General features: G+C 42.9%; 9 protein-coding genes, 2 long non-coding RNA genes and 1 pseudogene across 27 annotated transcripts; 6 read left to right on the forward strand and 6 right to left on the reverse strand.

Moving 5' to 3' along the window:
• Positions 1-25,297: 25,297 nt before the first annotated feature.
• On the reverse strand, positions 25,298-45,112 carry LOC133156499 (mitochondrial glutamate carrier 1-like). Of its 6 annotated transcripts, XM_061282267.1 has the most exons (15): positions 44,181-45,108; positions 43,224-43,637; positions 42,933-43,134; positions 42,646-42,847; positions 42,426-42,575; positions 42,173-42,346; positions 41,940-42,087; positions 41,635-41,770; positions 41,417-41,567; positions 41,177-41,300; positions 40,988-41,103; positions 40,645-40,752; positions 40,359-40,555; positions 39,197-39,455; positions 32,313-32,438 (listed from the first exon to the last, which is right to left on the reverse strand). In XM_061282267.1, exons 1-14 carry the CDS (start codon positions 44,707-44,709, stop codon positions 39,218-39,220), a joined length of 2,889 nt encoding a protein of 962 aa, XP_061138251.1. In that variant the 5' UTR covers positions 44,710-45,108; the 3' UTR covers positions 32,313-32,438; positions 39,197-39,217. The 6 variants fall into 6 exon arrangements, 5 of the variants coding, with proteins under 5 accessions (XP_061138255.1, XP_061138254.1, XP_061138253.1 ...); XM_061282268.1 differs by lacking the exons at positions 32,313-32,438; positions 40,645-40,752 and having other exon boundaries at positions 38,801-39,455; positions 44,181-45,109; XM_061282271.1 differs by lacking the exons at positions 40,359-40,555; positions 40,645-40,752; positions 40,988-41,103; ... (8 more) ...; positions 43,224-43,637; positions 44,181-45,108 and adding exons at positions 25,298-29,040; positions 29,122-29,197; positions 29,273-29,427; ... (4 more) ...; positions 31,976-32,031; positions 32,107-32,232 and having other exon boundaries at positions 38,342-39,222.
• Positions 45,113-46,578: 1,466 nt separating this feature from the next.
• LOC133156525 (patatin-like phospholipase domain-containing protein 2) lies at positions 46,579-52,201 on the forward strand. The gene is made up of 9 exons (XM_061282325.1): positions 46,579-47,122; positions 47,712-47,944; positions 48,053-48,118; positions 49,300-49,509; positions 49,596-49,656; positions 49,747-49,950; positions 50,047-50,179; positions 50,257-50,379; positions 51,014-52,201. Exons 1-9 carry the CDS (start codon positions 46,936-46,938, stop codon positions 51,381-51,383), a joined length of 1,587 nt encoding a protein of 528 aa, XP_061138309.1. The 5' UTR covers positions 46,579-46,935; the 3' UTR covers positions 51,384-52,201.
• Positions 52,202-53,676: 1,475 nt separating this feature from the next.
• LOC133156564 (uncharacterized) lies at positions 53,677-55,245 on the reverse strand. Its single transcript, XR_009714882.1, has 2 exons — positions 54,930-55,245; positions 53,677-54,186 (listed from the first exon to the last, which is right to left on the reverse strand). It is a non-coding gene; the product is annotated as an uncharacterized LOC133156564 (long non-coding RNA).
• Positions 53,747-65,780, forward strand: LOC133156503 (protein phosphatase 1 regulatory subunit 12A-like). 2 transcript variants are annotated; one of them, XM_061282278.1, is made up of 25 exons: positions 53,748-54,171; positions 56,838-56,968; positions 57,076-57,194; positions 58,415-58,571; positions 58,653-58,797; positions 58,892-58,966; positions 59,087-59,166; positions 60,617-60,822; positions 60,888-60,997; positions 61,262-61,456; positions 61,535-61,617; positions 61,691-61,780; positions 61,898-61,999; positions 62,606-62,707; positions 62,785-62,875; positions 62,953-63,087; positions 63,181-63,283; positions 63,521-63,624; positions 63,705-63,764; positions 63,850-63,872; positions 63,947-63,995; positions 64,076-64,180; positions 64,370-64,420; positions 64,588-64,638; positions 64,806-65,780. In XM_061282278.1, exons 1-25 carry the CDS (start codon positions 53,896-53,898, stop codon positions 64,890-64,892), a joined length of 2,730 nt encoding a protein of 909 aa, XP_061138262.1. In that variant the 5' UTR covers positions 53,748-53,895; the 3' UTR covers positions 64,893-65,780. The 2 variants fall into 2 exon arrangements, with proteins under 2 accessions (XP_061138264.1, XP_061138262.1); XM_061282280.1 differs by lacking the exon at positions 64,588-64,638 and having other exon boundaries at positions 53,747-54,171.
• Positions 65,781-66,585: 805 nt separating this feature from the next.
• LOC133156519 (protein-glucosylgalactosylhydroxylysine glucosidase-like) lies at positions 66,586-70,551 on the forward strand. Of its 2 annotated transcripts, XM_061282314.1 has the most exons (15): positions 66,586-66,881; positions 67,026-67,168; positions 67,247-67,498; positions 67,618-67,828; positions 67,917-68,352; positions 68,428-68,547; positions 68,638-68,769; positions 68,837-68,948; positions 69,165-69,237; positions 69,309-69,445; positions 69,516-69,649; positions 69,741-69,836; positions 69,901-69,998; positions 70,066-70,287; positions 70,381-70,551. In XM_061282314.1, exons 3-15 carry the CDS (start codon positions 67,261-67,263, stop codon positions 70,457-70,459), a joined length of 2,088 nt encoding a protein of 695 aa, XP_061138298.1. In that variant the 5' UTR covers positions 66,586-66,881; positions 67,026-67,168; positions 67,247-67,260; the 3' UTR covers positions 70,460-70,551. The 2 variants fall into 2 exon arrangements, with proteins under 2 accessions (XP_061138298.1, XP_061138300.1); XM_061282316.1 differs by lacking the exon at positions 67,026-67,168.
• A 509-nt stretch (positions 70,552-71,060) lies between these two features.
• LOC133156504 (inner centromere protein-like) lies at positions 71,061-80,197 on the forward strand. 2 transcript variants are annotated; one of them, XM_061282281.1, is made up of 21 exons: positions 71,061-71,180; positions 71,981-72,144; positions 72,223-72,333; positions 72,420-73,039; positions 73,122-73,161; positions 73,403-73,466; positions 73,543-73,663; positions 73,747-73,780; positions 73,946-74,030; positions 74,131-74,268; positions 74,634-74,651; positions 74,846-74,955; positions 75,031-75,151; positions 75,215-75,325; positions 75,399-75,526; positions 75,764-75,848; positions 75,954-76,067; positions 76,265-76,300; positions 76,490-76,552; positions 76,661-76,814; positions 77,393-80,197. In XM_061282281.1, exons 1-21 carry the CDS (start codon positions 71,076-71,078, stop codon positions 77,569-77,571), a joined length of 2,601 nt encoding a protein of 866 aa, XP_061138265.1. In that variant the 5' UTR covers positions 71,061-71,075; the 3' UTR covers positions 77,572-80,197. The 2 variants fall into 2 exon arrangements, with proteins under 2 accessions (XP_061138265.1, XP_061138266.1); XM_061282282.1 differs by lacking the exon at positions 74,634-74,651.
• On the reverse strand, positions 77,746-82,161 carry LOC133156556 (bestrophin-2-like). Its single transcript, XM_061282368.1, has 10 exons — positions 81,888-82,161; positions 81,510-81,776; positions 81,202-81,296; positions 80,492-80,725; positions 79,761-79,915; positions 79,608-79,685; positions 79,379-79,531; positions 79,226-79,306; positions 78,936-79,087; positions 77,746-78,793 (listed from the first exon to the last, which is right to left on the reverse strand). The coding sequence occupies exons 2-10, from the start codon at positions 81,659-81,661 to the stop codon at positions 77,746-77,748; spliced, it is 2,148 nt and encodes a 715-aa protein (XP_061138352.1). The 5' UTR covers positions 81,662-81,776; positions 81,888-82,161.
• A 105-nt stretch (positions 82,162-82,266) lies between these two features.
• LOC133156533 (guanine nucleotide exchange factor for Rab-3A-like) lies at positions 82,267-87,573 on the forward strand. Of its 5 annotated transcripts, XM_061282338.1 has the most exons (12): positions 82,268-82,406; positions 82,595-82,844; positions 84,792-84,975; positions 85,065-85,160; positions 85,240-85,317; positions 85,383-85,595; positions 85,889-86,017; positions 86,086-86,198; positions 86,414-86,437; positions 86,719-86,818; positions 86,887-86,953; positions 87,051-87,573. In XM_061282338.1, exons 2-12 carry the CDS (start codon positions 82,666-82,668, stop codon positions 87,134-87,136), a joined length of 1,269 nt encoding a protein of 422 aa, XP_061138322.1. In that variant the 5' UTR covers positions 82,268-82,406; positions 82,595-82,665; the 3' UTR covers positions 87,137-87,573. The 5 variants fall into 5 exon arrangements, 3 of the variants coding, with proteins under 3 accessions (XP_061138324.1, XP_061138322.1, XP_061138323.1); XR_009714877.1 differs by lacking the exon at positions 87,051-87,573 and having other exon boundaries at positions 82,267-82,406; positions 86,651-86,818; XM_061282339.1 differs by lacking the exon at positions 86,414-86,437 and having other exon boundaries at positions 82,269-82,406.
• A 499-nt stretch (positions 87,574-88,072) lies between these two features.
• Positions 88,073-93,973, reverse strand: LOC133156555 (eosinophil peroxidase-like; annotated as a pseudogene).
• Positions 93,974-94,109: 136 nt separating this feature from the next.
• LOC133156498 (BLOC-2 complex member HPS5-like) lies at positions 94,110-102,413 on the reverse strand. Of its 5 annotated transcripts, none has more exons than XM_061282260.1 (23): positions 102,292-102,413; positions 100,887-101,020; positions 100,656-100,766; positions 100,402-100,466; positions 100,147-100,339; positions 99,891-100,021; positions 99,416-99,634; positions 99,265-99,336; positions 99,059-99,147; positions 98,800-98,978; positions 98,549-98,707; positions 98,242-98,401; positions 97,514-97,631; positions 96,693-96,839; positions 96,551-96,619; positions 95,880-96,376; positions 95,676-95,796; positions 95,456-95,605; positions 95,267-95,386; positions 95,089-95,202; positions 94,898-95,004; positions 94,545-94,818; positions 94,110-94,458 (listed from the first exon to the last, which is right to left on the reverse strand). In XM_061282260.1, the coding sequence occupies exons 2-23, from the start codon at positions 100,992-100,994 to the stop codon at positions 94,398-94,400; spliced, it is 3,264 nt and encodes a 1,087-aa protein (XP_061138244.1). In that variant the 5' UTR covers positions 100,995-101,020; positions 102,292-102,413; the 3' UTR covers positions 94,110-94,397. The 5 variants fall into 5 exon arrangements, with proteins under 5 accessions (XP_061138244.1, XP_061138245.1, XP_061138246.1 ...); XM_061282261.1 differs by having other exon boundaries at positions 98,549-98,702; positions 98,795-98,978; XM_061282262.1 differs by having other exon boundaries at positions 102,287-102,366.
• An 87-nt stretch (positions 102,414-102,500) lies between these two features.
• LOC133156524 (general transcription factor IIH subunit 1-like) lies at positions 102,501-106,558 on the reverse strand. The gene is made up of 15 exons (XM_061282323.1): positions 106,359-106,558; positions 105,835-106,004; positions 105,568-105,760; positions 105,264-105,432; positions 105,083-105,176; positions 104,848-104,997; positions 104,690-104,769; positions 104,467-104,594; positions 104,313-104,394; positions 104,150-104,238; positions 103,892-104,009; positions 103,679-103,769; positions 103,454-103,569; positions 103,281-103,373; positions 102,501-103,104 (listed from the first exon to the last, which is right to left on the reverse strand). The coding sequence occupies exons 2-15, from the start codon at positions 105,986-105,988 to the stop codon at positions 103,018-103,020; spliced, it is 1,644 nt and encodes a 547-aa protein (XP_061138307.1). The 5' UTR covers positions 105,989-106,004; positions 106,359-106,558; the 3' UTR covers positions 102,501-103,017.
• Positions 106,559-108,388: 1,830 nt separating this feature from the next.
• LOC133156562 (uncharacterized) lies at positions 108,389-117,679 on the forward strand. Its single transcript, XR_009714880.1, has 5 exons — positions 108,389-110,442; positions 116,304-116,419; positions 116,824-116,908; positions 116,997-117,094; positions 117,426-117,679. It is a non-coding gene; the product is annotated as an uncharacterized LOC133156562 (long non-coding RNA).
• Positions 117,680-122,769: the final 5,090 nt, after the last annotated feature.

Genomic DNA, 122,769 nt, shown 5'->3' on the forward strand with positions numbered 1-122,769 from the left:
CCGATTCAACCCATTCCAACTTTCAACTGTTCATCATTTTTCTACCTATTCCACAACTTCCCACTTACCAAAAACTTCACATCTTTTATTTTGAAATTCACACCCAATTCCTTTTTCCCTTCTCATTTCTACATTTTTCAACCGATTCAACCCATTCCAAATTTATTCACTTAATTCACCTTATTCTTCCCACATTCACTCCCATTCACCCCCACTTCCACTATGCTTACACAATTCAACCCTTGACCCCCAATTCCAGTGTGGCGGCCATCTTGGATGACCCTGAAGTGCCACCAATGAACCCAGAATGAACCGGAAGTGCCCAAAATCAAACCGAAAGTGACCCCAAATAGACCGGAAGTGACCTCAGGTAAACCGGAAGTGACCCCAAATCAAACCGGAAGTGACCCCAAATGTACCGGAAGTGACCTTTTTAGACCGGAAATGACCCCTAATAAACCGGAAGTGACCTCAGACGAACCGGAAGTGACCCAAATTAAACCGGAAGTGACCCAAATAAACCGGAAGTGACCCCAGATAGACCGGAAGTGACCCCAAATAGACCGGAAGTGACCTCTGGTAAACCGGAAGTGACCCCAAATCAAACCGGAAGTGACCCCAAATGAACCGGAATTGACCTTTTTAGACCGGAAATGACCCCAAATAAACCGGAAGTGACCTCAGCTAAACCGGAAGTGACCTGTTTTAAACCGGAAGTGACCCAAATAAACCGGAAGTGACCCAAATTAGACCGGAAATGACCCGAATCAAGCCGGAAGTGACCTTATTTCAACACTAAGTGCCCCAAATAGCTACATTTGCGCTAACGTCTTCGTTTTTTGTCCGATTTAACCCGTTTCAACATTTTTACCCCAAAAGTGAACCTCCTGAGGCCGTTTTTTTTGGTTTTGTCCCAAATCTAGAAAGATTTTGGCGCAATTGCTTTTTTTTATTTTCCCATTCATTCTCTATGGGGATTCAACATTTGCTCTAACTTCTACATTTTTTAACTGATTCAACCCGTTCCAACTTTCAACTGTTCATCTTTTGCCTACCTATTCCACAACTTCCCACTTACCAACAATTCCAAATTTAAAATTCAACCAAATTCTCCAAAATTTCGTTTTTCTACTCTAACTTCTACATTTTTCTACCGATTCAACCCATTCCAACTTTCAACTGTTCATCTTTTGCCTACCTATTCCGCAACTTCCCACTTACCAAATATTCCAAACTTTCAATTTTGAAATTCACCACAAATTCTCCAAATATTCTACATTTCTCAAGTAATTCAACACGTTTCAACATCGTTCGGCAGCATTCCCCGAAGAAGTTATTCATACATTTCGCCTTCACACGCAATTTCTCCAGAAATTGCAAAATTCTAGTTATTATTATTCTCTACGTTTCTCCACACTTTTTTGACACGTTTCATCTTCCACATAATTCATCCGATTCACTCCATTCCACTTTTCACGTATTCCAAATATTCACGCGACGAGCGCTTGTATTTTGCTCGTTCCGAAAATTTTCCGATTCCGCAAAATTCCCAAAATTCCGACAAATTTTTCCCCATTCATTCTTAATGGCACATTCGACATTTCACATTTACGTCGTTCCAATTTGAAATTCACATCATTCAGCACATTCTAATCACATTCGGAAGGATTCTCGACATTCCCAAAATTCCCAAATTCGAAAATTTCACGTTTTCACGTTAAAAATTCCGACAAATTTTCACAAAATTTCGTTTTTCACCTCTAACTTCTACATTTTTCAACCGATTCAACTCGTTCCAACTTTCAACTGTTCATCTTTTGCCTACCTATTCCACAACGTCCCACTTACCAAAAACTTCACATCTTTTATTTTGAAATTCAACCAAAATTCTCTAAAATTTCGTTTTTCTACTCTAATTTCTACATTTTTCAACCGATTCAACCCATTCCAACTTTCAACTGTTCATTATTTTTCTACTGATTCCACAACTTCCCACTTACCAAAAGCTTCACATCTTTTATTTTGAAATTCACACCCAATTCCTTTTCCCTTCTCATTTCTACATTTTTCAACCGATTCAACCCATTCCAACTTTCAACTGTTCATCATTTTTCTACCTATTCCACAACTTCCCACTTACCAAAAACTTCACATCTTTTATTTTGAAATTCACACCCAATTCTCCAATATTTCCGTTTCTCCTTCTCATTTCTACATTTTTCAACCGATTCAACCCATTCCAACTTTCAACTGTTCATCATTTTTCTACCTATTCCACAACTTCCCACTTACCAAAAACTTCACATCTTTTATTTTGAAATTCACACCCAATTCCTTTTTCCCTTCTCATTTCTACATTTTTCAACAGATTCAACCCATTCCAAATTTATTCACTTAATTCACCTTATTCTTCCCACATTCACTCCCATTCACCCCCACTTCCACTATGCTTACACAATTCAACCCTTGACCCCCAATTCCAGTGTGGCGGCCATCTTGGATGACCCTGAAGTGCCACCAATGAACCCAGAATGAACCGGAAGTGGCCCAAATCAAACCGAAAGTGACCCCAAATAGACCGGAAGTGACCTCAGGTAAACCGGAAGTGACCCCAAATCAAACCGGAAGTGACCCCAAATGTACCGGAAGTGACCTTTTTAGACCGGAAATGACCCCTAATAAACCGGAAGTGACCTCAGACGAACCGGAAGTGACCCAAATTAAACCGGAAGTGACCCCAAATAGACCGGAAGTGACCTCAGGTAAACCGGAAGTGACCCCAAATCAAACCGGAAGTGACCCCAAATGTACCGGAAGTGACCTTTTTAGACCGGAAATGACCCCTTATAAACCGGAAGTGACCTCAGACGAACCGGAAGTGACCCAAATAAACCGGAAGTGACCCCAAATAGACCGGAAGTGACCCCAAATAGACCGGAAGTGACCTCTGGTAAACCGGAAGTGACCCCAAATCAAACCGGAAGTGACCACAAATGAACCGGAAGTGACCTTTTTAGACCGGAAGTGACCCCAAATAAACCGGAAGTGACCTCAGCTAAACCGGAAGTGGCCTGTTTTAAACCGGAAGTGACCCAAATAAACCGGAAGTGACCCAAATTAGACCGGAAATGACCCGAATCAAGCCGGAAGTGACCTTATTTCAACACTAAGTGCCCCAAATAGCTACATTTGCGCTAACGTCTTCGTTTATTGTCCGATTTAACCCGTTTCAACATTTTTATCCCAAAAGTGAACCTCCTGAGGCCGTTTTTTTTGTTTTGTTCCAAATTTAGAAAGATTTTGGCGCAATTGCTTTTTCTTATTTTCCCATTCATTCTCTATGGGGATTCAACATTTGCTCTAACTTCTACATTTTTTAACTGATTCAACCCGTTCCAACTTTCAACTGTACATCTTTTGCCTACCTATTCCACAATTTCCCACTTACCAAAAATTCGAAATTTGAAATTCAACCAAATTCTCCCAAATTTCGTTTTTTACTCTAATTTCTACATTTTTCAACCCATTCCAACTTTCAGCTGTTCATCTTTTGCCTACCTATTCCACAACTTCCCACTTACCAAATATTCCAAACTTTCAATTTTGAAATTCACCACAAATTCTCCAAATATTCTACATTTCTCAAGTAATTCAACACGTTTCAACATCGTTCGGCAGCATTCCCCGAAAAAGTTATTCATACATTTCGCCTTCACACGCAATTTCTCCAGAAATTGCAAAATTCTAGTTATTATTATATTTTATTCTCCTCACTTTTTTGTCCCGCTTCTTCTTTCACAAAATTCACCCGATTCACTCCATTCCACTTTTCACGTATTCCAAATATTCAGGAAAGGGTGGCTTGTATTTTTCTCATTCCGAACATTTTCCGATTCCGCAAAATTCCCCAAATTCCGACAAATTTTTCCCCATTCATTCTTAATGGCACATTCGACATTTCACGTTTACGTCGTTCCAATTTGAAATTCACATCATTCAGCACATTCTAATCACATTCGGAAGGATTCTCGACATTCCCAAAATTCCCAAATTCAGAAATTTCACGTTTTCACGTTAAAAATTCCGACAAATTTTCACAAAATTTCGTTTTTCAGCTCTAACTTCTACATTTTTCAACCGATTCAACTCGTTCCAACTTTCAACTGTTCATCTTTTGCCTACCTATTCCACAACGTCCCACTTCCCAAAAACTTCACATCTTTTATTTTGAAATTCAACCAAAATTCTCTAAAATTTCGTTTTTCCACTCTAATTTCTACATTTTTCAACCGATTCAACCCATTCCAACTTTCAACTGTTCATTATTTTTCTACCGATTCCACAACTTCCCACTTACCAAAAGCTTCACATCTTTTATTTTGAAATTCACACCCAATTCCTTTTCCCTTCTCATTTCTACATTTTTCAACCGATTCAACCCATTCCAACTTTCAACTGTTCATCATTTTTCTACCTATTCCACAACTTCCCACTTACCAAAAACTTCACATCTTTTATTTTGAAATTCACACCCAATTTCCTTTTCCCTTCTCATTTCTACATTTTTCAACCGATTCAACCCATTCCAACTTTCAACTGTTCATCATTTTTCTACCTATTCCACAACTTCCCACTTACCAAAAACTTCACATCTTTTATTTTGAAATTCAACCAAAATTCTCTCAAATTCCGTTTTTGTACTCTAATTTCTACATTTTTCAACCGATTCAACCCATTCCAACTTTCAACTGTTCATCATTTTTCTACCTATTCCACAACTTCCCAAATACTTCACATCTTTTATTTTGAAATTCACACCCAATTCCTTTTTCCCTTCTAATTTCTACATTTTTCAACCGATTCAACCCATTCCAACTTTCAACTGTTCATCATTTTTCTACCCATTCCACAACTTCCCACTAACCAAAAACTTCACATCTTTTATTTTGAAATTCACACCCAATTCCCTTTTCCCTTCTCATTTCTACATTTTTCAACCGATTCAACCCATTCCAACTTTCAACTGTTCATCATTTTTCTACCTATTCCACAACTTCCCACTTACCAAAAACTTCACATCTTTTATTTTGAAATTCACACTCAATTCCCTTTTCCCTTCTCATTTCTACATTTTTCAACCGATTCAACCCATTCCAACTTTCAACTGTTCATCATTTTTCTACCTATTCCACAACTTCCCACTTACCAAAAACTTCACATCTTTTATTTTGAAATTCACACCCAATTCCCTTTTCCCTTCTCATTTCTACATTTTTCAACCGATTCAACCCATTCCAACTTTCAACTGTTCATCATTTTTCTACCTATTCCACAACTTCCCACTTACCAAAAACTTCACATCTTTTATTTTGAAATTCACACCCAATTCCCTTTTCCCTTCTCATTTCTACATTTTTCAGCCGATTCAACCCATTCCAACTTTCAACTGTTCATCATTTTTCGACCTATTCCACAACTTCCCAAAACCTTCACATCTTTTATTTTGAAATTCACACCCAATTCCTTTTTCCCTTCTCATTTCTACATTTTTCAACCGATTCAACACATTCCAACTTTCAACTGTTCATCATTTTTCGACCTTTTCCACAACTTCCCACTTACCAAAAACTTCACATCTTTTATTTTGAAATTCACGCCAAATTCTCCAAATATTCTACATTTCTCAAGTAATTCAACACGTTTCAACATCGTTCGGCAGCATTCCCCGAAGAAGTTATTCATACATTTCGCCTTCACACGCAATTTCTCCAGAAATTGCAAAATTCTAGTTATTTCTGCAATTAGTATTTTTATGCATTACTCAAATGATTGCTGTGAGCAATAATAATTGTGATGTACATTTTTATAAAATCTAAAAAAAACAGATCTTTGGCCAATAATGAAATACTACCAACTTTGTCCCCCCCTGCGTAATTCTGACACCATTGTCTGAGTCACTTTTTACTGTGGACATCATAGCCGTTTTTAATCTGCTCTTTTAAGATATTCTGACACCCAAGAAAAATGAAACATTCAAAATGGACTGAGTCTAGTTTGTTTACAAGTAGCTCCCTCTGAGAATCAGTTCAAACCATCCAGCTGCAGCAGCTCAATGAATGCAAAATTCGAGCAGCCCTGTCATACAAATGTAGATCTAAGCGCTATCATAAAAAAAAAAACAACAACAATGGCACCATACATCTCCAGGTGACTCCATGCGACAGAAAAATGCGCATAAACTTGGAAAGAAGCGCTTGTATAATCCTCAACGCAGGCAGCACCTCTAAGAAAAACGTACTGGTACTCTGCTATCACCACAAATATCCACTTTCTTACTCAATCTTTCATCCTTATCTCTAATTAAGTACCAATCCTGATTATATGCTGCTCTGTATTTAAAATCAGACCACATTCATGACAAGGAATGGTCTTCTTTCCTGAAGAAAATGGCCTGAATTCCCCCAAGGCAATATTTTAAAATCACAAGGAAACCTTCAAAACCTCATTTCCAACTCGGCAGCGGTTCCCGTGTCCTCAAGCTATCTTTCCGTTCCATCCATTTCTTTCTCTCTGTTACATTGCCCAAACTCTAAATCTCTAAGTACATGCAGGTTTGATCCACCTGCTCAAGCAGGAGATATTTTATAGGCCACGTCCATCGCACAAACAGCAAAAAGTGGCTAGTAAACAAAGGAAGACCTATGGGAGGTTTTTTTTTATTGTGTTTTACAGGTAGTTGAGAAAAGGAGGATGTAATAGAATAGACATTAAGACAAAAAGCTTTTTCTATCTACTTCCTCAAGCTATTCCAAGCTGACATTCTAAATCTGTCCAAGTCTTGTGAGTCTTGGCATTTCCAAAGTAATACTTGCAATCACATAAAAAAGAATCAAATATTCACAAAAAATTGGACAGTGTCCGCCCCGCTATATTGCCAGTCATCCTTTGTGGGCCTGCTATATACAGTATCAGATTAAAGCTACTAATTAATGCTACAAATATTTACTAATTTAAAATTAGTTAGCATATACTATGCCTGTGATGTGTTTACGTTAGCCCATTTTTAGCATTAAGCTAGCAGTTTAAATAGCATTTGTTTGAAGGTTTACCATAACATCTATGCTAATTTCTAGTAGCGCATCAATATCCAGTTCATGTTAGCATTAAGTTAGCAAACTTTCATTAACAAAAATACTTTTTTGTACGTTTAAGTGTTTAAATATACATTGTTTTACTTCCTATTTGTTTTTATGTGTTACTATCATAGTTAAATACAACTGAGTGACAAGCGACTTGAAGCAAGCTTCTCAACTGCAGAACTGTGCAAACAACAAAGTCATCTTCATTTACTAAAATTCACATTTGAGTAAGAACAGATGTGAAAAATGTTTTTTTAATACATTTTGTTTTGTTTTGATGAGTTTCATTCAAAAACAAAAATGCATGTTTTATATGGTTTCTCCGTACTGGGCATTCATTGTATTACGATTTATGAATATGTCTGTGGTGTCTATACAAGATTTGACCGTATGCCCAGAAAGATATTGACTTCACTAATAAACCATACAATTGAATCCAAGACTAAATGCAGCACAGATGCTTCTCTAATTGCTATAGATCTATGTTTAAACTATGGCGTATAACCTTGGGTGAGTCATGTTTAATACATGACGCTTCATCGAGTGAGTCCACGGAGCTCGCGAACTGTCTTTTAATGAGCTCTGTCGGGCACCCCGAGACAAAGGCAAGATTGTCGCAAGAAGCCGGCGGCCCTACGCCTGTCGATGCTCAGCCACGTCCAATGTGCACTGGTGTGGCTGGCCGTCAGCGCTCGCTATGAGTGTTACTTGTTTGAAAAGCGACATTCAAGAGCAAACCTTAATCTGAATTCCCTGCCCGTCACGTGTCACAGTTTCCACCATGAGATTTACCTCAAACTTGCTATATTTACTTGTCCTCGACACAATGTTCCCCACTGCGACGGCTGCTTCATTTCCCCGAAACGTAGTGCGCTGTGGGATTTTAGCCATTTTGTTCTTCATTGTTAAACTTTGGTAAGTTTTCTCACAGTATCTCTGAAGAAGAGGCTGCTGAGTCCCAGAGGCTCAAAGGCGCACTAAAGTTTCAGCTCATGGTCAACCATGGATGCCAGTACAGTCCCTCGACTGTTTTTCACAGTTTCCAATTTTCACCGGGCTTTCGCAGCAATCACAGAATGTCACATTTGCCCATCTTATCCCTTGCGTTGTCTTAACCGTCTCATTTTGTGGCGCGAAATGTGATGGCGGCGGTCGCCCGGGACGTAACGTAAACGGATCGTAATTTCAGAGTGGACTCAGAGAGCAGACGAGACCAGAAATACCAAAGGGATCACGTGAGAAGCGATATTATGTTGTCCCATGCATGTATTATCCGACTAGGGTGGCTTAATTGACGAGTTAAAATGCCCGTTGTCTCGTTAGGACTTTCAAACACTACTGATGGGAAAACAAAACACTTTCCCTATGGATAATCACATAGCAGACATCATAATTTAGCAGCGTGAGTCTTATTTACTGCAGCATCCAGGAAGGGATACCACCACGGGCAAGATGCGACGAGATGATAGCATGACAATTATCATATACTAGAGTTCTTGTTTTTATTATATAATCAACATGCTTTTTTTTGGGTGGCGACTGAGTCGAGCGGAATCGCTGTTGCATTCTGGGAGCGCTCTGTGTGACCTGCGTGTTTGTTTTTGCGGACTGTGCAGCAGGATTGTGCCAGTGACCACACATTCAAACGCATGCAACTCACTGTGGGACTGCCGAGTCCAGATTTGACTGTTTGCTCGTGCGAATTCAATCAGAGGGCATTTGACTGCCTGCCAACTCTGTGGGAAAATTTACTTCAACGATTCGTAGCCCAATATTTAAAAAGCCACCAATGTCAAGACAAATGGGGAGTACCTCATGATCTATATGCCATATGCATTTACGTATATATGTATATGTATATATATATATATATATATATATATATATATATATATATATATATATATATATATATATATATATATATATATATATATATATATATGTACATATGCATTTTGTATGTCTCTGCCCTATTAGGTCCATGGCTGAACTCATTCACTCTCTCCTATGCATGCACAATTGCTTGCCTCCAATTGACTATGCTCCTCCAGATGCACAAATTCCCCTCTGCTGCCAAATCAAACAGTGGATGATACGCTTACAAGAGTTAGATGACTGATGGTCAATCAAAAACAATTAAAGTGAGCATTTTTTGAAGTGGGAGGAAGCCAGAACAATAAGGGTGTTTTCCACCACTCAATGATATGATTTCTGTTTTTCTGTTCGGCGCTGTCATAACAGGCACAATCACGCTGGTTCCCATGAGTCTGCCCCGCCACCCCCACACCAGACTTTAAATTTCCCAATCAGCCCAGTAAATGCGCATTTTGGTTGAGAGACACGAGTGTATATTTGGGCCCTCAATGTCCCACTTCATCCGTCCCTCCTGGCTTGGCTCATTACTCCCCTCCCTGCCTGCTCCACCTCCTGCTCCTCCTCGTCTCCACCTCGCTCCACATGGTGCCTCATGCAGTCGGGAAAAGTCAAAAGGACAGTGGTTCAAAGCCTTCCATCTTACATATGTGGACTTGGATATGGATGATAAGCCTAAGTAAATCCGAAATGGATTCAGGGAGGTACCTTCAAAGATTGTTATTTTGTACATTTACGTTTAATGTCCACTGTATATACTTTTTGAGCCATTTTTGTTTGGTGGTGCGCTATGAGATTTTTCTCATGCAAAATGTGTGCCTTGGCAAAATAAATGGTAAGAAACACTGGCGGCGGGCACCTGGATAATTGTTCTGGTGACAAAGCTGGAAACACTGCTGTCAACTGGGAAACATTCTAAGTCATTTCTATGCAGCAATTGGAAAGGAATTGCAAGAGCAACAAACTTTTGTTTTCTATAAAACCTTCTCCTGCTCTTCTTTGACGAGAGAGCCGAGCCAAAAGGTGAAACTCTTGATTTGCCGGTTGACCGATGTTCCAACCCTATGGCTATGGGTTTTGGGTAGTGATTGAAAAGAACAACATCATGAGCAGAAATAATTCCTCCACAGGCTCGTCCTTGGACATATGGTATCGCATTTTGAGAAGAGGCAGCAGAGCTGAAGCAGGCAGACCTTAGCGCTACAATTCCATTTGGTTCATAAAGATTTTGGTGAACCCTGATCAGTTTTACATTTCCACCTCGGGTGGCAGACTCCCTTTTTCTTTTTTTTTGTAAATGTTAAAGCCTTTGCAAATAATGAAATACTCCAGATACATTTCTATTTTGTTCTTCTCATAATACAAATGTTATTGTCTGCCCGGCGGCGTTTGATACCGTCCTGCCTGGCATTATTGTGCCAATTCTGAAACCAGATACTATATTTAGATATTCATAATAACATTACATTCCTACTGGTGCGTGAAAAGTGGCTTTATTTGATTTCTCACAGCTCGCCTTGGGACAAATTTGTGTCCTCTTTGGTGGAATTGTAGGACAAGGACAGGGAAGTCAGGGCTCAACATTTAGAACTACCCTGGATGACTGGATGGATGCCAAGAACAAAAAAACCCTAAATGAACACATCCCGCCATTTTGACACTTTGTTTACTAAATCTCGTTCTTTGTATTTACACACTGCGGAATGATGACATAATATGACGGATGGGTAAACTGACAGAAAGAACTGTGGCGCTCGGTGGAAACTGGGCTCAAGCTAGGCTGGGCTAATGTAAAGTCCTTCTATTAATGTCACGCTTTGTACAAGTGTGAAACAGCACCTCTAATGGCTGACGCTGATGCAGGGACACACCAAGACATGCCGCTTATGGATTTCACACAGCGCAAGGAGGTTGGGAACGAAAGCGACTGACCCGTCAGGTATTGTTGCGGCGGTTATGGAACGCTGGGTGGATTTCATCCCCGGGAGAAGGGCTAGCTAGATAACGTGGGCAAAAATGCTGGCCACCACTGAAGCAGGCTAATAGTGAGATGAGATGAAGCGAGGAAGGAAGAACGAGGGAGAAACGCTCGGGCAGCCAAGCTGAGGCGATGGCACTCACACAGCCCAATCTGTCGGTCGTACTACCTTGCCAGATACCGGAGGGTGGAGGGGAGTGAGGGGGCGGGGGGGCTGGTTCGCACAAAACCACACACTCCTTACTAAATGCCCAATGACAGTACAGCAGAAAAAAAAACATACAAATTAGAGTCCAACTATGCAAAGTTTGGGAACATGCTGTACTGAAACTAAAATGAACCAATTTTATTTCACGTGAAATATAAATTGCTCACTCCAATGGCATCCATTTCCCTGAGATAAATTTAGATCCTGGATTTACACACGCAGTTCCCACAAACTATGAAAGCCTCTTCTTCAAAGACCTGTACGGACGTTTCCACTCAATTAAAGTTAAGACGACCTTTTGATCGATGAACATCGCCGCGTCATCACGATTCACTTCCAGCCAAATTCTCTCCTGTCACATCTCTGTCTCTCGCCAGAACCCGTCTTCATGTCTAAGGGTCACCTCCAAAGTCTATTAAAGATTAGTGAAATTACAGCTTTAAACATATAACAGAGACTCCTACATCTGCTTGAAATCATCGCGTGGAAATTTGTTAATTACCCTTCGAAATGGTAATGACGTCTGTCAACAGGATCATTTACTCCAACTGAGAGTGATTGCGAGAGGTTTCATGTGGATTAGCGATGGTGGATTGCCTTTTATAGGATAACAGCGCGGAAGGAACAATTCCCTGACGAGATGAAACAACACCAAGATGCAGATGCGGTCTCAAGTAGCAAAAAGGAGGCGCCCCTAATGATCAGACTAGCAGAAGAACCGAAAATGGGGACCCCTTGACCCCAGTGTAAATGAGCTGGTCATATGTTATCAGAGCCCGGCATAGGCACGCTACGAAGATTTGATCGCAGTAGCTACCGAGCCGCATGCGATCTTTCGCATCAGCCCCTCGGTGTTTCCAACCGCTAAGGCAAACAGCTTGCTCACGCCATCTCTCATGGGTGCGACATGCAAACATGCCTAATGTGTTTGAAGAGGCAGAGCTTAGTGATTCCTTCAATCAAGCTTGTCACAAATGATTGTGGACGACACTAAAGAAGTCTATCGCTTAACTTTCAATTAATACTAAGGCCTGGCACACACACACACACCAAAAACATGCAAAGAAGAAACGTCATAGGCACGGGCTAAAGATTAGCATTTATGTGGCAGTTGAGTAGCCTGACAAAATGACAATACCCACGTGCAAGTATTCTTTATCCTCTGCATAGAATGACGAATATTACTGCCGTACCAAGAAGCTGAAACTGTCTCCAATGAGTAGCACAATGAATTGAAGGACATATTAATGTTATTTCTATTTATTTTAAAAGGGAGTGATGATTTGGGATATGATTGTTTACGATTGATTACATTATGACATGATAAAAATGTGTATCTCAATGCACCACTGAAAATCATCAGAGCGCCCAATGTCATACTTTCTGAAATGCAGCCTCAACCCACAAAATGCAATTTCTACATTCAACTAAAATTTGACAATGAACTGATGAAGTCCAAAGTGACAGCAGAGGTCAACAAATGGGGAGACTGTGGAAAAAAAAAAAAAAAACATGACTCCCACCCCACAGGATGTGATGGTTACATAACTATACATGAACGAGAGACTGCAATCTCTCACCGTATATGTCATAACGGGCTCATTCGACATATTCACAAATGCATTCCTGTTGTATGGGGGGGAAAAAACACCAGCACTCAATTGAATTTTAAGTATGCTGACATTGTCATGATCCATGCAACAAGCTCTTTTCATCTTTTACTCTGCTTTCTTTCCTCACCCCCCCCAGCATCATAGACTGAATCAATCCCTCCTTTCTTTACTAACTAGGCCTCCTATTGCACGCACACACACAGACTCGTACACACAAGGCCCGCTCTTCTCTTCTCCTCTGTGTGACCTTGACTGGCTAGCACTCCGGGGCTTGTTCTTTGCTTCTGCCTCTCTCTCTCTCACTCTCTCCATCTTTTCGTGTTCACTCCCACTCCATCGTCTGCCTCTCATCTGCTTGCTTTCTGTCACTCTCGCCCGGACAGCTGATGTTAAGCAGTGCACTTCCCTTGTTTTTTTTCTCCTTTTTTTTCTACTCCGTCTCCAAGACACACAGGAAGAAGGGACGATGGCAGAAAGGGAGCCAAGAGAGAGAGGGCAAGCGAGAGAGAGAGAGAGAGAGAGAGAGAGAGAGAGAGAGAGAGACCACCTATCTCCTCCTCCTCCTCTGCAATCAAGTCATCAAGTCAGCATAGTGAGAGTCAGTTGTAAAAATAATTCCAGCTCTCCAAACCCTATGTTATTGCTTTTTTTTCTGATCAGACTTCCTCTGTTATTTTATTATGAAACCAAACAAGTCATAAAACATTTCATTATCATTAAAAAAAAAAATCATCCAAAATTCAAGCCAATTCCAAATTAGTCATCTTTGAGGTGGCTTCCTTTTCCATCACAATTCTGAATGCAATTGTACCGCTTCACTCGACATGAATGCGACGCAACTTCCTTTTCCACCGGAGGATGACGAGCGCTCGCTCGCAAGTGGCAGCAGGTTGAAATCAGCGTTTCTTTGCAGGTGTTCTGACAAAAGCGTCTAATTGCCGCCATGGCGCCATTGTAACCTACTCCTTCGACTCCAAAACGCCTCTTGAGGTTTTCCCGTCGGCTTAGCACGCTACGCAATCCATCTGTGTAATATATATCGGGGGGCCTATGAACCATTTTGACTATTCATTGAAAGCTAAATAAACTAAAGATGAAATGACGGAGGGATCCATTAAACGTCAAATTGATGTGCTGATTGTGGGCTTATGTAATTACGCCATTGCCGTGCCAATTTCTACACCTCGCACATCTTGGATGGTGTCTGGAGGGATTGTGTTTGCACATGGCATGCGCAAACTCAATCTGATTGCCTTCAGCCTGCTGTTGTCAAGTATGACATTTTCCAAGGCACATCTAATATCAATACGGCAATAGTACACATAAATGGAAGAGCCGATAAATAAGAGATGATAAAAACAAGGGGAAAATGTTGAACTCTTTTCTGGTCATTTAACATCTGGTCATTTTACAAGCATATTTCAAAACGAAAGACTACAACTATTTGATAAAATTGAAACAGACATACCAGTATTTTCTATTGGAAATAATATAAATCCAAATAATCCTTTCCAAAAATATCAATGACCAACACTTAAGGTTTGAAAATATTATTCTAGGAATAAGGCATGTGAGGAAAAAAAAAACCACTTTGGCTTAGTAGTTTCTTCCAACTAAAAATAATTCTAAAAATCATCTTTACTTTAGGACTCACAGATGATGTAACGATTCACTTCCCTGACTTTCCTGCAAGCAGTGTGTGTTCGATTGTCCTCTGTTAAGGTGTCAATGTGAGAGTGAATGTTTCTCTGTCTCTATAAATCCCCTGTGATTCGTTGCAACCGGTCCACAACTGGAATAGGTTCTAACTTCTGATTACCCCAAAGATAGATCATTTAATCTTTTTTTAAGTCTTTCTTAAAGAAAAAATAATGAGCAATTTTCCATATAGTTGATCACGGAAATAAAGTATTTCTGTATCGGCCCACTTGTTAATCCAATAGACCTAAATACAATTGTGTATACGCTTGGTGTTTGACTCTCTCAGGAGAATATGAATAATTAAGAATTAATAAAAGAATTTAATGATGGAAGAATGCTTCCTTCTAATGAATCCGCGGTTATCGCATTGCCGCCTTCCATGCTTTATTCATAATGTGTAACACGCTTGACAAGCAGAAAATCTATAGCTTTCATAAGGATGCTCCTTAAGGGACGCTAAAAGGTTGCCTGTCTCTAAAAATGTATCATCCGACTGGTCAGTAAATAGGTCTGTTTTTCCAGAACATTAATTATCCCTGCGTCTTAAGTACGACTTACTTTGCATAATAAGCTAATCAAATGCGTGAACTAGCATTGCGCGAATTAGCATTAGCATCAGATGTTTACTCATGTAACCCTTACAAACCGTTCGTAACAAGAATAAAATTACATACAAAGCACAAGGGCAGCATGTTGAGAAATGCTGAACGCAAACAAATTGATATTCATAATGGTTTCCAATTGTGTAATGAACTGAATAACTGAATGAATATATACAACAAGATTTCTAGTCTGTTTTGCCAACCCGCCTAAATGTGTATATCACAAAAAAACAAAAACAACCACCAACACTAGAATAAGTAAGTCCATAAGTTGATGGATAGGCTGTAAAAAGTTGTTTCAGAAATAATGGAAAAGAAAATGTATTGCAATCCTAAATTCACTTTCTACTAAAACAATCCATGAGGAATAAATGCAAGCGCATCACTTTGCCAAAACTCCCTGAAAATAATGCACTCTACCTGAGTCTTAGAGCAGTCCGCGGGTGCCAAAAATAAGTCATTTGGATCAGTATCCCTGGCTGGAGGGCTTGGACTTGCGCCCATATCTGCCAAATAGCATCAACTTAAATCAACAAGAACCCTGACAGAATTAAATATAAATCATATTCAAGAGTGCAGGGTGCCACAGCACCCATCTAATAAATCTGTGGCTATTTGTTCCCAATGCACCAACCCTCACTCGGTGATAACAAAAACGACAGCAGAAGATTTAAAAAAAATAAAATAAAAATTACACTGCTTGAGCTGAAAAACCAAGCGGGAAAAGGAACTCTGCTGACTTCTTGCAACTGGGGAAGCTCGTCTAATTGTGTTCATAGGGAGGGCGGTGGCGATGTGCCTGCAGGATAATTTCTCACACTTGCTGTGTGCTGATAGAACAAGTGGAGCACACAGTCTTTGAAAACTCACAACTAAGATGGAGATAATAAGCCTCCAACTGACCAACACGAGGGTCTTCACTCCACTAGAGGCTTAAGAATTAACCAGAGGGGCAACTCTGAATGTCACAAGTCTTAAAATGTTTTAAAAACTGTTAAGGGTGTAAAAAATTGGTTTATGTAGGCTGCTTTAATATCCAACACTACAAAAGTGTCATCTGTAAGCACACCAGCTAGTGAGCCTAATTACCCTGTCAGAGGCAAAGACAACTCATCCTAAAAGATGCGGTCCAAATTGTTGTCTGACATCGGTATCATTCCAACAACCCAATTACATATGGCTGCTTTAAGGCAAACAACCATCGTAGTGCATTTTGAACCTCAGCCAATAGTCCAAATAGCTCTTGATTGTTTCCCGGTGGGTATAAATAAGAAAGCATTAAGCCATCAGACTGTAGCGACGATAAGAGTGCCACATTATCTTGGCTAGCCCGTCATCCCTACATATCTCTTCTGTATCGACACAGCCCATAATATTTCTACTTTGGACTTGACCCATGCTCACGTATGATCAAGCTCTTTGCACTTAGTCCCCCCCCTTAATCCTCCATAATCAATATGTTCCTTGGGCCCCGCCTTGGCACACCACCTTGAGACACGGGATGAATATAAAGCAGCCGAAAGGGGAAACACCAAGAAGACCCTTTTAATGGAGTCAATTAGTTGAATGTCAATCAAATACAAAGTTCCTCCTCTAAACAAAAGCCCCAAATACATAACTTTGAGTTTATTGTGGGCGTGGTCTTGGAAGTAAAGTTATAAATGAGGGATTAGTATACATTTACTTCCACCCGTCGCCAGTTCTGTAAAATGACAATGTATGGTAAAATCAAAAACTACAAATAGGTTAAACCTACATCTTTTTATTTTTATTTTTTATAGCGTGTCTGTGTGGCTTTTGATTACAGTAATCAATACTTTAAAATCCAAATAAAATCCACAGCTGGTACATTATATTCAAAGTGACAATTCACCATTGACGAAAATAAATGATGTGTCGCTAACCCAGCCAGCAAAATTGAAATGGTTTGTAAATTACAAAAAAAAAACTTTTCTTTGTGAGAGCATGTGGATTAACGTCGAAAGAAAAGTCAACCGTATAGACAAAAGTATTGGGACATACCCACTAGACCTCTTGAGTCGCATCAATCTTAAAAAGACTTCACTGAATTGGAAAAACATGCAGAGAACCCAGACTCGAACCCCACTAAACATCTTTTGGAATAAACTACAACACATTATTATTATACCACTCTACAAGAGAGCAGAATTCCTCCATTAAAACCTCAACTTTCCATTCTAATCAAGCAGCCATAATATGATGCTCACACAGATATTGCGCAATCACTCATTTCCTCGGAGGTCATAGCATTAAGCAATCTGTTTTCATGCAGACGTGTGAAAATATAACATGTTAGAAGCTTCCTTCCTCCAAGTTCCAGGACTAAAATAGACATGCCCACATTTTGCGTGCATCCGCCTGCACACGCATGCACATACACGCACATACACTATACTGTACTCTGCTGTTGTCCAGTGAAATGAACGAGAACGGCTCCTCCCACTCCGCCTTTATGGCTCATTTAGTTCTTCCTTGATTTTACACCCTCCTTTTCCTTATCCGCCTCCTCTGCAGCAGCAGCAGGTGTTATTTTTATTATTATTTGAAGATTTTTTTCCACTGCAATTAGTATTATGTGCAGCGTTCTAACAGCAGGGGCCACTAGTGGCGTGTGATGAGAGGAGAAATCACGCCTCAGAAACACGTGGGAGAATACTCAAATGTGCCCCCCTCCCTTTCCTAGCCACACACTAACACCCCCCCCCATTATACCCCTACGGCTGCTGCACTGTTCTTTCCCCCAGAAATAAACGAGATGCATTTGCAGGATTTTTTTCTTTTTGCAAAGATTCTACTTTGGGTTACATTCAAAGGTGGAGTAGGAAAGGAGGAAGAGGGGGGGGGGGGGCGCTTTGACCTTGCACGGTGTTGTCCTAAAACATGTGCAAAACATTGCAATCACACACACACACACACACACACACACACGCCCCGACAACAGGTCAATAACGCATCTCACGGTCGGCTCGACGCACACTTTGCTACATTACATAATGAGCGCACCACACACACTTTGCGGTGTCAAAAGGACGCCGAGGAGGTTGCACGCGCGCCCCTCCTCTGAGTCCTACCGTTGGTGAAACACCTTGAAAGTGTCACGCCCCCCCCCCTCTCTCCCCCTCCCTTCTTACCTTTGCTATTGTTCTCCTCCCTGTTGAGATACATGGCTCTTGGAGTTGGCGGCACAGGCGACGGTGGAGGTGGTGATGTCGAGCTCGCAGCGGTGTCAGTGTACTCCTCAACTCCTCCTCCGGTGTAGTTGGAGCTGTTTTATTGTTTTGCTCCTGCACAGCCTCTCTCTCTTTTTCGCTCCCCTCTCTCGCTCTCTCTCTCCGTGCGTCTCCTCCTAAGAGTTAAAGTGTGTAGGTACAGGCTGATAGATACTCTCACTAGCTCCCTCTTCCTCCTCCTCCTTCTGACTCCCCTCCCTCCTTCCTAATAAGCAGTATCTGGATTTGGTAGCTCACATAAAAAAATATATATTATTTTTTTTTTTTCCATAATTGCATGTGGATTTTGTTAATGACATGCATTTGCTCTTGCATTGGATTAGTTTCCAAATAAAGAAAACAAATAAAACAAAGACATTAAGTTGTATTTTAGAAGACAGCGCACATGCGTTTGGTAAAAAAAACTGGAGCTTCTTGATTTTTTCTTTTTTTTTTTTTTTTAACAGGCGCAAGCTTCCTTTCCTTGTTGGGAGATTTGGCAGACCACGCTGCGCCATATTGGGCGATACTGCACTTTGGTCTAGTCCAGTGCTTCTCAAATAGTGGGGCGCGCCCCCCTTGGGGGGCGCAGTGCTATTCCTGGGGGGGCGCGTGTGACCCTGGGGAACAGGCTTTTTTTTTGGCAGTACTAGAATAAAGTGTAATTGCGCGTTTACTACAGCAGGGGGCAGTGGCGCTCTCATTGTTACTTCTGTCACGTTTGCGACAGTGCAACATTTTACGACTTACAAGACAAGTTAGGATAGTCACGGTGGGGAGGGGGGGCGCGAATAGTTTTCTTCTTGCTAGGGGGGGGGCGTAACAGAAAATAATTGAGAAGCACTGGTCTAGTCCATAGGTCGGCAACCCATGGCTCCGGAGCCACATGTGGCTCTTTCATCCTTCTGTTGTGGCTCCCTGTGACTTCGGAAAATAATGAGTATTTTATCAAAAATTGAATTTTATTTTAGTTTGTTCATTTTAAAATATAATTCTGAATTTGAAGATTATGGTAAACTTGTAACATTAAAATGAAACGTTTTTAATATTTTTACCGCCCAAAATATGCGTCACATCCGCCGATGTGCGACATTCGAATTCCTGGCGTCCCTCACGTCTGGCAGCCGGCATTTTTCCAGCACACTACCAGCGTGATAACTATATATTAAGTGAAGTAGTCCTTTTTTTTTAATTCAGGAGGACAACTGGCTGCACACTCCAGTGCACGCGATGGGACAGAAGCAGACTGTGCATTTTTTTGGTTTGGATTGTTTGTTCAGTGCTGGTGGATAATATTTGGATAAGTTTGGATTTTTATCTGATAAATAAGAGGACAGGTGACTGCAGGCTGTTTGCATTTTTTTGTTCAGTGGGTTGGGTAAGTTTGGATTTTTATTTCTTAAATACGAGGACTCAAATAGACACCGGGTATTTTTTTTGCCGGACTCGGACTCGGAGCTGATTTTGACCGAGTCCACCGAGTCCGACAATAAAAAAAATACGTTCAATTTTATTTTCCTCATGCTGCTGAGAATGCACGTAGGAATACTGTCCACAGCCCTGCTTGCTTGTTATGAAGACAAATTTAGTTGTTGCGTGCGCGCCCGCGCCTACCTGCCTGCGTGCATGCACGTACAAGACCCACAATGCCCCGCGCGCAGCCTAGATGGAAGAACCCGGGAGCAGCGAGAGAACAATGTTTTGCCTCTAGATTTGGGGGGGGAACGGAGCGTAAGTTACGATCAATGCGGGCACGTTGAGTTGCACTTAGACTAATGTTTACATTATGTACCAATGTCAAGGACGATTACCGTTTTTTTCCATGTATAATGCGCAAAATTTAACTAATTTATTGTCCTAAAATCTGGGGTGCGCGTTATTCATGGGTACAAAAAAAAAAATCTTTTTTTTTTTTTTTTAATCTGGATATGATACGGAGACCATTACAGATGCGCTTTCTTCTCTGCTGTTCACTTCAAACACGCTCCATACGAACACAATGCTCTCGTATCAGACGCTTGCTCGATCACTTGCTCGTTTGCTGTCACAATGTACCCTACACAAATCCGAAACATTTCTTCGCTATTGAGTTTGCTAGCGCATGCGCAGTGATACTGACCAGCAGAATAACATCTGGTTGTTCCCAAAGATGATCTTTTTTCTAAAAAAATTTTACGTTTACGGACTTAAGTAAGAGTCAAAATTTGGGTGCGTATTATACATGGGTACAGGCTTTTTTCCAGCATCAATATGCCATTTTTAGGGTGCGTATTATACATGGGGGCGCATTATACATGGAAAAAAACGGTATGTCACCCATCTTATATCATTGTTTCGATAGTTGTGGGGTCGTCACTAATTATTTGTGTTTAAATGGCTGAGCTATAATTGTGTAATTAATGATTACAACTTGAACGTATCTGTTTATTGTATTCGTTTATATGTTTAATAAAGACAAAGCCATCACAAAACTGTTGTAATTATTTAGATTTTGATCTAAATTAGCCTTGAATAAAGACTAAGCAGTCACATGAATTAACAGAAAAAATGGACAGCCGGACTCGGACTCATGGCCAAGAGGCCGGACTCGGACTCGGTGCAAAAATCCGACCGAGTCCACAGCCTTGATTTCTAATTTTTTATCAATAGAGTTACGAACATTTTGCCAAGTATCTTCTATTTCTTTTTCGGGCACCATGCTGCCTACTACAGGTGAATTAAGGGAAATATGAATAAACTTGTTGTTGTTCATCCCCATCATGTAGATGTCTCACATTCAAAAAAGAATCTGCTAAGCTGTTAAAAATCTGTGTATGTTTTATAAAAACCTGCAACGCAGCACAATGACACTGATTGGGAAAAGAAAGGTGGCACCCATCTGGCCCACCTACTGCTGCATATCAATATTCCATCTTCCCACAGATGGTGGTCAGATGGTCTGGTAGAAGAAAGCATGGAGCTCTTTATTAGGCTGGACTTGGGATGAAAAGATCTCGACTAATCGGCTGAGTAAACGGCCGCTACTTTGCTGCAAGGTGACATAGCTGCTTATATTTTAGCACCAAGTGGCTACCAAATGGAGAAGAACATGATTTAATCCCACAATAAAAAGGACAATTGTTTGATTATATTTCCTATATTTGTTCTCCTTCTTCACAAAGTCCAATCTGTAAAAGCTCTTCTGGGAAATTACACAACAGATGGAGTAAAAGCAAAAAAAAAAAAAAAACATTAAACCCTCACGCGACAGCATTTCTATATTGGCATCTAGCACAGTTTAAAAATAGCTATATGATTAATGTATGATATTTGAACATTTTTAATAGTGTCCGGTGGCTGTGTGCGCACGCGTGTAAATATTGCATCTTCTTCCTTTCGTGTGCACAATAAAAAGCTAATTTCGTATTCAATCATGCGCTGCTCTCGCTGATATTGCAGATTACAATTCAATAAGATATGAGCAAAGCTGTACTGTTTGGATGCAAAGGCTTAGAAGAGTGGCAACGGCTCCACTAATGGTAAGCGGCGCTCTGTCAGTGGAAACGGGAAGGTCGTTTGTCCACAGCATCCCGTGGTGATTTCCATTTGATAATACTTTGTTTTGCGCCGCTCACTGTGCCGTTACACTGACAATCTCTGCCCATTTGTTATGTGAATCCTCTGCAGACTCATTTGAAGCCAAATTCCTCGGCGTGCATTTTTATCCTTGTGGCGCCTGTCGCTGACTGCCATCTTTATTGAAAGTACCATCTTCTTCCCCTTAAAAAAAAAATACTGATTCCCATATTGATTTAGTGACCTATATAGGCATCACCGCTCTCGTCTTCTGTCCTCTCTTAACGCTCCCCCGTTTCTGTCAACACCCTGTGGTTTCCCCTCATTTTCTCCCTTAACGCTTCCTTATTTCCTCCAATGGTGGCCTCTGCTCTAATTGACGTTGTGTCTCAATTAATCACCAAGTCCATTTGAATCTAACATCTCCGGCCTTCTACGCTGCGAGGTACTTTACCAAAATAAAAATGTTTTATTTAAATGACTAGTAATGAATGGTAAAGCGACGCAATTATAAGCTTTGTAATCGATATTAATTCATCCATTTTATCGTGACCTTGTCATGTTCAGGAAATGCAAAATTGAACTCGCTGTACACGTCTGACTATGCGATGGAAGAAGTAAATTCTAGACGGCAAATGGCTGTCGGCGGCGTGATGCACATTTGTAAAACCTGTTGCGGCCATGTTAGCAGGGGCGACTAAACATTAGCATTAGCTTAGCATCACTGTACTCACACATATTGATTGCTTTTAGGTCCTCTAAATCGGCATATATTGGGTTTTGGGCAATGCAAACCACAGCAAAGGAGAAGATTTCGACAGATTTGTGAGCAATATTTGAGAGAAACAAGCCGATTGTCTATGTTGAGGAAGTTCCCTCCCAGTCCAGTGCTAAAGGAGAAATTAATTTATACATATATTTTAGATTTAGAACATCAAATAAAATGGTGGTGGCTTAACTGGGGCTACACAAATCTCTGAAGGGGCTATAGCATCCCCTAGCTCTGATATAGTGCTCTGATAAGTGTTGCTTTTATATTCTTATTCCATACTACCTTTGCTCTACCTCTTCTCCTCTGCTTCCTCGAAAGGTTAATAATAGTCGGCGGCGCTATCTGAAGTCATGTCACATGAAAGGGGATTTAGCGCCTGCTGTTTAATTTCATATTGCCCAAATTTCTTTCATTGTGTTAACCTGGCTTGTCTCATGTGGCATCGCTGCACTCTCAAAGCTCTCACTAAAACTGAGAACAGTAATACAGTATGTGGCACTGCATGTATTCTTTGTTACATGAAGATGCCTGCTTGTAAAATTATTCAGCAGGGTGCCTCAAAATTGCACTCCTGGAAACTAATGCTCTGAAGCGTAATGTTGAATATGGTGAAAATAGCAGGAGATTAATAATGGATCATCTTCTGCCATAGGTTCTGCTAAAACACACAGGAATCACGCTGGATGATTTAGCTGAACCCTAAAACAAAAGGAGCGAAAAAAATCGACATGGAAAGTTACATTTTTCAATATTCTCAGCGTTGATGTGTGTTCTAGTGGAGCCTGCAGGGATCATGAACATAATCTCTGCTGGATAGGAATGATAGTGGGATGAAGAGCAGAATGGGAAGCTCAATATACACCTGTAGTGCAAAATAGGAGCCATCCCTCCTCCCATTCTTTTCCTGAAGCTCTCTTACAGCACTCTACTGACATCTAGTGGCAACCTTGGAATCGGCGATTTCCACATACGCAGTGTAAAGTTACAGTATATTATTATAGTACATTGATTTTAAGTTTGGTTCAAATTCGGCACAATGAGGGAACAAAATACAAAACAAACTGGTCGTCTTTTTTGTGAACAGTAACAAATTTAAATGCAGTTCATCATTCGGGGACATCTTTCAATGGCAGGTTAAGTGACTTAATGATTAAGACACTTAAATCTAGATATTGGATTTGGTCAGAGTTTACTCTGTAGAAATACTATCACCTCTCAAAATGATTTACAAAAACTGCATTACATGGATAGAGCCGTAGAGCCAAATTTGAGGAGAAAACTATTAGCGACAAACATATTGATAGTTAAAACGTTAATCGTCCAATATACACCACCCCAAAACAATTCAAGCAGTCCACAGTCAATATTATTTGTCTACCAACATGACGAACACATAAAAACTTTCAATAAAATATATTATACTCACCATAGTCGTTTAAATTCCTGAAACAAAATCCCTTATGTTTTGTTTGTTAGAGTTAGCTACTGTTGGGTCCACCGAGTTAGCAAGGTGTTGTTGTTCCCGAAGTTAAAAAAAAAAAAACTGAAATCAAGGAAGCCAGCAACAAGTCTTGGCCGAAAATTTCTTTTTTTTTAAAGGTTGCCTTGAATTTTTTTTTTTTTTTAATCATGTCCATAACTGTAAATCAATCTTTTGTTTTGATTTTATTAGAAATAAAATAAAACTGCAAAAATGAAGCTTGACGACTTTTTTTTTTTCCTTTTTCAGAAAAGTGCAACATCATTAGTTTGTCTTGTTTTGGGGTAATGCAGAAAAGTACACTCGTATTCTACTTTATTTTTATTTTTATGATAGAAAACTATTCTTAAACAGAAGTCAAGGAAATTCATGGTGTTCTTTTTAACAGGCTGCACAATTTCTGATTTGACACCGGTGCTGCACAAGTCATTTTGGGCACACATAATTTCGATATTCTTACTGTTTGCAAAAGTCAGACTATATTCACTTTGTACTCTCCACACAGAAAGGATGGATGTACGTGACGTTGACCATTCACAACCCAGATGGTGGGCAATGGCAGCTAGTACATACCATCTGGGTTGTGTGGACACAATCAAATCACTGCCAGGCAAGAAAAAAATCCCCAAGGACTCCTTGTATGGTGGCAGTGAACTCAACTCAGCTCACTTTATTTACAATTGTTGTTATTGACACATTTGATCACTTGGGAAAATAAAAAGGTTCACCTCTACTGTGCAGATCACATCTGGGTAATAGATGACCTACTGGACTCACCTTGGGCTAATAATATGACCACTCACTTCTTCATTGAATTGCAGTGGATGCATTGATAATAGCCTGAAAATATTATGTGAATTCCTACATTGCAGTTCTGTGCCCGTCACCTAAAGCCAGCTGAGATACTTAAGCTTCCCCTGACCCTGAATGAGTGATACAAAATGGATGGTTTAAATTTCAAGCACCCGTGAGTCGTTTGCAAGTGGGTGGAGATGATTGGTTTGTATTTGAAAATAGTGCACATTCACATGCTCTCTCCCTTTTGAACTAAACAATAGAAGGACACAATAACAGAGTAAGAAAGCTGCAGAACCTTGTGAGCATCTCCTGAGATGCGTGGAAAAACAAACATGACCCTGAGTGATTTAAGTACAGTCAGTTTATTGAACAGCAAATCGTGACAGGAAACACTATAACTTTTTTTTTTTTTTTAACCATGGCATCGTAAACAATGCATAGAACATGTGTCAATCAGCGTACATGAAGATAAACAGAGATTGGTAGGATTGGGAATTGTTGCTGTGTTTTTTTTTTTAGTGCTATATAATGCACAATTCCTCTCGGAGGAAGTGAACAGTTTGTGAGAAGGGCCCGGACCCTAAAAAGGTGGATAAGTTTATTTTTGTTGCTAGTATGTGCCGCTTCTACTTATTGCATATCAGTGAGCTGGCTTTGTGTGCATGTGTAATGCGATAAATCTTTAGATGAATTATTCACTAAATACATCTTATAATACTATCTAAGTTACATTCTTGTATTTGATTATTTTAGAATATGTAGGCAATATATATATTTATATTCTGTGGATCAAAGCTCATAGTGCACACCATCACACGGGCCTCTGTTGCCTCAACGCAGTAAATAGAAATTCTTCATTTCAAAAGAACTTTAAGACATTTCACATTTGAATCTGTGTGTCGACTACACACCCTTTGGAACGGTCAGTCAGCAAAATATGATCCTGTGTGCCTTAGTCCTCCTTTGTGCTTTCTTTAAAAAACACTCAGTCGTCATACACTCAAGGGGTCCATTTTTGTGATCGGCGTAAATTCAAATCCAATATTTGGCAGAATAAAAAAAAAAAAAAAATCCAACACCCGATTAATCGGCAGATTAGTTTAAGAAAAATATACAATAAATGAAATAATTTATTTTCTGGTCTCTTAGAAAATGAAGCTACGAATGACTTTTTTTTTTATCTTGTGCTAATGTGAACACAAAAAAAAAACCAATCAGCAAAAATCTGCCCATTTTTGCCCAATTTCAACCAATTAAACTCTGATGAAATTTTGTAGAAGAGGCCGACTTCATTCATAGCCAATCAAAGACCCCTCCTCGCCCATCTTGCCAGAGATTTGTCTGCCAAATTAGCAAAGGCTTCTGCACGCTTTTGTGCAGATGTGCCGTCTACAAAAATAGACCCCTTGGTGTGTTACAATTCTTCTGCACATGGAGAGAGGGACGACACGAGAGTGTGACAGACAGAAGCAAAGCGAACCACTACATATCAGCTACAACACTACACTGTCTGGACACACGCACTCACATAACCAAATTCACAAGATCAGCAATAATTTGTGGCATAAGTAAAGTTTGATGACTTACACAACATTGTCAAAGCTAAAAATAAAACAGGGCAGAGATTTAAGAAAATCATTGACAGCACTCAAAACGGGCATAATCACAGGAACCGCATACATGAGGTGAAAACAGAAGCTGGAATGTTGAGGGAAGCGTCATTTACGATGATGAGCTTACACGAGATGTTTTTTTGGGTGGATCAGCCGTTGTAGTCATTACGGGCGAACGCAACCTTATGGCTTTCGCTTTAAAACTGCTGACAATTGCCTGTATGTGATTCGGTCGCTTTCATTAACGGCGTGTCCATCGTGGCGCGGCCGTTTAATGGAGGGAGCAGCGTTCAGAAAGACCGATTGTTACATTTATACTTTCAAGTCAGCCGGGCCTCATCCATCGGACCCTTCATTTCAGCAAGGCCAAAGGTTACTCGCCTGCAGCTTATTATAGTTCTATCACCATTACATGATGCGTCATTTATATCCAAATAGACAATGCTGAGACTCATGAGACTTATGGAAAGCCCCTTAGCATTTATTCAATTGCCTTGATATCCAGCTTAAGGTCCATGTAATAACTGACCCCTCCAAGCATGCGAATGCCTGACTGCATTTGCCCATTCACATGTAAGCAAAAATGATGGTTGTTGCATTAATTCATCATAACGAAAAAATCACCACGTTATGGATAAAGGCAGGAGAGGTAGGTGTGCAACAACAAAAAAAAAGCTATCATGTACAAAACAATACATCCTAAAGCATAGACTTCATAGCATCTGCATATGTATAATATAATCAAGGTGGACACGTCAACAACACATAAACATACAGTGCCGCACCATCCATAGAAATGGACACTTGATAAATAGTTCTTACTCCCACAGATGAGTACACGTTAAAAAGTTGCATCAGATATATCTACAGTGCAACAATACAGCAAAGTGGGCGCCAGAACGGACGGAATGTGATTGGATTAAAAAGACGTTAAAGTCACCTTGATCTCCGGTTAGATAAAACAACGGCAGGGGTTTTGGAGGTGCGATGCAAACATTGAGATAAAACCAGGCTGCTTTCCCGGGCAGCTTAAAGCAAACAAGCACGTAAACAAAACAAAACATTGGTTTTGATTCGGGATTTCATGATAAAACTTTGTCATTGGCTCTTTGGGCCCTGCCAGTTCATTCAAGTTCGGATAAGTTTCATAAATCAACATCAACTGAACTATTCTGTAAACAATGATTTAGAAACTGCCTTGCATGATAAGTGACAGATACTCAGAAGGATCTTTGAGACAAGGTGAGCAGTAGAGTCACTATGAAAGCATCGGTAGGAATCTGATCTACTTAAAAAAAAAAAAAAAAAAAAAGGAGGTAATGTCGTCGTATGGTTTAAGGGTCGTGGCTTGTCGGGTGTGCTGGTATCACAACACATTCCCTGCACTACACAATTAGAATAATGCAAAAGGGAACACATTTTTATCTAAGTCAGTCACACATAAGGGACATGAACTTGCTAGCCATGACGATTGAAAATCAGTCTTCGCTGCTGTTGTGCTAACGGGATATTTGCCCATTTGCTTCCAGTGCTCTCACCGCAAGTATAGATACCTGAGGCCTTTATCTGCAGCCCACACGAGTCGCTCAGGCAGTGCAGATTCTCCACGCAAAATCGCCATGGCCAGAGGGTATGCTGTGTAAGCAGCGCCATAGTCAAGAGTGTATTACGGAAACATTGAACTTGGATCAGCCTGTGATCGAGTGTTTCTACTTTTGTGTATGATCTCAGTTTCCAGGGATGTTTATCATGTTATTTGGCGGTCAAAAAAATCATTAATTTATGTAATTCAACATACAAATTTTTTTACAGTGGAATCTTTCATTCATGTAGCGTTCCCTTTATATTTTTCAGCGCTATGTTTTCAAACACGAGCATTGGGAAATATCCTGAAGAGCCTTTGTTAGTAAAAATCCCGATATGTGTGCTTATCATTAAGGTAATTCTATTTTTTTTATGTGTCGCTAGTCTATTTGATTTGGAGAGGTGTAAGTAAGGAGGAGCTTGCAAATCTGCAGCAACCAAGGGCAAGCAGTCTACACCGAAAGTTCAACAATCATAGTATAAAACGACATATTGTGTAATTCCAAATTCAGCCTCCTTCAAAAACTCCAGCTGACGCTCGCGGCTTGATTTCAGAATTGATATGCGCCGACAGAGGCAGCTTGGCAGCAAAACGGAGATTCCCTCCTGCATGATTCGGACATTCGAGACAATAAGTTTGAACTAAAACGCAGCACGTGATCATCAAAAATACAAACATAAAGGTCAGTAAGAATGAGATGACTCCTCACGCAGGAAAGGCAGAGAAGGATGTGCTTCCTAGTTGTCCCTTTTGGGCAAGAAGCTGAGAATATACTCGCCCACGCCCAAGAAGTAGACCACCTGGGCAATGCCAAAGAGCGGCGCGATCACCAAGGCTCGACAGTAGGCTCCCTTTAGGAATGCTGACGGACCCTCGTTACGCAAGATTTTCCTAGAAGGCCCATGACGACAATGCGTTATACAAGCCGGTCATGTCGTGTAAGCGGCGGCAGTAAAGACACAATGAGGTCACCTGATGCAGTCAGTCACTCCGCTGTACGTGTCCTCCGTGCTCCCCCGGTTCAAAGATTGAAGTCTCGTCTTTATGACTGCGAAAGCACAGAGTCGGTCGGGGTCAGAATATCAGAATGACTCACGTCATATCAACGATGCACGCTCCTCACCGTCGACCGGGTTGACCGCCACGGCGGCCGTGCTCCCTGCTAAGCAGCCCGATATGAAGGAAACGTAAAAAGGAGCGGGTCCTTCGGCGCCTCGCTTTCCATAGTTGTTCAGGTTAGCAAAAAGAGGGAAGTAGATGATGGAGAAAGGAACGTCCCTACGAAGCAGAAGGTGATGTGAAATGCTTTGCATGTGTAAAGCTTAAACGACTGTGCCACCTTTGTTTTACCTGAGCAATGTGGCGCCGAGACCCTTGTATAATCCAGCAATTCCTTTTTCACTCAGTAATTGTCTGGTGAGCTGCATGGCAGTTGGCGACTTGGCTTCCACGGTGCCTGCTGGCACCGACTCTGGCATCAGCTTCCTCTGAGCCGCTAAGCAGCACAGGGAACAATGAATCAATTTAAGTCATAAGGAACAATTACACAGTTAGAACAGGCCTCTTTGGCACATGTGATTAGCTAGGTAGCTTGAGCTATGCCGTTATAACGCTGTAACCCTTCTCTTGCTTTATTAGCTTTTTCTTCTCTATGACACTCTTTGTACATATTTAGAAGTCTCTCTCAGTCAAGACTACAAGGTCACACATTATCACACAAGCTAGGCAGAGTCGCCTCCTTGCAGGAAGATGGCCCAGAGTAGTATAAGAGCAGGAACCTTAGCGCTGGGAGTTTGACCTTCTTCCGCATCTCGCAGAAAGGGCTCCACAGCTGTGCATCGATCATTCTGGCATACATTAAATAGTTAAACTGTGAAGGCTGCCTCTTGGTAATTACTGTTAGCATATCAAGCATTAAAGATAAAGAACTGGGAACGAACCTAACAACACAATATTTAAATTTTCATCCATTTTCTGACAATAGCTCCCAAGATGACGTCGAATGGTGAAACACAATTGGGTTAACGTTTTTTAATGTATGAAACGAAGATGGTTATAGTTGTAAATTCCTCAAAAGACCACATGGCGTCGCTATTTCTCCATTTTACGCATCTACACTAATGAGTGCATTTAAGTGCGCTTACCAATACGTCCAGCGTCTTGGAGCTGAATTTTCAACATCTCCATAGGAGTAGTGACAATAACCTAAAACAAAACAGAGTTTACATGTTAAAAGTTTTTGGATTTACAAAATGCAATTCCAATCATTGTTATAAACCTGCACGTCCAATTGCGTGCTTTTTGTTCAAACTACACATTCACGTTAGCTACCGAGAAATTGTTTTCTTTTCTCATCCAAACAGGAGTAAGCAGTTAACTCACTGGATTAAGAATGAGATGGTCATGTTAACAGCTACAATCTTAATCCAAGATGAACTCTATTTAATCTAATCATGTTCGAAGCCTTTGCCCTCATTGACAACGGGCAAGGCCTTTGAGTCACTCAGTGGATGTTGCCAAGCAAAACAGAGCTCACATATCACAGCACTTCACATTCCGATCCCGAAAACAAGCTTCGGCTACATATGGTGCAGACTAATTGTTGCTGCAGGCACAGACAAATGAGGCAAAGATTTGGTGTTCTTCCGACACTGGCAGCGCTCAAGGGGGCAGCAGTTCCAGATGGAGAACAGCAGGCTGCTATTCAAGCGCCACCTCAATTACTCACCTGGCAAGTGCCTGCGCCGCACCCAGCCAGCATCTCTTTGAGCAAAGTGAGCTTTCTGGAGAGACAATAAGCAAATAAAGTCATTTTAGAATTTAAGGCACTCAGTCATGCAGCAGTGTGAATGTTAGAAGTCAAGATTTATTTCTGGAGTTTAAAAGTGATTTTCCCACCACCTGTGACTGTTCGTCTGCCATCACAACAGGCCGAACACGCACAAGGATAAATAATTGACAAGTTAAGTCAATCATTCATCAGCCTGAATGTATGTCACCACGGAGATGGGGACACGTTATCTCATGAGGGACAAAAAAAAAAGCTAGTGAACTGATTGACTGGTGTCATGCATGCATACAAGTATACTCAAAATTGTAGCTATGCAATATTAGGCAGCTCAGTAATGATGAAAGGAGCAGAGGGGGGAGCTAAGGTGTCACGTTACATGTTAGTAAACGTGATAATCACTATGTGACTGAGAAGCGTGTTAATCCCTCACCCATCCTTGGAGAGGTGATGCCTGAAGAAGTCATTGGCGGCCAATTTGATGGCTTTCTCTGGTGTGACCAGTGTTAAATTCACTGCCGCTCCTGGCAAGTGGACCAAGTGGATTGAAGGGGAAGAAAAGAGGGGGAAAAAAAAATTAATAATAGAATAATAGTTCAGTCTCATATTTAATTGCAATATAACAAATGGAGCAATTATTTTGCAAAATAAATAGGTCATTTAGAATAGTGTTTTTTGGTATTTTTTCTTTTATTATTTACAATAAATTGTTAAATGAAAGAAATGCATTTTAACAAAACAGTTTGAGGTACTAATGGCAACAAATGTCAAATTTTTTATAGTGTAAAATAAATGCTCAATCGCTGGGATAGGTTAGCTGACTCAACCATGAGGACACGTTCAATGCAAAAAATGAACAGATGGGATAAGCGACGCTAAATTACAACTAATCAGAGGTTAGACAGCATTTCAAAATGGATTGCGTTTGACCTCAGAGGATCCACTGTAATTATCTTTGGCCGTCAGTGCACTTTATGTCCTTTGACTCGTCTTGCTTTCCCAATCCTTATCTCAGTCTTCCTAAATGTCCAAACTTACCCCTGTACATCCCAAAGTATCCCTCTGAGCGGATGGTCTTGATAAGGCAGTCTGACCTGAAATACAAAAAAAAAAAAAAACAGACGGACGTTACGCTGATGTCAGCGCTTGTGTGTGAGGATAAGACATACATGCTTGTATAAAGGCGAGATCCATTTTGCTGGTTTTGCAAGCGAGTCTTGGCCAAGTCGATGGGAAACACGCAGGTGACTCCAATTAGACCAGCGACACCCCCATTGATCAATTTGGCAGGCAAACTAGTAGAAGAAAACAAAACCATGAATAAGCAAGAAGAAAACAAGGCCAAAGTGTCGCTATCATGATAGCACAACCTTACCTGATTTGCTTGTCAGCCATTTATATGAAGCCCTGGCTCCTCACTGTCAAGTGGGACTATAAATTCTGAAGGCAGATTTTTAGCCTGTTTTGTCTTCTTGCACTTGTAGGTCAAATTGGGGGATATCTGAAAGAAAATGTGGAGATTTCAATGAAATACCGGTAGATTTGAAATACAGGTGGGCATGTGAGAAAAAAATCCAGTAAAAAAATATATAAATGATATATATTATATATATAAAATATATATTATATATATATTTTTTAATATATATATATTTATTTATTTTTTATTTTATTTTAGTCTATTTTATTTTATTTTTTTACAGGATTTTTTACTGGTTTATCCAAAGGTCAATCATATATATATATATATATATATATATATATATATATATATATATATATATATATATATATATATATATATTTTATTTTATTTTATTTTATTTTATTTTATTTTATTTTATTTTATTTTATTTTATTTTATTTTATTTTATTTTATTTCATTCTATTTCATTCTATTTCATTCTATTTTATTATTTTTTTACAGGATTTTTTACTGGATTACCCAAAGGTCAATCATCTGGCCTGCTCTGAATATTAGAAGGGTGGTTTTAATCCAGGTATAAACTGACTAAATACATTAATCTGCCAAAAACAAGAAAAAGAGCACATGATTAGTCAGGTATGTTGCCATGTTAAAGATAATTGTGTCTTTTCAACTGTATCATGTATCCGCCGCCTGTAAATCTTTCCCCCATGACCTTGGCTGTGCTGTTGCGCTGGTTTAATGAATCTTTTTTAGCCCTCACATTAAATAGGCCAGATGTTGTCAAGCTGTTCCCTATTTTTGAAACTGTTCTTCACTGATGCTTCCTCTCCCCCTACTTTCAAGTTCCCCCACCCCCTGCATCCACCAATCACCTCTGCAAGAGCCCAAAGCCCGCCTCCTCCTAGTAATGCGCCTCTCAGTCAGTCACGAGTCACGACTGAGCTTTTCCAAATCGCAACCCTGCCGAGCGATGTTTCTGTTTGAGTCTACCCCACATTAGCAAATATCATTAGGCTCAGCACGTGGACAGATTGCACAATGAGAAAAGATGTTTCCATTGCAGAAAAGATGGGGGAAACTGTGGTCTGGTGTGTTGTGTTTTGATAGATTGAAACAACCCCAGGGCACCCTGGGCTCCTCCACAAGTGGAGAAAGAACTATGTGTGTTTGTGGAGTTGGAGGTCAGATGAGGTCAGGAAACTGCCCCAGGCAACTTTTCACATTTCACAAGGTCTTTTTACTCTAAACCAAAATAATTTGGAGACCCAACAGTTTTATTCCACTACGTACATTCACGTTTTAAAAACTACCGTGATTTTCCATGCATAGTGCGCAAAATTTAACTAATTTCTTGTCCTAAAATCTGGGGTGCGCATTATGCATGGGTACAACAATTCGTGAAGAAAATCTCCCTCGAAATAAAACTTGAAATCACACCTTTCTTCTTGTTTGTTGTCAATCGCGCATCGCATTCAGCCATCCTGCCCAACACACATCGTTTGATGCGATGGTGCAATCCTTGATGGTGTGTTATTGTCAAATATTGTTTGGTTTTTAATCTCCATCGCAAACCGGATATCATACGGAGGCCGCCATTACAGGTGCGCAGAACGGATGCGCAAGACACTATATACTAAAGAGCGAGAGTTCAGTTCTCTACCTAAATGCGTATTACAGGTCATATTTTATTTCACAACACTTTGCCTTGTTCTTTTCTTCTCTGCTGTTCACTTCAAACACGCTCCATACGAACACAATGCTCTCGTATCAGACGCTTGCTCGATCACCTGCTCGTTTGCTGTCACAATGTACCCTACACAAATCCGAAACATTTCTTCGCTATCGAGTTTGCTAGCGCATGCGCAGTGATACTGACCGGCAGAATAACATCCAGTTGTTCCCAAAGATGATCTTTTTTTCTGAAATAATTTTACGTTTACGGGCTTAAGTAAGAGTCAAAATTTTGGTGCGTATTATACATGGGTACAGGCTTTTTTCCAGCATCGACATGCCATTTTTAGGGTGCGTATTATGCACGGGGGCGCATTTTGCATGGAGAAACACGGTAATACATACAGCAGATTTTCTACTTGTTTACATAGTTATGGCCAATAGCAAAAGCTAGTGAAGTCATGTTGTTTGTGAACTTTTCCCGGACATGAACTTGAACCAGGCAAGCCCAGTGGCATTGTTTACAAAACAATTATTTGTTTTGGGCAAACAAACATTACACGAGTGAGAAAGCATATTTCAAAGATATATTTGCTTTCAATTTGTAATTTGTGAAAAGTGTATTGGCTTGCTGATTTTTATACTTGATTTTGATTGCATTGTGACATCACTAACAGTTGTGATCAATTTGGTAATGATAGAAAAACAAATTTTTGTGACACAAGAATACAATAATGCCATCTACAACCACCATCATGAGCAAATATGTAATTAAATGAATACCGTGTTTGCTGAATGCCTGCTCTTTAAATGAATACTAACTAGCGTAACCGCACTCATCCATGTTGTTCTCACTTTAGCATGCTTTACATAAACTGTACTTCATATTTCTGAGTATAACCGTTTTGTACACACTTCTGTGAGTCACCCAAAAAACAAGCATTGCCCATTTTTTTTTTGCCATGCCCACAGCTAAACTTGTCCAATGTAGTCCATCAGCGCACTAGACTACGCTGTCGCATCAGCACGTTAGTTATTTGACCTCCAGTCTTTCTGCCTGGCTTTGCCGTCACGACAAACAGAGTCTGTGTGAATGAGACAAGGGGCCTCAGTCTGCAAAGTGCCATCACTAGCCAACCAAATACCAAGATAAATTCCTTTTGGGAACAAACTGAGGCTAGAATTACTTCCCAATCCACAGAATATTCCCGTCTGGTTGCACAACGGCCAGGTAGGGGCAAAGACACAATAAAACAAAAATAATAAGCTGGTGTGCGGAAATTGCCATCTACTTTGCAATGCACGCTACTGCCACCTGCAGGACTGGAGTGAAACTGTACATAGTCATTTTCCAGTCAATAAGCATTATAGGAATGTTATGCATTGATGGAAATCATGTTAGGAGTTAAACGCTGACCCCAACATAAATATATTAAAGTTGGTCCAGCAGCTGTAAGCACTGATGAGTAAACAATTAGTCGAAGTGATTGTGAAAATAGTCTCTGCTACAGAACCTTGAACTCGGGCACTTTAAGCGCCCATTGGACACGTTCAATAAATCCGGTGAGTGTGCCCACTGAGTCTGGCAGATAACAGCTTGGGCTGTGACCCTTGTTCATCATTTCAACAATCAGCCCATAAATATTGCTTCGCTCAACGACAGTGCCAGGAAACAAGAAAAAAAAAATGTAATAAGACATTGGTCAAAATACACGGGTGGTCATTTACATGCTTGAAAATTAAGTGATAAGTCATGTGGGAGAATTTATCGCCAATGTCAGGAGTTACTTTAAAAACGTTGAAATGACATTTACTGCAATGTAGCATAGATTTGCAAATTCACTGAGCCAACTGATAAGAATGTTAGAATGCATATTTAGAAATGTACTTCCTACAAGACGCAAGGGCGGTGCAGATAAGACAAGTAAAAAGTGATGACACAGCACTGTTGCTTGATTTGATCTGCTATAAATCATGCACAGTAGTGCTCTCACTAAAAAGACACACAGTAATAGTTTTAAAATCTGGAGCCAGAATAACTTCCAAGTTAGTTTACAAGGCAAATTCTTTCCACTCATTCAAATCAGCGTACTTCGTGCGTCACACCTCCTTGGCTGCTTTTCAGTCCTTGTGTGACAAATACTGGAATAGGACCCTCACTCATTGACAGTGTCACTTGGTGAATCATTACAGGAAGTGGCCCTGCACTGAGGTCGTCATGTGAGTGTGCCCCGACACAAAACCTCAACAGAAGCAGTAAAAAAACAAAAGCGTAGAATGGGTGCTTGAACAACAACGACAATAATCAAAATATAAATATTTTTGAAAAAGTGTCAGAGATATTTCTGTGATCATTTGATGAAGCAACATTTTATCAAATAACTTCATAATGTCCTCAATCACGTCTGGAGATCTGATGTTTCTCATTAACGATTATAGTGGAACCTCACACAGGACTTTGAGCTGTCATGAGCAGATCTCGTGAGAATTCAGAACATCAAGCGATTAACTGAAATGTTTCGCTTTTTCTTTGACTTTTTGCAGTCAAGCAAGACATCGAATTTTTGCCAATTATTTTCGCTGTTATTAAGTTAAACAAACAATTTTTTTTAAATTAACTGACCAATTCATCAGTTATTGGAAATTTATTTAGTCAAATACCTGAATCTGATTAAAAGAGCTATATGGACTGGGTCCAAGTTCTTTGCGTGATGGCCCTGCAGTATATTGTTAATGCGCAGATTAGCTTTAGCTAAAAACCATTAGCTTCTGAAAAGTGGCGCATACTTGATGGGTTGGTGTTCTTTTCATTCCATGGGTTTTTGCGGTTATTGACGTTTTAGTCGTAGGCGTACATTTTACAGCTCTCATTTAGCATTTATTTGAAAGCTTAGCCAGGACATATTACGCTTGTTTTTGTGGCGGTTTTTCAAACGTCATCTATTTTTGGATAGCACTGCAGAAACAAGGGATGAACGATGCAGTGTCACGGATAAATCTGATTACTATTCCCGCTTGCCTCCAGCATGAGGATTATAAACCATTGCAATCTCCCTCTTCGTGCAAGTGAGTGGTGAACTAGCTACAGCAACTGTTTTTCTGCACAAGTGCCATGTACTTGTTTGAGCCCACTGCAATGACTAAAAAATAACACCTTCATGGCAGCCTCTCCTGACAGCATACATAGTAGCATCCCTTGTGACCCTTGGGTTTGCCTGCCTCTCTGCTTCCCAACAGCATGGATATGAAATAACAAAAGCATTGTAAATGAGCCTGCCTAAAAAACACACACACACACAAAAACCACACAATAAGCACCATTGAAGCATCTGGTTTCACTTTGACAGTAGAAACCCCGAATGACCTCAATGACTTTCACACGGTAAGAGAAGAACAGCAAGCCATTGAAAACACATACTGTCGGAGTGACATTCAAAGTCTTTCCCTGGAGGATCTGAGCTTGTTGCGTACAGATTAAAGGAAGAAAAAACATGCAACGAAGGACAAATGGTGCATGAGACTTCATATCAGGACGTACAGGATGCCACCCTACACCAAGAATGGTCTGGCTCATCAATAATTTCATGGCTGCAGGAATATTTTCCTGGGCCGGCAAGCCTCGTATAAACCATAAGCCAAAACTGGTGGTGGGGCTACATTGGTGGCCTACTAAAACCGACAATTATTAAATCCCTCAGATTTGCATGACCTCTTTACTCAGCAGTCAATTTTGCTGATTCTTCATCACTGGTGTAGTTAAGAGTACAGTCACCAAAATCAGCGACAATGACCCATTAATGATAATATGACAGCATCAATGAGAGAGGAGAAGATCCACTCCTAGCAAGCTGTCTTCCCGCACACATGAGCCGCGTCTAGAGAGGTGCGGAAGCCGGCATAACGACCGCGGTGGTCCAGTACATACCTCAAGGAAATAATAAAAATGTATATTAGAATGCATTCAGCACAAAGCGGACAGCAACACCTGTCCGATGCATATGTGGAATATGTGGTAATAACGCATCAGAATCGTTCCGATGTAGGTTTTGCCTCCCCCTCACGCAGCTTTTTAAATGACATGCCATATAACGGTGAGGTTGTATCGCTTCCTATTACAAACGAAAGGTTCGCCGGTTCTCGCGAAGCTTAGCGCGCTCACGTCTGCACATTTTCTATGCATTTGACAGTCGCGTCAATTTTTTTAAATGCATTAAGCATGCATGTCGATTCGAAATCTCCGATATTTATGCGCCTCGAAGAGCCACGTATGCACACAAAAAATAAAACAGCGTTTAAATACATACCACAAATATCTGCTCCCGTTAACCCGTCTTTCTCCGGCGCAGATGGTCAAATAAAAACCTTATACAATGTGAATGTTTTAGGCTGACGGAGCGATTAAACACCGGTCTTACGAGCATCTAAGCACCGGGAACCAAGGAAGAGGAGGTGGGAGTAAAGTGGGGATGGAGGGAGGAGGGTGGGACGTAAAGAGGGGTCCTCTAGTGGTTTTATGGATGAACTACACGCGTTTTGCACGTGAATAATAAGAAAAAGGTGTAGGAGCTGGGGGATGGGAATAGAGTGACCTTGAAAAGCAGTGCAGGAAGCCACGTTAACTTCAATAAATATGTAGTCTTGTAAGTCGTCTTAGTCATTAAATAAGCAAAATAAAAGCATATAGTGGCCAGCAGAGGAATTTGGATGGGACTCTCATGGGGTACCCCCTGAACTAACTATTATGTAATTAATAGAAGGCAATGTCAGCCCAGGATGTGACATTTAATTAATATTTCCAGAGCAGTTGGTTCTATTCACACAATAAAAAGGATAGAAATGTATCAATTCTAAATGAGCATTCTGTTGCATGAGCAACACAGAGCTAAAATGATTTTTGTGACAAGTAAAAAACACTTTGTGAACTTTCTGAGTCAAAAGTGAGTGAAAGCTTAGCAACATTTAGTGTTTGCTAAACTACCTCCCTGTAATCTTATCAGATAGAAACCAAGAGGATCCAAATTCAAAGGTTTGACAACATAATTAAAATCTCTTTGAGTTGATAATTTTTTTAAGTGAACTGTTGGTAGGTTAGATAAAACAAATCCAATGTAGTGCATACTGTGGTTGTGTAAAATAGGACAAATAAACAGAAAAGCCACCTGCACCCAGTGAGAACTTCTCTACTGCTGGCTTTCACAGAAAGGACTGCTCCTCCCCGCCTCCAGTCCCACTCTCCTCAGTGACTCGGTGTACTTTTGCTTTCCCAGACTGACTATGTCTTCGAGCTCATCTGCAATGTCTCTCCTGTCACTCTCAATCATGGCCGCCTTCAACCGGGACACCGCCCCAGGCCCGGCGCTCTTCTGTCCTTGGGCCCAGTGAAAGAGCATGTCCAGCACCAGAGCTCCAAGATTGTCCCTGGTGAGAAGAGCAGAATGTCACACGTATATTCGACCTCAGTAGTTAATGAACCTCCATACTACAGTGATGCAGTATTTAGCCACCACCTGTTTGTGAAAAATGTGTGCGTGATGAAAACATTGGAAAGTGCTTTGGGCAAAATTATATTGAAACACTGTGACATCAAGGCACCACATTTATCATTTTATGACCATAATTTACACCATGTGCTGAACTATTTTGTAAATATTGATTATGCTAATCACCAAGTATACACCAGGAAAGCAAATACATCCTATAGAACCATAAAAAAAATCACCTGTCTCATAAAAGGCATCTTAAATCCATCTATTATGAAAATAACATTAACCACCATGAAAGCCCTGACATTAGAGCTGTTAGCTTTGCTTGTACGCCTGCAGGATGTTTCATACGAGCATGAGGAGCACGCAGGGGGTGGTGGTGGTGGGGGGAGATGAGCATCAGACTGTGTGTGTAATCTCCTGCAATGTCCCAGATGGCTTCATAGCACCGAACAGCGCAGATTAAAACGATCAAAATTCTCAACCATTTCTCTCCCACTGCAGTCATCTCACTCAATATCTTGCTTTTGTTTAGCTGCACTTACACAGAAACAAAAATCACTGTTATACTATTTTACGTTTATCCTGCTTTTAAAAATGTCTATTTTATTATGACTCCATGTTTTTAAACATTAAGGGGCTCAGATAAACTGTAAACTCATTTAAACTTATTATTTGAGATGTAGTAATAATTAATGATCTGCATCAATACTAGTGTATATTTTGTATTTCCTTTCGTTTTGCAAATGAAAGCAATTCAGTCAAATAAATCCATATTTATATTTCCAATATGATTGGATTGACATTGCAGGAGATTTGTTTGTTTGCCAATACAAACCTGTATTTATATTGAATGCGGTCTAACTCCTGGTAGCTTAAGCCAAGATTGATGCCAATAACGCGCCAATCCTGTCCAATCTGGAGTGAGATGGAGAGCAGATTGGCTTCTGTCAGGTAGCCACTCTCGGGGTCTCCGAGATTCAAAGGAGGAAGCTGGAATTCTTCAGTTATGTACTTGTTGTCGGCACCTAGCGCCTGGCAAAACAGCAGAAAGGCACGTAAAATTGTGTGTGTGTGTGGGGGGGGGGGGGTATGTGTCAACTGAAAACAGGTTTGCAACTGACAGGAAGTCTTAGCGGTAAAGTTGCAAGCCATTGGCTGTCATGTCCTTTCCTCTTGCTCACTATTTCCTTTGGTAAACTACTGGGAATCTCGCCTCTGTAAAAAGAAACCTGTGGAATAGGAGTCACTGTCAGGCTGATCTTACTTCGAATAGCATCTTCATCCTTTCAACATGATTAACAATAAGTGAATCTTAAAATACAAGGTGGGCATTTATCCTGTAATTAAAAAAAGAGAGAAAAATCATATTCATCAAAAGAGCTTTTGGGATTGGAAATTGCCTTTTATAAACGTTCATGCGTTGTACATTTTTAGCCGCTGTGGTGATTGAGAAAAATGTCATACTTCTCCTCTCACTGGACCCTGGAGGCCCTTTGCAGGAGAGATGTAAACTTCCTTCAAATTCTTCAGACTGGAGTAAAACACAAAACACAGTCTTCCCTCGACACAGTCTGGTCTGTCTGGTGAGAGCAGGAAACCAACAAAACCTGAGCTGCCAAAATATTGACTTGTTAATAAAATAAGACTTCTGACCTGTGCAGATATCTAAACCTCTTTCAAAGCCGGCAAAGAACTGCTCTCCTTCCAGAAGGTCACACAGGTCTGAAGGCTGGGGTCCCTCGTACTGTTCTGACAGTGACTGCACTCTGTCTTCCACCTGCAAAGGAATGAACTAACCAATGTGAGTTTTCTTCTCACGGGCCATTCCGAGTCGCAGGGGACGTTAGCGAAACAGCAGCGGTGTTTTCATTTTACTGCCATCCAAACACCCACCTTGTTAGCTGGTAAACACTGCAGCAGGACTTGTGAAGGATCCGTTTTCCGCTGGAGAGCCATGAACTGGACTTTAAACTGCTTTAGCCTTTGGTACACCTTTCTAACCATGCCACCAACACAACTCTGAGTCTTGTACCACAACCAGTACCTGTGATCATGAACAGAAGTTGTAACGCTAAAATGTTCAAAAGGTCCAGCTTTCATTAGATACTTACCAGGAGAAATGTGTAATGTAGAAAATGGCGTACAAGTGCGTAACATAGAGAGACACTTGTGGTGTGATGTCTGTCCAAGTTTGGGCAGTGGAGTCTCCGCGCAGCAGATACAAACACGATTTGTCAATTGTGTGACCTGGAGACAAACCCAACATCAATATGGAAAAGAAATAGTCAACGTAATAAATAATTAAAGGAAAACGAGCACATAAACCATTTGCACAGTACTGTGTATTTTTTAAACCATGCGTAGAAATTGTACACAAAATAAGAAATAAACAAAACCATCTAAAACGTGATCGCACCTGTGACCCCTGGCGGCAGTGGAACTTGAACTTTGACTGGCTGCAGGAAATGCATGCTGGGAGTTTGTGAGAGGCAGAGGAGAGGACTGACACTAGCTTGTGGATCACCGCACAACACCTGTACTTCTGACACTGACACCTGCAGCACCTACGCCAGCGGAAATGATCCAGTGTTTGACTTTTCCCACCGTGTATATCTTGCAGACAGTATATAATACACAATCAGTGACTACCTGTAAAGTTATGGTGCGGGTTTGACTGGTGGAGTCTGGGGGGAAGTTGAGCTTGACTCCAGGGTGAGCACTGGACACTAACAGGGCTCCTGCTGGGGAAACTGAGCAGCTGTCCGTCACTGGACGGGCTATCACGATGAACCAGGAAAACTGGCTCACGGAACAACAAGCCAGCTACACAGAAACACAACAAATTTACTATAACAATATTTGTTTCAAACAATGGTTAGTAGAGTATGTGATATTGATTTACTCTGGCTGGACGCTCCAAAGAGTGAATGCTGTGTCTTTCACTTCCTTTCCTGAGAGAAGTAGGCAAAGTGTGCCACGAGGTTCCGTCATACTTGCGCACCACCACCTCCTTCCATTTTTTGCGGTGATGTGCAATGCACACCTCGACCGGCTGCAAGAAAGTTGAGTCTCGACATACAGAATATTTTGGATTAAGCGCAACGCATTTCAAAGTGCAGCACCTTAAGAAATGAAACGCCATGAGGACGAAGTTCCAGTGGACGACTGAGGAGAATGTCATGCTCCCCCAGCAACACCCATTTTCGTTGTGGTCTTCTCTCTGCCCACTCCAGAGTTGTCGGCGACTGCAGGCACCCTGGGGGGAACAGCAGCTGCGTCCCCCCTGGGAGAAACACATGACATCCAGAAGACGTAACACTAAAACTGTCAAAGGAGCGAAATTGTGTTTATTGTCATATGTTAGGAAAAATGACAAACAAAGATAAAATTAGAAAATAAACATGTTTACCTGTGCTGGTTGAATAGTAGATGCAACTCAGGAATGTTTGGTTGTCCTTCATCTGGTGAGAAAACAGGTGGAGGTGTCGGCGGTCGCCCCAAAGGATTATCTCGAACATCCATTTTCAGCAACGGCAAATCATTCAGGCAGGATGGTAAGAAGCGGAGGTCATTGCTAAAGATGACAAGCTCCCTCAGGGAACGGAGCGAGCCTGGGCACAGCCAAGAACAAGTGATTTCATCTGGTTAGCATTTTCATTTGCCTCACACATTCGTGAACACACCAAATCATTACTCATACCCATCGTGTCCGGTAGCCTCTTCAGTTTGTTGTGGGAAAGTTCAAAATTAACAAGCTCTCCCAAAGAACCAATTTCATCGGGCAGCTCCTCAAGGAGGTTATCTGAGACATCCAGTGTCTGTAGCTCTTTCAGCTGGCCTAAACTCGCAGGCAGGGAAACCAGCTTGTTTCCAATGAGGGACAGATAGGTGAGGCTGGACAGCTGGCCAATATCAGTGGAAAGTTCCGAAAAGCGGTTGTGACACAGGAGCAAGGCGGACAACGCAGGTAAGCTGAGAAGACATGATGGAAAGACGGAGAGCTGGTTGAAGGAGAGATCCACGTGCACCAGGAGGGAGAGCGAGACAAGGGATGTGGGCAAAGTGGTGAGGAGGCCAGGCAAGGGATTTCCTTGTGCATCATAAAAACAGTGTCCTTAAAAGAGAGAAAAACAGAGGTAAATGAGGTAAATTGTTTTGAAATTATAATTTGAAAGTAAAAGTAGTGGTCATTTATTTACTATTTATTTATTTCTATTATTTATATAAGTATTATATTATTATTTACACTACCGTTCAAAAGTTTGGGGTCACAAAATTGTTTGGGTGACCCCAAACTTTTGAACGGTAGTGTAAATATTATTATAATAAAATATTATGAATTAAATATTATAAATTATATTTTATATTTGTATAAGATTATATATAATCTATGAATATAATTATACATGTATATTATAAGATTTTTTACACAGGAGATTATATATATAATCTATAAATAAATATCTAAATAAATATATACACTACCGTTCAAAAGTTTGGGGTCGCCCAAACAATTTTGTGACCCCAAACTTTTGAACGGTAGTGTATATGATATTTATTTATTGCAGTCATTAATTTTGTCTACTTGGGGTCACCTTGTGTTCTACATTGGAGCGTATCTGTAGCATTAAATGTGTGAGAAATATACTTTAAGTACCTCGTATGGCAAGCGAACGTAGTCCTGTCAAATGCGGAAGGACACTCAGGGCACCATCCAGGGCGCTTTTATCCTCAGAACCAAGTCGCAAATAACGGAGCCTCCGGAGGTGTCCTGGAATGGAACCCCATAGCAGCGGCAGTGCAGCTGCTCCTCCCAGGTAGACATCCAAGGTCAGCCTGGTATCAGTCAAGACAGCTGAGAGCTCCACAGAAGGAGGTAAGGGTGGTGTGAGAAACAACATAGAGGAGGACGATGATGACGAAAGGCTGGATATGGAAGGATTGCAGGTGTCCATGAAGCAGGAGGCAGCATCTCTCTCATCATTTTGTCTTTGCACTCCGGGTGTCCTCTCCAATTCCAGCTGCTCATTGCACACCCGTTGCAATTCCTTCCCTAAAATCTCAGAACAGTCTGCTTCCCCACATCGAGACGTAGATGTCACTACATCTTCATCTTCTAATCTACAATCAACAGGTTTATCTCCATCTTCATCGTTGGTTTTCTCTTCCTCGCTACTTTTTTCCATTAAGTTGACTGTGAGCAAAAGTCAAGTGATGTGGCCGCGTTTTCTTATCTGCTTCATATACGTGGAACAAGTCCAGACATGTTTAGTGTGAGTAAAGTGAACAAGAGATAAAATACTGAGAAAATATATGATACCCGTTCTTAAAATAAGCCAATGGTAGCTATCGCTTATACTCACTATACAGTACCCTGTACTGTAAACCTGAACTTTAGCCGTGAGTCTATGACTTGGTGGTCTTTTAATATCGCGATTCGTTTTACAATATAGGTGTTCTTATCTTATTATTGTTATCCTAAAGTTCCCTAATTTGAAGAAAGACTCTTCTCTGACACGATTTGGACTTCCTTAAATTCAACTGGGTCAGAAAGTGAAACGTCCTACGTCACTTTGAACTATGTTCGTTTTGGATACAGTCGAGTAGCGGCAGAAGATTACAACGTGGATTTTCAATTCAAACGCGACAATCTCCGCCCCTCTGGCTCTTGTGGAAACAAAACGAACGTCTCTTGGTGGGTGCCGCGAAGGTTTCAACCGAAGGCGGGATTAAGTAGTACAAGTGCAACTACGCACTGACGCTGGGTATATTGCTATCAGCCAGCCGGGGGCGCTGTTTACTTCCCCTTTCATATTGTATACGTATAAGTACTGTATCGTGAGTCATGAAATTGATAAATAGTAGTTGGATAGAGACGGACGGTATATAATCACGAAATGTTCAAATGCAAATTGTCATAAAACTTCATGTAATACAGAATGGATAAAAACTATGTTGACAATGTGGATCTTCTAGTCAAATATAATCTTGTTTTGTCTTTCCACAATCAATACACATTTTTTTACTATCTTCTGAAGTAGTTGCACAAGAGAATATCCTCTCTGAAGAATCATGTTGTCACTACAATCACTGCTCAAGAACATTCTGAAAGGAACATCTCAGAAAAACATCATTCAAAACAACTAGTAATACAAGGATGACATTCTCCAAGAATGCATGGGATTCTGAATTTCGACACTACTTGTTGTGAAACAGGCTTTCCCAGTGACTTTGAGACCAATTCAAGGGGTCACGGTCCTATTTGTACATGTTCCTATAATATGTTTTCCAGCACGGGGTATCATCGTTGCCATGACAACAAAGTCAAAACTAAATATTCTCCACAAATATAAAAAATACACCTAGATTATGGGTCGTAGAAGAATGTTGTTAATTGTATTGTAGTCATTCACAATCGGGGTGAGAGATCATCAGAGGTGCCGTGTGACCCTAACCCTAACCCAATTTTTACTTATTCATTGTTGACCTATATTCATGCCGTTGACGTATAGCGACAGGCAAAACAATTAAAAATGAATTAAGAGCAGAGGGCACAATAAATCTGTACACAAGATAATCTTTCTGGTGATTACATCATATCTGTTTAATTAAACAGGTCCATATTGCACACTACGTCAGTACGTTTGTGTGTAAATTACAACGAGATCGTCATTATTCCAGTAATACTTTTTGTGACGTTTTTGTTAGTGGTGAGATTTTTTTAATGGTGCCTTGACTCAATAAAAGTTGGGAATGTATATCTCTAATGTATATGGAGTTAACTGTCATTACATCAGCCAATGTCAATAATTAGGAGAATATATAAATTATGAAAACACATCGTCAAATACAATCGGCAAAAAAATACAAAACTAAAACTACAATCTCACGTGACGTTTGTTTACTGTGCAAATCGTCCTATCATAATCGCATTCACTTGGGCGACAACGCCGCGGCTTGTAATTGGTCACAAGGTTAACACGTCAATTTTGATTCGTCAACGTCATTCGCGTTCTCAATTGTGAGAGGCCACTGAAGTTACAGTGCCCGCCTCTTTATGCATAAAAGCGTAACTGTTCGGCAGCAAACCAGGGTTAATTACTGTGTCGGAATAATTCTCTTCGGGACATATTTTGTTTACTCAGCAAAAGCTTATTTTCGCTTCTTCTACTGTTTAGTTTTAAAAATGTGAATTTAGTGGTTTTATTTGGGAGAAAGGTCACTTTACGGAATCGCCAGAGATTTTAACGCTATTTGCTACCGGGTTGAACACAGCATGTAAAAGAGAGCTAGTAAAGTCCGAGCGGCACTCCGACCTAACAAAAGCGGACCGATTTAAAACTTTTATTTAGTCCCCAATTCGGGGAGGGACCCCGGCTGGCGTCCATTCGATCCGCCTGTCAACGCACGCGATGTTCCCCTTGGACTCGTCATGGAACATCTCTTTCGCAGGTTGCGGATTCCTGGGCATCTACCATGTTGGTGTCGCCAGCTGCCTGTTGGAGCAGGCTCCGTTCCTGGTGCACAACGCCAAGCACATTTATGGGGCTTCAGCCGGAGCGCTCACCGCCACCGCGCTGGTCACCGGCGTGTGCCTTGGTATGTCACTCGATTGCAACTAATCGGCCTCACAATTTATGATGGCTGGCCTCTGGAACTGTTCTAGAGTGCAGTACACGGCTGCTAATCTTTCGAAAGTGAGAACTTCTGCTTGCAAAGTCTGAATTGCATGACATCCGCATACTGGACACGACTGGAGTGCTACTTTTTTTCTGTTATTGGCCTGTTAGCAGAGTTGGTGAAATATACGTAGTAATTAATAGTAGTACATTGTGTAATAAAGTACAACAGTTGTTGTGACCTCCAGCCTCTCCCATAAGGGGCAGACTTGTATAACGTAAAGGAAAGTGATCCTCAAATAAAATTACAAATATATTAACGGAGAAGTGGTTAAACCACCCAAAGCACCTTTTCCCATCACTCATTTCATTCACAAAAAGGCAATGAGAAAGCAAAACAAATGTATCTTTTGACTTTTCACTGATAACACTCAAGAAAAAAAACATGTGACATCATGCATAACAGCATTCTAATCACTATGGTTTTGAAATTGTACATAATTGTCTTCTGAATAGTACTGCTCTGGCTTTAAAAACCAATTTCATATCTTGTCCTGTTGCCTACACAGGAGAAGCTGGTGCCAGTATCATTGAGGTCGCCAAGGAAGCCAGAAAGCGCTTCCTCGGTCCCATGCATCCTTCCTTCAACCTGGTGAAGATCGTGCGCTTCATGTTGCGGCGCACTCTGCCCACTGACTCTCACCAGCTTGCCAACGGGAGGCTGGGAATTTCTCTGACCAGAGTAACAGATGGAGAAAATGTGCTTGTATCTCACTTCAACAACAAGGAGGAGATTGTGCAGGTATGAATGTTAATTAGCTTTATTAATATTAAACTAATGGCAGATTATTAGTCCTTCAGGTTTGGAAATGTTAATACTGATGTATTAAATGTCTTTTGTTTCCTACAGGCATGTGTTTGCAGTGCCTACATCCCAGTGTATTGTGGCATTATTCCTCCCACACTGCAAGGAGTGGTGAGTAGCATTATGCATGCATGACAAGGGTCAATAGCAATGAATAGCACATTTAAAATGGCCGTACAAGTGTGTAGCAATAAATTAGAATGTCATATCATCATAATCAGGATGAGCACAATACCATTATTGTGTGCTGGGTGCTGGGGTTTTTTTGGACTAAAAACACATTCGATTTTTCTGGGTCTAGAACTGGGATTTCTATGAATTTCAATGGGAAAACGTTTTATATATTTGTTTGGAGTATTACATTTACTTTTATTGCTTATTTTTAGCTATTCTACTAGAAAGGATAATTGCTTTTATGAATGGCTATGAATGTGCTCAAACAAAACTTCAGGATTTTGTTTCTCATTAATGAGCACATTTGAACTTCTGTGTTTCTCTGGACTCGCTGACAGTAGCACTGAAGTCTTCTACGAAATGTTGCTCAATGACAGCTCCCAGGATTTTTCCCTCTGCAGCGTGTAGCTTGGACTTGTCGGGTCGTTCTGTCCTCTCTTACCCTCTGCGGAGCAGATACTGATGTCACGCTGATCACATCAGTTGACAAACAGAGCCTGTTTTGATGAGCAACAGTCTCAGTAAAAACATTCATCATAAGAGGAATTAAACTATCTTAGTCCCCCCCACCCCCTAAAAAAAAAACCTAACAAAAAAATGCCCAACTGCCTTTTCTTTGAAATTCAGTCTAAATTCAGCATAGCTGTCAAACTAAATCTAAATGTAGTTTATTTACCAGTCATGTTTATTTGGCCCAGTTGAGAACAGATTCTCATTTTCAATGCTGATCTGGCTGCACAAAGCACCAAAATTTATTATTTTGGTCTTTTTAAGGGAATTTGCTGATATCATCAAGAAAAGTCATTTGAAGTTTACTGCAGACTTGCTGATGGAGGAAAAAAAAAACTTAGATATGTCCTTTTGAACCCAACCACTTCATTCTATCATTCAAAGTAAATAGATAGCTTGTCTTTGCAGAACAATAAATCTCAGAACTTTGAAAGAGGCTGGTTGGGCAAAAAAAGTGACAAGACGTCTGGCAATTTGATAGATTTGCTGAGGAATAATCTCTTCGCCGCTGACGGAATCAATTGAATCCATTGTCATCAAAAAAGAGAGAAATAATCGGTGATGTCGGAAACTAAAGCACAGTTTGTGTCTGTATTTCTTTTATGCAGCGATACGTCGACGGGGGAATCTCGGACAACTTGCCTCATTATGAGCTAAAAAACACAATCACCGTATCGCCGTTCTCTGGCGAGAGCGATATCTGTCCGCGAGACACTTCCACCAACATACATGAGCTCCGCTTCACCAACACCAGCATCCAATTCACCCTCACCAACCTTTACAGAATTTCCCGGGCACTTTTCCCACCTGATCCGATGGTAAGGTCACTTGAAGGCGGCGCCTTTCTCAATCTATGTCCACATTCCATGAACGAGAGTGAACTTAATGATTTTGTCGTGTCTAGGTTATGAAAGCCATGTGTAAACAGGGTTATAATGACGCGCTGCACTTCCTGAAGAAGAATGGTAAGAATCAACACAATGTGATTTACAGTTTTGTTTTTCAAGCATCCTCAAAGTTCATTTTGTTAACAAACATGATATTTCTATTTTTAGGATTGCTCAATTCCGGCGACCCTCACATAGACAGAGCCCTGCTGGCTAACAGAGAAGAGCATCAGGAGCAAGTTGACTACGTTCATGTTGATGTCAACGATGTTGAAGAGGAGGAAAAGATCCATACGGTCGATGGACCGTTGCCTGTTTATCCCTCAATAGAGGAGCACATCATTGTACGCCTTCCGCCAACTCTCCACAAAGGTAACGGAAGCACAAAATCCATGTGTAATTGTTTCAAAAATGCTTTTTGGCAGCTTCTGTGGGTGCTTTTGTACTCAATTGTACTTCCCTCTGCAGCCCTAATTGAAGCCTGCACAGAGAGAAGGAGCCTAGTGCAGTCGCTTGGCAACCTGCTTCCTTTCAGGATGGCATCTGCCATGATGCTGCCCTACACTCTCCCGCTTGAGTCCGCTTTGTCTTTGACTCTCAGGTACTGCTGGACTTCATCATTGATCCATATTGATGTGGACGTTTTTGTGTCGATTTTAATTCGAATGTCTCATGTAGACTTTTAGAGTGGTTGCCAGATGTGCAGGAGGATGTCGGATGGATTCAAGAGCAACTGGTGAAAGTCCTCCATCATGTTTTGCGGCAGGCCTCCAAAAGCATTACTCAGCATTTTTCCGCCCGGTAGGTGTGCTGTCAACATGCGTGATTATGTTTGTGTGTAAATTGTTTTGTATGTATGCACAATGTCAGCACTCATTTTGGTCTATTAACAAAAGTGTGCCTTTCGCGATAACCTTTAAATATTTACCTTGCGTAATAAGTTCAGTCTCATGCCTTGAAGGCGGCTATGCTATGGGTTGTTTGTTTACTTGGTGTACAGAACCTGCGACAAAGCAGATAATTGAGATCTTTACACAAGAAGAAAAACAACTATTGAGGGTGTTTTGTCAAAGCTTAGTCAACAAAAGGAATTGAACACCAATGAACAATATGGACAATGTTCTATTACAATGTAATTTGCAACAACTCATCTCATAAGTCAGCAAACCCGTTCTGTGATTAGCAGACGCTGCACTGACACGAACAAGCCAATAGATGGCAGTGTTTGGCCTTGGTTTTTGCACCAACTGGTAATTGTTTCTTGTTCACAATTTTACAAATTTTTCATGAAACAGTTTGGAAGATAAATGATAAACTATGACTAAAACACGTTGCACATTTTCTCTTGGCATAGGAAATTAATTAAATGATTTTGTGATGCTGTCCTGAAATTTACTACAAGTTAATTGGTAACACGCTGATCTGCACTTTATAGATTCTCCTGTCAGCTGGAGCTGCACCATTACCAGTCGCTCCCATCTCATATCCGCTCCACCGGCCTGTATGCCACCTGGGTAGGTAGCGGCACTCTTTCAGTCCAGGAGATCTTTACACGTCTCGACCAATACAAAAGACAGCTGCTGTCCGGAACGTTTTGCGTCAACATGGATCTGGAAGGAACCTTCCAAACGGGGCAGATGTCGGTGGACAAAAGCTCTGCTTCTTTCCTCCCCGTGGAAGGCTTCCCAACGCACACGGGTGGTGGTCTTAGTGACACCAAAGATGACATGCGGCACTTTGATTCAGATCTGCCGCTTTTAAATCCCGGTCCACCTCAAACAAATTACTACCAGTTGTCCGGTTGAAAAATCCGATTATTTTGCACTTTAATGATGATTCTAAATGGTAACAATTTACCATGAACGCAATGTGTATTGTATACAATTCAAATTAGCTCCTAGCTGCGATATGCTCAGAAACGCTCCTTTCCGATGTATACGTGAAGGTCCAAGACATGTTTATGTATAGAAGATGCAAACTTGAAACGCAAGATACTGTAAACAAAAAAACGTACGTGCCATGGTTGATGAGTGTTTACGTTTTCCTGGAATGTGGTTCGACGTGTACGTAAGCATAGGTTAGGGTTTGGAGTTTGGCGCGCAATGTGTAGCATCGGGCTCTTTTGAGACTGTAGGAAGGAAACGGTGGAGTCACCACTCAGCAGAAAGTTACTCCATACATTTTAAGCAAACTGTCAATGCAATAATATGAATTCAACTGTGTTTTGGTTCCAGTCTGTGTAAGTACTGTATGTGAATGAATGGTAATCGATGCACATGTGTATACTATGCATACCAATGTTGTATTTTTATCGATGATCTTAAGTGACAACTGTGTACAGCTTTTAGAAATATGATTTAATACATGTTGTAATTCTGGTCTCTTTACCTCTGGTTATTCTACGTGACCTGATTTTAACAGAACAAAGAATCAACTTATTATGAAAATGACTTTATCACTGAATTAATTCTGTGATAGTTAATCTACCTATATCGTCTTTACATCTGTGTGACTGAGCCTCAAATTTATTCAACTTACTTTTATAGTGGGTTAAATGTGTAATTAAATGGACACAGGCTCAAACATTTTGTGACCAACCAATAAACTGGTGTTGTTTACCATAGACAGCTGCAATGACTGTATTCTTGATATCCAGATTACCCACAAATGATGGCGTGAACTGTGTTCACAGAATGAAGAACAATACACGCACAGTTCTAACCAAATGCCACCAGTGGAGTTTGATTGAAATGATTTCAGAAATGTTATAAATATTCCAGTGATGATGATTCATGACTGTAAAGCACTGGAAAAAGGACCCTCTTGTATGCTTTGGAAGACATCCGAGGCAAAAACAAACCTCAAACTTTATGTACGCAGTCATACTCTACTAATACTGTTCACAACACTCTTGTATTTGTTTTAATAATCTCAAGCAAATGGGTTCGATTGCACAGTTTGGTGGAAAATATTTCTCTCCAAAGTGAAATAGAGTATCTGAAACATTGGACAGTTGGAAATGATCATTGCAGAAGTTACAGGAGGTCATTTGGAAATGGTCATTCAACAGGTTACAGGCGGTCATTTGGATAGTGCCTCTTAGGTTCATCCAGAAATTTCCCCTAAAAGCCAAATCTCATTACATTCTTGTTAGTATAGTTTCATTCAAAGCCGCAATTGTCATACCAATGATGTTCAAACACAAAGTGTAAAATTAAACCCCTGTCCAGGCATCTCTTGGAAAGAATGATCTCGCATTCAGTAGGTTTTTATTGATCACCCATAGATCAATGCCAACATTTGAGTTACGTCCACAAATGATTTATTATTGCTCTCACAAATCATTACATAATTGTCCTCAAACACTTATCTTGTTATGCTTTCTTGCATAAGTGTTAGACAATGAGTCACTGATGAGGGAATCATGGTTGAAAACATGATGATGCTGCCACGTTTCTGCAACATGCTCCTGGGGTAGCTACAGTTCACGTGATAATATTGGCTTCTAGAAATTAGCATTGCTCAAAATGTTGGACTCATGAGAACTAACCCATCACATATATTGGATCAGAGGCACGAGCTAACTCCAATTTTACATGAGTTTGAATGTGACTGGTTAATTTTGAACACAGTTAATAGAGGGTGTGTACACTTCTGCAAGCACATTATCTCGATTGTTGTTTGGAAGGGAGAAGAACAACTTGTTTGGTTAGTTATGATTGTTGTAGGACACATACGTTGCTCTCTGTCTGACAGAGTCTGTCATGTTTAGAACGGTGAAGATGCGTTTTTAGCTTTTAATACATTAATTTTTCCCTAATTAAATAGAACCAAAAAATAATAATAATGGGAAAATCCAGCTCAATGCGAGAGGACAATTTGCTCATTAAACTATTGTCTGCCGCAATTCTGATAGGATAGCTACGCCCCTGATTTCAATGGTTGTAATTTTACCGAAATAAAATTGGGTCAGTACTTTTACCAGTCTTTTTAACAGATTTACATCTACGTAAGTACAGAGTGTCTTTTTGCCAATGTTGTTGAGGACACGATCGATTCATTTAGTCATCATACTGAAACACAGCGCCACACAACTAGAAAAGTAGAAACGCCCTTTATTATAATTTGTGGTTTCCCAGGCGCCTCGAATGCGACACCTGACTGCCACTCAGTCATAGGTTTGTCGTGAAGTTCAACAGCGTCATTTGGGGCGTCTCTCCACCAGGGGGCGCATCCTGGGAGAGCCGCCCTTCCAAGCCCATCCAAGCAACTTCTCCCGCACCATGAGCTGATTTGGTCCGGGACAGACGAGGGAAGATGGCGGCCACTGACCAGTCCCGGTCCGAAGCTGCCAAACAGCGACGGCAAGATCAGCTGCAGCGATGGCTGGGCTCGGAGACGGACCAGACGGAGTCGGAAGCTCGGGATACCGCGAGCAGCTCGGGGACACGTCGGGCGCGGGTCCGCTTCGCCCAGGGAGCCGTGTTTATGGCCGCCTGCTCCGCCGGGGACCGGGAGGAGGTGGCGGCGCTCCTCCGCCAGGGAGCTGACATCAACCACGCCAACGTAGACGGGCTGACAGCGCTCCACCAGGTCGGTCGAGTCACTCTGGAAAATGTGAACGGAGCATTTAAGTAGGAAAACAACGTTTAAAGCGCGTGTTTAGTGTAAAGCGGGGCTAATCGAAACATTTCCGTTAGCCGCTAGTGGCGCATAAACTTCAGTCCATCACATTGTTCCTTTTTGGTTGTGTTTAAAAAAAACTAAAAACTAAAACAAAACTTGTCATTAGCAGCGCCATATGTATTTTTTGCTTGGCCACTTTGTCTCACGGTTACGCCTCGAACGACTTGAACGTCACGTTTATAGCAAACATGACAAGTTCCTAATGGAGTGTGTTGGCTGATTGGATTCAATGGCCTGTTTCATCAGCTAACTCAAAAATTCTTAACACTGTTTGCAACGAAATTTGAGAAAACTCAGCACTTATGTGCACTAGCAATGAAGATGGCAGCAAGGACATTTCATCGTTTTGCCTGTCACTCTTCATCACTTAAAAAGGATACACATTTGTGTAACACGTTTCAGACCCTTTAGATTAAATTGAATTCAATTCTTCTCTGGTTTGGAATCAAAACACCAGAATCTATTTTTTGCAATCCAATATAGGCATCTAAAATTATGCTCCTCTGTTCTTGAGGCACTCTGGAAATCCTCACTGTCACACAAGCCCCCTCAGTGATGCATCGTTTCCCCTATTACTGCCATGCATCATTTCACAAACGCACATTCGCCTTATAAAGTCCCCACACAAGCGTAAAGTTAGCTGTAAAGTTTAAGTGTCTGCATACTCGAAAAGATTGTTCTGGCCTGTGTGGACCTGCTGATGTCATGCTCGGAGTTCAAAGCGGTGTTCCTGCCTCCTGATTGACTTGTATGGTGGAGTTTGTGTGTGCCAACAATATTCCGCAAACGTGCCCTCTTTTGGTTGAGTCACACGCGTCACCCAGTGTGGTCCCCTCCGCTGCCTCCATCCCTTTCACCAAGTGTTGCTCATCAGTTGCCGAGCGACCGGAATTAAATATAGTCGCGCACACTCCAAACTTTCCGTCCCCTTCATCCAAAACCTTTATGTCTTCTCCGCCATTCCTCTTTCCTCTGCCACCCCCGCCTCCGCCTTCTTCTCCCCCCCCGCTCCCCAATTCCCCATAGAGGGGACTTTTGGGAGTTCAAGATGAGGAAATGGAAAACTTTTGCTCCAACAGCAGGAGCTGCTGTTGTCCAAGGCGCGTTCCACAATGACTCACTTGATGAACGAGGGAAGGGGTCTGCTGGGAGGCTGCGCGTTGCCCCCCTCGTAACGCACAATGGTGCCTGCCCACAAGTACCCTCTGTTCATTTATCCAGCCTGATTACTCACACTGCCGCCCATCTGGAGCTCTTTTTATTTGATACAGAGAACTGGCGGGCTTGATTGGAAGTATAAATTAGGACGACGGCTTGCGACAGCTTTGTGATTTAGTCTAAAAGCAAAGCCTCTTAGGTGGCTTAAGACGGCCTGATGGACAAGATTCATCGTGGCTACGGTGAGGAGCTACTAAAGAGCAACAGTGGACGTCCAGTGATTCTCCAAATGTGGGTCGCTGACAGATGTGACATTTAGTTAAACTTGTTAAAACACATTCTATAAAGCAATTTATTGGCTTCAACATCTCATTGTCATGTAAAGCACTTATCAAATTACAAAGGCTGTTCACGACTTGCCAGGGCGACAACACGGCTTTCCAATGACCGCTTTTAGACTCATTTTGGCCTTTTGCCTCGTGCTTTTTGAGGGCTGACAACACATGGAGTCAACTAAAACTCAAGAGTGCCAGCCATTGAAGCCAGACTGCATGGATTGTCGCCATTGTTACATGACTCAGATTTGTGAAATGCTGACAGAATGTTACGTGGCAAAAAAAAAAAAAAAGAAAGTAAATCCCATCAAACGCATTCAACAGATGTTGAGACACTTTATTCTAATCAATGGAATTGCAATTCAGTGATGACATTTCCTCTGTTATTAACCCTTTGGGCAGTCAAAATGTGCAAAAGCGTTTCCAGACGATTTTTGGTTCGAGGCCAGGCTTTGTAAAGCACATTTCAGATACAAGACAATTCAAGGTGCTATAAAAAAATAAAAGATTGTCAAACGGGGCTTTCCCCCCCCAAAAAAAGACAGGAATTAAAGGTCTGAACGTCTAATGAACATTAAAACCTTGCGTTTGGAACGTGACTTTTATGTCGTTCGATATGATGGCAAAGAAATCTAAAAATAAACAAAAAAAAGAGCAGCTATAAAGATGGTGTGTGAAAAGTTAGAGTGCAGTGTGATTTTAAATCTGATTTCCAGCAACTAATAGAAAACTCTCCAACGTTAGAGCAACTTGTCATCAACAAATTGATTTTTACAGGAAGTGACAAGTAACATGGCAGTTTAAAGTCTCAACCGTATGAAGTTCTTCATTGTGTTGAGCTTAGGAAAAACAGTGACATCGATTTGCATAATCACTCGTGTCACATGCTCTTCTGCAATGCACTCGAGGCCTTTTTGCAGCTCACCTTTCTGGAAGTAGACAGTTTGTGTTGAAAGATGATTTTCATAGATTGCTGTTCCTTTTTGTTTTCTAACAACAAAGCAAAATGTCCTCTTGACCAACACGCGCTGACACGTTCTTCCTAATGAAGCATTTTGTGTCTGTTTTCCCCTCTGGCAGGCCTGTATCGACGAGAACGCAGAGATGGTTCAGTTTCTAGTGGAGAGCGGAAGCAACGTCAACACGGGCGACAACGAGGGCTGGACCCCCCTGCACGCCGCGGCATCTTGTGGCTTCATCCAGATCGCCAAGTGAGCTCTGGAACCATTTTAGTCGGTCCACGTCAGCGTGGAGGACTTCCTTTCCAGGCAATCGGTCCTGATGAGCTCCACACATGGGTTTGTGTGTCTCTTTGAAGGTACTTGATAGAACACGGTGCCCACGTCGGAGCGGTGAACAGCGAAGGGGAACTTCCTCTCGACGTGGCCACGGAGGATCCCATGGAGAGACTGCTGAAAGCAGAAATCAAAAAGCAAGGTGATGTGCTGACATAATACCGTATTGTTGTGAAGACATAGAAATCATAAAAGCTTTTTGACAATGATCTCCGAAATATTTGCTGTGTGAGGTGTTGAAGTTTTGTGCCAGTCTACAAATTGTGTGATGGCTTGCATCTGGGTGCTGTTAATTTTTGATGGAATATAAAATGGTGGCGGGTACATTTGGGATTGATTTGCCCTGCTTAAGAATCCATTCCGACTACAAAAAGTAGAAGATGGCAGTTCATATTGTGAGGGAGTTGTCACTCTATCCAGATGCTAACTGTTGGCAGCACAAATACTTTAATACCAGTTGAACTGAGCAGCATTTAGCCAGGGGTTTCTGTCATAACTAGCCTCGCTGTTATTTCATAATACATATATGTATTATTATTTGGGTCATAGCAGCTCAGTTTGTAAAGAATTGCCCGTCAGTCTGAATGTTGGACTGCTGTTGTGGGCCAAAAATAGAAATTAAGTCTGGCTATTGTTAAAAAAAAGTTGTTTTTATGAATTATCTGGGATGCAACTGCAGCCCCCAGGCGCTGTTACTTTATTTGTCCCCTGCTGACAAGGGAATTGGTTTTGCGTGGTGTGAGACATCTTGTCGGTAAATACAACACAGAATTTCCCGTCAGGACATCAAAATTTTCTGCAAGTTGAAATACCGTTTTTTTTCATGTATAATGCGCAAAATTTGACTAATTTATCGTCCTAAAATCTAAGGTGCGCATTATACATGGATACAAAAAAAAACATACGGATATGATACGGAGGCCGCCATTACAGATGCGCTTTCTTCTCTGCTGTTCACTTCAAACACGCTCCATACGAACACAATGCTCTCGTATCAGACGCTAGCTCGATCGCCTGCTCGTTTGCTGTCACAATGTACCCTACGCAAATCCGAAACATTTCTTCGCTATCGAGTTTGCTAGCGCATGCGCAGTGATACTGACCGGCAGAATAACATCCGGTTGTTCCCAAAGATGATCTTTTTTCTGAAATAATTTTACGTTTACGGACTTAAGTAGGAGTCAAAATTTGGGTGCGTATTATACATGGGTACAGGCTTTTTTCCAGCATCAACATGCCATTTTTAGGGTGCGTATTATACATGGGGGCGCATTATACATGGAAAAAAACGGTAGTCTGGCTAGAAATGAATGGACTCGGTCAACGCTTGAATTTAATTGCGTGCTCGTGTTCACGTCACAGGAATTGATGTGGACCAGGCCCGAAAAGAAGAAGAGCGTATCATGCTTCAGGATGCCAAGGCCATGCGAGACGGCGGCGACACTCTGACCGCTCACCCAAACACCAAGGCAACAGCTCTGCATGTTGCAGCGGCCAAAGGCTACATCCAAGTTTTAAAGTGAGAATCTGATCGTGCCGCTCAAAACATATTTTTTGCCCCACGGAGTTGTTCATGTGGTTTTTGTCTCACGTGGACCAGGGTGCTGTTACAATGTGGGGTGGATGCGGACTGCCGGGATGTGGATGGCTGGACGCCGCTCCATGCAGCAGCTCACTGGGGTCAGGAGGAGGTGTGCACCCTGCTTGCCGACCACATGTGCGACATGAGTGCCGTCAACAACGTGGTGAGCAGTTTACAAACAATCCCACTCGCCATTAAACGCGTGGCGCGCTTAGCCTTTGCTGAGGATCCACCCCGCGCTGTGAATGTCCTTGTAGGGCCAAACACCTTTAGATGTTGCTGATGAGAACCTCGTGGACACACTGGAGGAGCTGCAGAAGAAACAGAATGCTGTGAGTGTGCCCGCGCGCAGGCGACACAACTCTTATTCTGTCAGATGAAACTGATAGGACTGATAATGCGAGAGCTCTGAATGTCCTCTTGTGTTTATGTGTGTTTATATTCCTCTTCAGCTACGCAGCCAGAAAGAGAAGCAGACTCCTGTCATCGAGACCAGCCTGCAAATCTCCACTGTACCCGTACGCACACGCAGGTCAGTGCCAATTGTCTGTCAGCTTGTCGCCGCGGCGTTATGCGGGCAATGGCCCTAAGATGAACCCGAGTAACAAATGGCGTTCTCATCGGCCTCCAGTGTAGGTCCGCATGCACAAGTAATGAGATCCAATACAAGTGCTGTAGCAGAAAGAATGTTTCTCCCAATCGATATGTTTTGATTGATTGGGTATTGATCTAGCAATATGTGCGTATGATTCATGTGTGCAAACCAAAACGTCACAAACCGAGGTAACATCACTCCTTGATATGGATGGGAATGCGGTTAATCCATTCTAGTCCTACAACAGTTATATTTGCCTCTTTTTTTTTTTTCCATTCAAATAAAATCTCTACAGCATAGAAATAAATTGGGATGCACTTAATTATGAGTTTATACCGCTGCGTTTACTGACCAAGCTTTCACATTGCAGTATGGCTGTTTAGTTTAACGTACTGCATCCACTAAAGGAGGATTTTTGTTTTCCTCTTGTCTCTTTTTTGTGTGCACCAATATTAAGTGTATTTTTGGGCGCTGAGAAAAGCGCTGAACAAAATTAAACATGACCCACATCAGACCATAATAAAGGAGGATTAAGGCCACTACAAAAGCCTGACCTACATTGGATTAGCATATTTAATAAACAAATGATGAAGAACATTAAAATTGGATGGCAACTGATGTTGGGTTCACTCAGATTTGAGCGACTTTTCAAGCACAGCCGGCTTTCTAAATTGCAAGACTACTGTGGGGGGGTTTTAACGCTTCAAACTCGATAAGCGCTATGATTTGTCATCACTGGCTGACGTACGTGGCACGCCATCTTCCCATATTTATCGTATCACATTTCATGTGAACGTGAACATGCACACAAGCCTGGCTTGACTTCATGCTAACCACAGTTGTAACAGTGCTTTACCATGAAGGTGTTTAGCTGAGTCAGCTAAGATCTCATGAACAGGTTGAACTTGCTTTGTCGTGCGGGCCTCTCAAAGTCATCCAACTCACGACCTACATGCAGTGCATCGGGAAAGTTTTCACAGCGTCTCACTTTTTGGAATATGTTGATCCTTTAGTTGCTTGTTCCAGTGTGTGTTTACAATCGTGTTGATTTTTATATTGGCATAAAATGATTACAAATATAAACTGCAATGTCTGTCACTGGATTTAGGCAAATGATCTGCTTCTACAGTACCTAGCCCTACTAGACTACTCTCGTCAGTCTTTACAAGTAAAGTCATCAATGTTGAATAAGAATTGCAGATATTGTCCAGGAGTTGTACTTGTGGTCGCCGAGTGACGTTACATTTTGTGGTTAACTGACTTAAGTCTCCACATGTTGATTGGTGTGTGTAGGTGTGTGTGTGTGTGTGTGTGCGTGCTCCTTGTAATTGTCCGCACATGCAATTGATTAGCCGTCTGCATGCCACCTGTGTCTCCACTCGCTCAGGACTTCAATCTCGCGCATGAGCAGCAAGGAAAAAATCGGCCTCCATGAGCGCGAGAAGCACCCGCCGCCTGCCTTGCGGAGCAGCCCCGCCGAGGACGAGGAAGAAGAAGGCCAGACCTCACGCGGCCAGTCGCAAAGTCAACCCAAAGCCTCCAGCAGCTCCAGCTCGGAGGAGGACAGCGAATCGGAGAGCGACGCAGAGTCTGGTGAGAAAAAGTGGAGGGAATGAGATTTGGATCATCCCTGACTTTTTTTTTTTGCTCGCCCGCAGAGAAAGCAAAAAACCGAGAGATTATAAACAACTTGAACAACAAACGCAACACCGGCGGCCTCCTTCCTACCTCCATGCCTGCAGGCACCGCTGCAAACCAAGTCAAAAAGGTAGTCATTTATATTCTGTGTATTTTGCACGGATAAGGGAAATGATCCTTGTAAAGCTCACAGCATTTGTGGTTGGCATTTTTGGTTCACCACCAGTGGTTCAAGTTTGGCTTTAATTTCATGAAAACAAGGACTCAAATAGACTGAATTGAAAGTAACTCTCAACCAAGCATCTTTTTTTTTTTTTTCAGATTTCAAAATGTTTTGCTGCATACAGAAACATTTTGTGTTCCCTGTAACGGTTCATGTCCTACTGATTACCAGGAACCGGGCAAACCCGTAGCCACTGAGGCCCCAGGTTCGTGGAGAACATCACTGAGGAAGGCAGGCAGCTCGGTGACTCTGGGCTCAGCTGGATTGTCGGACTCCATCCCGGACCAAAACAAGCCTCCAGAGTCAGGCTTGGGGATGACCCGCTCGGCCTCCAGTCCTCGTCTGAGCTCCGAGACTGACCCCAAGGTACCAAGCCCAGGCTCTGTCTTTTTCCATCTATGCACTTTGATCTTATTTTGTGAATGCATCATCTGGTCTTCACAGGAACCAAGACTTGCCCGGGTTCCTCCTATTCCCACAAGGAGGCTCTTTAGTATTCCAGATAGTAGTTTGGACAACTCCAACAGGTGACTGTTTTCACGCTTACCGGCATTTGTGACCAGCATGCTTTTCTCACCGCGTTCACCTCGTCCCTGTCAGTTGGCTGAGTCGTAGCTCGTCCTACACCCGTCGCCTTCACAGCCAATCAGGGAATGATCTCACTAGCTTCAACCCCTGTTTGCCTCGCAGGTTGGTCACAAACACCCACCCTGTGTTTGTGTGCAGTGTTTGTGCTCATTTTATAAGTGTTGCATCTTATTGTGGGCTGCAGTGAAGAGGTCTTACTATTATTTATTTTTTTGACAGCTCTTCTTATGGAAGGAGACTTGATGAAGCCAGTGTGAACTCAGGTAGTACAGGAACAAGCACATCTGGACTCAGTCGCCTTAACAGTGCTTTGGCACAGAGGTGTGTATTCACTCTTTCTTAGGACACTTTTTATTTTCGACTGAAAACATTAGCTTTGTGATGTAAAACAGAACAAGAGCCAATTTAGAAGCCACCTGAAGCATGTGCTGTCGCCACACACAGAGAAACAATGAATAGTGGTGAATGTTTAATTTTTCAACTCATTTGCCGCAATTTAAAAAAAGACCATTTTCAATCGTGATATACAGAAGTCACGACACAAGCTAACAACCAGTTAGCTACTTTAATTTCTTGTACCCAACCTCCCCCAGTGGTACAGATGCCCTGTGGCATCGTGCTGCCTCCCAAAGGTCTGTCTGGGTATTGCAGCATTGCACAATGTGTGTGCATGGTGACTGATGATGATCTTCAGTGCAACACAAATTAGGGCAGTAAGCATAGTAATTTTTTTTTAAGGGTTGTTATTGTAAACAATCACTTAAAATTCAAGATAGTTTTGTGTGTACTAGTACTGTAATTTTTATATCTGAAATGACCTTATAATTGGGATTTACAGCACCACCTGTTTTATTGTGCTTGAGTCATGTGTATATAGTTGGACTAAGCTCAAATCCTCTACCTCATCATGTTATCTTAACTTGTTAGACTTCCTCAAGAACAGACGAAGAAGGATCTGTCAACGTTGGACACCAGTTCCAACTCTCAGAACACAACCGGCCTTGAATCAGAGACCAAGCAGCGGCGCAAGTGAGTCACCACACTAATCTCAATCATAATGTTCTCTGTGTTATGTTGACCTTTTAACTTGATTTTGCCATATTTAGGTCCTACCTGACACCAGTTCGGGATGAAGAGGCAGAGGCACAGAGAAAAGCTCGCTCGCGGCACGCTCGCCAGTCTCGTCGCTCTACTCAGGTACGATGTGGCTCAAGAGTTGACAGGATGCACGACTGCTGTGGAGTCTTATGCAAATGTCGCGCTGTGATTGAAAGGGGGTGACGCTGACAGATCTGCAAGAAGCTGAGAAGACAATGAAGACCATAAAGCCAGACAACAAAACAAGAGAAAAGGAGGAGGATGAGAAGGAAAAAGAGAAAGAAGCAAAGTCTAAGAAGGGAGAGGAAGGGGTGAGCTGCTTGTCTTGTTGCAGGCTTGCGTATGATGCTGCTTTTTGTGTCGTCATATGAGCTTATAATGCCATTCAAATTTCAAATCTGTAGGAGATGAGCTGGAGGTCTCGAATAGCAAGCCTGCAGAAGTCCGACCTGCTGGGACTCACGCAGCCCGCCGGCACCCCGCGGCCTCAGACCACCGATGGGAGAAGTAGATGTCTCCACTTATCTTTCCTAACAGCTCAAATTGCTGCTGGTCTTTTTTTTTTTTTTTTTTTTTTTTTTTTTTTTGACTAACCAAAATGAAGCAGAATTTTTTTTTCCACCTCTTATCTGCAGCCTTTGCGGTTTTAAAATTGCAATCTTCTACATTGCAATGTCAAATTGAATTTGATTAATTGGTCAGCTCCATAACGTCGTTTTCTTTAAACAACTGGCTCTTTTCCAGCGACTGAGGCCACCGCCGGGGAAAGCGAGACAGAGCGATGGGCCCAGGAGCGCAGGGAGAGGAGACAAGCCCGAGCCAGGAGGAAGGCCCAGAGGAGCGGGGAGGTATATTTAGTTCTGGATAGAAAAGAAAAGATAAAAACACCTGGGGGAGGCTTTACTGAAAACCACTGTCTCATCTCAAGCTTGATGACAATGATCCCAGCGGGGAGGAAGAATTCTCAAGCAGCCGGCTGAATCTGCAGGTGCGTGTGCTTTATTTGCCGACTCGACGGAGCCGTAACCAAAGACTGCGCTCATAACTTGTCGACCTGTCTGCTCTGTTTACAGTCAGACCAGCTCTTGGGTTCCAGGTATGACTCATACTTCTGACATGTTTCCTCCTCCTGTCACCACTACAATAGATGCGTCTCTGAATTTCACGCAGGTCCAGTGCGCATTGCAATGAGGGCGGCGAGAGCAAGGATTTCAAAAAGGTCAGCAGACAAGTTATTTTTTTGTCTCTCACGCTTTTTCATGTTTGTTATAAATATCTCTCGTTTGCTTACGGTCGCAGCTTTTTGAGGAGGTGACCAGAGAAAACAGCCAGCTGCAGTCTCAGCTGCAGGACACACAGAGGATTGTCAGTCAGACCAGGCTGGATCTCGAAAAAGCCACGCAGGTGCAAATGCACACCCACGCGGTTTAAATACAATCTGTCTCTCAAATCAAAAATCCGCTTTTGGTCTTACTAGTTTGTCGCAACATGCGATTCAACAGAATTGTTTTTATATATTTCATGCATGTGAATTCCTCAATTAATCTGATCACTGCAGTGATCCCATTGTGCTCTGGCTTTTTTCCGTTCCAGAGACAAGAGCGCTTGACTGACTGTTCAGCCCTGCTGGACCTCGAGAGAAAGGTAAAAGCGTCTTCATTATTTTGCGTCCTTTCTCTGCCTCACTACTGCCACTCGCACGATTGACCGCCACCTCTCCCAAAACCACTTGGCATCACTCGCTCCCACTCAACTTCCACACTCCCTCATCACTTCCACTCCCCTCCTTCCATGTTCCCTCAACACTGTAGGACCGCAGGATGCTGGAGCGGCGAATGGCAGAGCTGGAGGAGGAGCATAAGGTGAGCACTAGTGTGCGCTTTGCATGTCGCCACTTGGTTAGCTTTGCTTTTAGCGTGTGCCGTTTGGCACCTGACCGGAAGAGCCCAAGTGTATTTGAGATCCATTCTGAAGTTTCACCCAAAAGCTGAAAACTCTGACTTAACAATTGTGTCCTCCCAACCATCAGGTTCTAGTTGACCTGAGAGCGGACAACCAGCGACTTAAAGATGAGAATGGAGCCTTAATCCGCGTCATCAGCAAACTTTCCAAATAGACGGAGACAGGACGAGCCACAGAAAGCGGGGACTCTTCTTCTCCTCTGCCTCCTTCCTTCCTTCCTTCAATTCCTCCACACACATTCCTCCCAAAGCCAAAGAGCAAGAGAAGGGGGGGCAGCCAAATGTTGACTTGGCTTGTGATGCCTTTCAAACAGCTGTAGTGGCTTTTCTGTGCCTTGTTGTCTGTCACAGGAAGAAGCATTTTGGCGTGATTGACCGGTCAGGCCAAAATCTTCATGTTAAAGCCCACGTGCACGCGCTTAAGTGCGCGCTCGTATACGTCTTGGATGGTGCATGAGGCCAATTGGTCTTGAATCTCCCACTTGGTATTTAATTTTTTGTGAACACATTTGCATCACACATTCACAAGTTTTATCTTGCTGGCCGTCCTGATCTTGTGTTAACAAGCAGGAAAGGTTTGATTTGTGTTTTTTATCAAGATTCAGCCAAAAGCGGTCGTCGCACTATATGCAAGTGTTTGAACCCACCTACCTCTCCACCTCTGCACCCCCCCCCCCTTGCCCCAAATTATTTTTACATTTTTGTGACCACACATACACACTCCATGCTCATAAATGAAAAGACCATCAAACCAGGTCACGGCACTTTACTCTCTGTAAAGCAATGAAAAAAACAAACAAAATTGCTGTTCAGTTGAAGCCTGTTAAGCTATGAATGTTTTTTTTTTTTATCTTTGATAAGAATATAAATGTCATAGTTTTTCCATTGTAAATTTCTCTTTTCAAGGGGAACACAATTTTGTATATTACATGTGTATAAATATTAGTCGACTAATACCCTTTTTGAAGTCAACTGCCATGTAGCCTTCTTTCACATGTTTGTTTTCTAATATATTAAAATGGATGTCTGCACCCCAAAAGAAATATAGTGCCTGTTTGAAAGGTGGATTGAAAACACTACAGAAGTGCGATTGAATTTAGTTATTGTATTGCCTACGTTCTCTGCGTTGTTCTGAACATCAGGCTTGGGGTCATCAATGCTTTGTTGCATGAAGATCTGTCAGTTTTGATCTCACATGAGAGCAAACTAACGGACCACTGTCCTTCAGGCTAGACAACAAGCAGAGCTCCTAATAAGGAAGGAGCTCACTGTAAATATCCCGAAGGTCTGAGAAAGGCAGGGGAGCAGGGAGGAAGAGGGAAGCGGATGGATCGTGGCCTTATATGGACAAAGCACTGCTTTTCCCAGGGTTTGTGCTGCTGACCTTCCCTCCGGCTTGATGCCAGATGCTGCATAAGCAGCTCCTTGGCGCCCCCAAGAGGGACAAAGTAGTAGTTGCTCAGGTCGATCGGTTGATATCGCTGTGGATGCCTTTTTTTTTTTTAATGCTCTTATGCACAAATAAGTCACAGTTGGTTGAACTTTTTGCGTGTTATCTCACTAAGCCACTAATAAAGTGGAATTTCTTCCAGGTCACTTCCCATGCACTGGGTTCAGCAAAAAAAAAAAAAAGTTTTGGTAAAACTGAGGATGGATTGTTGATCATATGATTAAACTCATTCTCCGATCTCAACACACACCTATTATATGGTTGTAAAATTCACATAAAACGACTCTGATTATCTTAAATTAGCTTTCGAAGATGCTCCATAGTCATGAAACTCCAAAGACGATGCATTCAAGTGGCAAAGGTGGGCTATCGCGTCTCTCCCTGCATCCGCAAAAATTCCAGGCCAGGTTTTGTGACTGACCGTCAGCCACCTCCAGATTTTGCAGACGTCTACTTTTTATCCCCTGTGCTAAAACTTGGACTAATTTTGGTAGTTTACATATTAACATTCCCTTCATAGACAGCTGCAAACTTTAAAAAAAAACTTTTGCTCCCAATTTTTCTATCATTTCCAACTTTCCAGTCTGTGGCAAACGAATGCTCCTGCTTCCCGATCACGTGAGAGACCAACAGCGCAACAGATACGGCGGATCACGTTACAATTGTTTGTTCATTGTTAAAATCCACTCCTGAGGTAAGGTCATCAAACTAGTAAAAGATAAATTACGAGCAATTACTAAAACAAATCATTCTCGTTATCATTTTAATATTTATGTTCATGCTGGTATAATTCTTACGACATTGAGATGGAGACGAATTTTGTTTTCATTAATAATAGCAAGAGGAAGTCGTTGATGAAGTTGCTCCGCGTCGGTACTTGTCAAGAGGAAGAACGTTGCGGCCGTTCCTCAAACGCAATCTGGGGAGAAAGCAGTGCTGCTCATCGTCCCATCTAATTAACCTTTCCACTTGGTCATACAGGTAAACATTACTGTTACGGTAGTGCACCTCGCTGGACTCAATCTAATCTTTGTTTTTCTGTGTTGCTGTGTTTTACAGGTCCCCATCTCTCCATGTCCGGTGACCCTTACACCTTCACCACTGACTCTCTCCCCGACAACCCCCGTTTCCTGCCTCCGCTGGCCAACGGCCTTTTGGGATGGCGGGTTTACAACAGCACCATGCACATGGGGGGGGTGTACAACGGGGAACGGGGAGAATGCCACCGTGCAGATCTTCCTTGTCCTCTCGCTGTGACGGTTGAGACAGAGGAAGCTGGTCCAAACTCCTACAGCTTGGATGCCCACACAGGTAGCTCCTTGAGGACCTGATCCCTTCATCCATTCATTTTCTTTAGAGCTTATCCCCATTGGGGTCAAAGGTGAGCTGGAGTGTGTACATAAAACAATTCTCTGTTGTTTCTCCAACAGGTGTTTTCACAAACACACTGACCTCACCCAGCGTGACAGTGTCGCAGTCTTTCTACTCACACCGGTACTTCTCCAACCTGATGGTAATGGAGATTGTGCTGGTCCGCCATGTGACTTCAGAGGTGCCATTGACAGTGAAGCTGGTCAGTTCCTTTACGCCTCAGAGCAAAGACATTGATTTTCAGGCTTCGGCTGACTACAGAGGTGGAAGGTGAGAGCCCCCCCCCCCCCCCCCCCCCCGTCAAGAAAAGAAAATCGTAACCTTTTTTGAGCATATTAGCATCTTTCTTTTGTTCCAGCCACATTCAAGGTCATCCACACAAAGCAGAATTCCCAGGATGCCCGAGCCCTACAGTTCACCTCATCTGGACCCCCATTCCCTCCAGCCTGATGCTTCCACCTGAGCAAAGCCAGGACCGTTGGGACTTCATTGTGGCGGTGGCCAACTCTTTAGATGTCACAGAGGCTTGTTTTGATGAGGGCCTGGAGTTGATGGCAACAGGCGGCTTGCGTTCTTCTCACGAAACGGCGTGGAAGGAGCTGTGGCTGAAGAGCAATGTGGAAGTTGTGGGATCCGAGCGCCTCTTGAAAGCTGTGATCGGATGCATGTTCTACCTTCTTAGTGCTTTTCCCTCCATTCACGACACATCTGGTGGTTTCGGCGGCGTCAGTCCAGGTGGACTATCCAATGGATCCGAAGCTCAGGATTATTGGGGTCATGTCTTCTGGGACCAGGTTGGAATGAAATTGAAAATGCCTACTGTTCCATTTTCCTCTGTCACCATCTAACGACGCCTTCCAACTCAACAGGAGATGTGGATATTTCCGACTATAGCTTTATTCTACCCCAAGATGGCCCGTGCAGCACTGGAGTACAGGGTGAGGACTATGGATGGCGCAAAATACAATGCTCAAAAGCAGGGATACAAGGTAAGGTCAAGAATAACGTGACTTGTGTCATGGTGGACAGATGGAATGAATAAAACTACAAATGGAACTTACTGCAGTAATTCCACACAGGGACTAAAGTTGGCATGGGAGAGTGCCGTGTCAGGGAGGGAGATGTGCCCTGAAGATATTTACGGCCAAGATGAGATTCACATCAACGGAGATGTTACGCTGGCCTTCCAGAATTACTACTACCTCACTGAGGTTTGCTGCTCAGCTCCACCACGTCATCACAAGTCTTCTCCCAGTGACTTTGCTTATTTTGTTGCAGGATGTGACAATGTTTACAGACGGACAGGGAAGTCAGCTAATAAGGGGCGTGGCTGATTACTGGGTTTCCAGGGTGACCTGGAACCCTGACGACCAGAAGTATCATCTCTTAGGTAAAGGCTGCACGATAGTCAGTTTTGTCACTATTTTAAGTGAGCTGAGCAATTTTAGGGATGCAATTGATATTTGAACTCAAATGGTGAAGCAACACATTTAGACAGACAATATAACAATTGACACATTCTTCATGGGAATTGACTAATATTCCTCCTGTTTATTGCTTTTTATTATACCTGGTTCAATTGTTAATAGTTTGTTGTGCATTTCAGGTGTCATGCCACCAGATGAGTATTACTCCAATGTCAACAACTCTGTCTACACAAACACAGTGGCCAAATTAAGGTATACTTGATTCTTTGGTCACATGTTAATTTTCAATCGCACCTCTGATGCGATAACGATCTTGTTTTCAGTCTGCAGTTTGCTGTGGAATTAGCTGACCTTCTCAAATATTCTGCACCAAAGGAATGGCAAAATGTAGCAGACAACCTCCATATACCTTTTGACACACAATTTCAATACCATCCGGAGTTTGAAGGCTATACCAAAGGTATTTGTTGTCCCCTTAATGAGTGAATTTCAAATAGAATATTTTTTATTTGGTTCTGTCTTGCTTGCAGGTCTTCCAGTGAAACAGGCCGACACCGTGATGCTGAGCTATCCTCTCGGCCTGCCCATGTCGCCGGAAATCAGAAGAAATGACCTTGAAGCTTATGAAAGTGTCACTGACCCTCATGGACCAGCTATGACTTGGGTTAGACGCATATCTGCAGTTTTGTTCACATTAATATATCGTTCCAATTTATTGTCCAGGTTTCATAAACTGTGCTCTCTTCATCAATCAGGGAATGTTTGCGATTGGTTGGCTGGAACTGGGGGATGCAAAGAAAGCTCAACATTTGCTGGAGAAATGCTTCAGAAACATCCAAGGACCTTTCCAGGTATCGATGTAGACTACAAAAACTTCCTATTTGTTTACTGAGAAAATGTGTAATGGCCTTCCAGGTATGGAGCGAGTCATCAGACGGTACGGGAGCAGTTAACTTTCTTACGGGTATGGGAGGATTCTTGCAAGCGGTTGTGTTTGGTTACAGCGGCTTCAGGTCAGTCATCAATCAACCCGCCTTGCTTGTTGGATCAAATCAATCAATAGAGAAATATATTTACTAGAGTTCAGAAGGAGTGCCTGGCCTTTTCCCCAATCCTTCCCGATGAGCTGAGTGAACTCTGTATCCGTGGTGTCAACTATTTGGGCCATCAGCTAGACTGGCTGTTTGGGAGAGATGAGGTGCGCCTCATACTGAAGGAGCAGGAAGGCGGTTTTGGCTGTTCCAAGACGTGTGATCTGCAGGTGGTCCTCAAGGCATCAAAGACTAAAATTCCTTTAACACCAGCTAACATGCACATAAAAATTATGAACAAGGAATCATTGAGGTTGATTTATTAAATGGTAGATTATTAATTGGTATTATATTATGTCTTTGTAGGGGTGGAAGTAACATTTCCACGAGAGCCTGGATATGTTTGCAGATGTGAACTGTCATCTTTCTGCTGGCCTTTGTGAATAATTTGACAGATAGAAGTCACAGCTCTTGCTCATTACCTCCCTTGTCCACACATTTGCAAATAAAATAAAATCATCAGTTTCTCACAGACTGTGGGCGCGCCAGTTCCGTCACTTTTGGAGCGACATATTTGATTGACAGGTACAGTTGGAAAGTTGACTTCAGCGACCATGTAAGCACAGTTCTAAGTATGAGTCATTTTTATGATTTTTTAGCCTTATCAAATGTGATTGGTGAATTTTTTTCGTTTCCTTAGAATGCTCTCTAGTGTGTCAATTTTACAAGACATAATTTTATTCAATAAAACTACCTTTACACTTAAATATAATGCAGAGTGTGAGTATTTTGGCCTCTTTAGCAAGAATATATTCTTCATTCTGTAAAAAGATAAACTAGGCTCACGCTGCAACATGTTCCTGTTTACGACTAAGAATGGGCGGAGCCTATTGTGAATTTGTGGATTTAAATCTGGACACAATACCCGCCTATATATTTTCCATTGGGGTTTGCTCGATTTGTATTTAGCTTTCGATTGTTTCCTATCCCGTAAAGTGTTTGCACAGATAAACCCGCCCATTTTAGAGTACATGGTTTACAAAACGAAGACTACTTTTGATGAATGACGTCACCAGGTCCCACCTTCCCATTGGCCGCTGCAGTTTGAATTTCAAAGTTTCTGCAGCTGCGCCAGTGTGGGGCTGTCTTGGATATCGGCGCTCGGTAAAATTTACTTGACGATTAACCAAGACATTTTTTTTTTTATGGCTTTTGCTTAAGATCATATTCGATTTTACGGAGGCGCAATCATTGGATTCCCTTCATATTTCTTCCTGTTAACATGGTAAATAATGTGACATTACTTCCTTTCATAGCTTCTGGGAATTGCCGCCTGTACATAAATGACAGAAAATGTTATGTTTGCTACTCACCGTCGTAATATTGGTGTAACTACTTAACGTACTAGTAAATAGCGTCCTAAAAAAATAATCAAATTTGTTTCAATTTGATAAATCGCAGTAACGTTACCGTGTTCGACAGCCTAAAACAAGGCCCAGCGCGCGTGAATACAACAGAATCCACTTTGGCCTGGTCAACTGTTACTTTAGTTGCTTATGTTTAAAATCCTTGAATTGACTGGTTTTGTTGTTGTTGTTGTTGTTGTTTAATCCGACATATTCTTCGATTATTCGTGAGCAACTATTTGAAACATCAACAATGAACTGATATCTAACCGAACCAGACGTCAAAAGCGATTTCCTAAAGCAAGTGGTAAACTTTTGTTTTTGCCTTGTATGTCTGTTGTTTTCATTACCGCCGATGGATAGTTTGAGTGGTTGATGGAACTTTGATTTCATAGTTCGTCAAACCGGTAATAGGCCTATGCCCGTAGGTCGCTTTGTATCTAAGTGATTATTACAATCCAACCACTTAAATTTGCGATCGCTAGGTGAATTCCTCAATCCACTGCTCTGTAATGGAACCCCAGTTGTGAAGATTTTCTCAAATGTCATGTGTTTCAGAGCGACAAGCCTCCATCTGCCACCATGAGCACTGTAAAATCATCTTTGTTGTCTCTGACGAAGATGTTTGCTGATAAAACGCAAGAGTTTTTAAATGACATTGACAATGTCCACATGGTTTGGCTTGAGGAGATCCAACAGGAGGCCAAACTGATGTTTTCAAGGTGGGTGAATGTTTAATAACATACAACATGAACAATAGTGAATAAACTTCTAACAATTGTGCTTTCTTTCATTTGTAGCGATTCTAATTTTGAACCGGAGTTAATGCCCAAAACGCCATCACAAAAGAAGAATAGTCGCAGGAAGCGCGTGTCGGTCGGCCGGCAGGAAGATTCTCAATTCAGGCGCAGGTTTGCTACACTTTGACAAAGTTTCCAGTTTCAATTATTGATTTTTTTGAAACCTGGTGTGACTTAATTTGCCCTTTGTGATGCAGGCTCTCAAGGGGTCGACGAAGTAATCTCCGTAGCGTCACTATCAAGCAACTGGACTTCATTTCTGAGAATGCCATTGCCGATGTTTCCGCAGCTGGCAGCAGCACCGGTGCACGTCCAAAACGCACTACTCGCAAAAATAAACAAAGCATCGCGGAGATTGCCGAGGATGTGAACCAGCCTTCTCGTACAATCCCCGAGATTCAAGTTGAGTGTAACAAAAAGCCAGAGCTGGTTGAGGATGAAAGCGTGGCTAAAAATACCGAGGTGGACAATACAGACGTCCCACCGGAAGAGCCGTGTGATGTCAGAAGGCATTCTCCAATTAAGATAGAGTCACCTAACGTTGTGGTCAGCATCTCTGCATCAGAGCGTTTGTCTGCTGAGCAAGAAATCCAGCCCATACCTTCACCTGGGCGCAGCGCTGCAAAGATCGCGATAGCCGGCAATGGCAGAAGCTCACGGCGCAGCTCCGTGAGGTGCTCATTGAAGGCCCGTCGCTCCCTGGCCAGTTTGCGGCACAGCATGATGCAGGAGTCTCTGCGCCGTAGCTCTCGGCGGTCCTTGCTGAAGAAGAACGCGTCTCGCAAGGCCAACTCATCGCGAAGCAGCATCATCGACTGTAAGACTCAACATTTTATTCAGATTTGCAGTCTTATTTGGCTTGTTAGTGTATCTTAAGACTCTTTTTTTTTTTTGGGTAGCCACTTCTCCTTGTGAGTCAATGGAAGAGATAGATGAAGTGTAAGTACTACAAATATTTTCTTGGTTGAATATACTCTACATTCAGCACCTGCAAAAAAATAGCAAGATGGTTAAGACTGAACGATTTCAGTAAAAATGATCACACAGATATCGTAATTTCCGTGATGTGATTTGGGGTTACCAAACTGCTAAAATCAATCACGATCATTTCCATTCCTTACTCTTTTTTTCTTTTTTATAAATTATCCCCTTTAACTATTATCATTTATGACCACCACAGAGCATCCGAACCTGTGACCACAGATCCTGAAGTTGCCATGATCACTTCAGCCGATCCTCCTGAGGTACTGTGTTCTCCTAATTTCCAGTTTGATCATTCGCGATTGTTAAAACTTGTGTCATACAATTCTACTTATGCAGCCCGTGTTGAGTGAGCAGCCATTATTGGCACATGTCACTCGTTCTGTGGCTGTAAACTCCCCCAAGCTGGCCCCACCTTCACTGTATTCTCCCGAGCGGTACAACGAACAAAAGACATCAGGTATTTGCTTATGCTTCCATCCCATCCGCCAATAATAATTGGCCTTAAATTGTTGTTAATAAATTGTTTTCTCTTTGTTCCAGTTAACATGAAACAGAGCCCACTGCCGAGTCAAAGGTGAGTTTCAAACAGTTTAAACTCTTTTGACTCCGTGTCCAACTATGGCTGTTATAAGTGACCAGTATCAATTGAATGATTATACTTAATTTATTTTCAATTCTTTATTATTTCCAAGTGTCACGTATCTGATATGTTCTTTGTTTTGTTTGTATGTTTCCCCAGGTCAACTAATTGCGTCAAACGCAAAACGGCCTCCCCTCCAGAAAGACCTACAAAGAGGTTCTCGAACCTCAAGAACAATCAGAGTGTAAGATTGCCGAATAAATCATAAAAATCCACAAATTAGAATGTTGTCTTAAATTGACAGTTTTATAAGTATATTCTTTCCCCCCCCCTCCTCTTACAAGGCTCCCAGACCGCACATGAAATCATTTCTTCACACTGTGCAGAAGAATCAGATGCTGATGACTCCGACTGCCTACAGCCGTAGTTCTGTGGTCAAATCCTTCATTCGACAGAACACTCCTCTGAAGTTTGACCCAAAGGTCAGCATTAATTCCAACCCCTCACACACACACACACACACACACACACACACACACACACACACACACACACACACACACACAAAAACAGCAAACCTGCAGTATTTTGTTCAAATTACAAAGCACTTTTAAAACGTCAGCATCATGAGTCCTTTATTAACTACAGGCAATGTTTGAGTATATTAAGCATGTTTAGTTTAAGTGCTGATTTCTAAAAGTGATATTATGTAGACGATAATGTATCAAATTGAATTTGACGTTACACACTACAGTCACCATGGGCCATTTTCAATGTGCTGTAGATGCAATTTAGTTGAGCCGGAATCATTGCATTGCATCATTTTATTTGTATTTCCTCTCTCCAGATGGGCATGACTAGAGTGGTAAGTACACGAGCACTGTTGGTGGTCATTTTGGTGATAGTGCCCACTCATTTAGTACTAAACTAAAGCCCCCCCCCCCCCCCCCCCAGACACATCCTAACCTGTGTGCACTCACCGTTTGTCTTGATACGGGAGGCCGTAGTGAAGTTCCATTGTTGGGTGCGGCTTTACCGCTTATTTTCTAAATTCGACAGGCCAGAGAGCGGCAAAAGCTGGAAGCACTGAGAAAGAAGCAGGAACAGGAAGAGGAGCGAATGAGGAAAATGGAGGAGGAGAAAAAAAAGAAGCAAGAGGAGTATAAAAGGTTTGATCCGGTTGGGGAAAAAAGCACTGCCTTTGTGATTGGATTGCTCAAATGACTTTTTTTTTTGTACTTTAGGAAGAGGGATGAGAGGCTAAGAAAGGTGACTGAGGCAAAAGAGAAAGAAGTGCAGAGGGAAGAAGAAAAAAAGAAGAAGATTGAGCAAAAAATGGCCAACATTGATGAGAAAAATGATAAGGTGAGGGTTTGCATTTGGGATGGTTGTGCCACGTCCAGGTAGATCAACGGTCTGTGAATGCAGCGTCAGGCGGCAGAGATGGCCAAGAAGCGAACTGCCACCAAACGCCAGGAAGAGCTTGAACAGAAACGGAAGCTGGAAGAAGAAATGAAAAGGAAGAAGATTCAACAAGCGGTAAGATTTGTATTTCGTTTGATGTCTCCACACATCTAAACCCGCTTTTTTTTTTTTCCTCCTCCAACTTTAGGAGGAGGAGAAGCGCCAACAAGAGTTGCTGACTAAGAAGGCCAAGGAGGATGAATTAAAACCCAAAAAGCTAGCAGAAGCTCGCAGAGCCTTGGAGCTGGAGAGTCAACGCCTAGCTGCTGCTGAAAGGTCATCTTTTGAAACAAGTTTGATAGTCCATACCCCACCCCCCTTTAATGCAGGGAATGATTCAGACCCACCAATAAAAGATCAAAAGCAGCAATATTGACACCACAAGTGTCTTCAACAATTGACTCTAAAACAGGCACACAAAATAAAAGAATGAAATGTCTGTTTATTAAAATGGTCAACCATATAACTTTGTTTCTGCCTTATATTGATTCTTTTGTGTTGTTGTTTGTCCAGGGAGCGAGTTGAAAAAGAAAAGGCTTTCGCTCTGCAACGGGAACTGGAAAGAGCAGCTCGCGAGAAGGAAGAGAAAAGAAAACAGGTGAAGATCGATGTTGTTTGCTTCCCAAAAAAAAAAAAACTATACAAAGTGCAAATTACGTGAGTTTGTTCCAAAAAATGCTTCCCTACTGCTTTGTCAATTCAGATTCTAAAATTCTCTCTGTTCCACCAGGAAGAGGAACAGCAGAGGTTAGCTGCAGAGGAGAAGGCTGCGAAAGACAAAGAGGCTGCTGCTGCTGCTGCTATAAAAGTTGCAAAGGTGAATAGAAAAAATATATTTTGTCAATTATTTTGTTAAGTAATTACAGTGGGAATACCTGTAATGAAACCTGTAATCGGGTTCCCCCTAAAGTATATCATCCCGTCTCCCCCTGCCGCCCCATTTAAAAATAAATGTAAAGATTTTATTGATTTTATATCTTTTTTTCTTCCCCTGTGACTTCCTTTTCTATACAGAAAGCTGTTCCCCTCAATGTGACTATGGATGTTGAGGTACCGTCAATCTGTTTTTTTTTTTTTCTTTTACTTTCACCAAACTCGTAATTTCTTTCTTGTGTACATTACCTTGTTGCATTTTGCTAGATAATATTTAATATTCTGACCAATTTTACAAGAGATTGATATTTTTTTTTGGCAGAATATTTTGAAACTCCTTTCCACGATTTTTATTCCCCTCCACAGAATTCTTTGTTGAAAACTCCGGCAGGAAAAGGTGTCGGCCTCAACGTGACTGTGGATGTTGAGGTAAATCGGGAAACTGATACATCCAAAGCACATGTAGTGGTTTATTCAAATTTTCATTGAGATATTTTTTTTTAGACGCTCTCAAAAAGTGTGTTTCCTCCCTGGCAGAAATCACCACAGTCTTATTCCATCACTCCAAAGGGTGTCAACAAAACTTTGACTTTGTCCAAAAATCCAGAAAACTATGGGATGGACCTAAACAGTGATGATTCTACTGATGATGAGTCGAAGCCAAGAAAGCCCATTCCCTCTTGGGCAAAAGGTATGCATCTTAAAATTTGGATAACTAAAGAGGTGTAAGATAAAGCGTCTGGAATCGGCAACTGTTGTTTTGATTTGATGAATCGAATGGTTCCATTTTCAAAATGGTTGCATCCTCGAATCGTCATATCGTCTTTCGATAGCTGGGTCGTGTTGCGGAAAATGTTTCAGTGCAGACTTGCTCCGGGTTGCCAAATTTTCAGAACTGTTAAAAGCATGGAAGAGGATTTTATCGCAACTTGGGAGTTCCCAAAGCAGAGGACAAAATGACGGACAGATGAGGCAGGAGAAATCGTTTCCCAAAATAGGATGACAGTGCATTCATGAAGGGAGCCATTTTTTTATTTTTTAAGTGAACCGAATTGAATCATTACAGCCTTGAATCGTTGCTGAATCATCTTTTGATGAGCGATTCCCAAAGTATAGTTGTTGTTTTTTTCCAATGTCTTGTCATTGTTGTGAATCTTAGTCTTAATTGCTGTATTATATTATATGCAGCATCAGGGCGGAATGAGGCAAATTAAAAGGGGAAAAAAAGCCATCGTATGAATAGTGAATATTATTTGATCTTCCTCCCAGGTCACAATCTAGAGCAGATTATTTTGAGGCAGTACTTCAACCCTCCAGACATGGATTCTTTCTTTGGACCAATCGAGCCGCCTAAACTGGAGAAGCTGTTTTACAAGAGGAAATCGCGTTACTTTAAACGCACCAGCTCTGCTGTGTGGCACTCACCCCCCAACGCCAGCAAATACTGATGGAGTGATACCGTGCTGTACACATTTTTTTTTTTTTTAATTTCAACTTAATCCCAATAAAAAGGTAATCGGTTTTCATGGAAAATAAGTGAATGTCTATCACAGATGACTTTTTTTTACTGTTAAATACCTGAAATTGTTTTGTTTGGCATGTGACATACAGACAGAATTTTCTTAGTCCTGCTTCCTGCTCGTTGCTGCTTTGTTTCCGCCGCCATCTACGAGCACGCCCAGCAAGTCTCCTTCAGCCAATGAGATTCCAGAATCATTAGGGGAATTTTGCTGATTGGCTTCTTGTTGCGAAGGCATCGAGCTGGGTGCGGTCATTGTATTGAGCCCACCGTTGCTGGCCTTAACATTGGCCGCAAAGTTACCAAAGCTGCTAAGATTGTTGGTGTTGAGAAGATTTCCTGTCGTGCCAGCGCCGCTGCTGCTTGTCACATTAATACTGCTCGAGCTACTGTTAGGATTATTTGGATTTGCCGGTCCATGACGATAGGGAGGGGTGAACGAGAACACCCTTTCTCCCCCGCTTCCTGTCGCTCTAGCGCTCTGGGGTCCCGCCTGGCTGTCGGCGGACGGCAACGTTTCCAGTGTCAGGCACGGAAGAGGAGGCCGGCGAGACAGCAGGCCGTGTCCACGTCGGAGTTTGGATATGGGACAAAGCTCGGGCGGAGGGTCGGGGAAGGAGAAGGCCGGGGCGGCGGACGTTTCGCCGTCCTCGCTCAGCCAGGGGAAAGCCGACGATGGTGGCGGATTGTGACTGGGGGTGTTGGGGGGTAGAAGCTGTGAGCCGACAGTCTGAGGCGCGAGGGAGCTGCAGCTCTGATCCCATTCATTCAGAAGTCGCCGGGCAGGTCGAGGTCGGGGCATTGCTGGGGGAACGCAATGGATTGGCGTCTGGGGGCAACTGTAGAAGCCTGCTCTCTCATATAAGGGCATCCCGGAGAAGACATAATCCTGATCTCGATCTGCATTTAAGGGCTGGCGGGCTTGGTTGGTGACCGACTGAGCTTCTGGGTGTAAGTACAGGGGGAATCGACTCAATGGGGCTCCGGGACGGCGCCGGAGCAGGGAGACCCGAGAAGAGCGAGGGAAGCTGGGGGACTGGACACCCAGGAAGCGACCCAAACCTCCCAACAGCGGAGTGGAGTAGTTGGCTTCCTCGTTTTCTTTAATCTGCTCCAAATTGGACTGAAACTCCATTTCCTCTTTAGGAACACTATAGAGCACAACAATATCATAATAGCAATGAAACGCTGTTCAGAATGATTCCAGATTCCCTATATCGAGTGTCCAAATTCGCTCAAATATTCAGAATACAGTTTTTAGACTCTCGTAGAAGATTTGACTTTAAAGCATACCTAATATCCAAAGCCGAACCCATAAATGACGGTTTGCAGTGATCTGCGCTGGCAGTAGTGTAGGGAGGGCGAGGCTCGGACTCATTCCAGTACATGTCCTTCTCAACTAGAGGGAGGCTGTCGTACATCTCATCCACAGACAGCAAAGATACCTGAAACACAATCACACAGCTAGGACCAATAGTGACAGCTCCTTTGTTCTTATGTAAATCAGCCATTTTTCAGCCACGGTGTATATTTGACATCACATTGGACCGATCACAAAGAATAATTTCAGATCACATCAGAACCTGTAAATTGCGATCGACAAGCCAGTTCGTCTCAAAGTCGTCATCGTCTTCGCCAAAAGGATTGATGAGTTGCTCTGCCACCTAAAAGCAAGACCAAATCAGACACGGACCAAGCGTCAAACAGATTAGATTAGATCATCAATGGTGTCAAACCTTCAACCAGCCAACATAGAAGAAAAACTGCAGCAGCGTGAAAACGGGCAAATAGAAGTCCAGGTCGTGTCCGGGATAGCCTTGGCCCGGGTCTAAGAACTGACGACCAATCAGACAAGCTAGGAAGAAGCTGTAGACTGCCACCGTTGCCACCTAGACACCACATACTAGTGAAGTAGGGGCAGAAATTTCTTTTTTACATTCAGACCTCATATCAACTGAAACAAACCTGAGTATACACAAGAGGCAGGCTGATCCAATCATATCCGTACAGCTTCATGCACTTTGCACGTAAACTGTTCAACTCCTAAACAGTGAAGAACATCAGACATTATTTAGGACTGTTCAAAGCTGTTCACATTTGCAGTCGGGACAAACGTACAGTGAGGATGGCTGTGAGAGCCACGTCGTTGTTGATGCGACCCTCAGTCCGGGCCCGCAAAGCCAGACTCACAAACCACATGCAGGGAACCCAGAACTTGTTATGGGGGGAGGGCAAGTCCTCCAGATGCCTCAGTTCCTCTGATGTCATCAAACCTGAAAAAAAGTTCATGTCTCTTTTGAAGTCAATACACAAAGAGAATAGTCAGGGTAATATTTGTTTTTCTTTGCAGAGGATAAAGAATATATGCTTGTGAGTCATATTTTCTGCTTTCTTGTTTTTATTTTTTTGGGGTGTTAACTTGTATGTATTGTACTTGTATGTTGTATATTGTTTACTATGTCTTGTCACCGTGGGAGAGTGGGAACGAAATTTCGATTTCTTTGTGTGTCTTGGCATGTGAAGAAATTGACAATAAAGCAGACTTTGACTTTTGACTTTGACAATATGAAGATGCTAATTGTTAGCCTGCCAATGGGGTTACCATTGTTTGTCAACATTAGGTCAAAAAGCTAGGTGGTTATTTTAAACGTTGTTTACTTTGACACTTTGATAATAAACCTCAACTGGGAATGGCTGTAAACACCTTGAAATCTTAATAATCTCAGCGCGACATTACATCATTGGTACACAAAGTGTGTACTGTTCAAAGACTGCAAACACGCCACTTTGTGCCTGAATTGGGCTTAGTACTCAAGCCAAGGTTCAGCGTTTCCGTTTGACCAGCGTACCTGCTTGCACCAAGTGCTCCATGGTGGGGAACCTCTTATAGACGGCCGTGCTGACCGAACGGTAGATGAGCACCCCGGAGAGATTGGCGTACCGCACCAGAGTGCGCCGGGTCAACCTGGCGGCCTCGTCTGCTCCGCGCACGTGACCTCCCACCAGTGATGCCAGGCGGTCTGGCCAGGGGACGTTTTCAAACTGACCCCACCAGCGGGACACCACCAAGGTCACATAGAAACCTGCCAAGCAATGTTGAAGTTGGAACCCACTTGGGATTATTTACTAGAAGGTAGACACAGAGAACTAGGTGTCCAAATTAATCGAAAATAAACCACATAAATCGCCTAGTATTTTAATGAAGTAAGTATCTCGAATTAAAAATTGTCCACATCTTCTAATTTCAGTCTCTCACAATTCTATAATTTATCCAATCCTTCATGAAAACAGACTGATTTATCTTGTGTTTAATCAAAATATGAATAATAACTAGCTAACGACTACTTTTACGTTGTGATATTGCTTAACTGTTGTTCGGTTGTTTTTTAATCGCTATATAATACCAGATATAATCAAATAATTGATTCCTAAACAGTAATTGGCGAAAACGTTTGTAATGCACTTTAATGAAAAGAAAGTTTTATCCGATTATTTGATTCATCGACGAATAATCATTAGAATAATCCATTCTAAAGGTATTCGATTGTGACAGCCCTACCGAGAACAAAGGACACTGGGATGAGCTCTGCGTAGCGGTCACAGTATATGGACAGCTTCTCAAACTGCCTCTTCTGCTCAACATTTAACACAAACCTAGTGTGGAAAAGAACTTAACACATTAATACATCGCATTCACAAAAATAACGAGTAACTAACATGATCAGTTTCTTAATGAATATAATTAAAATAATAAAACAAATAAGATGAATAAATTAAACTAATAAAATAAATAAAATAAAATAAGAAAATAAATAATAAAAATGTAAATAATAATCATTTCATTAAAATCATTGAAGGTATTGGTACCTATAACCGATGCTGAAGAAGCAGTAGAGCAAGGTGAAGATGATGAGCTCCCTGTAGAGGAGCTTATAGATGCTGCCTTTCCAGCGCAGTAACAGGTGGAAGAAAGTGCCGAGGCCTGCGTCAGCCACTCTGCGAGAGTAGGTCACTGTCATTGCCGCTGCCGCTTCTTCTTAAAGGCCGACTCCCTCGTCTCGCATTGGCCTGACATGAAGGACGCCTCCGGTGTCTCGTCAGATCGCAGAATCAGCAATCGGTCGGCTTGATCTGCTGTCAACCCAAATCCATACGGCCAACAATGATGATTTGATAACGTGAAGCCAGATGCGATCTGCTGTCTTCAGGACCACAAAAGGTCAACTTGAAAGATTCACAACTCACCGCTGAATGCGTATCGCCATAGCTGCAAGTGAGCCGTACACTTGGCCTCCGTGGAGAGAGAATGTTGGAGAAAAGAGAAGCGGGACCAGAAAAAGGAGAGCGTGGAGTTTCTACACCTCCGGTCACTTGATGTCTTAAGCTCTTTTGAGCAACAAAGCTGCATTGTTGGCTTCCGCAGGCTGTGTTAATCCCAACAAATCACAAACAGCTGGTCACTTACATACATAATATCAATAAAAAAATATTAAAAAAACTTATTAGAACACTCAGGCGCTCTCACGGTGAAATTCCGTCTTTTATGAATTTGTGTTTCACCATGATTATTATTATTATGAGAAACCACGGTGAGCCCTCTGACGGAAGAAATGCGCACAGCCGGGTAGTTGTGGGCCAGGAGCTGTTAGTGGTGTGAGTGATTATTAACCCCTGCTGTCTAACCAGAAAAGCAGCGGCAAGGGCGAAGTGCGGACACGGCTCGATCAGCAAAACTCCTGCAACGCTCTTTCATGTTCGACTTTGGTAAGTGTGACTTTCTTGCATATCAGATGAGCTCAGTTAGGAATGAACAGTCCCTTTAAAGACGTTTGGACATTGTGTGCAGCATTGAGGTGTGGTGGCACTTCTGAAAACATTTAAAGGTCATTTATTTATATACTGTATAGCATTATTGTATGAAGCATTGTCTAACGCCCCTTCTCTGTTTTCAGAGGCCACCCATAAGCTCTGGTCCAATTGTTTACTTCCACACAATTGAACCAGATTTCTTCTTTTGAGTGACATGGATGCTTTCGAGGGAATTCACAGTGTTCGGATTTCCCCCTCTCCGCCGCCCCCGACCTCGTCCGGTCGAGCCTATGAAGTCCTGAAGGCGGGGAGGTCGGGAATAGCAGTGTATTCCTCTGCTGTGTTCTTTGGGACGCCATCCGAGGCTGAGGAGAAGGGCTGTGTGGTAGGAAGGTATGGGAAACAATTGGGGGACATATTCTGATTTATGCAGAGATTGTAGTGGATTATTGTACAATTTGTGTCATTCTTAATGGACAAAGAGATTAGAACTACTGGTACTAGGACTACCCCCCCAGTTGGATAAAAAGGGTTGGATTTTATTGCCTTATCCATATTCCACAAAATCAGAATACTGTATTTGTCAAGCTCTGTCACAGTTTGTGTCCTTGTTTTAATGTCATCGTTTCGGTTCGCGTGTCTGTGTGCTCGCCCCTCCCCTCCTGTGCTCTATGTAATCGCCGTCACCTGCCTCTCGTTACCTGTCATATATTTAAATCCTGTCTCCCTGTCGGATTGTTCTCGTCTCTCGTCTCATGTCTTCTCGTTTCTAGTCTCCAGTCTGTTCTGTTCTATTTGTGTCTTTTCAGTTATTCACGTCCCGAGTCGAGCATCTATAGTTTGTCTTTGGAGTTCTTCATTAAACCCTGGTCCGAGCTGCAGTTGGTCGCCCTGCCTTCATGACAGTATTAGGCTCAGAGAATGACTTGGACTTTACCTTTAATACTTCTCACAGCATATCATAGATTGTGATCTGATCTAAGAGCAATTTGATTGGATGCTCAGGAAAATATATATGGTGTTTATATGGTGTGACGAATTTGGTCACGTGACTTTATGTCGGGACTCTGGCATCGAGAGTGGGTTTGGTGTCACGTGACTTGGAAGACAGGCAGAATAAAACAAATGTTTTTTGTTTTTTTTAAAGGGGAAATATGAAGTTACGGCTAGGAAAAGTGCGAAATAAGCATTCGCGGTCATTGTTGTTTGCTGCCTGCTGAGCCAGTACTTGATGACGTCAGCGTCCGCATTCCTTCGCGTTGTGTGAGGCACTGATTTTAAACTCGGAGCTCGTCACATTTCGACAATTTCAACAACACGGACAACTTAAGGACGCAGGCGGCAGACAAACTGAAGTGGGGACAGGGTCTTCTCTTCTGGACGCTGACAGGGTAAAAGTGTCACTCTTTCTTTGAAGGGGAAAATATGAACAAAGTTGTAAATCGCCTGGCTAGCTTAAAGTGCGACTGCTCTGTCGCGCGAAACTAACTTTGAGCTTTTACGTCATAATGTTGGGAACATTCAAATAGCCAGGAATTGATTTGTTGTTGTAAAAAGTTGCTTTTCCCATTATTGCCGTTCAAGTTTATAACCATGCCGTGCTAGGAAAGTTGGCGTACATAGTCCAGTTTATTATAACCAGATGTTTTTTAAGTCACGTGAGACCACTTTGCGACTGAACCGTATCAAAACAATTTCAGCGATATACGATTTCCCCCCCCCCCCACCGAAACAAATAATAAGAACTGTTTGAATAATATTAAAACAATCCCAATCCTGTGTCTCAAACTTACAATATTATCACAAAACTGTCAGATCAATGCAAAATTGGCCAAAAATAAATATGATGACATGGCATAAACTTTAGTGCACAATGTGGGCCAAAATGAGAAGCAGCACATCTGACTTTTTCTTTTCTCTCTCTAGTGCAGCTGACCTTTTCTTGACAAAGTGATAAAGTATCACTGAGGCAACAACAACAAAAAACAGCTGTCCTCGTGGCATATTTCTAGACAAAGCAGCCTACTATTGTGGCTGTAGCATGATTCTCGCTGAGGGTGTGAAAGCATGAAATAAAGGACGAGCCCAAGAGCTCCTTTTGGGTGCAAATGAAATGTGCAAATGAAATGTTTGTGGTGCAGCTGTAACTTTTCCATCTGTGTGTGTAAGGTCTGGTTTTCTGTGTGGTATGCAACCACATACCACATACTGTAAGATGAGGTCAACGTGCGGGAGTACATTTAATTGAAAGTATTAAAACAATATTTGTCTGCAAACACAGTGGTAGAAAATCTGATCAGGTAGAAAATGAACATAGGTTATGTTTTTGACGTCATGCAGGTTGGTAGATCTGGATCCCGAGCCAGATCCCAGATTGGAGGGAAGAGGCCAGGTTGGGCCCACACTGGATATAGACCATGAAGTCCAGTCCCGCGTGCGCAGCACCTCCTTGGAAATGCGAGAGAAAGAAATTCGCGAAAAAGGCTCGGAGATCCTCAGCGAACAGTTAGATGCTGCAAAGAAGGTGCTGGCTGCCTTTAACACGTAAACACACTGCAATAATTTAAAAAGGGAAGTGCCACAAGTGAACTCCTTTCTCCTCATACTTTTCAGGAACTCAAACTAAAAGATAAAGAATGTGAGCGTCTGTCACAGGTCAGGATTCAGTTGGAGCAAGAACTAGAGGAGCTCACCGCCAGTTTATTTGAGGTCATCATTACAAAGTTGTCCCCCTTCAAATTATTTTACTGGTTGAAATGAATTGGAATCGATTCCATTTTCTCCACAGGAAGCTCACAAGATGGTACGCGAGGCAAACGTCAAACAAGCAGGAGCAGAGAAACAACTGAAGGAGGCTCAGGGAAAGGTGTGTGTACTCTTTGCTAAACAATTAGTGATACGCAACTTGCATTTTTTGCATTATGCCGGCAGATTGACGTCCTTCAAGCTGAAGTGACGGTGCTCAAGTCTCTGGTGTTGACCTCCACTCCATCCGCGCCCAACCGCCAACTGCATCCTCAGCTGCAGCTCCCCATCGGCGGAAACAATCGCAACAAGAGTATGAGCGGCGGATTCCCGTCCCCACCTGGCAAACCGGACCCTCCGTCACTTCCCGTTCAGCCCGTGGTCAAAGAGGACCGAGAGGTAAAGACCGTTGCAAGCTTTTCCATATTGTTCCTTGCTTCCTTCAAGTCTTGGGCCTTCTTCTCTTAACCTTGTTTCCTTTCCTTGTAAATTTTCTCTCAGCCTGCTGTTCCCGTTCTCCTCTAATTCTCTGTCAGCTTTCTGGCCAGTCTTTGAGTTTTTTGGCAGAGTGAACAGGTAACTGTCCCCCACCTCTGTCGAGCTCAGCCTCTTATTTACGTTGACTTCCGGCCCGACACTAAGAACCTTGTCTTTGCTGACGAGATGAGTGAGGGACTGTCTTGTCTTCACAGATGGACTCGGTCCTATACGCAGAGTTCCTCATGTGGAAAGAGCATCCGAGTCTAGATCGCTCATCTGCGCTCATGAGTCGCATCTACAGAGAAGACATCGGGCCTTGTCTCTCTTTTACGCGATCTGAGGTTAGAATCTTCTCGCCACATTCAGTTGAGATCCATTTTCTGATCAGTGGAGCTGCCTGTGTCCACAGCTGTCCCAGCTGGTGCAGAGCGCCGTAGAAAACAACTCTCTGACTATCGAACCCGTGGCCATGTCAGCGTTACCGATAGTTAAAGCCTCGGCCATCGAATGTGGAGGACCTAAGTGAGTTGCTATGTGTGTGCGACAACGGCCAACGCTGTCTTTCCTTTCTGCTCAACTTGGGCCAGCCATTACAAAATCGAAAATGGAATGGGGAGTGGGAAATCTAAATTTCCAACTGTACAACTTCCTGGGTTCCAATTGTAGTTCTAATAAGGGTATTTGACCTGTGGGCACTTTTCCAATCACTGTCTCACTTCCAAATCTTGTGTTTGCAGTTACTTTAGGGCAGCAGTGGAGACGTAAGTCCACTCAGCAAGCTTGTCACTCTTTCACTAATCCGCACTGACTGCCAGCATGAGATAACTCCGTGATAAATGTCACTAAATTTACCACGTGCATACGCCTGACCTCTTCTCATTGCTCTAACCTCACCTCATTATTTTTCGCCCTCTCCTCAGCCGGGATGGGCCTTTTTACCTAAAAGTGCATCCTTGATGTTCATTGTCTGGCAGAAAAGACTGGACAGCATGTTTCCATTATTCAAGCCGCGGTTCTTTGAACAGTCCCAATTTCCCGGCAGAAAATGTGCACTAAGCGGCGTGTCGAGACAGTGCAGACATCGCATTAAACTCGGCGATAAGGGCAACTACTACTATATTTCCCCCTCCAGCCGAGCACGGGTAAGTGCGTCCGTCACTTTATCATCATCTGTTTCTACGATAAACACGGCCTCGTTTTGACTTTCCAGATCACGGCCGTGTGCAACTTTTTTACATATATCCGCTACATCCAGCAAGGCTTGGTCAGGCATAATGGTAAGTCCATCCACAAATGTTTTTTTTTTAAATTATTTTTTTCTTGCTGTCATGTTTTTAACCGCACCCAAAATAAGATAGTTGTCATTTTCTCCAGCCGAGCAGATGTTCTGGGAGGTGATGCGACTACGAAGGGAAATGAGTGTGGCGAAGTTGGGTTTTTTTCTCACAGAGCAGAGTTAGATGACCAGATTGATCAGCATGATATGACACGTATGGTTTACAAAGAGGTCAACCGAGAAAACAGTTATACAATAAAAGGCAAAGTACAAAAGTGCTTATGATCTTTCCGTGCTTAGTTTTTAATCTTGTGCATAAAGTCCCCCACTATGTTATTTGTCCATACAAATGCTTTTCAAGCTCTAAAATCTAAAATACACAAATGACGTTTTGCACATCCAAAATTAACACAATGTATGAGCCATTGACAGCAATGCATAAATGTAGTCCATAGCTATGTTCTGTCATTTTGCATCGGTTATTTTACCTCATTATGTATTATTATAGTTTTTATTTTGAATAGTCAACTGTATTTTGAAGGTGACAATGAAGAAATATGTAGGTGCAATAATCGCTTGTATGGCATTGAACTGCCAACATTAAAGTTTGACTATGCCGTACCTATCTTTATTTCTTTTATTCAGTTTGTAGTGAATAGATTAGTTGGAAGTATGAGAATGAGTCTGGTGTATTGCGGTCATCACCATGAATGACCTGTTTACAGCCACACAAAGCACTGTTGGGACACACCCACAGTTGTTACACAGGTTTGGAAGCAGGAATTTAACACGGGCGTAGCAAATAAACATCAAGGCCACGTAGCACTCGAAGGGGCTTTATGGAAAGAAAATCAGACATTCCTGTAAAGCCTGTGGTTTCCGGCTTCAAATCGCTTTTTATAAGCTCGCCGCTCTGCTTCCGTGACCTCTCCATACAGTTTGCAGGAAAGCTCAATAAATCATTTGTTAATAATTGAGTAGGTGCTTGGTGACATAATGGCACAAAGGACAAAACAACAAGCTGGCTCTTTGCTATTTGTTCATGCTGTACGTTCCCATCAACGAAAGCGCGAGTCAGTTTGCACGTAAATTCTTTATTTCTTTTTATATAAATGTGTGCTTAACTTTCCCCTTGGCAACCTCCAGCACAGGCTGACTGTTTGTTTGGCAACCACCTGAAATGAAAAGATATATTTGTTCCGAAGATGAATAAATGACAAGTTACATTTCAGTGTTGCGACTCGCCTCCGAAAACAGTAAAGGAGAATCAACATCCCGCCAACCCCACCGAGCACGACAACGGCTGCCGTTGCAATCGAGACGGGGGACGGCGAGGAGAACTCTGGATGGGTGCACACAAACAGGACGAGTCATGAGAGATACAAAATGCTAAACTATACATTGGTTAATGTCGTAAGGGGTTTCGTTTGAGAATAATAAACCAACCTGAGCAAGAAAAAGAACCTGGCAGGTTGAGACATTCCATATTTTGTGGGCAAACAGCAATTGATTGCTCACACTCGTTAATGTCTGAAAGGAAACATGGACAATCTGGGTGCGACTGTTATTTGAGCACCTTGTATTCATAAAAGGTAACATTGGAATACCGTGGCATGTTGGAGGTGGGGAGCTCCACTGTTGACTTTGTGCATCACAGCTGAGAGATGAGGAACCTTGTAGCTCGAAACCAGCTTGACACTTGTACTGGATCACAGAGTCGCAAAGCAAGGAGTAGCCAGACTGGATTCTGGGTACGGGACCGCACTTGGGATCTTGGGGAGAATTTACAGAACTGTCAACACATTACGGACAACTTTGGTCACGTTTCTCACCAGAGCGGGGTTCTTTCCATGGACTGAGGTCGAGTTTAGGGATGAGTGGGCTGGAGCAAGCCAGCAGGGCGTCTGGGTTCTCTGTCCGTGAGAAAGGGTCTTCGGGCACATGGGTGATGTGGCTATTGTCACAAATGATTCGGGACAGAGAGACGGCGTGGAGGTGTGTCCTCTGCGTGCTGGTGAACACGCCCTTCCTCTCCCACCAAAACCTTCAGACACAGACTCGTGTGTTAAGCGATGTAAGTCGACAGTGAGCAGAGACGTAATCTACCTGTCACCGTCTCGCAGGGCTCTGAATTGTCGGGCCAGCAGGCAGGACAAGAGTGGTCCCACTCTGCCTCCGGGTAGAGCCGGTTCAGAAATGGCCCCTACCCACACATCGATGTTGTGCGGCGTGCCATACAGTTGCTGGAATTTATGAGCTAATGTTGGGCTATCAAGGATGTCTACCAGCTCGGATTTTGTGTTGGGAACCGAGAGACCGCAGAACCTTCGCCATGAGCTGTATCCTGGTTGGAATCAGACGAGGACGGTCAAGAAAACGTTTGGGCTTTTCGAGGGACTCTTGGTACCTGGCAGGCCGTGGTCCCGGCCCCGTTGAAGGTTGAGAGCCCCAAGGTCCAGTGGCAATCCACCTTGCGCCTGAAAAAGACGCTCTGTCAGTTCCTCCACCATCATCTGACCAGGAGTCTGGAGCTTAGCAGGAGACAGCAAGAGGCCACGTAGTACTGGGTCGATACCGCCTGATGAGGACACCAGGTTAGAACATATTTTGATATCTGGATCAACCTTCATTTCCATGCTTCATCTTACCCTCCTGGACGACCCTCCACGAGGCGAACAAAGAATGATGCAGAGGGAGCGAGGGATGCTGGGAGTTTGCGGTGTACCCTGGCCCGAGCCTGGTCACGATGGGCTGTACAGTGACGTGAGCAAAACGAAAAGCGGCTGTGGCAAAGACGTTGGCGATGCTGGGATCCAAGTTAGGGTCATAAGCCTCGTAGGGAGGCATCTGCTCGGACATGGCCGTCTCTCCGAGGATTCGAGGAAGGTAATGCTCCCACGTTAGGATCTGGAAAGCAACGTGACTCAAGTCACCGAGGGTCAGGGGGAGAAAAAAATTCTGGAGCCACAGCGACTACCATTTCGGAAGCATTGTACCTGGTGGATGGCTCCTATGATCTTCCGGGCCTCCTGGTAGAGGGTGTTGGGACTCCAGTGGGGGTTTAGGTCATGAAGCTCTTTGACCAGACGGTTATGTTCTCGCAGGAAGAGCGTGTGTAGGACCACCATGCCGAGATGCTCATTGGCTCTTGAATCACCTAGCAAACATGACTCATGAGCTCTGGTGGTGGAAAGTAAGATGGTTCAAATACTTGGTGCCTAACATTTCGTGTATTTTTCTTATGACTATTTGTCATGACTATCTCATCCTAGACTGGTCTACGCTCACCAGCTTGGAAGCAGGACGTGGCATTGTCCCGTTTTCTGGAGCCTTCTCTCGGGCCACAGGGATCCAAGTGATCCTGCGGACGAGGCAAGAAGGGCAGGTAGGCCAGCTCCCCGTCCGAGTGCTGCGAGTTACAAGCCATCAAGCCGAGCAGCGAGGAGCGGTCGCGTAGCTCCAGAGCTTGGCTATCGGAGCTACCGTACACCATGCTGGCGTCCACAAAAGAGGTGATGGCGTTGAGCTGCTCACGGTGCAACGGGCGCCCAGCTCCATCCAAACAGCTTGGAGCAGAGCGCAAAAAGGGCATGCAACTCTGAAGGCCATACCGTAAATCAAATGGTGGAATCTGACGGGAAAAACCTTCAGTTTAACAAAAAAGAAATCGGATGTCTTTGCGGAGCTTAGGATGAAACGCACCTCGATGGGGAAGCATGGCGAATCCCGGCTACAGGTCCGGGTGCAGTCCGCCCCCGTCCGAAAAGCCACCGTGCTGGGGCTCTGGGGGGTCAGCACCAAGTCGTGGTCAATCCACTGTCCCCACTCGACCAGCAGGTGGGACAAAGTGGAGTCCAGAGAGATGTTGTCATTGTGAGTGAAGAGAACCTCCTGAGACACCAGTCGGACCTGCGAAGACCACCAAGTGAGGGAGGCAGGGGGTGGGCGACGGGGAGTGGCTCCATGGGGTCTTACTGGCGGCAGGCTAAAGTTATGGTAGGTGTGGTCTGAATCCCAGCCTCTTGGTGTCCCCCATGAGTCTTCATATTCTGGAGGCAACCAGCGAGAGTAGGGAATGTTTGCAGAGCCCCATCTGGGATGTTCTCTGTGCAGGAGGAACAGCAACTAAATGGAGTTTTCTCTATTTATTTTTCTTAAGCTAGTCATAAACTGTGATTTATAACAAATGAAATGAAAGAAAATGATCAAGAACCAACCTGTTGTTGCAGTGGGCAGTGATGGATCGGTAACGTTCTGCCACACAGCCAGTCGGACATCCGGATGTGCGTCGTTGAGCCAAGCAACCAGTGGCTTGAAGTAGATTTTCAACATCTGCTTCACTCAGCAGCTCTGAGAAGGACAAATAAAAGTGAATATGCATTTACATAGTTCTTGGCTAGGGATGAGGTTCATTTTATCAATCAAATCGAATTGAGCAGCTACTGTTATCCTGATCACACAACTGTACCTAATGAACTGTCCGTCAGTTCCAACTTTGTACTGCGCGTGTAGACCATTTCTCGGATCAGTTCCACCGTGTTATCCAGCAGCTCGCCAGCCCGAACGTGAGTCCTGCTTGTGCTTTGAGTCTGCTTGAAGTGAACCAGCAGATCAGTTGGTCTCAGGGAGCCTTCGGATAGAGACTTCTTCACCCTAAACGATGGCATATTGTTAAAATGACTGAAGATGGGAAATATTGCCATGGAGGCAAGATGTTGCGGACCGTTCTCTTGTCTGAGCGTAGGCGCCGTCAGTCAGCTCGATGGCCTTGCGAAGAGCCTCCTTTACAAATACGGAGCCCGCATGTACTGTTTCAGACAGAAAAAAGCAGAATCGGGCTTAGTGTTACTTCATGAACCTTAAACTGGTCACTGAGGTCCTACCTGAGGTGTTTTTAAACAACAGCGCTCGTTGTGGGAGGGCCAAGAGGAGGATGATGATCATCTATAAGGAGTAGACATGGGGAAAAAAGGCACCTAGCACAAAACAATGTGAATTTCAAGCAACTCACCCCTTGTAAAGTCTCCATCTTGATATGTTCCTTGTTCAAATCAGGCTGCTAGTACAGAACAGTATCTTACTACTGCGCTGACTGAGCAGGTGTGTGTATCAATGGCCATTTATACAGCAGAAGGTATGTGCAGAATCCCCCTTATCATACCGCTGGTGACAGGAAGGCAACATCAAACATAAGCCGCTCCACCTCACTTTTTTTTTTTTTTTTTAATTCAATTTATGATAAAAAGCATTGTATCATGTTAGGATCATTTCAAATAAATGAAAGTGTGTGCCTGCTGTGCTTCAGGGGTGGCCACACTTTCTGTGTTAATATTGCAAATGATTGTGCCTTGCCCGCATCATGTATATTTTTTTGTTTTCATTTAAGTGTTAACAAATCAACTATTCGAATAGAGCATTGATATCAATCAATAAAAGCCTGAATATGAGCTTTTCCCACCCCAAGCAACACTGCATTTGTAGCTTTGTAGATATAAACTAATACAATAATGAGTTACATTTTTTTTCTGACAGCATTGGGCCTTAATTATGCAAGTCCATAAAAAACATTGAAGCGGCTGATTGTTTCTGTGCCAGAGTCAGAGGAGGAAGAAGGACTTCTGCCAAATTGAAGGCAGGAATGAAGTTGAAAAGGTCAATGTGACTCAAATGAAAGTTATAAACCAAGAACATTCAAATGTGAATTTGCTCCTTTGATGCAGCAGGTGTGCGATACAATCATAAGAATAAAAAATCCGGTGTCATTAACTTTTTATTAACATTGACCCACATCATTTTTGTCTGCCGTCTCCATTCTATCAAGATGTTAAACATGTCACGCATCCATTTTCCATAGCCCCGAGTAAGTACCGTCTTTTCCCATGTGTAATGCGCAAAATTTAACTAATTTATTGTCCTAAAATCTGGGGTGCGCATTATGCATGGGTACAACAATTCGTGAAGAAAATCTCCCTCGAAATAAAACTTGAAATCACACCTTTCTTCTTGTTTGTTGTCAATCACGCATCGCATTCAGCCATCCTGCCCAACACACTTAGTCAGTAAAATTCATAATTGACGACACATCGTTTGATGCGATGGTGCAATCCTTGATGGTGTGTTGTTTTTGTTTGTTTTTTAATCTCCATCGCGGACCGGACGTCATACCGAGGCAGTATCACTGCGCATGCGCACTATGGATCCGAAGCAAATAGTCCTCTTCTCTTCTTGACTGACAATGAATGTGATAGTTTAATACAATCAGCAAATAACAAAATGCGTATTACAGGTAATATTTTATTTCACAACACTTTGCCTTGTTCTTTTCGTCTCTGCTGTTCACTTCAAGCACGCTCCATACGAACGCAATGCTCTCGTATCAGACAAGGCTTGCTCGATCACCTGCTCGTTTGCTGTCACAATGTACCCTACACAAATCCGAAACATTTGTTGCGGCTCCGAGTCACGACGGGGGGCAAGTTTTGGTTTCCAAGGGTGTTTTTATTCCTCTTCAACTTCTCTCCAACACAGAGCCGCCTTTTTCACATGTCCGCACGTCACTTTCCTCTCTTTTCATTTTAACCTAACTCAGTGCTTCTCAAATAGTGAGGCGCGCCCCCCTTGGGGGGCGCGGTGCTATTCCTGGGGGGGCGCGTGTGACCCTGGGGAACAGGCTTTTTTTTTGGCAGTACTAGAATAAAGTGTAATTGCGCGTTTACTACAGCAGGGGGCAGTGGCGCTCTCATTGTTACTTCTGTCACGTTTGCGACAGTGCAACATTCTACGACTTACAAGACAAGTTAGGATAGTCATGGTGGGGAGGGGGGGCGCGAATAGTTTTCTTCTTGCTAGGGGGGGGCGTAACAGAAAATAATTGAGAAGCACTGACCTAACTGATCGCGGTGGTGCCTTTCTGGGCAGTCGGAGAAATCAACGCCAACAAAAAAAATACATCCAGCCTAGTTAAGAAATCACCAGAAAGATCACCATGACAATTGTGAACACACAGAAAGATAATAAATAACTGGAACATCACTCAAATATTGGTGATCCCGTTGAGAGTCTCACATATTTCTTCTTTTTTTTAGGGTGCGTATTATACACGGGGGCGTATTATACATGGAAAATTACGGTACTCATATTATAAAACACTCACAAAATCGCGATGGGACATTTTTTTATTTAAATAATAATACCTGGTTAGAACATTTGTTTCAAAGTCAACGACTGATTTAAGGTCTTTGGTACATGCAAAACAAACAGTCTTGAAAAATCAGTATTGCACCAACAGTACATTCAATTCCAAACAGTTTTAGTGCAAAATAAGAGCAAATAACACATTTTAAGGGTGAGTACCGTCATTAGTAATAAAGCAAATAAATTAATTCCTATCAGTCAGAGGTAAAACCTCATGGAAGAATCTGGCATTGTTGGTATCTTCTCAAACATCAGGCGTGTTGGGACCACAGGAAGCGATCGCAGCGCTCCAGCATGGTCTGAATGGTCGCCCTGAAAAACACAAGACAGACGTGATGAAGCAAGCCCGCTTTGTTTACTTTTTGTTTGGACAACCGTGGAATGGACAACATGCTCACCGCTGCCTCTTATCAGCCACCTTCAGCAGTTCACAGACCACTTGTGAGTGAGGAGAAAGACTCAGCTTCACTCCACACTCCTCCAAGACGGCCAGGGCTCGCTCCGGCCCGGCCGTGCGGGCCAAGCGCAGGGTCAGGGCCTCGGCGTTGACATTTCTGCTGCAATCTGCCGAGCCGTTGGACAACGCGTCCCCGTTCACGTCCGACATACAGCTATGGTCCTGAGCTAACTGGATCAGGAGCTTCCATTCGGAGAAATTTTGTGGCTCCGCACCTGGATGAAAAAACATTCTTCATACGTCAACTATTATTGAATTGAATTGAATTAAACGTGTGTTGAAATTGAAACGTACCCTCTGGTTCCTCCAGCAGGCTGATATCATCCAGTTGACAGATTGTTGAGAAAGCTTCGTCGCGGCGCTGTAGCTGACAACACAGGTGGAGATAACCAGTCCAGTACCTACACATACATGAAACAAGTGAAATGACTGCAGACGTTTGCTTCTAAATGTGGAAATGAAATGCTATCAGTGAGATGAAGTACCCGTGACTGCGGCAGGTTTCTGCCATCTTCTGCTTGGATGACAAGTCTGCGGGAATTTGGATCAACAAAGACAGGAGGCGGCCGTAACCCCAACTGAGACGATGAGAATTCCACCTGCAACAAAAGGTTATTACTCATTGTTTATGACACAATATGGAAATAAAATCAAGCCGCTTACCTGGGCCGTCCCTCGGCTGTCATTGTATGGGAGCGCTGAGGTGCATCGTGGGTAAGCGCCAGCTCAAGCCATTCCTGCCGCAGAGATTCGGGCTCAAGAAGTGACTGCAGGAATGACAACCTAGGGAGAATTCATCCAAATTTTAACGCCCCCTATTGGATTATTTTTTCTTTCAAGCTGCAAGTGTACCTGTGTTCTTCAGGTTGGGATAGAACCAAGTTATCCAGGTAAGCCAAGAAGTGGCTTTGCTGGGCCATCCGCATCACATCTGCTGGAGTGATGGTGGGATAGAATGGAGGAAAAGAACGGACCGCCGACTCTCCGTGCTTCTCGTACAACCTAAATTGCGACATATTAAATGACGTTTGACACGACTTCCACAAGAGAGACAATCGGAATATCGGCCGACCTGTAGAAGTGAGCGAGGAGAACGGGAGGACTCCACGGCTGCAGTTCTCGCAGATAGCGTAGTGATCTCTGTAAATCTTCTTTATGAATGATTTCCACCACTTTACTGGACTTTGTCACACCTATAAGAAAATAAATTGGCCGAGATTTTCTAACTAATCATTTGTGAGTGTACTGATGCAAACATTCGAGAGCGTTTTTTGACCTAGCATGGCCTTGACGAAGGAGCTTTGCACGTCCTGCCGCTCCTGGCCGCATCGCAGACACATGCGTCTAATGCGATCTTGATCCAGCAAGAAGAAATAGCGCCGTAGGAAGGTGACGCAGCTCAACTCGTGAGCATCCGCCTCTTTGCTGAAGCAGCTCATTTCGGTGTAAAGCGTGGCCAGTTGGGTGAGATTCGCCAGGAGATCGGAGGGAAGCGCTTGGGGAGAGGTCAATCGCACGGCTTCTTCGGACAACACTGTCCCGTTTTCTGAGGCTAGTTGACGGTCGTGATCCACCTCCTGCAGCGAGCTCTCTGTTGACTCTTCTGCTTTTTGTGAGTATGTGTTTAAAAGCGGCTCCAATGCGTGTACAGCTTCATCGTCTGATTCGGGCTGAGCCGGCCTGAGGACTCGCTCCAGCACCTTCAACCATTCTTGAAGAGTTTCTTGCAGGAAATATGGATCCAGCAGAACTAAAGGATCTTGGATCTGGAAACTGATGCCAGAACAGGTTTTTATGTACTGTGCGTACCAAAATAAGGTAGAGATTCAAAGATATTGGCCATTGACAAGTGGTCTATATTGTAGATTTTGTAAAAAAAAAAGTACTTAAATCCTTCTTTTTTTTTTTTTTTTTTACGCCATGGTTAGTAGAATTCTCTGTACTTACAGGGCCCGTTCAGTGGCAGACTGAAGCTCGAGTAGTTCAGATTCTGTTTTGGGCATGTCCGATTCAATCCTACGACAATCAATGAATTGTCAGCGATTCAATCCCGTCACGGAAAGGTAATTAATTTAGAAGTGAATCTTACTCAATATCTGTGTCCTCCATGAACGCAGCAGAGGTGGCAGGCATCTCGGGGTGAGCACTCTCTCGAAAGTCAGATCGCTGCCACAGCTCAGAGTTCATCTGGAGCGTATTGATCTTCTCGGTTGTCTTCTTGACAAAACTAGAAACACTGAGAATCGGGGGCGGGGAGAAAAAAAATGGATGAGTTTCTCCAGGTAATGGAGGGCAGCTGAGTGTAATGCATGGAAATGAAACATGTCAGCCTTTTTACAAACTAATGAGTGACGTGGAAATAAAACTTAGTGTGTGGGTTGAAATCTTTACTGGAAAGGGGAAGTGAAAAGCCACCTCGTTATAGTTACGTTTCAGTTCATTGTTCGAGAAAATGCCAAAAATAATCTCATCAGCATCCCAAGGTTGTTAGAGTTAAAAACAAACACAACTAAAACAAAAATCATGAATGAAATAAAAATGAGTGCTTATTGGGTGAAAATGTTCTTGCTGATACATTACTTTGTTCCACGTGAATAGTTTCACTGGACATTTCGATGCGTCTAATTTAATTTAAGAGGCAATTTTATGCACTGCATTATTCTTTAGTTGCGTGGATTTAACACATTTTTAAAATGGTTTGGTTAAAATTTGACTAAGAATGCTGATAATGACATTTTACCTCATATTTGACAAATAACCTGTAGAAAAAAACATTTTAATTCACAAGTAACAACAAAATTAAAAGAAAGTATATAAAAAAAGCTAATATTCTTTGATTAAATTCGTCGGATTAATCGGTTGGACACTCACAAAAAAAAATTAAAAAATTTTTAAACTAATTATAAGCACCTGTCTTTGACGGCTTGCAGCGCAATGCGAGGGGGTTTGGTGCGGAATGAGAGGGGCAAGTGAAACTGCAGTCCTTGCTCGGATCGGTCGGCTTCTGCACGCTCGCTGCTCTGTGGATCTGAATGGAGGTCGTGGGGGGAGCCAGAGGAGAAACACAAAGATGGATGGAGGCACTGGTGGCGTACGATGAGAGGGTGAACACCACATGCATGTAGTCGGTGGACGATGGGGGTGAGGGGGGACAAATGCTGTGCAATGCAAATAAAACTGAACACAGGTGATGATGTGTGTGTAGGACACAGTGACACAGCATTATTATTAGAACCATGGTAAACACAAAGCCGGATTCTTGTGCTCATTCAAATTTCCAAAATTTCAATGTCAAATAAGTGGCGCCTTAAGAGAAATGGAAATGCCATTAATCAGTTCCGGCCTTCTCTCAAAAACAATAAAATGGTGGTAGTTAAAATAAGGCTTCATAATATGACAATTAAATTGAAATAAAAGGATAAATAAAAGCTTTTGTCACATGGCATCTGAATGCTTTTTATTTGCTCTTTCTGCCATGCCCACCTTCACCACCAGAGGGCAGTATAAGACAGAAACCTTTTTTCTTCTAAAGACATCTCAACGGGGGCTCTGTCACTCGTTTCTCAAGGCACCACTGTCTAATCAATTTAATATGTCTTCAAACAATTACAAGTGCAGGCGTCTCAATTGTCTCCTACCGTGGTCCACTTGATCTTCTTCCTGCACAAAGCTGAACTCTTTGAGCCGCTCCTCCTCCGACGCAGACTGATGAATGAGGGAACTCGTCTCTTCGTCAGACTGGCTCCCTCGCCGACTGATCACTCGGTAGATCCCGCAGTCCAGGACGTTGAAGCTCTCCTGGATTTTGAGAGAAAGCGAATTATGTTAAGAGACTAAGGTCATGTTACATTTCCATGCAGAACATGATTGTATTTGCAACAGGTTCATAATGAGACAGGATCAATGAACAACACGCAAGTTTCAGGAAGCCCAATTTTCACATACGTGTGATGAAATGCTGCTTCTGCGGCTGCTGCAGGCCGAGTCAAGTGGCTCCAGCTTGGCGATCACCTCATCCAGTTGTCCAATCAACTCTGGGTGAGTGCTGGAACTGAGCTGGGATCGAAGGTGTTCCAGACGGTCCATGGGAATTGATTTCCTCGCCTGAGTTCGACAAAAACAAAGCACAAATAACAGACCACTTTGTATTTTTTAAACGACAAGTGCAAAAGCATTTTGGATACAAGCCACCTTACCCGACTGATGCAGACGGTGTGCTGGAACATGCAGCAGACCAAAGCCGCCAGAGCCCAGGACTCCCGTCGCAGGAGACGTTCAACACAACGTTCTACTGACAACAAGGAGAGGTGCGACAGATGGCCGCCGCCGTGGAGGCAGAAGAGCTCGTTGCGGTGGACTGCGATATCGTGCACGTCTACAATACCAAAAAAAGAAGGTTGACTGTCTAATATACTGAAATGTTCACGTCTGTGTGTGTGTATTAAAGTCAGTCACCTTTGAGCTCAGTCCAGAGAAGAACTTGCCCATTGTGAGGTGTAAAGATATAAATGGCTGAATCAGTCCAGGTAAGCAAATTTTGGTCTCTGTCCAAAAAAACAAAAAGGACAATTGGTCAACTAACTCTGTGCAGTAAATCAACATTAAACGTTTATCATAATATTAAATAATTTATTGTGCAAACATTTAAACGTGACTCTTACCCAAAATATAATAGTTTGGGGAAGGCAATTGATTGAGGGCTCTTCTGGGCTGGATTGTATTGTGGCTCATTTCTGCAGAGTTTTATGGGCATTAATGTTATTTCACACAAAGAAAAAAATAGTTGAAGCATGTTAGAGTTAATATAATTACCTGTAAGTGATAAGAGGTAGCGGAGGGCAGTTGAGCACCTGTTTGAACTGCTGTGTGCTTAAAACCTCGCCGTTAAAACTGGCTTCCCATATGCGAGAGCCCGGCCGAGCGCAGTAGAGTAGCGGGGGCTGGCCCCCCAACAATCCTTTGTTCTGAGGGAAAAAACAAGCCCCATACTCTCCGTCACGCTCCTTGTTTCCCACACGCCAAAACTTCTCCCTGGCGACAGGATATAAAGGCATCGGGAAAAAATTATTAAAAGATTAAAAAAAAAACAAAAGAAAAAATAATCATGTAGGAAATTGTTAAATTGATAAGTGTCTTTATAAAGGATATTGTTAATTATTAAAAACATATCATCAAAGGTAATCAGAGCAAAATTGGCATTTGAGAGTGTAAACAAGAAAGTAGCTCTGAGTTTCCTAAAAGGTTCGTGACCTCCGGCCGGCTCTGGACAATCGCAACCGCCACTCACTTCTCCGTATCACAGAGATAACAGCGGGTTAGAGAAGACACCAGGAGCCGACCGTCCTGGTAGCCAAGCTGAACCACTTTGGAGTCGACGGTAGTAACCGTCTGAACAGGAAACATAACAAATCCTGAACCCTATACAAACAAACAACAACAAAAATATTTTTGTGCTAAAATAATCTTTAAAAAATCTGGTACAGTGGAAATAATGCGAGTTTCACTGTAGAGTAAAATCACACTATTTTGTGTGTGTGTGCTACCTTTCCCAGTTTCGAGGATCCTGCCCGGAGAAAAGACACCTTGCCTGCCAAGTCTCCAACATAAACTTTGAACGTGTTGGTGTCCCAACAGAGCGCAGTGATGTTCTGGCCTCGATGCTCCCATGACACGCTCACTCTCTCTGGACGTCCGCGGCGCTCCAGCTGCAGCTCCCACACCACCACTAGACCTTGACTGGACCACACAACATGCCATGTCAACCATAAAGAGATGTCCAAAGGTAAAATGCATTTTACCTTGTTGCGACAGCAATAAACTCTTCATCGTGTGGACAGCATGACACTTGAGTAATGGATCCTTCCTGAAAGGTAAGTCATGTCAATCACTGGTGGAGCTAGGATTTAGTTTTCCTGGTGAGGGGAGGGGCAAGGATATTCCCCAAAAAAAGAAAAATTTACAACCCCCCAAAAATTCCAAGCCGATAAATACTCTTAAGTTAGCTACGGGGGACAGATGAAATGTGGAAAAAAATTCCAGAGTCACATATTACCTTGTGAGTCAGGATAAGCCTTTGTTTCCAGCCCTCCCTCTGAATCAGGTGCAAGCCTCCAGCCGACGTTCCTAACGCCAGCCACTTTCTCGACACAGCCAAACATGTGCACTGAAACACAACACCAAAGAAGTACAGTAAATTTTCATCTGCAGCCACTAGCTGGGGTAGAAAGAAAATCAAGCTTATAAACAAACGCTACGGTAATAGTGATCATGTGACTGTATTGACCTTGAGCCTGCCGGAGTCTAGGCGCAGAGTGGAGAGGAGAGGGTCAAGGCAGTCGAATTCTGCCAAGACGTGACTGTGGACATCTGGTACGACCGCTACACGAGGCATCGTCCCTCACGGTCGGTCATCCACAACTGGAAGAGAACGAGAGAGCCAGCCTTCAGTACTCACGTTTGTGCTTGGTCATGTATGCTGTGGCATCATATGACTCTCAGCAGGGTTCTTAAGTCTCTCAAATTGGACAGCCATGACTTTGGTTATACAAGCCCGTGCAAACAGCGTCAAGCAACGTCAAACTGCTGAATTGAGAAAAGAGAAACCATAGACAGTCCATATTTTAAACTTAAATACAGAATATGATTTATGTTTGATTTCCTGTTTGTGCTTGATTTCAATACGTAGGCAGCGGTTTAAATATTAAAACTCAGTTACTCTGTTTACAAATGGCATTTAAAGGAAACATTTCTATATTTAGAAGGAGTAGGTGATGATAATCTCAAGAATAAGTGAAAAGTAACATCTCTGACTATGTATTTCTTTTATTTGCAAGCACTGTAGTGTAAATTGGTGAACATCTCTCATCATAGGATTATTTCTGACCCCCCCCAAAAAACAGAATCATAATTTAAAACCTCACTGTGCCCTGGAACAAATTACTTAAGTCTTAAGTAATTTAAGACTTAATTTAAATTTAAATAAGGCTTAAATTTTAAGCGATCCTGCACTCCCTAAGGCTGCTTATTTAACCTGAGTTTTAAAACTGGAATGATTGGTTCATTAAAAAGAAAAAGCATAAAGTATTTGGTACAAAGATCAGCTGTGATTTAGTGTTTGGATATCAACTTTTTATGCCTATTTATTTTCAAGGCAGCATATTGTTTACATTTTGTTTATGCATGGGTCACGTGATCGCACCAGGAAGTACCTTACGTTCAAGCTATTGTCAACTTGCCGAAAGTGACGTCACACTAGTGAACTGCAGTAAACTCTAAGAGTAATAACGGTTTAAGAACTCTCACGTGATAAACATATTGTAATCACATTTTCTCGGAATGCAGCGTTTCACTCGTTTACATCGATCAGTGGCGCTCTCGTAAACAACCCGAAGCGGCGAGTCGGTCACGAGACGACACACGTCTGCTGACCCTGAAATGAAACAATTTTGTTCAAACTACACAGCAGCGCAACAAAAGTTCACACAACCGTCAAAACTATTTAAAATGGTAATGATTTTTTCCCCCGTCGATTTCTTGTATGAAGTCGATAGCGAGCGCGCTCGCTGTTTTTAGTCGAGTCACCGTTCAAATAAAAATGATGAAATACTGTGAGCAAAAATACACTAACTTATTTTGGCCTCGCGGTTTTAGACGGCTCCGTTTTTAAGAAAAAAAACCACTCACGTTACCTTGGGAACTGCAGCCGAGTGGTCAGCCTCCCTGAGCGGGCGAGTCGACTTCCTGAAAGCGTGCTGAGCAATGAGCATGTTCCGCATCTTGACTGGTTGGACGACACGCCTCATTAAGAATCCGCAAATTGGGAGAATCCGCCTCATAAAATGTTTATTTCTCTCCCTGAAATCAAGGCGTGATTCTAACTTCCACGCATGCACCATCATCAAAACGTTTTACCTCTTTAATCCAGAATAACATTTTGTATGTACAATACAGTGCAGACAGAACCGAACAATGTTAACTGTGTTTCACACACACCAACACTCTCCAAGTGTGACATGTCATTAGAATATTGCTAAATCCATTAACTCTGGAACACTAATCCATTCTTTGTCCTATTTCCAGAGAGGCTCTCTGCACTGATAAAACGTCTGCAGACCTCTGCTGGTCATCCTGGGAGCCTACAAGATTTATATGGCCATACAGTCTTGTACCATTACAGTCCCAATACTGAAACCAATCTCTCATCCGTAGAAAGAACACAAAAAATAAGAAACAAGTTTTCGTGACTAAAAATGCCATATGCCTCTCGGAAACGGCTGCAGCAGCGTTCGTTCATCGCGAGCCTCCCGTGAAGCCACCCGGCTACGATGTGTCGTCTCAGCAGGGCGCCTAAAGCCTCCACGGGACGTCCTTGTCCACTTGGTCTTCGTTGTCCTTCGCTAACAAAGCGTTCGGCCTCAGGTTTTCCTCATCATGCGGCGTGTTTGCCAGACGTGGAACTTGCTGTAGGCCGTTTGTAGCATCTGCTCTAAGTGTGCCGTGATCTGCGAGGGTGTTAATGAAGGAAAGTATTTGGAAATTAGAGTTCTGCGTTCATCTCATTATCTCTTTATGTGAAACCCAATCAGTCATCAGTGGGGAGCGACAGAATATGAAATCGACCTATGGAGGGAAATCACTAGAAACACACTTAAGAGTCTTGAAATCATTGGATACTTACATTTTTATTTAAGTACTGACGCTGAATCTTCTCTTGGAAAGGACAAAGCTTGGTCGTCTGAAATCGCTCGAGGTTGGACTTCATTTTAATCAACTGTATAACACAAAAAGACGCATGAAAGTTTAAGTCAAGGATGACTAACGCCATGTGATTTACAGTCATGTTACTGTCACCTTCTCCTCCAAAAATGGCGTGTTGACGGGAAAACAGGACCAGAAATGTCTCAATAACTCCGCAGCAGCTGTATAAAGATGCTTCAGTTCCCCTTGGATGTCAGATGGGACCATCTCTGCCAATACCGCAAATGAGAAAAGCTAAACAACTGATATCAGTTCGGGGGGGGGGGGGGGGGGGGTCCCAGGAACTAGAATGTTTCCCACTGAGATTCATCAACGTACGATTTATGGCTTGCTGCGATCCCGTCTGCATGAGCAGGCCGCCGGGAGAAAGTGCTGCGATGGCCGAAGTTGCTGCCGCGCTGGTCAAAACCTGCAGGGAGGAAACGGTCATAGACATTTGCACAACCTGATCTAATGCGGAAGCAGCTTTGCGTGGAGATTGCAAAAGTGATGCGAGAGTGAAGAGAGGAAGTGTAAAGCGGCTGGTCAAACCTGAGTAAGGTTGGGTTTGTAATCGGCCATCTCGTGGCGGACGTGGTTGACGGAGTTAATGATTTCTTGGCTTGTTGTGTATTTTAGAGACTGAAGAGGCACAGGACCATGGGCATACCTTTGTATAAAAAGGTTCAAATGTACAAGATTAAAACCAATGTGGAGAACTGTTTAAAAAAATAATAATAATAGACCCGACTTGAACATAGCTTATTCAATGTGATGGTGTGCACTTGAGATGGAAGAAATAGTGCAAACCTGTCTGACTTTTTGAGGTTTAATGCAACCACTTTTGGCCCGTTTTCCCTTTGCAGATCCTCATACTCTATGGCTTCTTGTATTTTCACCTAAGAAAATTGCAAAAGTGAGCCATCCTATCCAAGTCACATAATGGGCGAAAAAATAAATTAAAACACTTCACTTTCTTGCTGGGAGGCTGGAAGAGGTCAGAATCCCGCGAGTTTCCATCAGTGCTGCTAGTCTCACTATTTTGGTCAGTCTCCCTTTAAAGCAATGGAGGTGACAATTTAGTATGAGGACGTTCTCGTCTATGATCTTTCTATGTGTATTTGTACCCCTTGCGTGAGCCTGCTGCCAGCACCATGGCACTGTGATGGTTGAAACGCTTGATAATGGCATAGTTGCTGCTCTCCTTCACCGTTCGGTTTGAAGTGGAAGGCAGCGGTGTCGAGGCGCCGTAACCCTGTAACAAAGATAAGCAAGCGACGAGGTCCCGAAAGAAACTGTTTTTGAGTTTAGAGGTTCTACGATACTTGTCATCGACTTTGTAACTCTTACCTCATCCAAGGATTTATCTTCTAATGACTGCAGGTCAACCAGGGGGTTCTTAACTCCTTGCACCACCATTGATTTTAACCCTTCATATAAAAACAAAAAACACATCACCACACACACAAACTCCTACCTATGCGAGGGGAGACCTAATTGCTTTCTACCTTTTTCATCCAGCTTGGCACACTCTGTGAAGATGTCCTGTGTGCCTGTGTTGATGCGATCTCGGTGAAAATACTGCGACTGGAAGAAGCGTGTCCAGAACTCCTTCTCGGTGAGCTCATGAGGGACACTTTCACAATACTTCTGTTGCACTGCAATGACGAGCGGAGTTGATATAGATTGTGTACACGCTTAGCACCGTTGCATATACAACGAAACCGTCACGGCCATGTTTACCTGCAGGATAGGTTCTGAAGATGGATTCAATGATATCAGCTGTCAGATTATATCTCAAGCCATTGCAGCCATCTGTTTGTGGTCGTATGTCTGCCTATAAAGTTAAAAAAAAAAAAAAAAAAGGTTTAAAATGCAGCTGAAATTCTGGCTAAAATTTTACACAAGGGTTTGAGTCACTCACCAAAAAAGCTCCAGAAATACCAACTTCCTGTTTATTGTTGCATACTGCAGGGTGTGTGTGTGTGTTTAGGCCTCCTAATCGGTTAGCCCAGAATTCCTCAGCACTGATCACTTGGCTGACCACTAAATCTTTATATAGTTGAAAAAGCAACGGATCTTCTTGAAGCATCCTATGTGTGTAAAAAATAATAATAATAATTTTAGATATACAATAGCAGTCAACGGGTTCAACACGGTCTAAATATTCTCAACGTGCTTAGCGTCATGCTGTGAATTAGCAAGAGTTTCAAGCCTAACACACTCACCTGTTTTTCTCCTCCAGTTCCTTATTAGCTTTCTTCTTGAACTTGGGCAGAAGCTGCTGCAGCAGCTCTTTGGCAGCCTCACGGTCTTTGAGTGCCGTGCTCTCATTAGAAAAGTGGAATGTGGTACTCTCACCGGAGTGAAGGACCAGTTGGAGTTGAATTTTTGCTTTGCCATCAGGGCTGATTTTCTGACCTGAGCAGACCATAAATAATATTCCATCATTCAATGGCTTTACATTGTGATATTTACACAAAAAGAGCTCTCACAGCGAATATCCGCATAGAGGTGGCTGATGGTGAAGCGGTCCTTCCCCTCCGGACTCCACGCAATGCGTTCAGCCATCAAATACAGAGTGCCATCCTGTTTCTTCTGGCGAACCTTTTTCACCACCAGAAGCACCTCTTCTGACAGTGAAGCCATGGCTCGGATGTGTAAACTAAAAGAGAAAAAAATCAGGGTCACATTGTTATTAATAGTGCATCTACGATAATCAAAACGGTGCATGCTTGAGAGGAAAACCAAAAAGTAAACCTTGACAAAATGTATACCGACTCATCTAAGCAAGATCAGATGATGAATAGTGGAACTGACGACACATCGTTTTTAAATACATATTCGTTCTGCCGAACAAGAAACTCTGCTGCTCTGCATACGAACAACCAAGTCACTTCAGTGTGTAGTCGCGTATTTAAAGTGAATAGCAACTCAGTTTGCCTGAATTACGTTAGCTAGCTCAAACAGTGAGGAGGAGAAGCTTGAGAGCAAAAGTCGGCGAAATAACTTCCTTTACCTGAAAACTGATGGGCCCCGCTGCGAATCTTTCACCTTTATTCAACACATTATTTCAAAATGAATACCTGATAGGCCCTGAATGCAAATAAATGAGCCGTCTGGCAAATTAATGTAGACTGCTCTAATAATGTACTTCAGCACATTATACTTCAGCACCGACATAGCTGGCTGACAATGTGTTACACTCAATATGTCCGACCGTGAAAAGAGAGCCGAACATTTGTTCCGACCAAAATGTAACTGTAACTGTATATTTACCATAGATATAAATATTTTTTAAACAACACAATAATAATGATAAATTAATTAATTTTGGTTATAATTTGCCGTGACTTGGATGACTACTGTAACCTGCATCTGATGAGTAAGCTGTAATGTCGTCCTGACATAAAACAGGCCACACCGTGTGCTGAACAGAAAACCGGTGGTTCTTTATTCTTCAACTCCCGAGTACCGACTCCAGAATCACACTTAAGCTCTCGCGATAGAGTATGGGCCGTTCAAAGACCAGCTAGTGTGGGAAATTACAATATTCGTTCATTCATTACATCTTCCCCTCTTTTTGAAAACCAGAGTCTATCTTTGGCTCCACCAAGTGGTTATAACTTGTAACAACAGAACATTGTTATTATTACTATAGCATACCCAGCTCTTGTTTTCCCATATGAAAGCTTTCCGCAACTAAGTTATATAAGACAAATAACAGTATCTTAACACCGCATCAAATAGCTTATTTGAACACAGTATAACTTTAACTTGTTTTCCCCCTCTTTCTAACTACAGATCTAACTTTGGTGAAGGCTTACTCACTCGACCTGAGCGAGTGATTGTAACTGTCTCAGTCATTGATGATGTCTCAGAGGTTGTAATAATGTCGTCGTCCCCACTCTCGGGCGAAAGATCTTGCGGGGGCCCGCTGATAGCTGGAAGTACGGGAGCAGCTGGCACTTTCATTAAGTGGTGGCAGTTCCGTCTAAAACAACCTCCTTGGGCCGTCGTCACGACATAAGACCTGGGTGCAGAACTGTTACCTTGTACCATTCCTGGAGTAGCCCATTGTTTTTCATTGTCCAGTTTCATCAGGACCTTGTCTCCAGAACTCAGTGGAGGTAAGTGTCGGACACCATTCCTGCGGTCATAATAAAATGCTTGCTTCTGTTTGGCCGCAGCATCTGGAGAGCGCGTCTCCTCCCTGTTGGGCCACTTTGGATCCAGGTTAGCAGACAGGATGGGCAGCGTGGTTCTGATCTTGCGGCCCATCAGCAGCTCCACTGGGCTAAAGCCTGTAGAAGTAGTGGGAGTGCTCCTATAAACCATAAGAGCTAAAAGGGGGTTTTCCTGCTTAAGAATTCCTTTTGCTATCTGCACTGCCCTTTCTGCATGACCATTACTTTGAGCGTAATGCGGGCTAGATGTGGTGTGGATAAAATCTAACTCTCTGCTGAACCTCCTGAACTCTTTGGAAGTAAACTGAGGCCCATTAACAAGCTCCTCTGGAACCCCAAACCTGGCAAAAGTAGCAGCTAGCTTACTTATAACCTGAGTGGTTGTGGTTGTGGGCAAGTTCAGAATCTCTAGATAGCGAGAATAATAATCAGAAGCTACCAAGTAAGTTTGCTTGTTATATTCACATAAATCCACCCCTATCTTTTGCCATGGTCTGTCTGGCAATACTGTTGGGATGAGTGGCTCTTTATTCTGTATGTGGCTAGTTGCAGTGCAGAAATCACATTCAGTAACTTTGTTGTTTATGCATTTTGAGATCCCTGGCCACCACACTGATTGTTTGGCCCTCTCTCTACACTTCACTAGACCTTGGTGACCATCGTGAATTCTGTCTCTCATCTCAGATCTCATCACACTAGGAATTACCGTTTTTTTCCGTGTATAATGCGCCCCCATGTATAATACGCACCCTAAAAATGGCATGGTGATGCTGGAAAAATGCCTGTACCCATGTATAATACGCACCCAATTTTTTTTTTTTTTTTGTGTTTGTTTTTTTAAGTCCCAATGATCATCACACAGCAACACATTTCACCACCAACATGTATTCCCCACTACTCGGAAGATCCAAAGCTCTTCAATGCATAAGAAAAATGTTACATGTAATTAGGGTGACAAAGTAGGACGACGTTTGCATTGATGCTGTAAAATAATTGCAGAGGCATTTTCCCGAAAAAATCCATAAAATAAATGCTTTTTAGGTACATTACTGTTAATTGATTGGTGGAATTTTTGCTTTCTTGTTTTTGTATTGGGTCGCGTACATGTATGTCTATCGTGTTATGTGTCTCGTCACCGTGGGGTAGAGAAAAACGTAATTTCGGTCTCTTTGTGTGTTGTGACATGTGGAGAGATTGACAATAAAGCTGACTTTGACTTTGACTTTGAATTGCAATATAATTCAAGGTTGATCTCGTTCAAATTTAACCGTGTCCAAATACATCTCAAAATAATCCGTTTAGTACACATTTGTATGTGAATGTCAAATGAGAAATTTAAAATCAATTCGGCACGCCCGAAAACTTTTTCTTTTTGCCATCTTGGAGATAATTGAGAATGAGATGAGTGAAAAAATATACAATCAAAAATTGGCAATTCGTACATAGTTTATTCACAAGCAATTCATGAAGCTTTTTTCCCCAATTTTGATAAATACTTTTTTTATTTGGTTACTCAGATATTCCCAATTCAGATGATGCACATTTTCTGGGATACATTGTACGGAGCATTTGAAGTGATAATATTTTTTACTTAATTCAGATGTGATTCTAATGTTAATGTTAATAGCTATAGTTTACTTTAGGTTATTTTAATTCACTCTGTATCTTCGCAGTTCACAAAACTAGTTTGGTTTTCTTTCAAGCACACGATATACTCTGCTAATTTGTCACCAAGGCACTTTGAGCATTATGACTTCCTCTGAGAGGTAGCACTTCTCAGTACTGAGCACCAGGAAACCAAGCAAACAGTGGCAACAACAACAATCAAATACTGTATTATTAATCAAGAATAAAAATGCCCTTTAAAGTGCATTTCTTTTATCAAGCGCAGTAGGCTCGAGTCTATCAGTATGCTGTCACACCCGTCCGTCCATGTTGGACAGGCAACGTGTTGGGACAAGCTTAGAATGCTTCCAAATGGGACCAAAGTGCAGCAGGAAAGGCAAAGAAGGGGCGGGACACCTTTTCAAGTCAAGTCAAGTCAAGTTTATTTGTATAGCCCTAAATCACAAGCAGTCTCAAAGGGCTTCACATAGACAGAAATTGACAATTATTCTCAAAGCATCGCCTGATCTTAAGCTCCCTTTTGTGCCCAAGCTCCCTTTTGTGCCCAAGAGCCACGTTTGACTTTGAAAACTGACACATGGCTCAGGAAATTTGTACTACTACAAATGTAAAACTGAGAAAGGGCATTTGTTTGCAAAATCATTTATTTAAATTTCTACAACTATAAAATGCACTGTGGCACTCATTCACCGCATAGCCTTATTTGAAAAGCCGTTTTTCTTTTTTCTTTTTACACTCTGTGTCAGGGTTTTCCAAACTATCTTGATCTATGATTATGTCGGAATGTATGTAACCAGTAATAAATAACCTAGCTTGTTCCATCCTACACAATGTCGTAAAACATCCCCTGCTCTGCTAATCTAGAGGTCAAGGGCTTTTTAACTTGTCTATTCAGTCTACTATCACCCCCACCCTTTTTCTCTTAATAAAGATGCTCTTGTGGGAAGCGAGAGTCAGACTTCATTCGAGCATCGCTGTAAACACAGCGACGAGTGAACTCTCCACCTGCAGGTGCCCAAAACGACTAACTTGTCTCCGTGTGGTTCTTGCAAAATAAGTTAGAGTGAGCACCACTCTAACATTTTGGTGCCGAAACCCGGGACCCTCATACCCGCCATCTGACTGACGGAGGAAGACGTGCTGCATTGTCGACAAGCCAGCGTCCATTAGGAGGACCTGGAAAAGAAAGTCCTGGGAAGAGAACTTCTTCGCTGGGCCAGCATCTTAGGTCTGCCTTCGTCTGACAGAGGTGGTTGACGGGACCCGGAAATGCAACGAACCAGGGGTCAAGTGAGTTAAAGCCCTAAAGTTGTGGGATTGTGTGGTTGTGAAACGCGTAAAAGTAAAAGTGCACAGGAATAAAAATAGGCAAGACAGAAGATAAGAAGTCTTGTGGAAGGAAGGGGTGTTGTAGAATCCCCCATCCGGATGAAGCAGCTCTTTTATTTTTAAAAGAGGACTTCGCGTAGGCAGGGATAAGAAATTTGTGTGGTTGAATGTGTGACTGGTAGGATAAATTGACTAAAAAGCAGTTCTAGCATTGATCGACGGCAATAACACAGGCTAGTAATTTGTTAGAAGGTCAATTTAAACCTGCATTGAGGATCCTCAAAGAAAATGAAAAGAGATTGAAAAAAAACACTGGGAAAATTAAAATTAAGATGAGAAAAAGGAACGATAAATCTCTAGCTCTTGAAGGAGATGAGTTCATGGCGAGTAGATTTCTTGATTGTATGTAATACATGCTGAAGTGGAAAAAGAAAAGAGAGAGAGTTGAATTGTGCTAGACTGTGGTTGAAAGCTTCACAAGAGAGAAGAGAATAAATCCACAAGACAGAAAGTTGAAAAGTGCTGCGACTATGTTTGTCAGGCCGGAAGACAATGAGGCCACAGTGCGCAGGCGCACTGTCCCGGCCACGGCTCCAGCCGCAGCTCAAGCAGAAGAGCAAGAGAGGCATTCCGCTCGTGTGCAAAACTTGTATACAACAACTATGCAGTGGGACAGGCATGCTGAAAAAGTGATCCAAAAAGGCAAATGTTCTGATGTATTTCATCTAGATGATGATAATGATCTCAATGAAGATACAGCGATCTTCTTCCAAAGTTCCCAAAGGGGAGAGGAAGAGTTAGAGACCAACAAGGCCGAAGGCCACCGTGTAATTCAAAACCCCCATCAGATTCTGACAACTGTTGGAACTGTGGGAAACGTGGACACTGGTCAAGAGAGTGTTTTAGAAGAAAAGAAAAAAAAAAAAAACGGTGCCAGTCAAGGGGCAGAGGAAGAGGCAGAGGAAAAGTCATATTTACAGCATGACAAGCTTCCTCTCCTTTGACCCCTCATGCTAAGACAGAGAAAGAAAGAATAGATGCCCATATGACAGCAAAACATGTCATTGTCAGATTATTGGAACATTTTTTGGATTATTAGAGCTCCTGTCCATGCAAGAAGTATGACAATGCTGTTTGTATGCCCAACGACAAATTACCAGGGATCAAATTGTGTGTGTACACTAAAGTTAGAATTTGCAAATCAAGTGGTAAATGAATGCAACTTGAAGATAAATAAAAAAAATTAGAATGTACTGTCCTTGTGTGCGTGGGAGGGACTAGCTCATGATCGACCACAGGAAATGGCCAGCCTGTGACGAATCATTGGTGCTGGGACCTGCCCTACGCGCGCGAGAGCTGTGCATGTGTGTTAAAATGATGAAGATTGGCTAAACTTTTAGTGTAAAGAAATTTGCTAGACTGTGGTCTATTCAATTTGCACCGCAGAACAGAAACGACTTGGAAAGATAAAAATGAGAGGAAAAGAGAAAAATGTGTTTGCGAGCAGAAATTTATCCACACTAGTGCATGTTAAGTGTCGAGCCCTCATGAGAAATTTGGAAGAAAAAAAAACGACAGAACACGCTGTGTTTAGCTTCTGCTTCTCTAGCTCGACTTGACTTCTTGTTATTCTTTTGCTAACAGTACTTTCGAGCAAATATTGATTGTAAAAAGATTGGACGACTCCACTCTTTCATCCGCAGGTTGCCCATGTAAAGCCCTGACCGCTTGATGCACCACCACCACCACCACGGGGACCCAACACGGCTAAAGCGAAGGAGCACCGGCTTCGCGTTAACTGAGCACTTTTTCGGAAGGAAGGACGCACAGCGGGAGGAGTTTGAGGTGTCGGACATTTGGAAGTTCACCCCAATGGTTGGTTCCCGGAAACTCCGAGCGCTTGCTCGCCGGCCGGCCGAGCTGGGACTGAGGTCAAGGGCGATCACTGGAGAGCGTTACGGAGGAATGCCAGCTTGAATATCAGTGGGTGGAAATACACCAGCTATTGAGTTAATTTCAAATAATGATACTGAAGACAATGTACTGTCTCATTAAATAGGAACTATAGACAGAACGTAGCTCGAAAATAGGATGAGTTGCAGGACTTACAATATAAAGACGAGATCGCTGTTACTAGGAGAATTTGAAGTTTGGTAAACAAACGTTACTAGTGAATGGATGGCAGCAGCTACATTTGGAGATAGTCTTACAAGTTTGATGTCCCAGTTTGTCACTCTCCAGTGCCAGGATCCCTGAAAACTCGATCCCGAGACTCTGCCTGCAGCCATGGACGTCTACAAAACGGTGCCTGGCCTTGAGGCACCTTTGACCTTTGGCAAGGACAAAGAAAGACTGTTGTTGTACTTGTAGGGGGACAAGTACACTCTGGAAGAAAGACGACATCCTCGGGGACGAGAAAAGACAGTGAGAAGAGGAGGAACTCACAATGTTGAAAATGGACTCATTTGAATAATGGACTCAGTCGAGAGTGATGGATGGGTTGGCTCTGAAGCAACAACAAAAGAACACCAAATTGCAGCAGAAGACATATGGACATGAAGTGGCCGACGGCCAAATCGCGCTCCTTGCTGTGGCGTGGCTAAACTTGGTGGGGCTTGAGTCAAAGTGGACAGGAGCTTCATTGTGCACTGAGTTTGACAGAACTGAGGAGATTTGATAAAATTTAATAATGCGTAGCGCTACAGAGAGAAGCATCATGGTCAGAGTTTGAACAGATTGGACAAAACAAATAGGCTAAAACGGTGAGAAACAAGAGCGAGATCTGATGGATTGACTCATCAGGCGTAAGAAGTAGAAATTGAGTTAGATACATTTTAGAATAGGACATTTGGACTAAAGTGAATTCAGTCAAGAGGAAGCTAGGTTGCTCACTGTACCTACTCAATAAAATAGTAAGTTCGTTGCACCACAGTGGAGTTTGGGTGGTCAGAAAGTTGGATACGTTAAATTTTTGACTTTCACACAATCATGCATAGGAGTCGCACAAGGCGACAGTTAACAAGACAATGACTGTCATAGGGATCACTTACGACTGCACCGACATGGAAAAGTAGAAGCAAGGGAGTTGAGTAAGGGATTATATGCAGAACAGTCCGCTATACAGTTACCAATAGGAGGTTCTATCAAAAGAAGCTACATGAGAGATGTATAGAATCCCTTTGTCTGTGGTCTGTGTTCGTGCGTAATCTCTGTAAAGTTGTGTCAGGCTGTTGTCGTTTGTCTGAGCCTTGGGTGCGCGCTCGGTGTGTGTGCGTTTATGTACACAACCTGTGTGGGTGCGAACGTGTTAGGAAGAAGACGGCATGGATAAGGGAATCTCCTTTAAGACAGGAGGCAATAAATGGGAAAGCCCCTGTCATAAACGGTCTTTGGTTAGGAGGAATCATTAGGAAGTGCTCAAACTCTTCTTTCAAACACTCCTATCTGCCTCGTTAAAAAGGGCATTACAATTGACTACAAGAGTTGCAAAGGGCAGATGAAGAACAGTCCTTGGCAGATTATATGATCAGGTCCCTCAAACCGAAAGATATGTCCAATGCAAATTTACTGCCGCCTGATCTTTCCTCCTCACAGGTCGACAACCCCATCAATCCAGGAGACTGGGTCTACATCAGGGTCATCAAAGGAAAGAACTGGGCCAGCCATGGTGGGAGGGACCATTCCAAGTCTTGCTGACTACCCCCACCGCAGTGAAGATCGCTGAACGACCCAGCTGGATTCACCTTAGCCACTGCAAGCTACAAGGAGTGCTGGACCCCTCATTTCGGGACGGTGGCAAAGTCTGCGAACAACGATCCCAACTCCGCTAGGCGGGGGTATGTCTCGGTGTTCCTGTCATCTTAGTAGCAACGGGGCTCCACATGCCAGGTGGATCCTCTGCTGCGTTGTGGTTGGAGCATGCTATGGTCTATGGACACATCTGAACAGACCAAGTGATAATGTTGACCGTGGGAAACGATGGTCACACGATGAGAACTTTGAGGACTGGTCATGAGACCCCAGAAACCCATACGAAACCAACGTTTGGTACCGGTATGTGAAGGTCACTGTGAGAGCGCACACACAGGTGGGATGTTATGTGTGTGTTCAAAAACTCCCCTTGCTCCACACAAGTTCACTTGGAGGCCAGAGCAATGAATGTCACTGAAGCGAAATGTATGGCATCCATGGGAGGAGATTGATATCAACACCGTACTGTCGGTCAGTGACGCTACCCCTACCGCCCTGGACTCGCAGGAATGAATCTGTGATCAAACTATTTTGGATTAATCCCAATGTGACTGTTGGAGGACGACAGATGCCACAAGTGGCCTAAACCAGGACGCTACCTGGAATGGACTACACGTGTTTCATCCAAGAAAACAAGACCCACGGATGCATTCACGACAACTGCTCTCCAGGAGGGAACTGGATGGGAGCTTTGGACATCACCGCTGTGTGCCAGGATGGGAGAGCCATTTCAAGGTGTAAGGGCTCTCCTGCCAACATGGCTGTACCATTGGACGGGTCCTACTTCATTCGGAACGGATCGTGGCTTTATTTATATTTTCTTATTGATAGCATTCTGGTCGCCTAAGGCAGAGGGACCGTGTGAGACTTTTCCTGCGATTTAACATCGGCCAGCAGGTTTTTAGATCACACAATAAGTTTGAACTGGAGTATTGAGGGAAAACCTCTTCTTCGCTGGAAGTTATTGCTATCATTGGTTGTTTTTGTCATGTTTCACCCTACACGTTCCCCAGCACGTCCGCTGTCGTCTCAGTTTTTTATTGATCTTTTTTTTTGTTATTAGTTTTATTATTTTTACTGTTCTTCTTTATATTTTCTTCCTTGTGTTTGGTTGATCGGGTTCACATAATCATATGATAAAACAGGAGGGATATGTCAGTGTTTTCCAAACTATCTTGATCTATGATTATGTTGGAATGTATGTAACCAGTAATAAATAACCTAGCTTGTTTCATCCTACACAATGTCGTAAAACATCCCCTGCTCTGCTAATCTAGAGGTCAAGGGCTTTTTAACTTGTCTATTCAGTCTACTATCACCCCCACCCTTTTTCTCTTAATAAAGATGCTCTTGTGGGAAGCGAGAGTCAGACTTCATTCGACCATCGCTGTAAACACAGCGACGAGTGAACTCTCCACCTGCAGGTGCCCAAAACGACTAACTTGTCTCCGTGTGGTTCTTGCAAAATAAGTTAGAGTGAGCACCACTCTAACACTCTGTTCGTCATTATTTCATTCTCTTAGGATCACAAAGCACACTGGCTGCTAACTACCGCATCTCATACTCTCTTTGTACTATACATTGTTCAGTACATGGTCTGTTGGAGTGTGAGAGGCCTAGTATCAGATTTGTTGCATTTCCTTTCTTTCATAATCGACGGGACAAGGCAGAATTCACCCACTCATCTAAATTTGAAGCGCAGCATTAGCACCATCTACTGGAATCTGGATCTCAAATTCACCTGCTTGTCTTACATTGCTTACTCATGCTTGAAAAGTCATAAACAATCCATCATGACAAGTTTAAAAAGAGCAACTTTGGCGAGGGGACATAAGCTATTGCTGGAGCCTTGCTTCGCATCACTTCTAATACATTTTCTTCTCCTTTGCATTTCGGCTGCTCCTTCATTTGGCGAAAGATTCTTGCACAAAAGGCCAAGAAATCGATGAGGTTTTTTTTCTTTGCGACAGCTCAAGTAACCTTTGTGGGAACCTCCCGTGTAATTGGAACCCTGTTACTAGTAGAAGAAGGTAATTATGTACTACGAATAGTAACATTGTCTTCCCTCTAAGGTGACCTGGAGGGAAAGGTGAAATGGTTGGACAACTATCAGAAGGTCAAGCAACTGAGAGACGCACTGGTGTGGCTGCCTGTGTGGGAGTGGGCCAAGCGGGCCTTCATTCCCGAGGTTGGTGCTGCCGAACGGACGGCTGTCGTATCTATCTATCTATCTATCTATCTATCTATCTATCTATCTATCTATCTATCTATCTATCTATCTATCTATCTATCTATCTATCTATCTATCTATCTATCTATCTATCTATCTATCTATCTATCTATCTATCTATCTATCTATCTATCTATCTATCTATCTATCTATCTATCTATCTATCTATCTATCTATCTATCTATCTATCTATCTATCTATCTATCTATCTATCTATCTAGCCATGCTAGCTCACAAATCCACGTCATCCGAGTCGCTGGAAGACTGGGACTCCTCTTGGCCTTTGCCCCATACAAACCTGTAGTTGTTCTCCAACTCCTGCTGTCGCTTTTGCTCCTTGTGAACTTCCTCTGTGCCTCCAGGAAGGGTGCACCTTCACGGTTCTTGACCAGCCCATCTCTCTGGACCGACTCCGGCTCAGGAACATCGATCAGCTCAATGCCTCAAGTAATAACAAGAGTGTTGATATGCATCTGCACTTCTTGTGAGGTTTACATAATTTCATTGTTGAATTTTTTTTTTTTTTTTCCCAAAGCATCAGGGCTGCCTCATTCTTTTATAATCACGCACCAGAACCGCTACCAGCAGTGTATTGGTGCGTTTGTCCTTCAGGCTGTGTCCGAGTCTTCCAAGGTAAATTTCTTTATATTTATTGATTCCAATTACGAGCTAGACTCTCTTCATTCTGTCAATTTGTATTCATCAACACACTATTTCGGGAGATTTGTTGACATCGTTTTGACTCCCTTTGCCAGCTCAGCTTCATCTGTGCATACTTTGGATAAATTACTGTGCTATTTATGCTACCTGGCTGTCAGTCACTGCACCGATGATAGTATAGATGAATGTTTGTTTCAGTAATTACTGTAAAACTGGACGGTACCCTTTAGTAAAGCTTTATTCTTCCTGACTTTGTATTCAAAAGGAAAAGTATGAGTGCTACTAGGGTGTGTCTGTTTTCCAGAGAGCATGGCTATCGAAGATAGAGGAGGCCGTATCGGCCCTGCTTAAGCTGGACTCTCGGCAGCCACGAGTAAAAAACGATTCACTGTGGTTGGAATCTTCTCAGATCTGAAATGTCCCGCTACACGAGATGCCATTGCACATGCCCAGTTGTGCGCCGGCACTTCACTCTTCCGTGTCACCAATGACTATGATTCCACTAGCATGTCGTACGTACACAGTCAACTGCTGTAGTAGTCTACCAATAAAACTTTGGACATGTAATACATTTTGGTACAGTGTTTCTCTTTATATAAAAAGGTATGGGATCACATTGGGTGTTTTTGAATTGACCTAATTTACTCATTAATTTACTTAACTTTTTAACTTAACTTGTTAATTTAATAATTTCCCCTCCGTGAGTCGTCACCTTATCGTGGTGGAGGGGTTTGCGTGCCCCTATGATCCTAGGAGCCATGTTGTCTGGGGCTTCATGCCCATGGCAAACGGGTCCTAGGTGAGGGGCCAGACAAAGCACGGCTCACATTACCCCTTATGATGCAAACAATTATTGAACCACGTTTTCCCTCGCCCGGACGCGGGTCACCGGGGCCCCCCTCTGGAGCCAGGCCTGGAGGCGGGGCTCGAAGGCGAGCGTCTGGTGGCCGGGCCCCATGGAAGGGGCCAGCCCGAAAAAGAAACATGGGTTCCCCTTCCCATGGGCTCACCACCTGTGGGAGGGGCCAAAGGGGTCGGGTGCATTGCAAGCTGGGCGGCGGCCAAAGGCAGGGACCTTGGCGGTCTGATCCCCGGCTGCAGAAGCTGGCTCTTGGGACATGGAATGTCACCTCTCTGGCTGGAAAGGAACCCGAGCTGGTGTGCGAGGCAGAAAAGTTCCGACTAGATATAGTCGGACTTGCCTCCACGCACAGTTTGGGTTCCGGTACAAGCCCTCTCGAGAGGGGCTGGACTCTCTTCCACTCTGGAGTTGCCCACGGTGAGAGGCGTCGAGCAGGTGTGGGTATACTTATTGCCCCCCGGCTGGGCGCCTGCACATTGGGGTTCACCCCGGTGAACGAGAGGGTAGCCTCCCTCCGCCTTCGGGTGGGGGGACGGGTCCTGACTGTTGTTTGTGTCTATGCACCAAACGGCAGTTCAGAGTACCCACCCTTTTTGGAGTCCCTGGAGGAGGTGCTGGAGAGCGCTCCTTCTGGGGACTCCATCGTTCTACTGGGTGACTTCAATGCTCACGTGGGCAATGACAGTGAGACCTGGAAGGGCGTGATTGGGAGGAACGGCCCCCCCGATCTGAACCCGAGCGGTGTTCTATTATTGGACTTCTGTGCTCGACACGGATTTTCTATAATGAACACCATGTTCAAACATAAGGGTGTCCATGTGTGCACTTGGCACCAGGACACCCTAGGCCGCAGTTCGATGATCGACTTTGTAGTCGTGTCATCGGATTTGCGGCCGCATGTTTTGGACACTCGGGCGAAGAGAGGGGCGGAGCTGTCAACTGATCACCACCTGGTGGTGGGTTGGCTCCGATGGTGGGGGAAGATGCCGGTCCGACCTGGCAGACCCAAACGTTCTGTGAGGGTCTGCTGGGAACGTCTGGCGGAATCCCCTGTCAGGAAGAGCTTCAACTCCCACCTCCGGCAGAACTTTTCCCACGTCCCGGGGGAGGCGGGGGACATTGAGTCCGAGAGGACCTTGTTCCGCGCCTCCATTGTTGAGGCGGCCGACCGGAGCTGTGGCCGTAAGGTCATTGGTGCCTGTCGTGGCGGCAATCCCCGAACCCGCTGGTGGACACCGGCGGTAAGGGATGCCGTCAAGCTGAAGAAGGAGTCCTATCGGGCCGTTTTGGCCTGCGGGACTCCCGAGGCAGCTGACAGGTACCGGATGGCCAAGCGGAACGCGGCTTCGGCGGTTGCTGAGGCAAAAACCCGGGCGTGGGAGGAGTTTGGCGAGGCCATGGAGAATGACTTCCGGACGGCTTCGAGGAAATTCTGGTCCACCATCCGGCGTCTCAGGAGGGGGAAGCAGTGCAACGTCAACACTGTTTACAGTGGAGATGGCGTGCTGCTGACCTCGACTCGGGACGTCGTGTGTCGGTGGGGAGAATACTTCGAAGACCTCCTCAATTCCACCGACACGCCTTCCATTGTGGAGGCAGGGCCTGGGGACTCTGAGGCGGACTCTCCAATCTCTGGGGTTGAAGTCACTAAGGTAGTTAAAAAACTCCTCGGTGGCAAGGCCCCGGGGGTGGATGAGATCCGCCCGGATTTCTTAAGGGCTCTGGATGCTGTGGGGCTGTCATGGCTGACACGTCTCTACAGCATCGCGTGGACATTGGGGACAGTGCCTCTGGATTGGCAGACTGGGGTGGTGGTTCCCCTCTTTAAGAAGGGGGACCGGATGGTGTGTTCCAATTACAGGGGAATTACACTCCTCAGCCTCCCTGGTAAGGTCTATTCAGGGGTGCTGGAGAGGAGGGTCCGTCGGGAGGTCGAACCTCGGATTCAGGAGGAACAGTGTGGCTTTCGTCCTGGCCGTGGAACAGTGGACCAGCTCTTCACCCTCAGCAGGATCCTCGAGGGTGCATGGGAGTTCGCCCAACCAGTCCACATGTGTTTTGTGGACTTGGAGAAGGCGTTCGACCGTGTCCCTCGGGAGGTCCTGTGGGGGGTGCTTCGGGAGTACGGGGTACCGAGCCAACTGATAAGGGCGGTTCGGTCCCTGTATCACCGATGCCAGAGTTTGGTCCGCATTTCCGGGAGTAAGTCGGATTCGTTCCCAGTGAGGGTTGGACTCCGCCAAGGCTGCCCTTTGTCACCGATTCTGTTTATAATTTTTATGGACAGAATTTCTAGGCGCAGCCGAGCCGTTGAGGGTGTCCGGTTTGGGGACCTCAGCATCGCGTCTCTGCTTTTTGCAGACGACGTGGTGCTGTTGGCTTCTTCAGGCTGTGATCTCCAGCTCTCACTGGAGCGGTTTGCAGCCGAGTGCGAAGCGGTTGGGATGAGGGTCAGCACCTCCAAATCCGAGTCCATGGTCCTCGATCGGAAAAGGGTGGAATGCCCTCTCCGGATCGGGGATGAGATCCTGCCCCAAGTGGAGGAGTTTAAGTATCTTGGGGTCTTGTTCACGAGTGAGGGGAGGATGGAGCGCGAGATCGACAGGCGGATCAGTGCAGCGTCGGCAGTAATGCGGACTCTGTACCGATCCGTCGTGGTAAAGAGAGAACTGAGCCAAAAGGCAAAGCTCTCAATTTAGCGGTCGATTTACGCTCCTACCCTCACCTATGGTCACGAGCTATGGGTCGTGACCGAAAGAACGAGATCCCGGATACAAGCGGCCGAAATGAGTTTTCTCCGCAGGATGACCGGGCTCTCCCTTAGAGATAGGGTGAGAATTTCGGTCATCCGGGAGAGACTCGGAGTAGAGTCGCTACTCCTCCACGTTGAGAGGAGCCAGATGAGGTGGCTCGGGCATCTCATCAGGATGCCTCCTGGACGCCTCCCTGGGGAGGTGTTCCGGGCATGTCCCACCGGTAGGAGACCCCGGGGACGACCCAGGACGCGCTGGAGAGACTATGTCTCTCAGCTGGCCTGGGAACGCCTTGGGATCCCCCGGGATGAGTTAGATGAAGTGGCTGGGGAGAGGGAAGTCTGGGAGTCCCTCCTGAAGCTGCTGCCTCCGCGACCCGACCCCGGATAAGCGGAAGAAGATGGATGGATGGATGGATGGATGGATGGATGGATGGAATTTAATAATTGACTTTATTTTACAATACAACTTTATGCAACCAGTTTGTTTCAACAAAGTGCTAACGTATAAGAAAAACAATGATACAACTACAAAGACAGTGAAAACAGAAAAATATTCAGATTTACAACAATGAGTACCAGATCAATTCCTGGTAAATTTGTCATTATTCTTGGTGTGGATGAATAGGAATGCTTCTCAGTTTACCTCAATGTCTTTTGTACAAAGTAAGTGGGTGTGCGCTCTTTTTCCCTCCCAAATGAGTTGTGCAAGGTATAAACCATGTTAATGGTGGGAGTTATAAAACATGTCTCTTCCCACTTCTTTGTGTACTATGGAATTACCTCATGTGGGAAAAATATCTTAGGTTAAAAAATATGTACACTATACGACGTTCCTAACACAATGTAAGAATTCAGAGTGGAAACATGACAGAATTATGAATGTTTTATTTACGTTTTTCATTGCCAGGAATTAGAAAATGAACTGATTCAAGTGAGTGTGCATTACAAAATATTTCTTATCACTATTTAATACATGTTGGCCCACCTAAACAAAGGTAACAGTGCGTGAAGGCATAAACCTTCACCCACAACCATCAAATCAAACCCTTCATACCACGAGACATTGTTTTGCTGCTTAACATGTTTGACAGCAGACTGGAAGAACGAAAAGAATGACAGAGTGTCTAATCTACAAGTCTGTGGTGGTGCTTGGTTAAAAAAAAATACTAATACTGCACCAGCTCAATTTGACGTTTCCTTTCAGGGACAGAAATGCTGACTCTTGTAGTAGCACTACAATGAGAAAGGGAGCTATGAATAGGATTAGGTACTGCAGTCTATATGACATGACGTCTTGAAGGTTGACATAAAGCTCCCCTTCCCCTACCCATTTGAGGTAGACAAAAAGGAACCGGTTGTGAAATATTCTAAGTTGGAGCGTGATGCCAAAATATACATTTTTTGTAATACGTTTTTGCAGCCTGCTTCAGTGCTTAAAAGAACTAACGAATGATTGACAAGTGGAGTCATAACTTAAATAAAGATTTCAATTCTTACAAGCGCGAGACATAAATTGAGCATTAAAGTCTGCAGGTCGTGCAATGTGCATCCTGACACTTAACCCACACTCGCAAACAAAAGAACATGAAAAAAAACAAGCACCACCTCTTTTAAAGACATTAACACGCACAATAGAAATGTGGCACGATAAAAGAATGTCAGCCACGGCGTGCAGTGCTGTGTTAAGAACTGAACTTGACAAGATGATTTAACTGAAACATGAAACTTGAGTTTTTCCTCTCCTCACATTCTTTGGTCATCATATACAACAATGTCAACAGATAAACGTGCGCACGCACACACAAATGGGCTGCCACACAAAGGCAACATGCAGTAACTGATCAGCCATCAGAGGTGTCAAAAGCTGCACAAAAATGAACCGATTCATGAAATCCCATGTTTTTGCCTTGAGAGTTGACTCAGCCTTGCAGCTCCTCAAAACACGTCTCGCAAACCCGCACGGGTTTTGTGGAGAACGGCATCAAGGCCTTCCTTGACGAACACTCGGCGCAGAAAATCTTTCCGCACTGT

The sequence above is a fragment of the Syngnathus typhle genome, linkage group LG7 (genome assembly GCF_033458585.1).
Source record: "Syngnathus typhle isolate RoL2023-S1 ecotype Sweden linkage group LG7, RoL_Styp_1.0, whole genome shotgun sequence".
Lineage (NCBI taxonomy): Eukaryota > Metazoa > Chordata > Actinopteri > Syngnathiformes > Syngnathidae > Syngnathus > Syngnathus typhle.

What these genes read in the sequence shown, in the direction of transcription:
- LOC133156499 (XM_061282267.1), bottom strand. Translation starts at nt 44,709, where the DNA reads ATGGAAAAAAGTAGCGAGGAAGAGAAAACCAACGATGAAGATGGAGAT. An exon ending in CTTTGGAGCGTCCAGCCAGA is followed by an intron (nt 42,347 to 42,425) that starts GTAAATCAATAT and finishes GTTTCTGTGTAG; the next exon opens with CTGGCTTGTTGTTCCGTGAG. An exon ending in CGCATTCAATATAAATACAG is followed by an intron (nt 39,456 to 40,358) that starts GTTTGTATTGGC and finishes TCTTCTCACCAG; the next exon opens with GGACAATCTTGGAGCTCTGG.
- LOC133156525 (XM_061282325.1), top strand. Translation starts at nt 46,936, where the DNA reads ATGTTCCCCTTGGACTCGTCATGGAACATCTCTTTCGCAGGTTGCGGA. An exon ending in ACAAGGAGGAGATTGTGCAG is followed by an intron (nt 47,945 to 48,052) that starts GTATGAATGTTA and finishes TGTTTCCTACAG; the next exon opens with GCATGTGTTTGCAGTGCCTA. An exon ending in CTCCCACACTGCAAGGAGTG is followed by an intron (nt 48,119 to 49,299) that starts GTGAGTAGCATT and finishes TCTTTTATGCAG; the next exon opens with CGATACGTCGACGGGGGAAT.
- LOC133156503 (XM_061282278.1), top strand. Translation starts at nt 53,896, where the DNA reads ATGGCGGCCACTGACCAGTCCCGGTCCGAAGCTGCCAAACAGCGACGG. An exon ending in GCTCCGAGACTGACCCCAAG is followed by an intron (nt 61,457 to 61,534) that starts GTACCAAGCCCA and finishes TGGTCTTCACAG; the next exon opens with GAACCAAGACTTGCCCGGGT. An exon ending in AGGCCCAGAGGAGCGGGGAG is followed by an intron (nt 63,625 to 63,704) that starts GTATATTTAGTT and finishes TCTCATCTCAAG; the next exon opens with CTTGATGACAATGATCCCAG.
- LOC133156519 (XM_061282314.1), top strand. Translation starts at nt 67,261, where the DNA reads ATGTCCGGTGACCCTTACACCTTCACCACTGACTCTCTCCCCGACAAC. An exon ending in CAGCTTGGATGCCCACACAG is followed by an intron (nt 67,499 to 67,617) that starts GTAGCTCCTTGA and finishes TTTCTCCAACAG; the next exon opens with GTGTTTTCACAAACACACTG. An exon ending in AACACAGTGGCCAAATTAAG is followed by an intron (nt 69,238 to 69,308) that starts GTATACTTGATT and finishes TCTTGTTTTCAG; the next exon opens with TCTGCAGTTTGCTGTGGAAT.
- LOC133156504 (XM_061282281.1), top strand. Translation starts at nt 71,076, where the DNA reads ATGAATGACGTCACCAGGTCCCACCTTCCCATTGGCCGCTGCAGTTTG. An exon ending in ATGGAAGAGATAGATGAAGT is followed by an intron (nt 73,162 to 73,402) that starts GTAAGTACTACA and finishes TGACCACCACAG; the next exon opens with AGCATCCGAACCTGTGACCA. An exon ending in ACGTGACTGTGGATGTTGAG is followed by an intron (nt 76,553 to 76,660) that starts GTAAATCGGGAA and finishes CCTCCCTGGCAG; the next exon opens with AAATCACCACAGTCTTATTC.
- LOC133156556 (XM_061282368.1), bottom strand. Translation starts at nt 81,661, where the DNA reads ATGACAGTGACCTACTCTCGCAGAGTGGCTGACGCAGGCCTCGGCACT. An exon ending in CCCAGTGTCCTTTGTTCTCG is followed by an intron (nt 80,726 to 81,201) that starts GTAGGGCTGTCA and finishes ATTGCTTGGCAG; the next exon opens with GTTTCTATGTGACCTTGGTG. An exon ending in CTCTCACAGCCATCCTCACT is followed by an intron (nt 79,686 to 79,760) that starts GTACGTTTGTCC and finishes TTCACTGTTTAG; the next exon opens with GAGTTGAACAGTTTACGTGC.
- LOC133156533 (XM_061282338.1), top strand. Translation starts at nt 82,666, where the DNA reads ATGGATGCTTTCGAGGGAATTCACAGTGTTCGGATTTCCCCCTCTCCG. An exon ending in TGGTCAAAGAGGACCGAGAG is followed by an intron (nt 85,596 to 85,888) that starts GTAAAGACCGTT and finishes TTGTCTTCACAG; the next exon opens with ATGGACTCGGTCCTATACGC. An exon ending in TTTAGGGCAGCAGTGGAGAC is followed by an intron (nt 86,438 to 86,718) that starts GTAAGTCCACTC and finishes ATTTCCCGGCAG; the next exon opens with AAAATGTGCACTAAGCGGCG.
- LOC133156498 (XM_061282260.1), bottom strand. Translation starts at nt 100,994, where the DNA reads ATGCCTCGTGTAGCGGTCGTACCAGATGTCCACAGTCACGTCTTGGCA. An exon ending in CCCAAACTATTATATTTTGG is followed by an intron (nt 99,148 to 99,264) that starts GTAAGAGTCACG and finishes TTTTTTGGACAG; the next exon opens with AGACCAAAATTTGCTTACCT. An exon ending in CTTCGTCAAGGCCATGCTAG is followed by an intron (nt 95,797 to 95,879) that starts GTCAAAAAACGC and finishes ATTTTCTTATAG; the next exon opens with GTGTGACAAAGTCCAGTAAA.
- LOC133156524 (XM_061282323.1), bottom strand. Translation starts at nt 105,988, where the DNA reads ATGGCTTCACTGTCAGAAGAGGTGCTTCTGGTGGTGAAAAAGGTTCGC. An exon ending in GAACTGGAGGAGAAAAACAG is followed by an intron (nt 105,433 to 105,567) that starts GTGAGTGTGTTA and finishes TTACACACATAG; the next exon opens with GATGCTTCAAGAAGATCCGT. An exon ending in ATCGCAGCAAGCCATAAATC is followed by an intron (nt 103,570 to 103,678) that starts GTACGTTGATGA and finishes CGGTATTGGCAG; the next exon opens with AGATGGTCCCATCTGACATC.